Source organism: Chenopodium quinoa, unplaced genomic scaffold, assembly GCF_001683475.1.
Source record: "Chenopodium quinoa cultivar QQ74 unplaced genomic scaffold, ASM168347v1, whole genome shotgun sequence".
Lineage (NCBI taxonomy): Eukaryota > Viridiplantae > Streptophyta > Magnoliopsida > Caryophyllales > Amaranthaceae > Chenopodium > Chenopodium quinoa.
Genome location: NW_018745684.1, coordinates 9,045,686 through 9,188,588, shown reverse-complemented (window position 1 = coordinate 9,188,588; position 142,903 = coordinate 9,045,686). Strand labels below are relative to the sequence as shown.

Here is a 142,903-nt window from a genome sequence, read left to right as displayed (position 1 = left end):
AAAGCAAATGAAGAAGCTTGACTAAGGTTAGGCGGTGTTTGAGAGCTTTTGAGCAAAGAACACTCAGGCGGTGTCCGGATGAGTGTAGAAAGAGGAAGCTAGACGCAAAAGCAGCCGGTATCTGAGCCTTTTTCTCTCAGGAAGCTTGTGAAAATTTGCAAAGTATTGCAAATGAGTGTGAAGGGTTTCCATTTATAGAGGGAACCAAGGAGACGAACCGTCACTTCCCCTTCAAATTCAAATTCGAAATTCGAATTCAAAAAACAAAAAAACAAAAAAATTTGGAGGGAAGGAGACGAACCGTCACCTTCCCAGAATGTGATACGTCACAGGTGCCACGTGGCAAGCCACGTCATACCTGTGAGGGGCAAATGTTTAGGGTAAAATTACCCTATGCCACGTGGCCCAATAGCATGCTGACACGTGTCAGACTCAGGAAGGCCCAACGGGATCCAATCCTTCGCTGACACGTGGCACTTTAACGCTAAAAGGGGAATTGATCCCCTTGCACTATAAATAGAGGAAAATCCTCATTTATTACAGATCCAAAGAAAAAAACATTCACAAATACACAAAAATACAAACACAAAAACTAAGCAATATTAATTGCAGAATTCTCTCTGAATCTGAGAGAAAACCCTTTATATTCCACACTATACTCCTCATACGCGTTCTAACTTGATCGTCGGAGGTGGTATTCCACCCAACCGGAGTTTCCGTGGTTTTGCAGGTACAGACGGTCGACGCGCATTCTTGGAATTGTAACTCTCCCGAGGGATTCCAAAAATCCCGAAACACAATCCAATCTACTAGAAAAAAATGGATTCAAATTTCAACTCGTATGAACACAATAATTTATCATAATTCTACTTTAAAATAGACCTGAACTTATCAAACCCAATCTAAGTACATGAATGAACACCTCTACCGAATTATAGCCTTATAGGATTTTTTTATTTTAATTTTTAATTTTTTGACAAGTGACGAGAAGAAAACTAGATCCTAATAGACTCTATAAAACTACAATTTAAGTAGTGAATATCAACAATGAGTAGTGATTACAGGATTCACAACAATTAGAAACCAAAGATTTGAAATGTTTTAAATTGGATTTGAATTGAATTCGAAAAAGAAATTGACTTCCTAAGAAACGTTTATGTACCACATAGACGTTATCAAAACAGGCTATATTAAATTAGAATTTCTATTTATCATGTTTACTTATCATTAAATATATTTAATTTTGCGACTAAAAAAATTGAGCATGTGAAAAGTACACTTTTAATACGAATCTAATAACCTCTCATATGAACTTTTTAATATTATTAAAGGTTACTTCGTAGTGTGCAAATAATGTCAAATTTAAATCACATTTGAAAATAAAATTAGATAATTAAAATTAAGTGAATTAAATATAGCCTTAGTTGACACAATTTGACATACTAGTACACAAAATATTAAGCAAATTAGTTAACTTCTTATCTATATCTTGAATTTGCGACTTTTTGCACTATTTCAATCTTTTTTTCTTTGTATCAAATAAAGCTCGATTGAGCTTAATCAAACTAAACTCAACTGAACTGAAATAAATTAACAAAGGTCAAACTTTAATGACATTAATAATGGTAAAATTAAATTTTCTCTATTAAATTAGAGAAATATTGTTTTATAAAATCATGTTACATCATCCTAATATGTTTTAATATAGATTGATTATATGATGAGAGATGCTTAGGAAGAATTTTGTTGAATTCAACAAGAAATGTGAGACTCTAACTTTTGGCAGTTAAAAAAAAATACTCCCTCCATTTCAAATTTCTTCTTTGGTCCCCACCATATAATTCTCCTAAAACTTTGTATCCTCTCTAACGTTGCGATTATTATGAAATGAAGGGAATAAAATAATGTGTATGCCAGGTTTACATACATTGTTATAAAGGTAGTGTGTGTTAATCAATGGAACATGATGAGTAAGCTAAGAGAGAAACATGATGGTTAAATTGAATGAAATGTGTAATTGTGTAAATTACTTGTTTTAAAGATAAACAATACATGTCATATACATATTATTATAAGGTAAATCACGCTGCAAAATTATAAAATAAAATAAAAACCCATAATTACTTATTACATGCTTGTAAATACTATTCCAATCTTTTTTTTTTTTTTAATCTGATGTACTTTTAACTATTATGACATGTTCTTATGTTATTCTTTACAATAGAATGATTCTCGATAACATGAACCTGAATTTGCAAAAGGACGGAAGGGAACAATTACTTAATTAGGATAAGCAAAAGCAAGGAAATCCGGGTTAGACTCAAAAGTTTGCATTTCTTTCTCCTCTAACATCAACCATGATTCAATTCCATCACCATTAATAGAATGACAATAATCAGTGAGAGTGAAAAAGTTCATAAACCCAGGAGGTGGTTCTTTCCCATCCGTGGGACCAATCCACGCAGGCTTTCCGAACCCGAAGTCCGCCTCATTTAATCTAATCTTGCACCAGCTCGTAACCCAGAAATTGCCCTCTTCATTCTCTATCTCACCTCGCAACTCAGCTTTCCGCTCTCTCCGCTGCATTTTCCCCCTTGAAAAGCTGTACTGGTAATTTTCTGGCTAGTATTGGACAAAGCGGAATGGATTTCCTTAACAAGATCTTGAAGCCTAGAGTTTTACGACTTTTGTGAACCATTTGTGTGCGTGCCTGTGCGTTTGTGATAAGGTTACCTATGGATCCTCTTGGGAGTGGCGGGCTTAACCTTGACCGCATGTTCACAACAATTGAGAGCTCTGTTTGTTTAATTTGCACTCCTAAAGTAAGCCTTGCGGCCAAGGTTTACTCCCAAACAAAACCTACCACGACCTCAAATTTCGTAGGGTTTGGAATAAGCTTGCTTGTTGTCTTGGCCCTAAGCTTGCTTATTGCAATAGTGTCGAATATGAAACTTTTGATGACATTGGTTGAATTTGGTTGTTTAAGTGGGGGATCTGAAAAGAGATCAAGCGAAAAGATTTGTTCTGAATTAAGAACTGGAGGAAATGCATTGACAGTAGCATTGAAGTCGAGTTGGACTAGGTCCTTCAATCTATTACTAGCAAGGGCTGACCAATGCTGAAGGAAAATTCCTAGGGATATGGAGCATGTAGCATCCAATTACCACCCTTCCACAGAGGAATACATTGATCTGAAAGGCTAAAGGTATGTTATATTGTTGTACAAAAAAAGCTAATTAATACTACATTCGTTTTGTAGTAATCACAACACTAAGGTATGCACGAAATTTTAGGAGAATTATAATGTGAGGCCAAATAGAGATAAATTGGAAAAAAGTAGTGCAAGTGAGGTTGTAGGAGAGAGAATTAAGAGACTTATTCTGAAAGTGTTTTTTTTTTTCTTTTTCTTTTTTGACAGGAAGAAGAATATTATCATTAATAAATATTCATAACATATTTAGAGAAAATAACATAACTTTTACTATCAAAATCATAACTATTTTGCATATATGACATAGCTCACACTCCACTGCTTCAAACTTGACACGAGCAGTGATTATTATCAAAATCATAACTATTTTGCATATTCTGAAAGTGTAATTAGTGGGAGACAGAGATTATAAAATAATAATGAGTCCTTACCAAATAAGAAAGTATTGCAATTATTATAAAACGAACGTAAAAGAAAAGTGATTGATGATTTTGAACAAACTCTAAATGTGAGGCAGATTAAGTGATTTTAAGACATACTTAAAATATCCCTTAACTGAGAAAAAGCCTAACAGGAGACAACTCTCCACTATCATTAACAAAATTGGGAAAAAGCTCTCTGCTTGGAAGGCTAATATTCTATCTAGGGGATGGAGAATAGTGCTTCTACGATCCACTATATTTTCCATTCCTAGATATACAATGTCTTGTATCAAGCTCCTTAAGTTCATCTTAGGAAAACTTGATTCTATTTGCTCCAATTTTCTATGGGGAGGAAACTCTGAAAAAAAAAAAGAAAATTACTTGGATTCCATGGAAAAATGTTTGTCGTGAAAAGGATAAGGGAGGTTTGGGTTTTCTGAACCATGGTGACCTGAATCAGGTTGGCCTAGCTAGGCTGTGTTGGATGGTGAATACAAAATCTAATTGGGATGGGAAACTTCTATTTGAAAAGTATATCAAATATAAATAGAGCCCTACCCCTTTCAACAAAGGTTCTCAGCTCACATATGGAATGTTGTGGGAATAGGCTGGGATCTGTTTAAGCATAGCCTGCATTGGGGACCTGGGAATGGTGAAACAATTAGCTTCTGGTTTGACAAGTGGCTGCAAGGTGATATAGTGAGAAGCCTACTTGTGGGTCCCCTTCCAAACCATTCTCAATCCAGATGCTCGAACTCCCTCCCAATTCACTCTAGAATTGAATTGGAAGAGGCAATCCAATTTCAGATCTTTGATGATGATTTCACAAGGATTGACAGCATCTCATTGACAAACTGTAATGACTATAACTCACCAGTTGGACAAAAAAGGGGAAGTTTGACAGCAGTAGGGCCAAACAATGGCTTATTTGCAATAGCAGCCATCATCACAACCTGTCTTGGCACAATTCTTAGGATTGGAGCACTATTTGTAGTGCTCACACTTACCCAAAAATTAGAGTGTTCGTCTAGAAATGAGTCTAGGATAGACTTCCTATTTCTGATAACTTGTTCTTCAGAAAAGTTAGAACCTCATCAAATACTTACACTTTCTTTAGACACCTGATTGTGTCTCCCCAAAAACCAAACCCAATGATGAGTACCTTTCACATATTTGATTATCGAGTTAGGTGAAGATTTGAAGAGTCTTGTGGATTTCCTTTAAGCCGTAACCATTTCTAACCTTTCCTTAAATGTTTTAAGCCAAAATCATTAATTTTATGTCCTTCAAAATCATTCCTTCCGTGTCCAATTTATAAAAACGTCTAAATTAGTCTATTTTGGTCCATGATATCGGTCCAATTATTGTATTGTTGGATGGGTTTTGAAAAGAACTTTCCAACAATATATTATAATCCCAAATCCGACTTATAACGAAGATGTTATGGCCAAAATACTAAACTGAGCCTGAACCAAGCCTTACCTGCGACCCAATGATCATGTGGAGGGTCCATTTACCTTAATCCCATTCCTAAACCAATTAGGATTTATTACAAGCTTCTAGAATCCTCTAGAAGGTTGTTTTCAATCCTAAATCCTTTAGGATTTTTTATGAGCTTCGAGAATTCTCTAGAAGGTTCTAATTTATCCTGTTTTTCGAAAGATAAAGATATAAGAATTTTACATCGGATAAACAACTGTTTTTCAATGATCCTAATCCCGGTCAAAATAGAATACGTACGGATATTTGGTTAACCCAATCCGATTGGGAATCAAACTCCATATGGATTCTATCTTTTTAAAAACCATCGCTGAGCGACAACACCATCGCGCCGCGATAAAGCTGTGGCGCCGCTATGGAGCCTGTTTTAGTCCGAGTTGAATTCCGACTCTTTTCTGATCCTTCGACTCTCATTTTTTTTTCCTATAAATAGAGGTCGTATCACCCTGTTTTCAATCACCAACAATCATCATCAATACCCTCTCTAATTCTTTTTCTCTCTCTCTTGATTCTCTATGTTCTTAGCCTAGCCTAAACACGTCCCAAACACACATCCTTGATACTCTCTTCAATTAAACATCATACTTCCATCACGAGATTCGAATACTACTCCTAGCCATCCTTGACGTTTCCTTCGACCTCGACGTGAAAGGTTGATAATTTTGAGGGTTTGGTCCCAAATCTATATTTCAATTCATATATATTTGATTTATTTATTTGATTTAATATTTCTTGAAGTTTACTAACGTGTGTATTGTTTTGATAGAAAGAAATACGAGGCATCATAGTAAGTAATTCGATTACTTAATTATTCTTTTGATATAGAAATCATTCTTAGAATCTTATGTTAATTCCTAGTATCATGTTTATGGTGTTAACTAATATTTCTAATATCATGTTTCTAGTATCATGTTTAGGTTAAAGCTTTGATCTTGATTTATTAGTGACATGTTAGGATTTGTTATTAATTCTTTTAGTATCATGCCTAGGAACTTGCTAACTATGTTTTGATGGTATTATTATGATGATGATTGTTGTGTCAAATATATATTGCCTGATTATTCATGATTTATTGTTATTACTTGATCACGCCCCTTCTTGCGGGATTAAAGAGAATTTGTACTTGAAATCACGCCTAATAAGATAATTAATAATTTGAATTTAGGCTAATGTGATTTTAATTCAAGTGATCACCAATAATAGATTTGATTGTGCATTAATAATCAACCAACGTAGATTAAATATGCTTAGGATTAATTTGATGTATGTATGTTGATCAAAAAGCGCACATGAATATCATAAGAATTAAGTAGAGGCCAATTTAAGGCGGGTTCAATCTCTTTTAGGTTAGATTCATACCATCATCTCCGAATATCCAGTCATGGTTCCGGACCACTATGGAGTTAGCAATCTCCGTGATTGTGAATGGGATGTAACCTTCACACCCGTGAGCGGTTTATAAGTTCCTAAAACTTGTTGGCGACTCTTTTATCTCTAGATTCCTTCCTTTGGACGCCACCATGCTTAAAAACATGATCACAGTGGGGCTCAAAGTTGAGTTTGAAAAAATCCTTACACTTTATGTCCCTCCTCTATTGAAAACATAGACCACATCTTCTTCCATTGCACTAGAGCTTCTGAATTTTGGAATGAAATCTCTATTCCCCCAAACTGTTATAGAATAATGCAGGGTCCTCCAAGCTTGGATCTTGAGAAATCTCAAATATAGCCATCAAAGCCATAACAACCTTCCATGGAAAGTCATTTTCAGTTTTGCCTTATGGCAAATCTGGAAAAGGAGAAACCAATGTATCTTCTCCAAATCAAACTCACGTATAAAAACTTCTACATCCCAGTGCATATGGGCTGCTAGTGAATTGAATGGTACCTCTCAACAAACCATCCTACTAGATTAGAGCCCATCCAAATTGTTTGGGATCCTCCCCCCCGCCACTCCTGCTTAAAAATTAATGTTGATGCTTCCTTCATTAACCACTCCAAAGAAGCTGGCTGTGCAGGTGTTTATAGGAATGAAAATGGTTCTTGGAAGGAAGGTTTTCAATGGAAAGGATACTCTGTGCCCTCAAAAGATGCTGAGTTGCAAGCTATACTACTAGCATTGGGTTGGATTAGAGATCGAGGATGGGTGAAATGTAACATTGAGACAGAGTGCAAGTATCTTGTAAATTGCTAGTAGTTGAGAATTGTTCCTCATTTGATAAAAGAACAAAGAATTATTTCTCATTTGATAAATGAACAAAGAATTATTGCTCATTTGATAAATGAGCAAAGACTTATGGTTCATTTGAACTTCTACAGCAATAACAATACATCTACTGTGTTAGCATGTACAACATGATTTGATCATTAGCAAAATGAGCACAACTATTCGATACAACACTGATTCATGCTATCGGTTAATAATGATAAAAAAAAATTGTATAACTAGCAGCAAAATGAAAATGAAAATCAATACCACTGCCTCTAACCATCAAAAATATCAATCTCATTAAATTTGTTCATTTAGGTTTGCTCATATGTTTCAATTTGCTCATTTTTTCCTACATGATTTATGTCAAATGAAAGGATCTAAATAATCAGAAGCTCAATATAGAAAACTTAGAAAAATGAACAATTAAAAAGAGTAATTAAAATTAGCAATTAAAATGATTTGATCATTAGCAAAATGAGCAATTAAAATGATAAGCTGAAATTCAATTGATCAATTAAAATGTTATTAATATGCTACATTAAATATGCTCAATCATCAGAGATTATGGTCATTAATTACCTCCGTTTGCTCAATTGCATTACAATCAAAATCTGTTTAATAACCAACAATTAGATTATGTTCATTAATTGCCTTAGTTTGCTTTTTGTAGACACCTGATTGTGTCTCCCTAAAAACCAAACCCAGTGATGAGTAACTTTCACGTCTTTGATTATCGAGTTAGGTGAAGAGTTGAAGAGTCTCGTGAAGTTCCATTTAACCTTGACCATTTATAACCTTTCCTTAAATGTTTTAAGCCAAAATCATTTATTTCGTGTCCTTAAATCCAAAATAGTTCATTTCGTGTCTTTGAAAATCATTCATTTCGTATCCTCTTTATAAAAATATCTTTTGGTCCATAATCTGGGTCCAATAATTGTGTAGTTGGATGAGGGTTGAAAAGAGCTTTCCAACTATATATTATAAGCCCAAATCTGAGTTATAACGAAGAAGTTATGGCCAAAATACTAAACCGAGCCTTATCTACGACCCAATGACCATGTGGAGGGTCCATTAACGTTAAACATCATTCCTAAATCCCTTAGGATTATTATTAGCTTCTAGAATCCTCTAGAAGGTTCTAATTTATCTTGTTTTTCAAAAGATAAAAATTAAAGAATTTTACTTCGGATAAAACACTTGTTTTTCAATAGATTTAATTCTGATAAAATTAGAATACGTACGGAAACACGGTTAACCCAATTTTATTGGAATTCGAATTCCATACGGATTCTATCTTTTGAAAAATATCGCTGAGCGATAGAAATATCGCGTCGCGGCGGAAATTTACTCCGAGTCGGATTCTGACTCTTTTATGATATTTCGACCCTCGTTTTTCTTATAAATAGAGGTCGTTTTCCCCCGTTTTCAATCATCAACAAGCTTGATCACCAAAAATAATCATCTTAATCTCTCCCTAAGCTATAAGCTTTTCTCTCTCTCTCTCTTTCTCTCTCTCTCTCTCTCTTTCTTAGCCTTAGCCTAAACACATCACACACCATACGTCCTTTGCGAGACTTGAATACTCCATGCCCTTCTCGTAGTTGCCTTCGACCTCGACGTGAAAGGTTGATATTTCTGAGGGTTTGGTCCCTAATCTATATTTCAATTCTTCTTATTTGATTTATTTGTTTGATTTATTTATTTCTTGAAGTTACTAACGTGTGTATTGTTTTGATAGAAAGAGGTACGAGGCATCAAAGTGAGTAGATCTACTATCCTTATTCCTTTAATGTAGAAACTATGCTTAGAATATTATTTTAATTTCCTAGTATCATGTTAGGATGTTTTTGTGCTTTCTAGTATCATGTTAGGGTGTTGTTTTAATATTTCTAATATTATCATGCCTTCTAGTATCATGTTTAGGCTAAAGCTTTGATTTTTATTATTCAGTGACATGCTAGGGTTTGTTATTAATCCGTTTAGTATAATGCCTAGGATCTTGCTAATATTATTTTGGAGATATTGCTTTATTATGATGATTGTTGTGTCAATTATTACATTGCTTGATTATTTATTATTCATTGTTATTGCTTGATCACCCCCTTTCTTGCAGGTTTAAAGGGAATTTGTACTTGAAATCACGCTTAATAAGATAATTAATATTTGATTTAGGCGAATATGATTTTAATTCAAGTGATCGCCAATAATAGATTTATTTGTGCATTAATAATCAACAAACATAGATTAAACAGGTTTAAGGCTAACTTGTTGATTGTAAGTTGATCGGAAAGCGCACATGAATCTCATAAGAATTAAGTAGAGGCCGATTTAGGGCGGGTTCAATCTCATTTAGGTTGGATTCGTACCATCGACCCTGAATATCCAGTTATGGTTCTAGACCACTATGGTGTTAGCGATCTCCGTGATCGTGATGGGGTGTAACCTTCACACCCGTGAACGGTTTACAAGTTCCTAAAACTTGTTGGCGAATCTTTGATCTCTGGCTTCTTTCCCTTTGGACGCCACCATGCTTAAATGCATGATCACAGTGGGGCTCAAAGTTGATGTTTGAAATATTCCCTACACTAATCAGGATCAATTTTGATGAATAATCAGGATTAACTTAATCATGATCAATTGATGCTCATATGAATACAGTTTTGTGCATCAATTTGCTCAAATTATATTGATTAAGTTGCTCAAAATTAATAACAAATAAACATAGAAATCGATACCTTATTGTTGCTATTGAGAATGATCAATGATTGTCTGTATTGCTATTAAAGTCAATTCTGCCATTGATGCTAGAACACAATAGATGAATTTGATTTGATTATCGAATAAAGGAAGAAGAAAAAATATGGAGTATCATGTGTCAGGCACATGCAATTATAATGTGCGAATTTACGAAAATGCCCCTGGGTGTAAAGGTACATCCGGGTGTACAAAACAGGGACTCACACATAAAAGCTATAAAAATCAAGAAATAAAATAAAAGAAGAAGTTAGAGGGAGAGGAGAGAGAGTATCGAAGAGAGAGAATGAAGGGATGAAACAAACATTACATATAAAATAAAGAACATTAAATTTGTCCAAGCGTTCTTTTAACTATATGTAATGTAATTCCGGGTGTACCATGCACATGGTGCACCCCCTCCCCCCTCCGCTATACTATTTTCAAATAGTCCTATAAACTTCGTGTAAATGATAGCTTTTAAAACTTATTAAACCTAAAATACATAAGTGAAAATACACAAAGTCTTATATGTGGCTAGTCACATAGTGTGGCCATTTCACAATAAGGCAATTAATTAAGTAATAGAGGGTTACGATGACGAGCAAGTGGGGTTACCTTGATGTATGTGGGTTACTTAAATGAAAAAAAAGGGTTACTCTCTTACAAAAGTGGAATCATTCTTTGAATTTTTAAAACAAAATAATAGGGGTTACTCGAATGAACAAATGGAGTTAGGGGTGTCCATTCGGTTTTTGGTTTGGATTTAGCCTAAATCCAATCCGATCCGAAATAAATTTCGATTTTCAATTATCAAATCCAATCCGATCCGAATTTCTATTCGAATCCAATCCAATCCAATCCGAATTAAACTTCGATTATTTGAATCCAATCCGAAAATCCGAATTAAAATACGTAGCAAATTTTTTGGGCCTAGCACGTTATAAAATTAAAAATGCAATAATAAAAATTCATTCCTTAGTATAGTTGTACACAATTAATACAAGTATTGAAAACATAGCTTTTGATGATTAATATTAATATAATTATAAATGTAGTTTAACATGATTAATATCAACAATACTTATTTATAAAATTACTGTTTCATATTTCGGTTTTTTGGATCCAAACAAGGTCAATCCAATTCGATCCGAAAATCCGAATTTTCAAAAAATTTAATCCGATCCAATTCGATTTAAAGCTCGGATCCGATCCGAATTTATAATTCGGTTTGGATTGGATTGAATTTCGGTTTTAATCCGAATAGTGGGCACCCCTTAATGGGGTTACTTATTTCTAAATTAGTTGATATTACTCATATAATGAATTAGAATTACTTTTAATGGACAAAATAAGATTACTCTTATATATAAATAGGGTAACTCATATGTATATAAATAAGGATTATTCTTATTAATCAATGTGGCCACATCATATGGCTAACCATATAAACCTGTAATAAAGGATTTTTCTCCAAACTAAGATTTTTTAACAAAATATTTTGCAAAGTGGATACGTGGCAAAACTATTTACCAAACTAAGCTTTTGGGGTAAAACGTTGTCTCGGACAGCGTTTTATACCCTGGTTTTTTTTAAAAAAAAATCAAAGTATAAAACGCTGTCTCGGACAGCGTTTTTAGTTGTTGACTTTTTTTTATTTTTAATTTTGTAATTTCTTATTTTTAAAAATTAAAAGAAAAAAAAAATTCAATTACACATAAAACGTTAATTGAGACAGCGTTTTATGTACAATTTCTTTTTTGTACATAAAACGTTGTCTGAGACAGCGTTTTATGTACAATTTTTGTTGTACATAAAGCGCTGTCCCAGACAGCATTTTTCTGCTGGACTGCAAACCAGCAGCTTGCAGCCTCCAAATTCTGCCCCCAATACACCACCCCCAGCCTTCAATCAGCCACCACCACCAACCCCTACCGTCCCACCACCGTCTACCACCACCAACCACCACCTCGCGCCACTTTCGACCACCCTTATGCACTTCAAACATTCCAACCACCACTGGCAACACTACAACCACCCCCACCACCAATCCCAACCTTACCACCACCATCGACCTCCACCAACCACTACCTCCTAGGATTTCCATCCACCCTTAAGCACTTTAGAACACTCCAAACACCCCCAACAGCACTACAACCACCATGAACCACCACATTTAACACCACGGGCCATCACTTCTACCCTGTTTCTCATTATGGAGCCCAAATGTCTGTTGTTTGATATATATCGGCCTAGAAGGATCTATTTTGACTGACCGATTTGGACAAATAAGGAAATTAAAATTCAAACCACACAGATTCATTTAAAAAACATTTATTGTATTAATAATGTAAGTGTTATATACAGCATTCTAGAAAATCCGGCTACAACAAATAAATCAGCTAATACTATCCCGACTCATTTATTCGATGTAACTGTTCTCTATCCTGTCTGTCGGCCCTCCATCTGACATTACGCAGCCTGTAATGAGTAATGGTGGTGAATGGGTCTCGGGGCGGTGGGGGAGTCTGCTGGCTGGACGATGGGCCCTCCTGGGTAGGGGTGGGTGCAGAACTGTGGATGATGTAATCCTCTGCGTCTCTGGGTGACTTAGGATCACCTCCACCGCTACCCTGGCCGAGCTCGAACTATGAATGGACGGAGTTGCCATCATGACCGTCCGGCTGGTGGACGAGATAGCCGTGACCATATCTCTGTAAGGTAGCCACGCCCATATCTCGCACTCGCTCGACCTGGGGTCTGGTGGGTCCGTCTGCAAGGGCGATTGATAGTGCATCAACTATCGCCACCATATTCACCGCCTGCAGTAATCATCGATCAGTCAGTTGTATGATATAAAAATTAAAAAAATGATGAAAATATGTAGAATAAAAGAAACTCACATATCCGCTAACTCGTCATATGCTAGATGGAAATGTGTGGATGGTGGTGTGTAGCTGGGGTTGATGAAACACCATGTAATCAGCCTGTACCAGACCATGTACGGATCGTGAGGATCCATAACGCCCTGCATCGGATCACCTTCAACGACGAACTCCAACCGTCGCTGCCATAGGTCAATGTAAACCCTATGCTCCACTGACCAGTCTGTCTCCCCCTTTCCCCGACGATCAATGCCGTGCAGGCGGATACTAGTGTCACACTCCATAGGGACAGACTGGTGTAGTCCAAACTATCTCATGACTCGGTCGGGTAGGTGACTCTCCACAACCTCGAAACATATCAGGGGGGTCCTGGCACGCCACTCTGCCTGATGATCCAGCAGATGAGCAGGCATGGCATCAACCAAGTCAGCTACATACGGATCCCATGTCACCTCCAAAAACACATCAAAAGTAATACCGTAAATAGGTTAGTGCACTGACAATAATCATATTAAATAAATGTTTACAAATTCCTTTTAAGTTACCACCTGATCCTCGGTCAGTCGGTCAAGGGCGTATCGGTAGTACGGACGACCCCTCGCCGTATGCGCAAGTGTTAGTCTGGGGACCACCCACCTAATACCAAAAATTGTTTCAGTTTGTCAACTAGAAAAATAAAATCGTATGAAGTCTACAGTAATGACAACTGTAACAAACCTGCAATCGTATGCCTCGTCAGGTGTAGGGAGCGGTGGAGCATCGTACGGCTGGTACTGGTCGTCCCGGTCCTGCTGCCCCTGACGATGTACAGCAGGCCTACCTGGTCTGCCTATATGGATATGCTCCCAAACGCATAACTATAACACAGAAATAAAAATACTAGGTTAAGTATAAACTAGGTAAGTAATAGACAAAATAGATTGTTGATAATTAGGTGAGTTACCTGAAGCACAATCAAAGGACCTCCGATCTTGCCAGAACCGCGGTGGGATGCTCTACACAGCTGGCGATACAACGTCGCCAAACAGGCACTACCCCAGCTGTAGCCACGGATATGATCCCAGTCGTGGTCTAACAACTGTAGGTAAATAAATTGCAGATGGCTCCCGCTCTTGTTGCCGAACAACACGCCCGAGATGAGCAGGAACAAGTATGCCCGAGCGTGTCTCTGAACCGTGGCGTCATCAGCGTCCGCAGGCAGCACACGGAAAGTCTCGCGTATCCAGCCGATCCTCAACCCGGAACCCCTGATCTCGTCAGGACCTGGTTGAACCCCGAGAACCCAAGTTACCAAACCAACGGGGTCGACTAACGCATGTCCTGTCACCGCAGTCCCATGTATGGGAAGGCGCGTGAGTATCGCGACGTCCCGCAACGTAACAGTCGCCTCCCCAACCGGTAGATGGAAGGAGTGCGTCTCCTGTCTCCACCTCTCCGCGAGCGCAGTGATAAACGCTTGATCGATCTCCCTGAACGCCATCCGATGAATACCATTCAAGCCGGCCAACTCGACGTACGCAATAACGCGTTGATCGACAACCCAGTCTGCCATAACCCTTGTAGTGCAGTGCCTGCAAACCAGCATCCTCGTCGGTTCAAGATGATAAAAAACCATACGAACGTAATTAATATCAGATAGTATATCAATTTAAGATGCATAAGAACATGAACTGACGGATGAAATATTACCGACTGGTCCCATATGTCAACGCTCCGATGTGTTTCCTGTAGTGTTAGGATAGAAGGGTCAACAGGTCCGAGTGTCCTATCTTATCCGTCCATTTAATCTGTTCATTAACAACGTTATACACAATTATCAACACAATTACTAGATCATCAATTAAACATGAGTTGGACGAGTTAAATGCAACGACGAAAAATCTCAAATGACAACATTCAAAATAGAAATGATCTAAATGTTACAGACGCAACAAAATCAGATACAAAATAAATCTACTATTCAACTACATCAAATTACAAATACAAACTTAGGTCCCGGTCGGTCTGGACGAACACGTTGTGCGGTTGTGACTCTGCTGGTGACAGCGGCTGCATTTACTCGGGGGCCGGTGAGTCTCATCCATTTCATTGCATATGAGCTTTGACTTTGGCCGACCTATTCCTCGTACCATGCTGCCATCCGAAATGAGTTTAGGGTCGACGTACTGTGTTCAGGTCGTCTCACAGGGGATAGGCCAGAATTGTGGTGCATAGGTGTTCTTATAGGCCTCCGATTGTAGCACAAGGTCCACCCACGGCAGCTCTGATAGTGAATACGTCGCGCAGACTGCTAGAACATGAGAACATGAGAACATGGGAGATGGAATATCTTTGGTTTGTTGCATGTACACGTTCTGATGCGGAAGCATTCAAGGTTTCCTTTCTTGGTCCGTTTCTTTAATGTTTCTTAGATTAGATTTTGGCTTACAAGTTTTTACCTTTCACTTGAAAGGGTTTTTCTTGTTTTAAGCGTTAGGATTTCTATTTTGATTAGGAATTGTTTTGGTCTAGTGAGTTCCTATTTGAATTAGGACTTGTTTTTAGCAAAGTAAGTTCCTAAGTGGATTAGGATCGGACTTGACTTTGGTTTTTAGGCGTGTCTAGGAGTTTTAGGAGGATTGAATAACCTAATCTAAGTTGAATTAAACTTAGTTAGTTTAGTCATATCCGATTTAGGAACTTCGGGATCAAGTTTAGGTTTTCTTAGGTTTTCTAGGTCAAATGGGATTCTAATTCAATTAGGATTAGTCTTCTAATTTGATTAGGTTTAGGATTAGTTTTGAGTCTATAAATAAAGATTGTAAACTTCGAATTATACAAGTTTTGTTTTGTTGATTAAAGCTTTATTGCTTGTTAATTTGGAACGTTTCTTTCCAAGTTTTCTTTGTGTTTGACGAGTGAAGTTAAACATAAAAACCCTTAGATTAGGCGAGTGAAACCTGATTTAAGAGAGGTTAGATTAAATTAGTGAGTGAAGCTAATTCAAACTATCCTAAAAAAAAACCCCTAAATCACGAGATTAAGGTGAGTGAAGCCTTGAAATCAGATTTAGAACCCTTAGGCAAAAACAAACGAGTGAAGCTTGTTTAAACCTAAGACCAAACGAATCAAGAAACGCATCAAATGGTATCAGAGCTGTTGGTGTGATTATTGAGTCGTTATATCCTTGTTCTTGAGCAATCAAGAATCAATTCGTGCTAGTTTCTTGGTTCTTGTTCTTCTCGGCGCAGATCTGGACCAGTTGGAAGTTTTAGGTTACTACGAACTATCTACTTGGTATTTTTTGGTGATTCTTTTTGGGTTGGATTCCTATTGGACTAAAATTATATCCTGTAAAATTTCGTGGTCATTGGATAAGCGACGCAAAATCTACAGCAATAAACTTTCGAGGGAAGATTATTGATTGTGCGCAAATATGGTGAGTAAATCAATGGAAACTCACTTGCTTGAAAAGATGGCTGCTTTGATGGAACAAAACATTACTTTTATGAATCATATGAAAGGTCTTGAAGGGGAGCATTATGATACATCTCAAGTGCTACTCAGTGAAGGCGTTTGTGCTTCTCTTAGTGCAAAAGATCTCATTCCTTGTTATGATGTAACTTGAGGACAAGTTCGTATTCAAGAGGGGGAGTATGATGCGGAAGCATTCAAGGTTTCCTTTCTTGGTCCGTTTCTTTAATGTTTCTTAGATTAGATTTTGGCTTACAAGTTTTTACCTTTCACTTGAAAGGGTTTTTCTTGTTTTAAGCGTTAGGATTTCTATTTTGATTAGGAATTGTTTTGGTCTAGTGAGTTCCTATTTGAATTAGGACTTGTTTTTAGCAAAGTAAGTTCCTAAGTGGATTAGGATCGGACTTGACTTTGGTTTTTAGGCGTGTCTAGGAGTTTTAGGAGGATTGAATAACCTAATCTAAGTTGAATTAAACTTAGTTAGTTTAGTCATATCCGATTTAGGAACTTCGGGATCAAGTTTAGGTTTTCTTAGGTTTTCTAGGTCAAATGGGATTCTAATTCAATTAGGATTAGTCTTCTAATTTGATTAGGTTTAGGATTAGTTTTGAGTCTATAAATAAAGATTGTAAACTTCGAATTATACAAGTTTTGTTTTGTTGATTAAAGCTTTATTTCTTGTTAATTTGGAACGTTTCTTTCCAAGTTTTCTTTGTGTTTGACGAGTGAAGTTAAACATAAAAACCCTTAGATTAGGCGAGTGAAACCTGATTTAAGAGAGGTTAGATTAGATTAGTGAGTGAAGCTAATTCAAACTATCCTAAAAAAAAAAACCCCTAAATCACGAGATTAAGGTGAGTGAAACCTTGAAATCAGATTTAGAACCCTTAGGCGAAAACAAACGAGTGAAGCTTGTTTAAACTTAAGACCAAACGAATCAAGAAACGCATCACGTTCTCAACTGAAAGTTAACAGTATGTTTATGGACTCCTTTTCTACCGAGTCGCTCTCCCCTTTCTGTTGTAACTTGGTTAATATGCAATCGACAGTTATACGCATCCACGCTATGATATTTGGCTTTTGCAGTGTCTTCTCCAGAATGGCAGTGACCTTGGGGGGGGGGGGGTGTGCAAGTCCCTGCTTAGACTTAGCCTCAGAAGACTCCCTTCTTAAAGTGAAATACCTGTTAACTCTGTGGAAAGTTAACTTGACAAGGGACATGATCGGTAGAAACCGAGCTCCCTTCAACACATTGTTAAATGTTTCAGAGAAGTTTGTAGTACATATCCCATATCTGCGACCAACGTCTTGGAAGAGAGACCACATAGGAAACGAGACTTGAACAATATACTCCATGGCCTTGGCACATGCCTCACCGATGAAACACAGATCAGCTTGAAGTTTTCTTTCTTGCCTTTGGTACACAGCAGCCTTGAACATATCTCTCATGTCGTTGCTTTGCACGTGAGTCTTCAAGTTAGAAGCTATGTGGCGAACACAAAATCTGTGATAGGCTCGCGGCTCGGTGAATCCAACGTTAGGATCATTCATTGCTGCAATGATCCCAAGATGTCGATCAGATATAACACAGAGGCCATCTCGTTGCATGACATGAACCCGAATGCAGCCTAGAAACCAAGACCAGCTGGAAGTGTTTTCCCCTTCAACCAACACAAATGCTAGTGGAAATACTTGGAAGCTTGCATCCACACTTGTAGCAACCAACAATGTTCCTTTATACTTCCCGTATAAGTGCGTCCCATCGATACAAATAACAGGCATACAATGTTTAAAATCATCGATACAAGGACCGAAGGCCCAAAACACTGGTTCAAACACTTCCATGTTGCTGTAGTATACACCAATCTACCAGAGATTTGTGTTTCCATATGACAAGGGTTCCCGGGTTTGACTGTTGCAGTGCTTGCATGAATTGCGGAAGTCTGCCGTAAGAACTCTCCCAATCCCCAAATATTTCAGCTATAACTTTCTCCTTGGCATACTATGCTCTTCGATATGGAACTTCAAAATGAAATTGCTTGGAGATGAGTTCCTGTATGAATTCAACTTTCAAGGACGGATCTTTCTGCACAAAGGACTTCACATACTCTGATATTATGGACGAATCCAAGTTTGGGTGATCAGTAGATAGTACTTCAGTGACACAGTTCTCCCGGTGCGGGCCTTTGTACGTGACTAGGGTAAAGCCACGCGAGTGCTCACTTGATTTGGTATCCCGTAGCATCCAACCACATTTCTTCTTGTACCGCAAATGAAGGACACTCTCATTCGATGTCACTGCGGTGTAGAATTGATTCCTCTGTATAGAATACATCTACACCATTTCTTGAAGCATTTACTTACTTTCAAAATACATGCCCTTCTCAAATTCTCCCCCGGGAACAAACGATGTATGGCTACCCGATTCGGCCTAATACTGATCAACTTCAAAGTTCTCGTCTACCTGACTGAACCAAGGTACGGGAGTTTAACCAGGGGCTCGCCAACTTGCATGTGTGCAGGTTCAACATCCATGTTCTGAATTCCATCTTCCTCCTCTCTGCTCTTGGCCTCATCATTTATATACACATCATACACAGACAATTCGTTATTCACAATAGTTTCAAGATGATTTGGCACAAGTTGAGACGGTGATGCTTGAACATCATCTTGCATAGGCGAATAACTATGCAATTGCATCGGTGAAGGTGTGACGGTGTTTGATGTCGAAGGACCAGGTTGACCGGTCATTGCCACATATGCCCCCCATGTACAGGTGAAGCTATATGAGAACTAAACGGCATGTGAAATTGATCGTCGTGCAGCAATCGACTGAAAGATCCCATCCCATATTCAGTTGATGGAATGTCGTGTGAGGGTACTTGGAAGGGCTCTGTGTTGTAACCGGAAATATACGTAGATTGTTGTTCTAGCCGAGTACTTTGTTGGGTACATATAGGCACCATTTCTACATATATCTTAGTGGGAACACCCTTTATTGCAACAACGCTCCTCAAAGCTTTCAAATGCTTATTCGTAGAAACAGGTAACACTTGAACCCCATTGCCAGTCTCAAACCTCATTTTAATGTTTAGTTCAACATTCCTTGGGTTTGAACCAATACTACTATGAACCTCGTTCATCAAATCATTGAATGTCATGTTCGGTTCAAGTGTTAGTGCTAGTGGTTCCATATTTCCTCCATTATACTCGACACGGGGTCTATCAAACAAAATTTCACCTCCCCACCGGCATAACAAAACTACATTTTGTGCAGCCATATTCTACATAACCAAAACACATTTTAGGATAATTGAAATCTAGAGCGAGGTAAAAAAAAGTTGACAAGACCCATATTATTTGTTCATTTGTTGACAAGAGCCATATTATTTGTTCATTTGTTGACAAGAGCCCACAAACTAAGCATTAACTCCATTTATAAACTCTTAGTTTAGGTTGCAATGCAAAACGATTTCTAACAAACTAATATTATAAACATTACATTAATATGAATTGATAGATAAATTATCAATAATGAAATAAGAGTCTTCTCACCAATAATCTATAATTATCAACAATTATATTTCACATATTACCATCAATAATTTCAACAATTTCACATATATGTACCACATTACCATCAACAATTTCATGAACAATGTACCACATTACCATCAATAATTATCAACAATTTACCACATTTTCATTAATAATTAGCAACAATTTGATACAATTTACATTAATTAACCACAATTAAGAGCAATTATCAAAATTACACTAATTTGAATTTAGGGTTTACCACAAAATTGAGTGAGTGAGTGAGAGAAAGAGGGGCAGCAGCAACAGCGACTGGCGGCAGCAGCAACGGCGACCGGTGGCAGCAACGGTGGCGGCAGCGGCAGCGTCGAGCCCGGTGGTTAAGTGTGAAAGTGTATGCGTCTTCTACGTTAGTGAGAGAGAGTGCGAGTGAGAATTTGAGGGATGAGTGAAGTGAAAATGCAGCAGCCTCTTACATCTTGTCGAATTTTACGAGTAATTTTTTTTCCAAATTTTGAAATCTGATTGTAAATTGAAGGAATTGAAAGAACAGTTAGAAAGTAGTTCAGCTTAGCCATGACTTGATCATCGGAAACTATGGCTTTTCTTGCATTATTATGATAAACAGATAAATTCAAATTTAAATGCCAATTAAGTGACAATTTTTGTTCTCTAAAAAAATATTACAAATTTTGTAATTAAGTCGACAAAAATACCCATCAAATGTACAATCAATATTACCACTGTACAATTATTAAGATCATGGATCAAAAACGACGAAAAATGAATATACAATCAAGCGAACAATAATGAATAAGTTTATCTCGTTCATAAATGATCGTTCTTTATCAAATGGCAAAATTGTAAATAAATACATATTTTTTGTACTATTCATAGTAAAACCGCTATTTGAGATAGGGGTTTGCTCCTAAACCGTTATTACTCCAAAATCACTACTTTGCTGTTTCGTGATATTTCATAGTTGACACATTACGAATTTTCCCCTTAAATAATAAATTATGTTCAACAAGAAGATAAATATACAATTAAAGACATAAATATAAACACAGCATTTGGTATTATTAATATACAATTAAAGACATAAATATAAACACAGCATTTGGTATTAAACCCAAATATTTACACATGCACTTGCATTTGTTTAGGCAATTATATTGGGTCGTGCACATGACTCTACTAATTACGAGATGATTTGTTCGATGAGTTCGTCACTCTTGTTAAGCAAAAGCAGCTCATCAAGGATCAGAAACTCTCCAAAAATGTGAGTCTCTTCTTTTCTCGTTACAATCCTATTAAGATAGCTCACTCTATGTCCCAAGAGGTTAAGAAAATTCGGAGGAAGTTAGATGCTATTGCCAAAAATCACTCTCAATTTGGCATTAGTATTGATCTTCAGCCTATCAGGAGGAGGAGGGAGGAGACATGTTCTTACATCTGTGAGCGTAGTATCATTGGGAGAGAGGATGACTTGGAGGAACTTGTAGGTCATCTGTTGAATTGTTCTACCATTCAACAAGATGTTTCTTTCCTCACTATAGTGGGCATCGGAGGATTGGGTAAAACTGCTCTTGCCCAACTGGTGTATAATGATCCATGGGTCACAACTGCATTCCCATTAAGGTTGTGGACTTGTGTCTCTGATCATGATCAGGTGCAGTTGGATGTGGAAAGTATACTTCGTAAGATTTATGCTTCAACTGGTCAAACGCATGAGGAATCTACCATAGAAAGGTTACAAAGCAAACTTCGAGAAAAATTATCAGGCAGCAAATACTTGCTTGTTTTAGATGATGTATGGACTGAGAATCGCAATCACTGGCTTAAGCTTGTAGAGTTCTTATTGGGAGGCCAGAGAGGAAGTTGGGTTGTGGTAACAACACGGTCGCACAAGACAGCCCAAATTGTAGGGGGTGGTAAAAAATATGAGCTCCAAGGGTTGTCAAAGGAGAATTCATGGTCCTTGTTTAAGAAAATAGCATTTGAATCAGAACAATTAAGCCCTCACGAAGATTTGTTGAAGATTGGCCGAGAGATTGTTGAAGGATGTGCCAGTGTTCCTCTTGCCATAAGAGTGGCAGGGAGTCTTCTGTACGGTCAAGACAAGAGTAGATGGATATCATTTCAGGAGATTGGGTTATTCAACTTCAGAGAAAGCCAAAAGGACATCATGCCTATACTCATGTTTAGTTATCATCAACTTGAATTGCCCCTCAAAAGTTGTTTCACATACTGTGCATTGTTCCCAAAAGACACTGTCATAAAGAAGGAGTTGCTGATAAGCCTTTGGTTGGCACAGGGCTACGTTGTTCCGTTAGATGATGGTCAAAGGTTGGAAGATGCTGTTGAGGAGTATTTTACTATTCTGATGCGGAGATGTTTTTTTCAAGATGTGAAGCATGATGAATATGGTGACATTATTTCGTGTAAGATACACGATCTAATGCATGATATTGCTCAAAATGTAGCAGGGAAGGAAATTTGTTTTAAAAATTCTGTAACAGACATTATGGATAGAGAAGTCCGACATATTTCCCATGTACGAAGTACATCCTCGCAATACTCTTTTTCTAAGACCCACATTCGTTCCTTTCTGGATGTTGGTGCATGGTATGATCGTGTTGTAATTGACGAGTCTTCCTTGAAGGCATTAGTAGCAAATTGGAGGTCTTTGAGGGTGTTGGATTTGAGTAAGTCACGTATAGAATGTTTGCCGCACTCAATAGGTGAATTGTTGCATTTAAGATATTTAGATCTCTCAGACAATGATGAGCTGGATGTGCTTCCTCAATCAATTACCAAGTTATATAATTTACAGACATTGAAATTATGTATGTGCGAAAAATTGAAAGAGTTATCAAAAGATTTGATGAAGTTGGTTAATTTGAGGATATTAAAGATAAGTGATTGTGATAGCCTGACCAATATGCCAAAGGGCGTGAGTAAGTTGAGTTGCCTTCGTGTGCTGAGTGACTTTGTAGTGGATGGATTAAAGCAATTGTTTGATCAACTGGGGGAGCTAAAAAGACTTAACAGCCTGAAAGGTGATCTTTCTGTCACAATCAGATATTTTGAAAATGCCAGAGCAGTTGATGAAGATATAGATAGGGAAGGAGCATATTTGAGGGATAAGGAACATCTCAATTTTATTAGAATACTCTTTGAGGATAGGGAGAATGATGAAGAAGCATATTTGAGGGAGAATGATGAAGAAGCAAGGAGATTAATGGAAGAGCTGCAACCACATCCGAATCTCAGGGGATTACAGTTGCTAAGTTGTGTTGGAATGAGAATGCCGAGTTGGGCTAGGGAAAATAAGTTGGCGACCTCTCTCCCTAATCTTATTAGATTGATATTTGTCAAGTGCAGGATGGAGGACTTGACATGCCTTGGAAATCTTCGTCATTTGGAAATCCTTGAACTTAGGGACTGTACGAATTTGAAGTACATTTTTGAAAAGAGTGCATTAGCAGGTGGCAGTGATCCAAATGGATTATTTCCCCGCCTGAGAGAGCTGTTTATGGAGTCCCTTCCAGAGTTGCAAGGATGGACAAATATAGGGGAGGGGGTGGGAGATAATAATCAGCTTTGTCTTGATATTAACAGCAGCTTCAGCATGGCACCAATACCACTTCCTCAATTGACGTTTTTGGAGATATTTGATTGCCCAAATTTAAGATCGATTCTGCTATGTCCCAACTTAGTAGAACTAAAAATGAGAGGATTCAATAAAAGACTCCAAATAATTGCGGATATTACGAAATTGGGGCATGAAAAGGCGGATGCAAGTGGCAGTACTACTGGTTCTACTACTCCCTTGTCTTCAAATGTTATTTCCAAACTCAGGAAAGTTACCCTAACTGATGTTCTATGGCTTAATTCGTTTCCCAGAGAAGTATTTCAGTGTCTTGATAAGCTGCGTATGTTGTCTGATGAGGAGTTGGAGAGTTTGAAAGAAGCTGGGGATGTGTTCCGTAGCTGCTCGTCTTCCCTACGATCCTTGACAATCGAAGGTTGCCGCAAATTGAGGAGTGTTATTTCAGGAGGATTGGAACATCTCACTGCCTTGCAGGATTTAACAATCTCTGATTGCCCTAATGTAAATTTATTGGGAGAAGAAGAGGGAATGAACACTATTGGCATGCCATGGCCATCCTTTCCTCACTCCCTCCGTTACTTGTGCTTGCAACGTCTCCCACAGCTTGTGGATCTTCCGAATTGGATGCAATCTTTAGCAGCCCTCCAGACCCTCGAAATTGCAAATTGCCGGGGATTGGAATGTATGCCGGATTGGATGCCTAAACTGACTTCCCTCAGGATACTTCGACTCCTTTACTGTTCAGAACGCCTCAAGGAAAGATGCCAACAACCCACTGGGGAAGACTGGCCTCACATTCAACACATCCCCTCCAAAGAAACAAAGTTTCTGCAGAATTGCTGATGTAGGTGATATATTCAACCTAATGGAGATAATCCTTCGGATATGATATTATGATATATAAGGTGAACCAACTTCTTATGATTCATTTACCTATTGATGTAGCGAACTGGAATCTCTCACAATTTGGCAGGGGTTATGCTATTTTCTGATTACCTTTCCATATTCTATGACTTATAATATTGGTCAATTAAGTAATGCTTTTCTTTCCTGTGTTCAGACTTTAAATTGAAATACTACATATTATATATTTTCAGTCATTAGGTCTAATATGAATTAGATACGATTATTGAACAAACTACAAATTTTTTCATTTGAGCAGCTTCGGATGCATAATGCCCACTCTCATTAGCTACGGATAGAATAATGGAGTAGTTACAGTTTCTGAATACAAATATTAAGTATTAGGAATCAGAGGCAAAATATATATAAGCTCCATTGCATATACATGTGTTTTTCTTTTATAAATGTCTAGGAAGAATGTATCTACTTCTTTATATCATCATTTTGCAGCAAGATTAGTCCCTGATAATTGGGTGGAGCATACTTTTGTTTACTAGTTAATCAGATTGGTTTTTTTTTTTTTTTTTTTTTTTTTTTTTTTTAATCAGTTTGGAGGCTGGAAGGGAGTATAGGGTATGCATAACGTCAAAATCTTCGGTGAAAAAAAAAGTCCCAGCTGATAATTAGTGAACAACCTTACCTTTCAGAGTTTAGTTCTTTGTGTGATAATTTGAATCTTCACTTAGCCTCACCCTTTTATTTGCTTGCAGAGTACAGATCGACGAGGACTTGAATACAAGATCCATGTTATACTCATTTGCCAACATGCCAAGATGATCTCTTACTGTAAATGGCAGCACTACATCCAGCTTGAAAAGTTCATTCTCTGTCCTAGACCTCGCGACAACTTTTATGGCTATTACAGCAAACTCTTTTGGTCTGTCTTCAGTATGTGTGTTGGTGTATCCGCTTAAATATTCTTCCTTTTTACAGTACTATTCTCACTATATTGGTTTGCCAAGTGAAATAATCTATGACAGTACTATTCTCACTATATTGGTTTGCCAAGTGAAATAATCTATGGCTACTTTCATATTTATTACAGTACCACTATGCTCAAATTTATCACTCAATCAGCAACTTCTTTGTCTCTTGATTTTGCTAGGAGATTGATTTTACGGCTCAACCTGGAAAAGTTTGTGCTACTTATCTGTTAAATTTTCTAAGTTTCATAACCCTTATGTAGAAAATGCAAAAACGAAGCAATAATCACAGTAACAATTAAGTCAAACTATTATGTCTGGAAACATGTACGGTAAATGAACAGGATAATAATATACGAGGAATTTTATTACATAAATTGCTTGGATACGTTATTATGTGTGGTTTTAATAAACTAATAAAAGGCAATGGTCACTAGCTCATGTCCATGTCGGACACATTGTTTGGATAAGATAGTACATGTAGTCTTAGTAAACAAAGTAGCTTAGTAAAAGTCAATAGTCACCAGCTTACGTCCATGTTAGACACATGTGGATACAAAACATGAGAAAAATATATTTTATGAAGTACTGCCTCCGTCCCTAAATGGGAGGAACTGGGGCTCCCTTTTTTTTTTTTCTGTGTGTGTAAGAGACTAATAATAATTATTATTTCAGTGTGCCTTTACAGAAAAATTCATTTGTGATGACGCATCAATCAGATATTTCATATGTTATATGAAGTGAAGCTTTTACAATGGGAGGGAAAATGACAATTTGTTGCAGGTTGTTATTGTGATAAAATTAATCCAAAGAGAATGAGTTGGAGATGCGCACTGCAGGTAAAATAGATGTAATTTTATCAAACTTGGCTGCAGCAACTGAAGATCTACGTACTAAATAAATTTCTGATTTTAGCAGTGCCTCAAACTACAGATTCTCTTATAAGCTCAAATCCCTTGGGCTTATGTAAGTCCAGTGAACATGTATGTTTACTTGAATTTGGTTTCATTAGTACTTTATGTTGACTCTGGTTTTGTGGCTAATGCTACATTCTAATAGTCATCTCTGCAGTACAGAAGTCATAGCATCTGGCCCTTAGGCTTTAGCTTAACTTGTCTTTGCCGGATAAGTTCTATGTTGTTGATGTTGATTTTTTTTTTCCCCCTTTTGGGTGAATGAGTTAGGTGAGGGGAGGTCTACATACCTGACTGATTGGATGGTGGTATTGGTCGCAATTCATACCTGACTGATTGGATGTCTAGATATTTAGATACATAGTTCATCATCAATCAAATTTGACTGAGTTTTAGATTAAACCTTCCTTGGAATTTAACCAATGGAACTAAGAATATTACATGAAACATATGTATATGCATAAGCATTACATTTCCATTTGCTCTCTGGTGTATGTATGATTCTAATTATTTTATGGTTGTGCAGAAACAATGTTGGTAATAGTTATTTGGCATTGAATTTTGAGCAACATTGTGAAGCCATGATGATTTTGAGCTGCAAAGTGATGATAAAAAGTTTGTGACGACCTTGGGAAGAATCTCTTGCTTTCTTACATGTAAGCTGCCTTAATAATTTGTCGCTGCAAATATTTTTTTTTTTTCTTTGGAGGACGTTTGTCATTCCAACCAAAGATTATAATATATGCATTTCCAATTCTTGCAGCTCTCATAGAGGAGATATACTTAGGTGATCACAGATTTTAAATCTTAACCTTGGCCTTATGTCGTTTTGCAATCCAAGTTACTAGATTTACATATTTCTTCCTTTTCAATGTCTTGTAATGAATTGCTTTACAACCCTTAATAAAGGGGAGAAAAATAGAGGGGGATATTGACTTGAAAATATCTGCCCTCTTGTATTTCAGAGAAACTCCCTAGCTAATTGGTGTTGAATGCTGTTCAGTTTTGAATCAAACCAGGGGTGCCTGTAAACTTGACTGATAGTCTGCTTTGGCATTGGTCGAAGTATATATTGCCTTAAGTATTCTCTATTTTATAAATTTATTAACAATCAGTAGCCCTATAATTTAAGCCCGAAAGGATTTCTATTATTTCAATTTTCAAACATGCTAAATGAATGCATTTCTATTACTTCAATTTTCAAACATGCTAAATGAATGGCTCTTAAGAGTTTAATTAATCATCGAATTTGAAGGGGAACCTTGCAGATTATAGCATCACAATAAGCTATCTCTATCTGTTTTCTTTCTCTATTTGTAATTTATTAGTAACTTTTATTTGTTAGCCTATGCAAAAAAAAAAAAAAAAAAAAAAAAAAAAAAAAAAAAAAAAAAAAAAAAAAAAAAAAAACTCTCTTGCAATGATGCAGCAGATATATCATATGTTATATAAAGTGAGGCTTTTACAATGGGAGAGAAAAATGACACTTAATTTGCTGCAGGTTGTTATATACTGTGATAAATTATTCCAAAGAGAATGAGTTGGAGATGCACTCTGCAGGTAAATAGTTGTGATATATTTTTTAAAAATTGACTGTTGCAACCGAAGATCTCTGTACTAAATTAGTTACAGTTTTTTGCAGTGCCTCAACAACCTCAGACCAGAGATGTCCTTATAAGCTCAAAACCCTTGGGCTTATGTAAGTCCCAATGAACATGTACGTTCACTTGAATTTGGTTGTTTTTACGTTGATTCTGATTTTAAATTTTTTGCAATGATGCAAAAGAGATTTCTCATGTTACATGAAATGACACTTAAAGTTTAATCCAGATTGTTATTGTGATAAAATTGTTCCAAAGTGAAGTTGGAGATGGTAGAAAATTTGTGATTTTCTTACAAAATATAAAAATAAGTGGCTGCAGCAACTGAATATCTTTGTACTAGATAAATTTCCGATTTTTACAGTGCCTCAAACCAAAGATGCCTCTTGTAAGCTCAAAACCCTTGGGCTTATGTAAGTCCAATGAGTTTGGTTTTATGAACATGTACGTACGTTCACTTGAATTTGGTTTTCAATAGTTCTTTACGTTGATTCTTATTTTATGGCTTGTTCTGCTATATTCTAATATTCATCTCTGCATTACTGGGTTTAACCCTTGAAAATGCGGGTGTGTGGATGTCTCTACGTATATTGGAAGCCCTGAAGCCTTGGATTCTTACTGGTTTATCTTATGCTCTTACCATGTGATGACTAGTGCCGTTTGAAATGTCCCATTAACGAAAATATGCATGTTAAAGAAGCACTATCTGTTATTTCTCTGTCTAATACTTGCATAACTGCTTAACTCGTATACATGTGAAATGTTGCTAATTTTTGTACATGCGTTTGCACAGTGGACAGTCTAGCTAGCTCACACAGAAATCCATCACGACTCAGCATATGGAAATCAATTTTCCCAATCGACGTAGAAGATCATGTGGCAAACTTGAGATCATGGTGCTAATAACTTTTGAATCAACAACTGCAGTTCCAGCAGCACGTTTTGAAGTCAGAACCGTCCCGTGGGAGTATTGGAGCACTTTGTGACAAACCACTTTGCTAGGGCAACAAGGAGATAACAGCTACTGATGATCCAGCGCACTTGGCTCAATATGGCAACAACGTTGGAGGTAGTGGTTAGCGTTTTGATTAGGCTGATAAAATGGGCTACATCCTCCAAGTAGAAGAGAATAACCCCAACAACGCTGATATTTTGCTGTTTGATAGAACCTACCCAAACGTTACCTCTATCACTACCCGCTACTTAAACCACTGAGCTACTGGAAATAAGGAGTACAAAAGCAAACATCTCACGCACAAAATAGAGGAAAGGCAAAAAAGGAGAAAGGGAAGTTTTCCATAGAAGATGTCCGGTTTTTTCACCAAATTGAGACCCATATGGAAGCCGATCAACGCCAAATATTTACACAACGTTTCTGCCATCCCATGCTATACATCGAATGGTTAGATTATAGTTTTGTGCTCCGAATGTTGGTAATCTCTATTTGTATGGAAAATGGTTTGTTCCAAACATGTTTGATGTTGTAAAGCCTCCAGCATTGTTTGGAGAAGGACAACTTGTTGTATCCCTTCATTATTATTGATTAGTGGAAGGGCTTAGTGCCGGCTTATGGTACCCGTGGTTTTTTCTTGGATTGGGTTTCCACGTATATCTCGATGTGCTTTATTTTTATTGCATTTGAGTTATTTAGAATTGTTTGTTGTTGTCCATATTGTGTTTGCTCAAGATTTGCAGTATTTTCCCATTCTACAATACATTAGGGAAAATGAAATCGTTATGCTTCCACTTGTGAGGAAAATGAAATCGTTGTGCTTCCGCTTGTGATTATGTATTGTGTGCATCTTTCCCGTTTTTGTTTTTAGTTTTTTGTTTTCAAACAATGAGATTGGGCTATGAGCACTGTTTTTTGTTTTTAGTTTTCTATTTTTATAAAATAAAACAAATAACCACAATCAGAAAACCAGAAAAAGGTGTTTCACTTTTCCGTTAACAGTTTTCAAAATTATTAAACTTTTAATAAATTTTACTAATTTTTTATTAATATATTTATATATGACATACAAAGTATATCATAAAATAAAAGAAAAAAAAATAGATAATCACAACGATACCAAACAAACTCTTAGACATAAGTCCCTAAAGTGGAAGCTCCCAGCTCTGCATCATAAGCTGTATTTTCAAGACAAGGGGACTTTGAGATGCAATTAATGCCTCACCACCGTTGTCATTCCATAAGAAGCTATCCGATGTGCAAACAAATTACGGAGTACAACTTTTGTTACCAAATCACGTTAGTTATATTAGAAGCACAAACTCATTTATGTTGCAGTTTTGTACTTGATATTTACTAATGGGTGACTAAGCCCCATCTGTGCCGTTAGTGTAGTACCAAATACAGTTTAGTTTAAGTTCCAAATTTGGTCGTTTCAGAAAACAAAACATTCCAATTTGGGTCTTGAAATGCTGACTTCTACTCATCACTCACATTAAATAAAAATCAGAGAAATGCTTGTCTTCAGACTCTTTTGGTCTGTCTTCAGTATGTGTGTTGGTGTATCCGCTTAAATATTCTTCCTTTTTACAATACTATTCTCACTATATTGGTTTGCCAAGTGAAATAATCTATGGCTACTTTCATATTTATTACAGTATCACTATGCTCAAATTTATCACTCAATCAACAACTTCTTTGTCTCTTGATTTTGCTAGGAGATTAGTTTTACGGCTCAACCTGGAAAAGTTTGTGCTACTTATCTGTTTAATTTTCTAAGTTTCATAACCCTTATGTAGAAAATGCAAAAACGAAGCAATAATCACAGTAATAATTAAGTCAAAATATTATATCTGGAAACATGCACGGTAAATGAACAGGAGAATAATATACGAGGAATTTTATTACATAAGTTGCTTGGATACGTTATTATGTGTGGTTTTAATAAACTAATAAAAGGCAATGGTCACTGGCTCATGTCCATGTCGGACCTATTGTTTGGATATGATAGTAAATGTAGTCTTAGTAAACAAAGTAGCTTAGTAAAAGTCAATAGACACATGTGGATACAAAACATGAGAAAAATATATTTTATGAAGTACTACCTCCGTCCCTAAATGTTTTTCCCTTTTGGTGAAACATCAAGGGAATTAAGGTTTGGAAGGTAAAGTTATGTAAGTACATTGGGATAAAACCCCAATAATTTGTAAGGAAAGTAGAGAGATAAAGTAAGAATTAGTACGTTAGAAAAGATAAAAACCTCAATCATTATTGCAAAAATGAGGGTAAAAGAAGAAAAAGTACATTCAGAAAGATAAAGAAACCTCACACACTCTCATCACCCAACCGCTCACCCATCTTCTTTTTACCGCAAGGAATTGGTAGCGGCGGAGGCAGAGGAAGGCGGTCACAAAAAAGATAAAAACCTCAATCATTATTGCAAAAATGAGGGTAAAAGAAGAAAAAGTACATTCAGAAAGATAAAGAAACCTCACACACTCTCATCACCCAACCGCTCACCCATCTTCTTTTTACCGCAAGGAATTGGTAGCGGCGGAGGCAGAGGAAGGCGGTCACAAAAAAGATAAAAACCTCAATCATTATTGCAAAAATGAGGGTAAAAGAAGAAAAAGTACATTCAGAAAGATAAAGAAACCTCACACACTCTCATCACCCAACCGCTCACCCATCTTCTTTTTACCGCAAGGAATTGGTAGCGGCGGAGGCAGAGGAAGGCGGTCACGGTGGCAAGGAAATTTTTGTTTTTTAAAAATTAAAAAAAAAACCTCGAAGAGGGCGGGGCGCCTATCTAGGACGTTGTGGCCACGATGGCGGCGCCCAAGACAGACGTCAGCCCCACAGCGGCGGCGGCTGGGCGGGACGCCAGGGCCACGGTGGTGGCTCTTGCGAAGGCGCCGCCGCCGTGGCTCTGGCGTCCTGCCCAGCCGCCGCCGCCGTGGGGCTGGCGTCTGGCCTGGGCGCCGCCACCCTTTTTTTATTTTTGTTTATTTTATTTTATTTTTGTTTATGTTTATTTTATTTTTTTAGTTTTCTGTAATTTTTTTTTTCAGATTTTTTTTTTGTTTATGTTTATATTTTTTTTTTTCATTTTATTGTATATTTTTATATTTTTTTTTCAAATTTGTTGTATATTTAAATTCATACTTTAAAACTAATTGTTCATCACGATCCTGTATTCTTATACTGTTATACGATCGTAGTTATCTTTTGAAGCCGCCTGAAATTTACCGAATTTGGGTCGAAGTCGTGTTAAATTTCTTCCGCTGCTTGTTAATTTCTTCAATTTATGGTAATATCGTTCTTTCTCTAATCAATTTCCTTGCTTTTGTGCTTGAATATCATTCAGATACTTGGTTTCATTGATTTGTTGTGAAATTACATTGAATTTTTATTTGTTGTGTAGTAGTAGAAAGCCATTGTATTTAAATCTAGGGTTTAACTGTATGACATGTTGCGTGCATGGGGTTTATTGAGCGTTTTAGTTGATTTACGTTTCAATTATTTTGGGTTTTAGTCTAATTGATTAACAATCTCAAATGTTGCAGAATTTCATTTAATTTGGTTCTTGTTTTATTACTCAGATCATCCCTTTTCATTTTCTCGGCTGGGTTTTGCGCTATGAACTCAATACATCATACCATGTCGCCGTCTCGAGTCCTCGAGAGATTTATGACTTGCTACTACTAAACAAAAACCAGATCTAATTGCAACCTGTTTTGCCCAATCAATCGCTTGTTGAGCATCTTCGAAGGGACCATCATGTACGAAAATCCCACTATAATCATTTCCGTCTCCACCATAATCCTCCAACAATGCCATATTATTTTTAAATATATATAATTATATAAAGATTAAATTAATACATTTAACACAAAATTAACACATAAGTAATTTCTAAATATTTTATTTGTAAATTTCATTTCTATATTTAACGCATAATACATTTAATTTCTAAATTTACACATAATTAACACAAAATTAACACATAATTATGTATAAAAGTATTCATACACATTCATAATTAAAACATAATTTTTTTTTTGAAATTATTAACACATATTTAATTTACACATACAAAATTAAACATAATTTTATTAACACATATTTAATTTCAAATTTATCAAAAGTTAAAAAACCACAAAAAAAAAAATTTACAAAAAAACAGAAACTTTAAATAAAATTATATTAAAAAATAAAAATAAAAAAAATACCGTAAAAAATTTTTATATTCGGATCAGGACCAATCGAAAAAAGCCAGACTAAAGCGGTATCCCTTTGAATCCGGAAAAGTAGGAGTGGCATCTGGCCGGGACGCCGCCACCATGGTGGTGGCGTTTGGCCAGGTTGCCGCCACCATGGTGATGGCGTCTGGCCGGGACGTCGCCGCCACTGTGGTGGCGTCCCGCCCAGACGCCACCCTTACTTTTCGTAATTTTTTCCCCCAAATTACCTCGCTTTCAGGCAACGATGACGGCTCTCCGGTATCCCTTGGCGATCCACTCCGGCTACACATTTTCGTGAGAGAGAATTAGTTTTCGGTAAAAATTAGAAAAAGGGCAAAATAGTCAAAGTAAAAATAATTGTGGGCTTTATGTAGAGATTTATGGGCGATGTTTAACAAATCCCTAAGGGAGTTATTATTTATCGCCCACATTTTTCTACTTAAAGCCCACATTTTGTAAAACTTCTTGCCCTTTTTTTAATTTTTACGGAAAACGAAATTTCTTCACCAAAAATGTGGAGCAGCATTGGATCGCCGAGGGACACCGAAGAGCCGTCATCGTTGCCGGAAAACGAGGTACATAGCCATATAAAATTACGAATTGGTGGTCGGCGTCCTGCCAGGAAGCCGACCGCGTGGGTGGGGCGCCTGGCCGCGACGCCGCCACCACAAATTTTTTTTTTTGTTTTTTTAATTTTATTTAAAGTTTTGTTTTTGTTTTTGATTTTTGTGTTTTTTTTTTTGTTTTTTAATTTTGATTAATTTGATAAATTTGAAATTAAATGTGTGTTAATAATTTTTTTTGTTTTTTAATTTTGATAAATTTGAAATTAAATGTGTGTTTATATGTGTTAATAATTGTAAAAAATAAACAAATGTATGTTTTAATTTGTATGTGTAAAAATACTTTTATATATAATTACGTGTTAATTATGTGTAAATTTAGACATTAAATGTATTATGCGTTAAATATGGAAATGTTATTTAGAAATTTAAAATTTAGAAATTACTTTTGTGTTAATTTTGTGTCAAATGTATTAATTTAATCCTTATGTAATTATATTTATATGTCATTGTTGCAGGATTATGGTGGAGACGGAAATGATTATAGTGGGATTTTTGTACATGATGGTCTGTTCGAAGATGTTCAACAAGCGATTGATTGGAAAAAACAAGTTGCAATTAGATCAGGTTTTTGTTTAGTAGTAGCAAGTCATAAATCTCAACGGGATGGTAGAATGGATCGCATTTTGAGATGCGTCCGTTTATCGCAAAAGGGAGGAACGAGATTTTAGTCAAGCGATTTGGTTTGATACAAAGCGGAAAGGTTGTGGGTGTCAGTTCAGAGTAAAGGTTCGACAACAGCAAAGACGTGACGGTTGGGAAGTGAAGGGTTACGGTAAATGGGGGTATCACAACCATGAGATGATAGTATATGAAGTGGGTCATTGACAGTTAAGCGGCCTAAGTCCTGCTGCGAAACTAGTTGTAAAAGAAATGAGTGATGTTCAAGTGAAGCCTGCTAAAATATTAGCATCTGTGTTAGAGAAATTTCCTGAAGACCAGCCATACCGAAGACACATCTACAACGTCAGACAGAAATTGAGGTTTGAACGGTCAGAGGGAAGGAACCCTATACAGCAGCTTCCACACCAGGCACAAGCACATGGTTACCTCTGGTGGTTTAAATCTGATGAAGACACATCGGAGGTGACTCAGTTGTTCCTTGTGCATCCTGATTGTGCTGATATGATTTCATCTTGGCCATCTGTGATTTTGATCGATTCAACGTACAAGACAAACAAGTACAAGTTCCCACTGGTTGAGATGCTTGGGATGGCTCCAACGAACCAGAACTTTCTGATTGGTTATGCAGTCATGAAGGATGAGACGGCTGCGAGTTACTTTTGGGTGTTGGAGAAGTTTAGAAATTACATCGGCCCAAATGTTCAGCCATACCATCAGCCATCGTCAGTGATTGTGAGGGAGGTCTCTTTGCACCTATAGCGGAGCTGTTTCCGGAGTCGAGCCGTTGACTGTGCACATGGCACATTAACAACTGTGTGAAAGTCAAAGCCTACAACCTTTTCAACAAGAATTTAGATAACGCAGAGAGATTGGTAAATGGTAAGTGGCGGAAGATCTTGTAAGCTACCACAAAGGCAGAGTACGATCGAGCCTTGGATAACTTCAAGGATGCGTACCAATGGTGCCCGGCAATGGTAGACTATGTGATGCAGCAGTGGATACCTTAGAGGGAAAAGTTTGTCAAATATTGGAAAAACCAAGTTCTTCATTTTGGAAACACTACAACATGTAGAGTTGAGAGCGCTCATAGAGCTTTGAAGGACTGGATTGATTCTTCCACCTCTGTTCTGGAATTGTTTTTTAGTTTACTGCTGACTTGTTAATTGTGTTTATTGATGTGTGCAACAGGATGAATGGACATTGAACATTTTCTATATAAGGACAGGATCCCTAACATCATGATGCCATTCTTGGACGGGTGGAATGATGTGGTTGCAGATGGTAACTGCGGATTCCGGGTTGTGCTGATGTGTTTCAGATGGGTGAAGACAACTACGGTTTAGTGCATCAGTTGATGTACAGTGAAATCGCCTCAAACCGAGATGTTTATCGCCATGTGTACAACCAGGACTTGGATAGGTCTCTGCAGCGTATCCGGTGGGGAGGAGGACCTTGCGGTCAAAATCATTGGTTCGACGCGCCACTTGATCTCTTTGCCGTTGCAAACATCTACAAGTGTGCAGTCATGCATTTCGACCTTGGTTTGCATAGTCGAGCTTATTATCCATGTACCACGGTTCTCCCTTGGTGTTCGCGTGAGACTGTCACCAGACCGGTAAGAGAGGTTGCTATTGGATTTCTAGGGCCGTCATACAGACATTTCATCCGATTGGACCTGTCATCCGATTTTCTGGTCCCATCGATCATACCTCGGTGGTACACCATTCGTAGAACAAGCGTAGAGGGTTGGGATGCCCTGTATCATGCCCGGGTGCAGCAGTGGAACAACCTAGTTGCCATTTAGTTTTTCCCGTGTACACTTACCTTTTCTATGTGACCTTGTATTGTTATTGCTATTTTTTTCCATTTATTTATTTTTCGTATTCTAATTTATATCTTGCATGCACACTAATTAGATCTTGCGCGTTACAAACTAAAAAGATAATGTCAAATTTTTAAAACTTAAAATAATAATTTCAAATGTTACAAACTAAAAAAATAATGTCAACTTTTACAAACAACTATGATAATGTACAAAATGTTATATAAATACACTGCCCACAGATCAGTAATCCCTTTGTGACGCCCACTGCCACTGCTCAAGGGCCCGTTCCAAATCATCAATAGCCGCTCTGCCTGATGCACTTGTCATGTTGTTCCTCTCCTCAAAAATTCTGTGTGTCACCTGCATCATCTTTCCCATCCACTACACACAACAAAACACATGAAATTCAATGACGACGTATTATATATATAAAAAAAAAAAACACAACAACAAATGTTTTATAAGACGTATCGCATCCGCGGCAGTGGGCGGTGGCACATCATCATCATCGGCGTCGTCGCCATGGTGGAGGTCTCTGATCAACCTCGGGTGCGAGTACCGGTTGTACCACTCCATGTAGTGTTGGTCACACATGGCAGTCACCTTAGTTGGCGGCCACAGCAACTGCTCAAACCATATGCGGGCAACCATCGGAAACTGATCCCACGTGGAAATCATGGTTGCCGGCCATTGGACGACGTACTCCTTCAACGACGCAGATCGGACCGCCTTACTAGGCCATGTTGGTGGAGGAGGAACAACTTGGACAAATCCAAGCTGGCGAAGACAGCGCTACGGCATGTACGCCTCTACGATCTCACGATACTGAATCAGTCCCGTGTAGAGGGTCCTAGGTACCCTATTACTAGGGTTCTAGCCGAAAGGCATCCAGTTCACCTGCACATTTTTTAAAATTAGTAAGATTCATATAATAAACGCATCAAAATATAAAGGTACAGCGCAGCCCTATCCACCGCCAACAGCTCCGCTAGTAAATCTGCCTGATCCGCATCAGTGACAACAGATGCTCGGTTTCCCTCTACGGGAATCCCAAGGATGGCCTCGACGTCATGCAACATGATCGTCATCTCACCGAACGGAAGGTGGAAAGAGTTCGTATCCGACTGCCATCGCTCAACGAAAGCCGTGATCAGCGTTGAGTCAATCGTTTCGTGCATGGTGGCAGGAAGGTGACTCACTCTAGTGCCCCCCAATTGGCCGACCATCTCGCTCTCCTCCGGCTAAGCATCAGCCCAACTACGCAAAAACTTACAAGTCTTTTCCCGGGTTTGGCATTTCAAAATGCCCGTATCCAAAGCCCTCTCCTGGTCCTCCCAGATATGGGTAGCGATGTGTCCTAGAAAGCTAGGAATCACCCTCCCATCTACAGGTCCCCCAGCCACCTCACCCCTCACCACCCAAGAATCATTAACGGCCCTCGACCGTTTTTTGCTAACCGCAGACACAGTGGACGCAGATGATGTGCCAGATCTACTAACAAATCTATCACCTCTACCCTTACGCACATCTACCCTATGCGTCTCATACATATCATCAAGCCTCTGACTGAATGGACCGTAATCATCATGTGGTGCACTCTGATCGCCCACAGCCTCATCTGCATCCTCCTCCGCCTCCTCCTCATCATCATCATCATCACCATCATCATCTTCATCATCCTCAAAATAATGCACCCGTCCTCTGCGAGCCGAGGCCGAAATACCACGGGATCTAACGTGTCTGGGCCCTGAGCTCTCCATTGAATAGATCGTACTTCTCATAATGTCCATACTCTTCCCCGCACCAGGACGAAAATGCGATGCCTAACTCCATTTAAATAACGAAAAATAATAGCAATTGTTACTATTATTATTTATATTAATAATCTATTTTCAAAAGTATCAACAACAAAAAATAGAAATACTTAACCAAAAAAATATCAAATAAACAAAAAAAATACTAACAAATTGACATTAAAAAGAAAAGTACACAACATCGAAAAAAAAATTAAATAAATTGAAAATACACACAAAAACAAAAAAAAAAAACAAAACATACAATATGAACATAAAAGAAGTAAATAAAAATAGATAAATAAAACAATATACAAATAATGGAAAAAAAAATATAAACATAATAAAAAATTAACAACCTAAAAAATAAAAAAAAATAATAACCTAATAAATAAAAAAAACAAAAAACAAAACCAAATATAAAAAAAAAAATGGAAAAAAATAAAGAAAAAAAAAAAACCCGGAAAACCAAAAATTAAAAAATAAATGAGAAAAAAAAAACAAAAGGGAGGTGGCGCCTTACCCAGACGCCACTGCCACGGTGGCGGCGCCTGGGCAGGACGCCACTGCCACGGTGATGACGTCTTTCCTAGGCGCCGCCACTGTGGCAGTTGATTAGGGGATTTTTATCCACCAATCACCGTCTGACAAGTGGACCAACCAGGTTCCGCCACGTGTCCTTCACGTAGGCCAATAGGAGCCTGCCACGTGTCAATCACAGATTCGTCCTCTACGGACCAATTGAGACACGCCACGTGTCCACCCATGCCAAATGGGAAAACCGGCCACCAAGGCCCAATCCTGTTTAGAGGCCCAGTCAGCCCTAGGTTTACCCTAAACCTAGAGAGTGGCACGCTTCCCGAGGATATAAATACCTCTCTTAATCCTCATTAAGAGAGAGAGAACTCGAATAACACACGGGTTAAACATTAAACACTCTCACCTAGAGAGACTAAATCACTTTACTTTCCGCATTTATTACTCCCTAATCAGGTACTAACTTGACCGTTGGAGGCGGAGCTCCTACCACAAGGAGTCTTCGTTGTTTTGCAGGTACAGGCGTCCGGTTCCAGTCTTGGTGTTGTAACTCTCCCGCAGGACATCAGAAAACCCCGAAACATTTTGGCGCCGTCTGTGGGGAGAGTACTTCTGAGATGGCATCCACGTTTGTACCGGCTTTTGAAGAGAGGCGTCCCCTAGACGACCCTCAAGTCCAGTCGGACCATGACAATGAACTTGAAGTTGAAGCTCACACCGCTCCAGACGGGACCCTAAGGGCCCGACGTACCCGTCAGACCGAAAGGAGGGAACGGGAACATTTTCAAACTGTAAGCGAGCCAACAGGCGCACCGTCTGTTCGGCAGCAGGCGACTGATGGGTCTGCTCCCGTCACAAGGAACGAACTCATGACCTTCATGAGGGACTTCAAGGGAGAAATTCAAGAGTTGCTTAATAAGAAGCCTGTTCCGGCCAAGGAACAGCCGGCTAAGAAACCTTCCACCTCAGGCAAGAGGAAGCCGGTTCAAGGGCGAGAGGGAACTCCTCATCCTAAATCCAGGAAGTGGGAGCCGCCTGCCCTTGACCTCACAAAATACCGTTTTCCTACTCCAGGAAATAGGAAACCTGTTCGTCACATTCAGGCGGACGGGTCGAAGAAAACATACACAGACGCTCGTGTGCTGTTAGAACAGAAGAAGAGTGACCGACTGTCAGAGTCGGCCTCTACTTCAAATTTTCAAGAAAGTTTGCAAAATACCTCGATGAGGCATACTCAGTCGTATCATGAGAGTCAGTCAGGCGGCACCTCCCGTCAGTCAGGCTTTCATAGCGACCAGGCGGTACCAAACTTACCGTTTGTACCACAGCAACAGTATTTTATGCAGCCACCTCCGTTTGGTGGACACGCAGCTAAAAATGTTCAACCTTTGGACTGGCAGCTACGGTTGCTTAGACTTGGTGAACAGCCGTCGGCCTTCTCCAAGGAAATCACTGAAGCCGCTCAGCCGGCCAAAGTGAAAAATGTGTTAGTAGGCGCTTATGATGGCACTACTAACCCAGAAGATCATCTGATGGCATTCTCCAACCTAATGTACCTTCAAGGGTTGGATGATCCCACTTGGTGCAAGTGTTTTCCAGCGACTCTCAAAGGAATTGCACAGCAATGGTTCGGCAACCTGCCGACTGGTTGTGTAAACAACTTCAGGACGCTTGCTTACTTGTTCACCTCCAACTTCGCCATGAACATTCCTGCGAAGAAGACGACCCTTGATTTGGGAACAATTCAGCAGGGTGAGAAGGAGGGGCTTCGATCCTACATCAGGCGGTTTAACCTGATGAGAATACAGATTCAAGGGTTACCGGATGAGGTAGCTTATACTGACTTTTTCAGGGGTCTCAAAGACGGGTCGACCTTCAAATTTGATCTGGTTCGAAAGAGGGTGGCGACTCTTCAGGAGGCCTTGATTGAAGCAGAAGCCTATATACAGGCAACTGATCTTTGTAGTACAGTGAAACAGTCGGACGGAAAAAAGTTCGACAAAAAAGAAGGACGACAGATACAGTCGTCAAGCAAGGAAAAGAAGAGAAAAGAGGTCTGGGCGGCTGATTCCTCTAAACAGCCGGCCCAGAAGAAGAAAAAAGAATTCAAACCATACTCCCCAAAGTATGCGTTTAGCAAGGATAGCCAAACTATCCTAAAAGAAATCAAGGGACGGATCTCTATTGAGAAGCCGGTCCCCATGAAGGGTTCTGCAAGCAACCGGAACCAAAATAAATTCTGTGATTATCATGAAGATGTTGGTCATCACACCAACGAATGCATCAGTCTCATGCGGTATCTAGACCGCCTTGCTGAGCAAGGTGATCTTGACTCTTTTGTCAAGAAGTCCACGGGGAGCACTTCCTCGAAAAAACAGTCGGCCAAAAAGAATCAACAGGCCGACAGCTCTGATACAGATGATGCAGTCGTCTACACTATTGCAGGCGGCTTCGCAGGAGGAGGTCCCACTATTAGGGGCAACAAAGACAATATCAGGCGGCTAGATGTAAATTCTGTTCACCCAGAACGGCCCTCCAAAAATTCATTTCCTGAGATTGTCATTACTGAAGAAGATCTAGGAGGGGTCAGGGGGCCGCATGACGACCCTATAGTCATTGAATGTAAAGTGGCCAATCAGAGAGTTGGCCGAATCCTCATAGATACCGGAAGCTCCTCAGATCTTATCAGTAGCAAATGTCTGTCAAAATTGAAGTACAAAACTGATTGTATACATCCGGCCTCCCACCCTTTAGTAGGGTTTGGAGGAGGAGTCGTCCACCCTGTGGGACGAGTAGATCTACCCATCCGTCTGGGTGAAAAAGGGGAAGGACGACACATGGTAGTCCGGTTCCTGGTGGTAGAAGAACTCTCGGCCTACAACATGATTCTGGGACGACCAACCCTAAATAATTCCAAGGCTGTAATAATCCCATCTCTTATGTTGCTCAAGTTTGAGAGGGACAATGGAACAGTCGGCTCCCTAAGGGGAGATCAGAGGATGGCACGAGAGTGTTATCTCTCGGATGTCAAGCCCACTGTTATGGCCGCTGGGTCCAGTGGAGGAAAGATTGACAATGCCAAGGATAATCCGCCTGTTCAAGAAGCAGGCGGCAAGAAAAGAAAGGCATCCCAGATGGGGGCCGCAAGAAAAGATAAAAAATAGCAATCATTAGCAGAGGAGCGGTCGGATGAATTCCGCCCTCAGCCGGCTGGTGAGCATACGGACCAAATCTTAGATGTCTCGCGTCCTGACAGAACAGTCAAAGTTGGGACGACTGCTCTAGGGGTCCTAGGTGATGACTTTCACAATCTGTTGAAAGAATACAAGGACATCTTTGCATTCGAAGTCCATGAAATGCCAGGCGTCAGTCCTGATCTGGCGGTACATAAACTAGCCGTGGATCCGAAAAAGAAGCCGGTAAGGCAGAAGAAGCGGAACCATGGCGAAGAAAGAAGTCAGGCGGCAGCCGCCGAAGTTAAAAAATTACTTGACGCAGGATTCATTCGGCAGTGTTACTTCCCAGACTGGGTTGCAAATGTTGTGCTTGTTAAAAAGCCGAATGGTACCTGGCGAATGTGTGTAGACTACACAGACTTGAATAAGGCGTGCCCAAAAGACAGTTACCCTCTGCCTAAAATTGACAACCTGGTCGACTCAACAGCCGGCCATGCTTTGATGAGTTTTATGGACGCCTACTCTGGTTTCCATCAAATACCTTTATGGAAGAAGGATCAGGAGAAGACGGCCTTCGTCACTGATCAAGGGTTATACTGTTACACGGTCATGCCGTTTGGTCTTAAGTTTGCCCCGGCCACCTTCCAACGAATGATAAACACTGTGTTCTTTGATCAGATTGGGAGAAATGTCGAGGCATATATTGATGATATGATTGTCAAGTCTAAACTTCAGACAGATCATCTGTCGGACCTCCGAGAAACTTTCGCCACACTCAGGCGGCACCATGTCATGCTCAATCCCAAGAAATGTGTCTTTGGAGTTGAGTCTGGGAAATTTCTCGGATTTCTCATTAATCAGAGAGGAATAGAGGCGAACCCTGAGAAGGTGCAGGCGGTCATTGACATGCAGTCGCCCCGTACCGTCCGAGAGGTTCAGAAGTTAACAGGTTGTCTGGCGGCCTTGGGAAGATTTCTAAGTCGATCAGGCGACAAATGCCTATACTTTTTCCAGGCAATTAAGAAAAAGGCAAGGTTTGAATGGGGGCCGGATGCTGAGGCGGCCTTCCAAAAATTGAAAGTTCATTTGCATTCCTTGCCGAGGCTAGTCAGCCCTTTGCCCAAAGAAGTACTTTACATGTATCTGGCCGTCTCTGATCATGCGTTAAGCGATGTTCTCCTTGCTGAAAGAGACGGCTGTCAGCTCCCGGTCTACTTTGTCAGCCATGTGCTGAAAAATGCCGAGTTGAGGTATCCCTTAGTGGAGAAATTTGGCCTTGCACTCTTCATGGCTGTTAAAAAATTAAAGCCCTACTTTTTGGCGCATTCAGTCGTCGTGTATACAGATCAACCGATCAAGCGGCCACTGACCACCATGGAGTCGTCAGGCCGAATGATCAAATGGGCCATAGAAATACAGAGCCTCAAAGTTACCTTCGAGCCTAGAAAAGCAGTGAAGGGGCAAGCCTTTGCTGACTTCATTGTTGAGATGACTCGTCCCCCTGACTCTCAAGTTCCAGACCAAGTCTGGAAGGTATATGTGGACGGAAGCTCTACTTCAAATGGTTGTGGAGCAGGCGTCATATGTCAGTCGCCAGAGGGCGACAGGTACGAGTATGCTTTACGCTTCAGTTTTCAGGCTTCAAACAATGAGGCAGAATATGAAGCTTTACTAGCCGGAATCCGCATGTGCAAGGCGGCAGGGGCAAGAAAAATAGACGCCTGTTCCGATTCACAATTAATAGTGAGTCAGTACAATGGCGAATACGAAGCGACCCATCCGGCCATGATCAAGTATTTACAGGCGGTCCGTCAAGCAGTCGGCTCCCTTGAGGATTTCCATCTGGTCCAAGTGCCGAGATCAGAGAATAACCAAGCGGATGCACTTTCAAAATTAGCATCATCCGCCTCCTGTGATACTCCTCGAACCGTTTTTTGGGAAGTAGTGGAGAAGAGAAGCATTGAGGGAGACCCTATTGGAATCTTAGACAGAAGCTCAACCGGGATGGATCCAATCAGGGCATATCTGACAAACGGTGCCCTGCCGGATGATCGTCAACAGGCGGCAGTGCTGAAAAGACGAGCCACCAATTTTGAAATGATAAAGGGAGAACTTCACAAAAGGGGGTACCTACAACCCTTCTTAAAGTGCGTTACTCCAGAAAAGGGGCGAGAGATACTAGACGATCTCCACTCTGGTTACTGTGCTTCACATATAGGTGGAAGGACGCTTGCTCAACGGGCAAGGCGCCAGGGCTACTTCTGGCCTACCTTAGAAGCTGATGCTATGGAGATGGTGAAAAAGTGTGACAAGTGTCAAAGGTTTGGCAAACTAATTCACCATCCGGCTACTGACCTCACCACCATTCATAGCCCCCTACCGTTTGCTAAGTGGGGCATGGATATTCTGGGTCCATATACGCCTGCTACAGGCGGCAGAAGATACATACTTGTTGCCGTCGACTACTTCACTAAATGGGTAGAGGCGGAGGCTGTTAAGGGAATCAAGACAAAGGATGTAATTTCATTCATTTGGAGAAATGTCATCACTCGGTTCGGGGTTCCCATGTCTATGGTTTTTGATAATGGTCCCCAATTTGAGACGCCTGTTCTCAAAAGCTGGTTGGGTGACCAAGGAATTGCACACTGCTTTGCATCTGTCGGCCGTCCACAAGCAAACGGCCAGGTAGAAGCCTTTAATAAAATCATCTCAGACGGTCTGAAGAAAAAGATTGAACGAGCAGGCGGCCTATGGGCGGATGAACTACCACATGTTCTCTGGGCCATTAGGACGACTGAAAAAGGGGCGACTGGAGAAACTCCATTCCTCCTAACTTATGGTGCGGAAGCTGTTCTTCCAATAGAACACTACGAGCCGACTCTTCGAGTAATGCTATATGACGAAGAGGCAAACTGGGAAGCCATGCGCCTGGCATTAGACTCACTCCCTGAAAAGAGAGGCAATGCTGTCTTACGCCATGAGATTTACCGCCTGAGAATGACTCGATCATACAACAGAAAAGTGCACAGGCGTCCACTCAAGGTGGGGGACTTTGTACTTAGAAAAATGGAAGCTGTTGGTAGGGCTAACGAGTCTGGCAAGCTAACTCCCAACTGGGAAGGCCCCTACCGAATATATGAAGAGGTTAGAGACGGTACCTACCGTCTGGAAACACCAGACGGCCAGCCGTTACCTCGAACTTGGAACATAGATAATCTTAAGAAATATTTCTTTTGAAAAAATGTAAAGTCAAGGACTACTATTTAATTTTGTATTAAGAGGGGCATGCCAACTGACCAACAGTCGGCTACTCTCCATGTTTATTTTCATTTTTATTTTAAGAGGGGCATGCCAACTGACCAACAGTCGGCTACTCTCCATCGAGTATTTTACTCTTTATCTTCAAAGAGGCATGCCGCCTGTACCTTTACAGTCGGCTACTCTCCATCGAGTATTTTACTCTATCTTCAAAAGGCCATGCCGCCTGTACCTTTATGGTCGGCTACCCTCACATAATACAGTTCACCAAGAACTATCAAAAAGCATGATCAGACCAGGCGTCAAGCCAACTGATCAAAATAAAAAATTCAATTCGACCTGTCCCAACATTATAGCAGGCGTCCGACGGCATCCATCCGGATGAAATTCGTCGCAGAGAGCAGCTCCCTTTTGGGTGGAACATTGTTCTATAAACTAATCACACGGCACCTATACGACTGTCCCCAAGGGCAACCACGTAGCCGTTTTTGAGACAAGGATAACTTTATTCACTAACCAAACTAGTGGTAACAGTTGACATCTGAGTCGGATTACCACCTGTATTACTTGGGATAAATGCAGGGGGTACCTTTTGAGTTAATAGCCAACAAACATTGGCGAATCAAGGGGTCCAGCCGGCCTCTGCCGCCTGGTACCTCTACTACTCAATCTAGAATGAGGACGACTGAGTAACACCAACGTTAACTCATAGTCACTCTCCCAAACTTGGTATGGAACCTAAAAAGTTTGAATAGACCACCTGTTTTTTGGCAAACAAGGGCATTCAAACTACTATTCCTACTAAGTTTCCCTTCAAGTAAATAGCCAACAAACATTGGCGAATAAAGGGGAACAACCGGTACCCACCGCTTGATACCTCTACTACTCAATCACTCGGCGACTAGGACCGCCTGCCTAAAGGTAATCCAGTCATAGACTGCCTACAAGTCTAGCCTACAAAATACAAGTAAGAAAACCCTTTCTTGGTTAATTTTACAAATAAAAGGACCGCCTGCCTAAAGGCAATCCAGTCTTTTAAACGGGACCAATACCGATTGACTAAATGGCCGACTGATCGCCTAGCTTGGAAACAGACAACCAGTCGTCCAGGGGCATAGGCGGACCATCCGTACCTGTCTACAATCGGCCATGCAAAACAGTCGATATAGTGTACAATTCAATATCAAATATTCAACACTTAGACAAATTTCAAGCAAAAAATGATTTCATTAATGAAGATAAAAATATTCAGAACCCCGGCCCCCTGGCCGGGTAAATACAAGCAAACGGCACGCAGGCCGTGAAAGAATACATAAAAGCTTAAGAAGGGGGCAAGTCTTCAACATTAGCAGCGTCCGCCTGGTCAGCCTTCCTCTTGCTAGACTCGGCCTCAGCTGCATCCTTCTTCGACGCCTTGCCCCAAGTGGCACAAGCGCCACTACCGACTGCTCATCCGCTTCCAAGGCCTCCTCCAACGCCTCGTTCTCAGCAGCCGCCAGGATCTCTTCATTATATGTTTTAGAACACTGGCGGTACGTTTTTTCCCACGAGGCAAAGTCGGCACTGGGGAAGAGGCGGCTCCAGGTCATGCGCTGGATCTTGGAAGAGTCTTCCATCATCTCTCGGACGAGCTCTCTCTTCTCTTGCTCGGCCTTCTCTGAGAGCTCTTCAGTTAGACTCTTCTCCTGGGTCACCAGGCGTTCCTTTACGTTAGCCAAGGATTTCTCCATGGCTTCGTATGAGAGCATTTTTTGGCGGAGAGGTTTAAGCTCGGCCTTGAGATTGGAGACGGTCGCCTCCAGCTCGCTGTTCCTCTTCTGGGCCGCCTCTAACTCAGCCCGGATAGCGGCGGCAGCCTGCGTCTGATAGTAAAGAATATCAATTGTCAGAACTTCATTTTGGGCAATTTGAAACATTGCCTTATCACAGTCAGAGGCGGCCATAGCTTTTGCAGCCTTTACCTCTTTGTTCTTCCGATCAAGCGGCTTGCGAAGGCCGTTCACTCGGAGCAGGGCCTAAGAGAAAACAGGCGTCAGTTTCCAAACAAAAAGATAACAGGCGTCCTGAAATTCAAATACTCAAAAAATGCTAAGTATACCTCAGCAAGGACCCCTGCAATCCCATCAAGGTCAAGGGTGCCGACACCCCTGACCGCCTCCCTTTCAGATGGAGGAACTGCTTTGATCATGGACTTGGCTACCTCTACCAAGTCACGCTCCTGAGGGCCGGCTGCATCAAGCGTAAAAAGCAAGTTAGACCTAGTCAAGAAGGAAACAAGTGAAAGTTTTTACAAGTAATTGTCCATACTTCTAGGCGGCCCCGCCGGAGTTTTAGAAGAAGTGGCCGGCTGCTTCTCAGCCGCCACTGTTTTCCTGGAAGACCCAGGAGAGCTTGCAAAAGTCGTCCTCCGGGCCTTGGGGTCCGGCTGTTGCGAGGAAGAAGCTCTTGGAGTGCCCGACTAAAAAAAAAAAAAAGTTAGAATATGCATAAGACAAGAACTCCTAAAAGAGGAAGAGTTTCGAAGCTCACCAAGGGTGCCCCCTTGCTGGAGGAGTCGGTACAGGACTGTTGCATAAGAGAGGCCCGCAACATGGCCGCCGCAGTCTTTGATGCTGTTATTTTACTCATGGCGTCAGCTGCAAAAAAAAAAATAAACAGCGAAGTTAGTAAAAATCCCAAGTAAACAAGGCGTGAAAAAGCAGAGTATTTGTCAGGCCGGCTACCTCTAGAGCACCGAATGCTGAGGCCACAGGCGGCCAAAAAGTACTCGTCATAGAGCCACTTGAAGCTCGGGACGCAGTGTAGGGGTACTTGCTCTCGTACCCCTGAAGTAGAGTTCACCCTGGACTCTACTTTGAAGAGTCCTTTGTCTAGGATCTCTTTTTTAGCCTTTGGGGGAACAGGCGGCATGCTGCGGCCGCCTGCAAGAAGAGGCGGATCCCTATTCCACTTGTTGAAGCGTTTGTTCAGCTCCTTGTCTGAACTCTCGATAATCAGAAAGGTGTTCCACCAATCCTTCTATTTGTTCGCCTTACCTCTCGTCATGAGGTAGCCCCTATGGCTTGTTATTTGATACCAGCCGGTACCGCCCGACTTAGGGGTCCGGCTGAGATAGTTCATGTGGGCGAAAGCCTCAAAGCTTGGCTCCACCCCGTACATTTCGCACCCGGCCACATAGCCGAGTACGTTTACCCAAGAGTTGGGGGCTAACTGCCATAACCCCAAATCATACCCATCTAAAATCCGCTGAACAGCCGGATGTAATGGGAAGCGCAGTCCAGCTTTGATGGCCGCCGCATAGCAGCCAAAGCAGCCGTCATCATAGCTGGTACCAGCCGGCCAGACGACAGTATCTTCTGGATCCGGCACGAACAGTAAAAACCCAGGGCCCATCCTGTGGTTAGCTATAAAGCTCTCCACTTTGTCTTGCATGGCTGCGATCCGGCCCCGGGGTACCGTGCAGTAGTAGGGGGTGTTTTCCTCTCTGTAAGAGGCGGACGGCTCGGCCCAATTGCTCCCCTTCTCAACTGCATGAGAAATTCTCGCCTCTTGTAGGCGGCTGTTTCTCTCTTCTGAGCCTGGAGAAGCGTGGCCAGAAGAGCTGGATTCGGACTCGTCCTCTGACGAGTCCGAAGAGGACGACTCCTCCCCTCTCCCAGAGGGGCCCGCCTCCTCTCCCTTAGAAGGAGCAGGAAAAAAGTTAGATGTTTCAACGGTGAAATGGGAAGGGACCACCTTGGCCCCTCCCTCAGAACTGTCGGCTTGGCAGCCGCCTTGTTTCACTTTTACATCTGGCGCCTGGTCAGATGTTTCACTGATGGGCACCCTTTGGGAGGAGCCGTCCGAGTTTGAGATCCTAGCAGTCTTTTTTGTTCTGGCCATCGCGTTCTGCATAGACACAGATACAGTCGGACTTTGTATAAAGGGCAAAGATGGGTCCAGAAAAGGGCAGCCGGCACTCCTAGTCCTAGATTCAGCCGTCCCCGGTGACCGGCTGATCACTAACTTAGGTCGTGTCGTGTGCTTCCATGGTGCCATTTCAAAAAATAATAATAAGAAAAGAAATTAAGAATAAGAGAACCGACGGTTACCTGAACGAGTGACGGTTGATGAAATTCTGAAATCCTTTGCAAACGGCTTGTCAGAACAGGCGGAAGTCAACAAAAGTCCAAAGTGTCAGAGCAAGTTCAGGGGTCCGAATGTTCTCTAGCAAAGTTCTCAAATGTGAAAATGACCGAAGTCAGCACTTCCTTATATAGGCAAAGTGAGAAGGCGAAGGGTCGCTTTCAAATTCAAAATTTGGGCGGGAAAATCTCTCGGCCATCCGCAAGGTGACACCTGTAGCAGGCCGTCGCCTGTCACCATGCGACACCTGTCACAGGTGACACGTGACCAGTCACGTGCCACCTGTGAGGGGCAAATGATTAGGGGATTTTTATCCACCAATCACCGTCTGACAAGTGGACCAACTAGGTTCCGCCACGTGTCCTTCACGTAGGCCAATAGGAGCCTGCCACGTGTCAATCACAGATTCGTCCTCTACGGACCAATTGAGACACGCCACGTGTCCACCCATGCCAAATGGGAAAACCGGCCACCAAGGCCCAATCCTGTTTAGAGGCCCAGTCAGCCCTAGGTTTACCCTAAACCTAGAGAGTGGCACGCTTCCCGAGGATATAAATACCTCTCTTAATCCTCATTAAGAGAGAGAGAACTCGAATAACACACGGGTTAAACATTAAACACTCTCACCTAGAGAGACTAAATCACTTTACTTTCCGCATTTATTACTCCCTAATCAGGTACTAACTTGACCGTTGGAGGCGGAGCTCCTACCACAAGGAGTCTTCGTTGTTTTGCAGGTACAGGCGTCCGGTTCCAGTCTTGGTGTTGTAACTCTCCCGCAGGACATCAGAAAACCCCGAAACAGCAGTGGCGTCTGGGCAAGGCGCTGCCACCGTGCTCCGTCGCCAACCGAGTTTTATTTTATTTTATTTTATTTAAAAATTTAAAATTAAATGTAAATATACCTTTCCACCGCGAAACCCCCTTCCTCCGACCACCGGTGCCGCCACTTCCTTGCCTTGCCACCTCGACATTTTTTAAAAAAAAATTTAGAGAGAGAAAATGAGAGTAGAGAGTAGAGAGAAGATGAGAGTTTGATTTTTTACTAGAGTAGAGAGTAGAGAGAAGATAAGAGTGTGTTTTTTTACTTTGAGGGCAAAAGTGTCATTTCTCTTCTAATTTGTGGGCTTTATGTAGAGATTCGCGGGCGATGTTTAGCAGTTCACTTTTTTTTCTTTTTTTTATATGAAGGGCAAAAGTGTCAATTCAATGAAAATTTGTGGGCTTTATGTGGAGATTTGCGGGCGATGTTTAGCAATCCACAAGATAAAACCCAATCGTAATTTAAGTTGAAAAAAGTGAAATGGGAAGAACATTTAGAGGCACTAAAAATGGCAAATGGGAATACATTTGGGGACGGAGGGAGTAATATGTAAGTTAATTGGATATATTAGTAAACGTGGTCCTACTAAACTAATAAAAGCCAATGGTGAACCGCTCATATCCATGTTGGACACACCTGGTCGACTGGTTGCAAGAAAAATGAAACAAGAGATAAATATAAAATTATTACTTCGTATTATATAAGTTGCTGAATATGTTAGTACTCCCTCTATCTCTTAATTTTTGCTGTACATACTTTTCTTATTGGGGTGTTCCTTTTTACTTTGCTCCATACCATATATATATAAAGACCACCATTTTCCTCTCACCTATGGCCAAAAATAAGGAGACGGAGGGAGTAAATGCTGGTCTTAGGAAACTAATACGAAGGGAAAAATAATTAAATGATAACCAGATCATATGAGCCATATAGAAGTTTGAAGGTTACATATACTCATGATTTGAGCATCAAATGAACCAAGGGGGGGTACATCAATCTATCCACTAAAAACACACACAAGTAAAATAAAACAGAGTTAGTAATATTTGTGGCAAAGATGATGAAGCGAAACAATTATGATATGGTTTTTCTACTTATAATCCTTGCCATCGTTTTGTTGACAACCATTTATGTACCAGCAATTGCCCAAGGTGTCGCTGCAGACTCTAACAAGCTAAGGGTTTTCCCTAAGGTTTTCGTGCACTCGACTGTCCTTGTTATCCGATTTGTGTTTGCAAGTGATTTTATTCTATATTTGGATAGTATTTGGATTGACATTTGATATAAGTTAAACTAGTAGGCTACTGCTATATGTGGATGAGAGAGATTTTGGAAATCATAATAGCCGGAGGGGTCATAATTGTGAACATAAGAATCACTGTACGGGACATGAGATAAATTATAGGAATCCATGCAAAAATTTTGAGAATTTTGATCAGATGTATCGAAATCAGAAACATGATAATCCCAAGCATTATAACCATAACCCCCATAATAACCATAAGGATAATCCCCATTATAATGATTCCAATCCATGATTAATTAACAAATAAGCACAAGGAATTAAACGGAAAAAAAATAAAAATAGTTACAAAAAAAATAAAAAATAAAAAAAATATTTACAGACTCAACTAATAAACTCAAAGAAAACCAAATTAATCCGTTACCTTCCCCGGCAACGACGCCAAAATTTGGTAGGCGGTCGCACACCTAACAAAAATAACAAAAACCTAACTAAACCTCCTAATATGTAGTAGGGTAAGTCAGGGTCGATCCCACAGAGAAGGTTGGACTAAACAATGGTTTCTATGAATTACAATAGCCGAATCAAGATAAAATAATGAGTTGAATAATATATACTATGAACTAACAAAATAAATCTAATAATAATAAAGACTCTAGAATTAAGTATTACCACTAATAAAATGAATACAAGATAAATTCCTACCCCAATCAATTAATTATATGCTCATAAGGAAAAGTAATCCCTAAATAATACCAAGGACCTCTCTCGAGTATCAATGGCTTCCCTAACCCACAACCAAGCCTATTCTCATGGAATCATGCAAATTAGAGACATTAAGCGCATTACTCTAACTTCCTAATTATCCATTCAACTACTCTCGTTGTTTCGGGGTTTTCTGGTGTCCTGCGGGAGAGTTACAACACCGAGACTGGAACCGGACGCCTGTACCTGCAAAACAACGAAGACTCCTTGTGGTAGGAGCTCCGCCTCCAACGGTCAAGTTAGTACCTGATTAAGGAGAAATAAATGCGGAAATTAAAGTGATTTAGTCTCTCTAGGTGAGAGTGTTTAATGTGTAATCCGTGTGTTGTTTTCGAGTCCTCCTCCCCTTAATGAGGATTAAGAGGGGTATTTATAACCTCGGGAAGCGTGCCACTCTCTAGGTTTAGGGTAAACCTAGGGCTGACTGGGCCTCTAAACAGGATTGAGCCTTGTTGGCCGGTTTTCCCATTTGGCATGGGTGGACACGTGGCGTGTCTCAATTGGTCCGTAGAGGACGTATCTGTGATTGACACGTGGCAGGCTCCTATTGGCCTACGTGAAGGACACGTGGCGGAACCTGGTTGGTCCACTTGTCAGACGGTGATTGGTGGATAAAAATCCCCTAATCATTTGCCCCTCACAGGTGGCACGTGACTGGTCACGTGTCACCTGTGACAGGTGTCGCATGGTGACAGGCGACGGCCTGCTACAGGTGTCACCTTGCAAATGGCCGAGAGATTTTCCCGCCCAAATTTTGAATTTGGAAGCGACCCTTCGCCTTCTCACTTTGCCTATATAAGGAAGTGCTGACTTCGGTCATTTTCACATTTGAGAACTTTGCGAGAGAACATTCGGACCCCTGAACTTGCTCTGACACTTTGGACTTTTGTTGCCTACCGCCTGCTCTGACAAGCCGTTTGCAAAGGATTTCAGAATTTCATCAATCGTCACTCGTTCAGGTAACCGTCGGTTCTCTTATTCTTAATTTTTTTCTTATTATTATTTTTTTGAAATGGCACCATGGAAGCACACGACACGACCTAAGTTAGTGATCAGCCGGTCACCGGGGACGGCTGAATCTAGGACTAGGAGTGCCGCCTGCCCTTTTCTGGACCCATCTTTGCCCTTTATACAAAGTCCGACTGTATCTGTGTCTATGCAGAACGCGATGGCCAGAACAAAAAAGACTGCTAGGATCTCAAACTCGGACGGCTCCTCCCAAAGGGTGCCCATTAGTGAAACATCTGACCAGGCGCCAGATGTAGAAGTGAAACAAGGCGGCTGCCAAGCCGACAGTTCTGAGGGAGGGGTCAAGGTGGTCCCTTCCCATTTCACCGTTGATATGTCTAACTTTTCTCCGGCTCCTTCTAAGGGAGAGGAGGCGGGCCCCTCTGGGAGAGGGGAGGAGTCGTCCTCTTCGGACTCGTCAGAGGACGAGTCCGAGTCCAGCTCTTCTGGCCACTCTTCTCCAGGCTCAGAAGAAAGAAACAGTCGCCTACAAGAGGCGAGGCTTTCTCATGCAGTTGAGAAGGGGGGCAATTGGGTGGAGCCGTCCACCTCTTACAGAGAGGAAAACACCCCCTACTACTGCACGGTACCCCGGGGCCGGATCGCAGCCATGCAAGACAAAGTGGAGAGCTTTATAGCTAACCACAGAATGGGCCCCGGATTTTTACTGTTCGTGCCGGATCCAGAAGACACTGTCGTCTGGCCGGCTGGTACCAGCTATGATGACGGCTGCTTTGGCTGCTATGTGGCGGCCATCAAAGCCGGACTGCGCTTCCCATTACATCCGGCTGTTCAGCGGATTTTAGATGGGTATGATTTGGGGTTATGGCAGTTAGCCCCCAACTCTTGGGTAAACGTACTCGGCTATGTGGCCGGGTGCGAAATGTACGGGGTGGAGCCAAGCTTTGAGGCTTTCGCCCACATGAACTATCTCAGCCGGACCCCTAAGTCGGGCGGTACCGGCTGGTATCAATTAACAAGCCATAGGGGCTACCTCATGACGAGAGGTAAGGCGAACAAATGGAAGGATTGACGGAACACCTTCCTTATCATCGAGGGTTCAGACACGGAGCTGAACAAACACTTTAACAAGTGGAATAGGGATCCGCCTCTTCTTGCAGGCGGCCGCAGCATGCCGCCTGTTCCCCCAAAGGCTAAAAAAGAGATCCTAGACAAAGGACTCTTCAAAGTAGAGACTAGGGTGAACTCTACTTCAGGGGTACGAGAGCAAGTACCCCTAAACTGCGTCCCGAGCTTCAAGTGGCTCTATGACGAGTACTTTTTGGCCGCCTGTGGCCTCAGCAGTCGGTGCTCTAGAGGTAGCCGGCCTGACAAATACTCTGTTTTTTCACGCCTTGTTTACTTGGGATTTTTACTAACTTTGCTGTTTATTTTTTGCAGCTGACGCCATGAGTAAAATAACAGCATCCAAGACTGCGGCGGCCATGTTGCGGGCCTCTCTCATGCAACAGTCTTGTACCGACTCCCCTAACAAGGGGGCACCCTTGGTGGGCTTCGAAACTCTTCCTCTTTTAGGAGTTGTTGTCTTATGCATATACTAACTTTTTTTTTTTTTTTTTCAGTCGGGCACTCCAAGAGCTTCTTCCTCGCAACAGCCGGACCCCAAGGCCCGGAGGACGACTGTTGCAAGCTCTCCTGGGTCTTCCAGGAAAACAGTGGCGGCTGAGAAGCAGCCGGCCACTTCTTCTAAAACTCCGGCGGGGCCGCCTAGAAGTATGGACAATTACTTGTAAAAACTTTTATACTTGCTTCCTTCTTGACTAGGTCTAACTTGCTTTTTTACGCTTGATGCAGCCGGCCCTCAGGAGCCTGACTTGGTAGAGGTAGCCAAGTCCATGATCAAAGCAGTTCCTCCATCTGAAAGGGAGGCGGTCAGGGGTGTCGGCACCCTCGACCTTGATGGGATTGCAGGGGTCCTTGCTGAGGTATACTTAGCATTTTTTTAGTATTTGAATTCCAGGACGCCTGTTATCTTTTTGTTTGGAAACTGACGCATGTTTTCTCTTTACTTAGGCCCTACTCTGAGTGAACGGCCTTCGCAAGCCGCTTGATCGGAGAAACAAAGAGGTAAAGGCTGCAAAAGCTATGGCCGCCTCTGACTGTGATAAGGAAATGTTTCAAATTGCCCAAAATGAAGTTCTGACAATTGATATTCTTTATTATCAGGCGCAGGCTGCCGCCGCTATCCGGGCTCAGTTAGAGGCGGCCCAGAAGAGGAACAGCGAGCTGGAGGCGACCGTCTCCAATCTCAAGGCCGAGCTTAAACCTCTCCGCCAAAAGATGCTCTCATACGAAGCCATGGAGAAATCCTTGGCTAACGTAAAGGAACGCCTGGCGACCCAGGAGAAGAGTCTAACTAAAGAGCTCTCGGAGAAGGCTGAGCAAGAGAAGAGAGAGCTCGTCCGAGAGATGATGGAAGACTCTTCTCAGATCCAGCGCATGACCTGGAGCTGCCTCTTCCCCAGTGCCGACTTTGCCTCGTGGGAAAAAACGTACCGCCAGTGTTCTGAAACATATAATCAAGAGATCTTGGTGGCTGCTGAGGACGAGGCATTGGAGGAGGCCTTGGATGGGGATGAGCAGCCAATAGTGGCGCTTGTGCCACTTGGGGGCAAGGCATCGAAGAAGGATGCAGCTGAGGCCGAGTCTAACAAGAGGAATGCTGACCAGGCGGACGCTGCTAATGTTGAAGACTTGCCCCCTTCTTAAGCTTTTATGTCTTCTTTCACGGCCTGCGTGCCGTTTGCTTGTATTTACCCGGCCAGGGGGCCGGGGTTCTGAATATTTTAATCTTCTTTAATGCAATTTTATTTTGCTTGAAATTTGTCTAAGTGTTGAATATTTGATATTGAATTGTACACTATATCGACTGTTTTGCATGGCCGATTGTAGACAGGTACGGATGGTCCGCCTATGCCCCTGGACGACTGGTTGTCTGTTTCCAAGCTGGGCGATCAGTCGGCCATTTATTCAATCGGTATTGGTCCCGTTTAAAAGACTGGATTACCTTTAGGCAGGCGGTCCTGTTATTGTTAAAATTAACCAAGTAAGAAAGGGTTTTTTTACTTGTATTTTGTAGGCTAGACTTGTAGGCAGTCTATGACTGGATTACCTTTAGGCAGGCGGTCCTGTCATTTGTAAAATTAACCAAGTAAGAAAGGGTTTTCTTACTTGTGTTTTTTTTTGCTATAGGCAGTCTAGGACGACTGTTTCCTATCAGTGTGAATAGGTGTTGTATGAACTTTTTAATTTCATACTAAAATTTTTAAGGGGTGACTAAGTAAATATGGCTCTTACCTAGTCGCCGAGTGATTGAGTAGTAGAGGTATCAAGCGGTGGGTACCGGTTGTTCCCCTTTATTCGCCAATGTTTGTTGGCTATTAACTCGAAGGGAAACCTAGTAAGAATAGTAGTTTGAATGCCCTTGTTTGCCAAAAAACAGGTGGTCTATTCAAACTTTTTAGGTTCCATACCAAGTTTGGGAGAGTGACTATGAGTTAACGTTGGTGTTACTCAGTCGTCCTCATTCTAGATTGAGTAGTAGAGGTACCAGGCGGCAGAGGCCGGCTGGACCCCTTGATTCGCCAATGTTTGTTGGCTATTAACTCAAGAGGTACCCCCTGCATTTATCCCAAGTAATACAGGCGGTAATCCGACTCAGATGTCAACTGTTACCACTAGTTTGGTTAGTGATAAAAGTTATCCTTGTCTCAAAAACGGCTACGTGGTTGCCCTTGGGGACAGTCGTATAGGTGCCGTGTGATTAGTTTATAGAAAAATGTTCCACCCAAAAGGGAGCTGCTCTCTGCGACGAATTTCATCCGGATGGATGCCGTCGGACGCCTGCTATAATGTTGGGACAGGTCGAATTGAATTTTTATATTTTGATCAGTTGGCTTGACGCCTGGTCTGATCATGTTTTTTGATAGTTCTTGGTGAACTATATTATGTGAGGGTAGCCGGTCAAGCGGCGTGCCCCTCTTAAATTAAACATAGAGAGTGGCCGACTGTTTTTCAGTTGGCATGCCCCTCTTAAAATAAAAATGAATATAAACATGGAGAGTAGCCGACTGTTGGTCAGTTGGCATGCCCCTCTTAATACAAAATTGAATAGTAATTTGCAACTTTATTCAAGTAGTCCTTGACTTTACATTTTTTAAAAGATATATTTCTTAAGATTATCTATGTTCCAAGTTCGAGGTAACGGCTGGCCGTCTGGTGTTTCCAGACGGTAGGTACCGTCTCTAACCTCTTCATATATTCGGTAGGGGCCTTCCCAGTTGGGAGTTAGCTTGCCAGACTCGTTAGCCCTACCAACAGCTTCCATTTTTCTAAGTACAAAGTCCCCCACCTTGAGTGGACGCCTGTGCACTTTTCTGTTGTATGATCGTGTCATTCTCAGGCGGTAAATCTCATGGCGTAAGACAGCATTGCCTCTCTTTTCAGGGAGTGAGTCTAATGCCAGGCGCATGGCTTCCCAGTTTGCCTCTTCGTCATATAGCATTACTCGAAGAGTCGGCTCGTAGTGTTCTATTGGAAGAACAGCTTCCGCACCATAAGTTAGGAGGAATGGAGTTTCTCCAGTCGCCCCTTTTTCAGTCGTCCTAATGGCCCAGAGAACATGTGGTAGTTCATCCGCCCATAGGCCGCCTGCTCGTTCAATCTTTTTCTTCAGACCGTCTGAGATGATTTTATTAAAGGCTTCTACCTGGCCGTTTGCTTGTGGACGGCCGACAGATGCAAAGAAGTGTGCAATTCCTTGGTCACCCAACCAGCTTTTGAGAACAGGCATCTCAAATTGGGGACCATTATCAAAAACCATAGACATGGGAACCCCGAACCGAGTGATGACATTTCTCCAAATGAATGAAATTACATCCTTCGTCTTGATTCCCTTAACAGCCTCCGCCTCTACCCATTTAGTGAAGTAGTCGACGGCAACAAGTATGTATCTTCTTCCGCCTGTAGCAGGCGTATATGGACCCAGAATATCCATGCCCCACTTAGCAAACGGTAGGGGGCTATGAATGGTGGTGAGGTCAGTAGCCGGACGGTGAATTAGTTTGCCAAACCTTTGACACTTGTCACACTTTTTCACCATCTCCATAGCATCAGCTTCTAAGGTAGGCCAGAAGTAGCCCTGGCGCCTTGCCCGTTGAGCAAGCGTCCTTCCACCTATATGTGAAGCACAGTAACCAGAGTGGAGATCGTCTAGTATCTCTCGCCCCTTTTCTGGAGTAACGCACTTTAAGAAGGGTTGTAGGTACCCCCTTTTGTGAAGTTCTCCCTTTATCATTTCAAAATTGGTGGCTCGTCTTTTCAGCACTGCCGCCTGTTGACGATCATCCGGCAGGGTACCGTTTGTCAGATATGCCCTGATTGGATCCATCCAGGTTGAGCTTCTGTCTAAGATTCCAATAGGGTCTCCCTCAATGCTTCTCTTCTCCACTACTTCCCAAAAAAACGGTTCGAGGAGTATCACAGGAGGCGGATGATGCTAATTTTGAAAGTGCATCCGCTTGGTTATTCTCTGATCTCGGCACTTGGACCAGATGGAAATCCTCAAGGGAGCCGACTGCTTGACGGACCGCCTGTAAATACTTGATCATAGCCGTATGGGTCGCTTCGTATTCGCCATTGTACTGACTCACTATTAATTGTGAATCGGAACAGGCGTCTATTTTTCTTGCCCCTGCCGCCTTGCACATGCGGATTCCGGCTAGTAAAGCTTCATATTCTGCCTCATTGTTTGAAGCCTGAAAACTGAAGCGTAAAGCATACTCGTACCTGTCGCCCTCTGGCGACTGACATATGACGCTTGCTCCACAACCATTTGAAGTAGAGCTTCCATCCACATATACCTTCCAGACTTGGTCTGGAACTTGAGAGTCAGGGGGACGAGTCATCTCAACAATAAAGTCAGCAAAGGCTTGCCCCTTCACTGCTTTTCTAGGCTCGAAGGTAACTTCGAGGCTCTGTATTTCTATGGCCCATTTGATCATTCGGCCTGACGACTCCATGGTGGTCAGTGGCCGCTTGATCGGTTGATCTGTATACACGACGACTGCATGCGCCAAAAAGTAGGGCTTTAATTTTTTAACAGCCATGAAGAGTGCAAGGCCAAACTTCTCCACTAAGGGATACCTCAACTCGGCATTTTTCAGCACATGGCTGACAAAGTAGACCGGGAGCTGACAGCCGTCTCTTTCAGCAAGAAGAACAGCGCTTAACGCATGATCAGAGACGGCCAGATACATGTAAAGTACTTCTTTGGGCAAAGGGCTGACTAGCCTCGGCAAGGAATGCAAATGAACTTTCAATTTTTGGAAGGCCGCCTCAGCATCCGGCCCCCATTCAAACCTTGCCTTTTTCTTAATTGCCTGGAAAAAGTATAGGCATTTGTCGCCTGATCGACTTAGAAATCTTCCCAAGGCCGCCAGACAACCTGTTAACTTCTGAACCTCTCGGACGGTACGGGGCGACTGCATGTCAATGACCGCCTGCACCTTCTTAGGGTTCGCCTCTATTCCTCTCTGATTAATGAGAAATCCGAGAAATTTCCCAGACTCAACTCCAAAGACACATTTCTTGGGATTGAGCATGACATGGTGCCGCCTGAGTGTGGCGAAAGTTTCTCGGAGGTCCGACAGATGATCTGTCTGAAGTTTAGACTTGACAATCATATCATCAATATATGCCTCGACATTTCTCCCAATCTGATCAAAGAACACAGTGTTTATCATTCGTTGGAAGGTGGCCGGGGCATTCTTAAGACCAAACGGCATGACCGTGTAACAGTATAACCCTTGATCAGTGACGAAGGCCGTCTTCTCCTGATCCTTCTTCCATAAAGGTATTTGATGGAAACCAGAGTAGGCGTCCATAAAACTCATCAAAGCATGGCCGGCTGTTGAGTCGACCAGGTTGTCAATTTTAGGCAGAGGGTAACTGTCTTTTGGGCACGCCTTATTCAAGTCTGTGTAGTCTACACACATTCGCCAGGTACCATTCGGCTTTTTAACAAGCACAACATTTGCAACCCAGTCTGGGAAGTAACATTGCCGAATGAATCCTGCATCAAGTAATTTTTTAACTTCGACGGCTGCCGCCTGACTTCTTTCTTCGCCATGGTTCCGCTTCTTCTGCCTTACCGGCTTCTTTTTTGGATCCACAGCCAATTTATGTACCGCCAGCTCAGGACTAATTCCTGGCATTTCATGGACTTCGAATGCAAAGATGTCCTTGTATTCTTTCAACAGATTGTGAAAGTCATCACCTAGGACCCCTAGAGCAGTCGTCCCAACTTTGACTGTTCTGTCAGGACGCGAGACATCTAAGATTAGGTCCGTATGCTCACCAGCCGGCTGAGGGCGGAATTCATCCGACCGCTCCTCTGCCAATGATTGCTATTTTTTATCTTTTCTTGCGGCCCCCATCTGGGATGCCTTTCTTTTCTTGCCACCCGCTTCTTGAACAGGCGCATTATCCTTGACATTGTCAATCTTTCCTCCACTGGACCCAGCGGCCATAACAGTGGGCTTGACATCCGAGAGATAGCACTCTCGTGCCATCCTCTGATCTCCCCTTAGGGAGCCGACTGTTCCATTGTCCCTCTCAAACTTGAGCAACATAAGAGATGGGATTATTACAGCCTTGGAATTATTTAGGGTTGGTCGTCCCAGAATCATGTTGTAGGCCGAGAGTTCTTCTACCACCAAGAACCGGACTACCATGTGTCGTCCTTCCCCTTTTTCACCCAGGCGGATGGGTAGATCTACTCGTCCTACAGGGTGGACGACTCCTCCTCCAAACCCTACTAAAGGGTGGGAGGCCGGATGTATACAATCAGTTTTGTACTTCAATTTTGACAGACATTTGCTACTGATAAGATCTGAGGAGCTTCCGGTATCTATGAGGATTCGGCCAACTCTCTGATTGGCCACTTTACATTCAATGACGATAGGGTCGTCATGCGGCCCCCTGACCCCTCCTAGATCTTCTTCAGTAATGACAATCTCAGGAAATGAATTTTTGGAGGGCCGTTCTGGGTGAACAGAGTTTACATCTAGCCGCCTGATATTGTCTTTGTTGCCCCTAATAGTGGGACCTCCTCCTGCGAAGCCGCCTGCAATAGTGTAGACGACTGCATCATCTGTATCAGAGCTGTCGGCCTGTTGATTCTTTTTAGCCGACTGTTTTTTCGAGGAAGTGCTCCCCGTGGATTTCTTGACAAAAGAGTCAAGATCACCTTGCTCAGCCAGGCGGTCTAGATACCGCATGAGACTGATGCATTCGTTGGTGTGATGACCAACATCTTCATGATAATCACAGAATTTATCTTGGTTCCGGTTGCTTGCAGAACCCTTCATGGTGACCGGCTTCTCAATAGAGATCCGTCCCTTGATTTCTTTTAGGATAGTTTGGCTATCCTTGCTAAACGCATACTTTGGGGAGTATGGTTTGAATTCTTTTTTCTTCTTCTGGGCCGGCTGTTTAGAGGAATCAGCCGCCCAGACCTCTTTTCTCTTCTTTTCCTTGTTTGACGACTGTATCTGTCGTCCTTCTTTTTTGTCGAACTTTTTTCCGTCCGACTGTTTCACTGTACTACAAAGATCAGTTGCCTGTATATAGGCTTCTGCTTCAATCAAGGCCTCCTGAAGAGTCGCCACCCTCTTTCGAACCAGATCAAATTTGAAGGTCGACCCGTCTTTGAGACCCCTGAAAAAGTCAGTATAAGCTACCTCCTCCGGTAACCCTTGAATCTGTATTCTCATCAGGTTAAACCGCCTGATGTAGGATCGAAGCCCCTCCTTCTCACCCTGCTGAATTATTCCCAAATCAAGGGTCGTCTTCTTCGCAGGAATGTTCATGGCGAAGTTGGAGGTGAACAAGTAAGCAAGCGTCCTGAAGTTGTTTACACAACCAGTCGGCAGGTTGCCGAACCATTGCTGTGCAATTCCTTTGAGAGTCGCTGGAAAACACTTGCACCAAGTGGGATCATCCAACCCTTGAAGGTACATTAGGTTGGAGAATGCCATCAGATGATCTTCTGGGTTAGTAGTGCCATCATAGGCGCCTACTAACACATTTTTCACTTTGGCCGGCTGAGCGGCTTCAGTGATTTCCTTGGAGAAGGCCGACGGCTGTTCACCAAGTCTAAGCAACCGTAGCTGCCAGTCCAAAGGTTGGACATTTTTAGCTGCGTGTCCACCAAACGGAGGTGGCTGCATAAAATACTGTTGCTGTGGTACAAACGGTAAGTTTGGTACCGCCTGGTCGCTATGAAAGCCTGACTGACGGGAGGTGCCGCCTGACTGACTCTCATGATACGACTGGGTATGCCTCATCGAGGTATTTCGCAGACTTTCTTGAAAATTTGAAGTAGAGGCCGACTCTGACAGTCGGTCACTCTTCTTCTGTTCTAACAGCAGACGAGCGTCTGTGTATGTTTTCTTCGACCCGTCCGCCTGAATGTGACGAACAGGTTTCCTATTTCCTGGAGTAGGAAAACGGTATTTTGTGAGGTCAAGGGCAGGCGGCTCCCACTTCCTGGATTTAGGATGAGGAGTTCCCTCTCGCCCTTGAACCGGCTTCCTCTTGCCTGAGGTGGAAGGTTTCTTAGCCGACTGTTCCTTGGCCGGAACAGGCTTCTTATTAAGCAACTCTTGAATTTCTCCCTTGAAGTCCCTCATGAAGGTCATGAGTTCGTTCCTTGTGATGGGAGCAGACCCATCAGTCGCCTGCTGCCGAACAGACGGTGCGCCTGTTGGCTCGCTTACAGTTTGAAAATGTTCCCGTTCCCTCCTTTCGGTCTGACGGGTACGTCGGGCCCTTAGGGTCCCGTCTGGAGCTGTGTGAGCTTCAACTTCAAGTTCATTGTCAGTATCATGGTCCGACTGGACTTGAGGGTCGTCTAGGGGACGCCTCTCTTCAAAAGTCGGTACAAACGTGGATGCCATCTCAGAAGTACTCTCCCCACAGACGGCGCCAAAATGTTTCGGGGTTTTCTGGTGTCCTGCGGGAGAGTTACAACACCGAGACTGGAACCGGACGCCTGTACCTGCAAAACAACGAAGACTCCTTGTGGTAGGAGCTCCGCCTCCAACGGTCAAGTTAGTACCTGATTAAGGAGTAATAAATGCGGAAATTAAAGTGATTTAGTCTCTCTAGGTGAGAGTGTTTAATGTGTAATCCGTGTGTTGTTTTCGAGTCCTCCTCCCCTTAATGAGGATTAAGAGGGGTATTTATAACCTCGGGAAGCGTGCCACTCTCTAGGTTTAGGGTAAACCTAGGGCTGACTGGGCCTCTAAACAGGATTGGGCCTTATTGGCCGGTTTTCCCATTTGGCATGGGTGGACACGTGGCGTGTCTCAATTGGTCCGTAGAGGACGTATCTGTGATTGACACGTGGCAGGCTCCTATTGGCCTACGTGAAGGACACGTGGCGGAACCTGGTTGGTCCACTTGTCAGACGGTGATTGGTGGATAAAAATCCCCTAATCACTCGTGATGAATATCAAACCCTTAATTGATCTATTCAAATTCGTTAAAACCCAACTCTCGCTGCGATTAAAACAATGGAATAATAACAATACTAATTATCTCTAATCTAGTATTGGCATAAGCGCAATCAATTAAGCATGAACAATATAAATAATTAATTGAGAATTTAAAAGAATAAATCAAGTATTAACCATATTAGGGTTCAACCTAAATCTAGAACAACAATCTACTCTAACATATTAACAAAAAAAAAAACAAGAACAATAAATAATAAAGAAAACATGAATAAATAAAGAGATTAAAAGAAAATACCGAATCTTGAATTGAATTGAAGGTAGAAAGCTTGAATCTTGAATTACAAAAGTAAAGGAAATAAAAAATAGAGAACTAGTTCTTAATGATAGGAATTGAAAAATAAAATAAACTTAATGAATAATAGATAAAAAAAAAAGAAAAACAAGGCTAAAGAATATATATACAAGCCCAAAAAGATAAGAAAATCGGCCAAGCCTTGGCGCACAAGAATCCCAGGAGGCACGGACGTGCCTCTCCATAGGCACGGACGTGCCTCTCTAGAAATAAAAAAACGTTGCAGAGTCTGTCTTCCAGGCACAGACGTGCCTGACTGCTGGGCACGGACGTGCCTGCTCTGTTGCGCGTATCACTCATCTTAAATCAGTCATAACTTCATATCCGGAGCTCCGTTTGAGGCGTGTAATATATCGTTGGAAAGGTCTTCAAGTCTACTTTCCAATTCAATTTGAATCACTCCATTATCATTTGTATATCAAAAGTTATGAGCATAATAGTGAACAGGTGTCATATTTGTCAAGTATTTCATCAACGTTTTGCTTCATTTCTACTCAATTAGCTCCGTTAATCCTGAAATACATCAAAAACAACGAAACTACCCATAAAAGCATCGAATCATCGAAACTAAACCAAATTACACCAAAATGGACTGAAACACTCGACTAAGCTAATAAAACCAACCAAAAATAAGCTAATAAATATGCACAAAACACGACTTATCAAGGGACATTTACAATCTAAAATTTTAGTCTACCAGTGGGTTTCGGTCACTTGGCAACCTCAATCGCTTATAGGGAAGACGGATGATTGAGTTATCAGAAAATTGGACTGCTGCTGTAAATGAATTGAAGTTGCAAAATTAAACTTGAGCAGCAAAACCAGGCTTACAGAGCTAGCAATCAAATGGGGACCTGCAAGAGATACCAGCAAAAGTGATTCACTTAAGCACCAAACGATGTTAGATGGCCTCCAACCGCCTTTTAATCTGAAAATGCTCCACATAGAAGGATATAAAGGGCTTGATTTCCCAAGGTGGGAAAAATCCAACACTTTTGCCACAACACTCCCAAAATTTGTCAATGTCAACATTGATGGCATTGGATAATGCCAAACACTCCCTCCGTTCAGTTGGCTCCCACACCTCAGGCACCTCACTCTTCAATTTTTGGATAATCTACAATTTTTTGAAAACTCTGACAACCTATCATCAACACCAGAATCTCAATTCTTCCCAACCCTTGAAGAATCACACTGCACGGTTTTTATTTCTTGGAGTGATGGTGCAAGGACGAAACACTTAGGTCATCACTATCATTTGATTGTCTCAAGAAACTGAAGCTATGGAGTTGCCCAAAGTTGGAGTCCATGCCTCTGTTTCTAGATGTTGAGGTACTTGATCTGCAAATATCAACAAATTACTCGAAGTTCCCAACGTGATAATGCTTCCATCATCATCTATGTGAAATATGTGTAGCACATATTATTGAACAAATTTCATCAAGGATTAAACGTTTGATCACAATTAGGATCCATTCACTACACGAATCATCCAATAGCTCATAAACACGCATCCCCTACCACTCTCTTTATTCGGCATAAATTGCACCACTTCACCGTCCTTCAACGCCCACGGATCAGACCATACACAGGTATCCTTGTAGCAGTTTAGAAGACAAGAAGCTATAATTAATTGCTCATTTGACAAATGAGCAAATAATTAATTGCTCATTTTACAAATGAGTATTAAATAGTTTTCTCATTTGACAAAGGAGCATTGAATTTTTTTGCTCATTTGACAAATGAGCAAAAAATAATTGCTCATTTGACAAATGAGAAATTAACAAACGAGCAAATAATTAGTTGCTCATTTGTCAAATGAGCAAATACTTAGTTGCTAATTTAAAAAATGAGCAAAAACTTAGTTGCTCATTTTGTCAAATGAGCAAACTATTTAAAAGGCATGATTTAGCGCACTTTGATGAGCAAAACGTAATATTTATTAACATGTGATAGAATGTTTAAGGCCTCGTTCAAGTCAATTGTAAATATAATCAAAGTTTAGAATGCAACACTGATGAACCAATTATCAGTCAATAGAGCCAATTATCAATAGCAACCAAAGTAGAATTTTCTAGCAAAACAAAGCAAACAGTTCGGCTGGGACATTTATATGGGCAAATGACCAGAACCAAACAGTAGCCTTGTACGAAGAAAGATGTCCTTGTGGGAATAAAGCACCATCATGGTAGGAAGCCTAACAGCCTAAAAAAGCCTTCAACAGCTAGAACACTAAGTTTTTGAACTGGTAGGCAGGATTAGACACATGACAACAGTATTATATAATCACATCTAGATTTGGATGAACTTACTTCTGGTACTGCCTAGATGCAAAGTACTAGAAAGTAACCAACCTAAACTCTTCAAGCAATTCAGCTTCGAAATCCGTTGTGTTTTGAAGTGTGCAATCACTGCAATGAACCTGAAACTTCTTCTCGAGGTGCACATATATCTCTTCTTTTTCATCAGTAGTTATCACCAATAACACCATAAATTAAACGAGGCTGACATCTTAAATGTGATGCAGACTGTAATTAGAAATCAATTTGACTTATAACCTGAAACCTTATGATAAGAATTCTTCAGACCTTCATTTACAAATTTATCAAAAAGAGCTAAAAATAACAGACAATCCTTCAAGATAGTTTGAATTTTTGCATCACAGAGAAGTCCACAAAAAGGAGACAGTGACATGCTGAAAAACCAGCCAAAAAAAGCAGGGAGATATCAATGAAATCCATAAAGAAGACTTACATGCCCCTATTTTAGACAAACATCTAGGAAAATAGGATGGTAAAGGGCTAAAACAGAAGCGTTGTGTAGGAAGCTTTGTACACTGTTACATGAGATTCTAAACACTAGTTAACTTCTAATAGTTCAAGCACTTCCAACTAGTAGACTATAGATGGACCAGAAACAATGAGTGCACACAGTTTGTGCAATTGTCTGTACTATTGTAGTAATTCATAGGGAATATTCCAACATCTAGCTTGTTAACAGAACATGTTACAACATCTAGCTCAATTAAAACTTCGTATAACTAGTAATCAAAGAAGAATAGGTTATGAAAAATGATTAGGGGATTTTCCCCCGCCACGTGGACCACTCAAGCTCTGCCACGTGTCATCCACGTGGACCGACCAGAGTCCTCCATGTGTCACCTCGCGAGAGGTCCGAGGTGGACCAATCAGGTCACAACACGTGGCAGACAGGTAGCCAATTAGGAAAATGGTCTCCTACGGCCCAAATTCCTAAGCAAGCCCAGTCAGACCTAAGTTTCTGAAACCTAGTACTGGGCACGCACTCCAATACCCTATAAAAGGGAGATGTTTCCCCTCGGGAACGGACGATTAAGAAATCATTAAACACACGCGAACATTACTTGCTGAGTATTAACTCCAGCTTTAATTGCGCTACTTGAGAGCTAAGGCTCGGATATTGAGACTGTCTCAGCCACAAAAGTCTCCATTGTTTTGCAGGTATAGGCGTCCAGAGGTCAGTCTTGGTGTTATAACTCTCCCGTAGGACACATAAAAAACCCCGAAATATTTGGCACCGTCTGTGGGGAGAGTACTTCTAAGATGACTTCACAAGAACCTGTACTGCCTCTTAATGAGAAACGACATATGGATGAATCCCAGGTCATTTTAGACCAAGATACGGATGACGACTATGATGTCGCCACCTACACGGCCCCTAACGGGTCCCTAAGAACACGGCGCATCCGTTCCACTGAAAGGAGGGAACGGAACACCGACCAGGCGGTGCCTAGTGAAACAGTCGGCCAGCCGGCTGGTCAGCTCCAGGTGGCCAAAGGATCCACCCCTATCACTAGAAATGAGCTCATGACTCTCATTACAAGTTTAAAAGGGGAGATAAAGGATCTAATCGATAAACGGATGGTTGTCCCTACCAAGGTTCAGTCGGCCAAAAAGCCCTCTCATTCTGGGAGGAATAAGCCGGTCAAAGACCGAGAGGCCACTCCTTACCCTAAACCAAGGGAGGGATAGAAGCCCTTGATAAACTTGGCCAGACTTTGGTTCCTTGAGCCAGGGAAGAGGAAGGCCATCAGGCATGAATAGCCGGATGGTTCTAAGAAAACATATTCTGATGCTCGGATGTTAATCTAGCAAAAGAAGAATATACAATTGTCAGAGTCGGCCTCAACGTCGAACTTTAATGACAGCTTTCAAAATACCTCAATGAGGTATTCTCAATCAAACCGTGAGGACCAGACAGACGGCATGTTCGCCCACTCTAATCCTCAGATGTTCCAGGCGGCCCCATATGCGCCTCAACAGCCATACATGCCGTATGGACAACCATATATGCAGCCTACCCTCTTCGGGGGGTAGGCAACACATAATGTCCAGCCCTTAGACTGGCAGCTCCGATTGCTAAGACTTGGAGAACAACCCACTGCATTCTCCAAGAAAATAACTGAGGCCGCACAGCTGGCCAAGGTGAAAAATATGTTGGTAGGTACCTTATGATGGTACCACAAACCCAGAAGACCACCTGATGGCACACACCAACCTTATGTATCTTCAAGGGTTGGACGATGCCACATGGTGTAGATGCTTCCCGGCCACATTGAAGTGCGTCACCCAGCAATGGTTCGGCAACCTTCCAGCCGGATGCATCAATAACTTCAAGACGCTTGCATACTTGTTTGCGTCAAACTTCTTAATGAATATCCCTGCAAAGAAAACAAGTCTTGACTTGGGAGCTATACAGCAGGGTGAGAAGGAAGGGCTACGCTCATATATCACGCGGTTCAATCTGATGAAAATTCAGATTCAAGGAATGTCAGATGAGGTGGCCTATGCAGATTTTTTCAAAGGTCTGAAGGACGGGTCGGCCTTCAAGTTCGACCTCGTCAGAAAGAGGGTTGCTACCCTCCAAGAGGCACTGATGGAGGCGGACGCCTATATACAGGCGACCGAACTTTGCAACATCAGTAAATAGTCGGACTCAAAGAGGTCTGACAAAAAAGAGAGTCGACCATTACAGTCGGCTAAGAAAGAAAAGAAAAGAAAAGAAGTCTTGATGGCTGATACTTCTGAACAGCCGTCCTAGAAGAAAAAGAGAGAAGCGAAAATGTACTCCCCAAAGTACAAATTCAATAAAGACTATTACTCCATCCTCATGGAGATTAAGGACCGGGTCTCTATTGAGAAGCCGGCTGCTATGAAAGGTTCCGCCAAAAATCGGAACAAAAATAAATATTGCCACTACCATGAGGATATTGGCTATGACACCAACGAATGCTTTAATCTCAAGCGGCTATTGGACCGTCTGGCTGATAAAGGAATTCTCAAGTCTGAGGTCCAAGGTTACCCTGTAGACTAACCCTGGACAGTTGTCCAAAAAGAAGCCTCACTCTGCTAATAGTTCGGACACTGATAAAACTCCGATCTATACCATAGCAGACGACTTCGCTGGAGGCGGCCCAACAATCCGAGGTAACAAGGACTACATCAGACGGCTCGACGTCAACTCGGTCGACGAGGGGCAGGCATCCAAAGTTTCCTTCCCTGAAGTTGTAGTTACTGAGGATGACAGGGGCAAAGTTAGAAGGTCGCATGATGACCCTGTTGTCACCGAATGCAAAGTGGCCAACCAAAGAGTTGGCCGAATCCTCATTGATACTGGGAGCTCGTCTGATCTCATCAGTCACAAGTGTCTGGCCAAGCTCAGGTACAAGCCCGAGAACATGCACCAGTTCTCTCATCCCTTAGTGGGATTTAGAGGTGGTGTGGTACATCCGGTAGGTCGAATAGACCTACCCATTCTTCTGGATGAAAAAGGGGAGGTACGCCACATGGTGGTCCGGTTCTTAGTTGTTGAAGAACTGACGGCCTATAACGTGATTTTGGGGCGTCCCACCTTGAATGAATCCAAAACTATTATCATTCCTTCTCTTATGCTTCTCAAGTTTAAGAAGGATGATGGAACAGTCGGCTCCCTTAGGGGAGACCAAAAGATGGTCAGGGAGTGTTATCTCTCTGATGTCAAACCCACTGTGGTCGTATTCGGCGCTAGTGGAGAAACTTCTGACCTTGACCAAGTCAAGGAAGTCGCGCCTGCTTCCACAACAGCTAGCAAAAAGAGAAAGGCCAACCAGATGGTGGCTGAGAGAAAAGATAAGCAATAGCAATCATTGACCGCTGAAAGGCCGGATGAACTCTGTCCCTAGTCGGCTGGTGAGCACATTAACATCGTTTTGGATGACTCTCATCCTAACAAACTGTCACGGTGGGGACGACTACTTTTGCTAAACTTGGTGCCGATTACATAACTTGTTACAAGAATTCAAAGACATATTTGCCTTTGAGGTGGACGAGATGCAAGGCATCAGCCCGGATCTAGCTGTCCACAAGCTTGCTGTGGATCCTAAAAAGAAGCCGATAAGGCAAAAGAAAAGGAACCATGGAGAAGAACGAAGCCAGGCTGCAGCCGCCGAGGTGAAAAAATTGTTAGATGCTGGGTTCATTCGGCAATGTTATTTCCCTGATTAGGTTGCCAATGTGGTGCTTGTAAAGAAGCCGAATGGAACCTAGCGCATGTGTGTTGACTACACAAACTTCAACATGGCATGTCCGAAGGATAGCTATCCTCTCCCAAAGATCGACAGTCTGGCCGGCCATGCCTTGATGAGCTTTATGGACGCCTATTCAGGCTTTCACCAGATACCTCTCCGGAGGAAAGATCAAGAGAAGACGGCATTCGTCATTGATCAAGGGTTATTCTGCTATACTGTGATGCCGTTTGGTTTGAAGAATGCGCCTGCTACCTTCCAAAGAATGATTAATATAGTCTTTGTTAATCAAGTTGGAAGGAATGTGGAGGCGTACATTGATGTTATGATAGCCAAATCCAAACTTCAAGCGGACCATCTTACAGACCTCCGAGAAACATTCGCCACACTCAGGCGGCACCACGTCATGCTCAATCCCAAGAAATGTGTTTTTGGTGTTGAGTTTGGGAAGTTCCTCAGATTTCTGATTGATCAAAAGGGGATAGAGGCCAACCCGGAAAAAATACAGGCGGTCATAGACATGCAGTCGCCCCGTACTGTAAAAGAATTTCAAAAATTAACAGGCTGTCTGGCGGCATTGGGGAGATTCCTCAGCCGGTCAGGCGACAAGTACCTCTATTTCTTCCAAGCAATTAAGAAGAAGACTATGTTTGAATGGGGGGTGGATGTAGAGGCAGCCTTTCAAAAGTTGAAGGAACACTTGCACTCTCTACCAAGGCTGGTCAGTCCTTTGCCAAAATAAGTATTGTACATGTACCCAGCCGTCTCTGACCATGCGCTTAGTGTTGTTCTCCTTGCTGAAAGAGGCGGCACCCAGTTCCCGGTCTACTTCATCAGTCATGTTCTACGGAATGTAGAGCTGAGGTACCCCATGGTTGAAAATTTTGGACTTGCCCTCTTCATGGAAGTCAAAAAGTTAAAGCCTTACTTCTTGGCACCCCCGGTCATGGTCTACACTGACCAGCTAATCAAGCGGCCAATGACAACCATGGAATCATCTGAACGAATGATCAAATGAGCAATTGAAATTCAAAGCCTTGAAATTACTTTTGAGCCAAGGAAAGGCAGTAAAGGGACAAGCGTTGCTTACTTCATTGTTGAAATGACCAGGTTGGCTGATCCTGAAAACCTTGAACAGGTTTGGAAGGTATATGTGGATGTGAGCTCCACCCTGAACGGTTGTGGTGCAGGCGTCATATGTCAGTCTCCTGAAGGAGACAAGTATGAGTATGCATTACGTTTCAAGTTCCAAGCCTCAAATAATGAGGCAGAATATGAAGCCCTATTAGCCGGCATCCGCATGTGTAAGGCGGGTGGGGCAAGAAAAGTGGATGCCTGTTCTAATTCACAATTGATTGTTGGCCAATACCATGGTGACTATGAAGCCACACATCCGGCTATGATCAAGTATTTACAGGCGGTCAGAGAAGAGGTTGGGACACTTGAAGAATTCCACCTAAGTCAAGTGCCCAGGTTTGAGAATAACCAGGCGGATGCTTTCTCCAAACTGGCGTCATCTGCCTCCTGTGACACACCAAGGTTTGTCTTTTGGGAAGTTATGGAAAATAGAAGCATCGAGGAGGAACCTATTGGAGTCCTAGATCGAAGCTCAACCTGGATGGATGGCATCCGGGCATACTTAACAGACGACACCTTGCCGGATACTTACCCTGAGATGATTGTAATGAAAAAACGTGCGTCCAACTTTGAAATTCACAAAGGGGAACTCTTCAAGAAAGGCTATCTTCAACCTCTTTTGAAGTGTGTCACCCTAGAAAAGGGCGGAGAGGTCCTCGAAGACTTGCATTCAGGGTTCTGTGCCTCCCATATAGGCGGCAGGTCCCTTGCAAAGAGAGTTAGGCGGCAAGGTTATTTCTGGCCTACCCTAGAAGCAGACGCCATGGAGATGCTGAAAAAATGTGACAAGTGCCAAAGGTTTGGCAAGCTCATTCATCGTCCGGCCACTGACTTGACAGCTATCCATAGCCCAGTACCATTCGCCAAATGGGGCATGGACATTCTGGGTCCCTATACGCTTGCTACAGGCGGACGGAGATATATTTTGGTAGTAGTCAACTATTTCACCAAGTGGGTAGAGGCGGGGGCGGTCAAAGGCATTAAGACAAAGGATGTTATCTCCTTCATTTGGAGAAATTTCATCACCCGGTATGGGGTACCCATGTCTATGGTCTTTGACAATGGTCCTCAATTTGAGACGTCTGCTCTCAAGAACTGGTTGGGAGACCAAGGGATCTCTCACTGTTTTGCATCAGTCGCCCGCCCCTAAGCAAACGGCCAGGTTGAAGCCTTTCAATAAGTTAATCTCTGATGGCATCAAAAAGAAAATTGAAAGAGCTGGTGACATATGGGCTAACGAGCTATCGCATGTTCTGTGGGCCATCAGGACGACTGAAAAAGGGGCGACTGGTGAAACTCTATTTCTCATGGTTTATGGGGCAGAGGTTGTTCTACCTATTGAGCACTATGAGCCGACTCTTCGAGTTATGCTTTATGACGAAGAGGCTAACTGGGAGGCCATTCGGCTAGCATTGGACTCACTTCCAGAACGCAGGGGCAATGCGGCCTTGCGTCATGAGATTAACCGTCTGAGAATGACGAGAGCTTACAATAAAAGAGTGCACAAGCGCGCCCTAAAAGTAGGGGACTTTGTGTTACGAAAAATGGAAGCAGTCGGTAGGGCCAACGAACAGGGAAAGCTGATCCCTAATTGGGATGGCCCCTACCGAATCTATGAAGAAGTTAGAGGTGGCACCTACCGATTGGAAACACTAGACGACAGACAGCTAGCCAAAATTTGGAACGTAGACAACTTGAAAAAGTACTACTTCAGAGATTCGTAAATTATTTGTACATGAAAACATATTAATAAAATTTGCAATTTATTTTTCAGTTTTTGTGCAAGTCTCCTCAGTGGGGCAAGCCGCCTATACAATGTACAGTCGGTCTTATTTCTTTTAATCACCTACTCTCACATGAGTATATATGCAAAGTCTAGACAACTTAGCAACTATGTTCTTTTCTGAACAACCTTATGAGGCCACAGGCCGGATGATCACCTTAAGGCCAAAGGCCGGATGATCCTTATAAGATTAAACTAATACGTCTGTCCCAAATATGAGCAGGCGTCCGGCGACATCCATCCGGGTGAATTCGTCGCAGAGAGCATATCCCATTTGGGTGGCACATTGCTCTATAAATCTCAAACAAACGGCCCTACCGAATGTCTCCAAGACAGCCTCGCAGTCGTTTAACACGAGACGAAGATAAACGTACCGCTTACACAAACACGCGGTAGACAGTTAAAATCTAAGTCAGAAACCGCCTGTTATTGCTTGGGACAATACAATCGGCATAAATTGAGTAAATAGCTAAGCTTCACTTGGCAAATAAAGAGTTATCATGCGGCCAAAGTCGCATGTTTCTTCTATTCACTCAAATCAAAGTGACAGAGATTGATTAACCCCAAGGGTTAACTCATAGTCACTCCAGCAAACTTGGGATGGAACCTAAAAGGTACGAATGAAGCCGCCTGACCTTTTAATAAACAGACGACATTCGGCCACTATTCCTATTTAGGTAGCAAAAACAAAGCTACCGCCTGAAAACGAACAGGCGGTTGCTACTTTGATTAAAAACATCCAGTTTGGCGCCTGTTCTGTACAAGTACCAAACAGACGGACTATTTACAATCAATAATATAAACTAAGTACAAAACATAGTGTCAAAGCGTGGTTCGTATAAAGAACTATATTGAGGCCGAGAGCCGGATAATGCTGAGTGTATAGCCGTTTGTCCAATGGTCGTCTGTCCGCCTGGTTTGGGGCAATCACCATTGTGATTGATGACCTAGAAATCAGTCATACTCTTTAAAGTATCAAAGATTTCCAAGTCAATCCATCAACCTTAGAAAACCAAGTGCACAGCCGGCCAGGGGCAAGAACAGTCGGTATATAAAGAATTTATGAAAACTAGAAGCAAGCTACATACACTTAGCAAAATTCATGAAAAGAAAAAAAATTTGGAGAAACCGGCAAAAACGGCCAGATGTTTAAAATAAACAGTCGGCCAGGAGACTGACAGAAATGTTAAAAATAGAAATTGTCAAAAAAACCCCGACCCCTTGGTCAGGTAATGATACAAACAAGCGGCACACGGGCCGAAGAAAGTTTCCATATAAGAAAACGGGAGTTCAAGCAGTTTGAGGAGGACGTTCAGTGTCAGCAGCCGCTTCCTTTGGCTCCTCAACCGGCGGCTGTTCTTTTTCGGCATCCACCTCCTCCTGCGGCTGTTCTTCTTCGGCATCCGCCTCCTCCTTCTCCTCCTTGTCATCCTCTTCTTGGTCCGACTCCCCGAAAGTGGAGTCAAACGCCTCGCCCTCCGCATCTTCCTCACCATCCGCCTGGTCCATGATCTTCTTGTTATATTGATCAGTACAGATAGCGAATTGGGTCTCCCATTTTTCATAGCCAGACTCTAGGAAGAGGGCCGGCCAGGTCATCTTCATGATGGCACTGCAGTCGTCCATCATGTCCTGAACAATGGCCATTTTCTCCTCGCCAGCTTTCTCATTAAGCTTTTGGGTGAGCTGAGCCTCTTGATTCTGCAGGCGGCCCTTGAGTTTATTCACCCGGTTATGGAGTCCCTTGGCCTCCTTGTCCGCCTCCTTGAGAGGCGCCAGCTCAGCTTTGAGGTCCTTTAAGAACTTCTCTAGCTCCAAGATCTTCTTCCTGACCGCCTCTAAGTCCTTCTTGACCTACAAAGTGGCGGACGCCTGGTAAAACAGTATGTCAGTTGTCTGAATCTCGTTTTGAGCTATTTGGAACATAGCTTTATCAGAATCAGAGGCAACCATGGCCTTCGCAGCTTTTACCTCTTTGTTCTTCTCGTTGATGGGTTTGCGGAGACCAGACACTCGCAGCATAGACTGCACTCGGCTAAAAAACAGACGTCAGTTACAGGCGGCTAGGAATTTAAATATGCAATATGTTAAGAAATTCCACCAAGTATACCTCAGCAAGAAGAGCCAAGATGGTTTCTAAGTCAAGGGTGCCGACTCCCTTGACAGCTTCCCTCTCCTCCAGGGGGATGACCCTTAGCATGGACTTGGCGAGTTGAACCAGGTTCGGCTCTTGAGGGGAATCTGCAAAGTAGACCCTGATTAATACGCGGCATAAAAACAGAAAGCAGGCCGACTGATTTCAGAGGAGTCGTCTGCTTGATGAAACTTGGGAGATTTGAACAAATTATACCTCTCGCCGCCTCTTTCTCTCTCAGAGGCCAGCTGCTCCCCGGGGCAGCTGCAGTTCTTCCCCCGCTTTGAGGAGTCCTTCCTTGTCGTTCGGCCACATGTCTCCTGGCGTTGCCAGGAGTCGACACATCCCCAGTCGTCTGTTTCTTGACCTTGGGATCCGGCTGGTTAGAGGAGGAAGGTCTGGCTATGTCGCTCTGCAACACAAGTCATTGAGTCAAAAACAGGCGACAGATATAAAAAGAAATTGTGCTAAGTTAAAGTAGCTCACCCTAGGCGCCTGTTTGGCAGGCGACTCCTCAGTGGACCGCTTGCCCAGAATGGTCGCGCTGTACTGAGTGACTGCTTTCTTGGAGGCCGAGATTTTTTCCATAGCTTTATCTGCAAAAGAGGAATTAAATGGTTACACTGAATTATTCAAGTCTTTCAAGACACTCTAACAGGCGGTCCACTACCTCTCGGCATCTCCCCGCTAAGGCCGCATGCGGCCAGATATGTCCCATCGTATAACCAGTTATACTTTGGGATGTAATTTTGAGGGAGGAACTCCATCACCCCATTCTCGGGGTTCGCCTGTATATCAACTTTGAAGAGCCCTCTGTCTAGGATCTCTTGCTTTTTGAGGAACAGGCGGCAGATCAGATCCGCCTGTTAGGTAAGATGGATCCCTGTTCCACCTATTGAACTTCTTCTTCTGGACCTTGTCAGAATGGGAGACTATGTAGAAGGTGTTCCTCTAATCCTTCCACTTGTTCTCTTTCCCCATGGTCATCATGTAGCCCTTGTGGCTAGTCAGCTGGAACCAGTCAGTCTCGCTTGTTTTTGGGGTCCGACTGGGATAGTTCATGTGAGCGAATGCTTCAAAGTTGGGCTCTACCTCATGCATCTCACAGCCGGCAACATAGCCTAAAATATTGAACCAAGAGTTTGGGGCCAGTTGCCAGACTCCCAGCTAGTACCCATCTAAAATCCTCTCTACAGTCGGATGCAAAGGAAATCTCAAGCAAGCCTTAATGGTCGCTTCATAGCAGCCAAAACACTCGTCTCGGTAGCTGGCCGCCTCTGGCCAGACTACGGTATCCTCGGCATCCGACACTGTAAGAATGTAACCATGACCCATTACGTGGTAAGCCCTAAAACTACCAATCTTTTCAAACATGGCCTTCCGCCTGCCTTTGGAAACGTGGCAATAGTAAGGGGCAAACATGTCTCTTTGGGTTGCAGCCGGCTCTGCCCAGCCCTCTCCCTTTTCTACTGAATGACTTTCTCTCGCCGCATGAAGCCGAGAGTGCTTCTCCTCAGAGTTGTCAGAGTACCGACTGGAGGTGCTGGGCTCAGAGTCATTGCTCGAGCTCTCGAGCAAAGCATCCGCCTGCTCGGATAGATCAATAATAGGAGGGTCATTCTGTACCTCCTCCCCTGATTCTGCCAAAATAGAATCACTCGGGGTGCTTGGGACGCCTGGCAGCACGTCCGAGATCTCGCTGATAGGCGCATAATATGAGGAGCCGTCTGAATTTGTTATCCTGGTCGTTCTCTTTATTCTAGCCATGGTGTCCTGCACAGACACATAGACAGTCGGACTTAGGGCATTTTGCAAAGGCTAGTCCAACATGGGGCAGTCGGCACTCCTAGTTCTAGATTTAGCCGTCCCCGGTGACCGGTTGATCACTACCCTAGGTCGTGCCGTGTGCTTTTGGGCTACAATTTTCGAAAAAAGAAAAACAAAGAGAAAATGCAAAGTAAAGCAGGCGGTTACCTTTAACAAAAGAAGACTGAAGTTCTTGAGAAACGGGCGGCTGTTTGAGCAGGCGATCCAAAAGCAAGCGGTAGATGTCCAAAATGTCAGAGCTAAAGTCCAAAGTTTTTGTCTGAAAAGATTCTGGAATGTCCAAATGATTTGGACGTCGCCTATTTATAGGGGGGGAATTTCAAAGGTACAAAAAAAAAAACACGGTAAAAAACTGTTAGCCAATCAGAGCGTGACATCTGTCACAGGCGCCACATAGCAAGCCACGTCACCCCTGTGAGGGGTAAATGATTAGGGGATTTTCTCGCGCCACGTGGACCACTCTAGCTCTGCCACGTGTCATCCACGTGGACCAACTAGAGTCCGCCACGTGTCACCTCGCGAGAGGTCCGAGGTGGACCAATCATGCCACAACACGTGGCAGACAGGTAGCCAATCAGGAAAATGGCCTCCTACGGCCCAAATTCCTAGGCAAGCCCAGTCATACCTAGGTTTCTGAAACCTAGTACTGGGCACGTACTCCAATACCCTATAAAAGGGAGATGTTTCCCCTCGGGAACGGACGATTAAGAAATCATTAAACACACGCGTTCATTACTTGATGAGTATTAACTCCAGCTTTAATTGCGCTACTTGAGAGCTAAGGCTCGGATATTGAGACTGTCTCAGGCAGTCGGATGATCACTCCCCTTCCGAGAGGAGCCTGATCCCCTTTACTTTCCGCACTTTTTACATCCGAACTCGTTCTAACTTGATCGTCGGAGGCGGAACTCCCACCCACAGGAGTCTCCATTGTTTAGCAGGTACAGGTGTCCAGAGGTCAGTCTTGATGTTGTAACTCTCCCGCAGGACACATAAAAAACCCCGAAACAAAAAAGATAAGAAAGAATTCAGTTTTTGCTAACTAAATTTACCAGGAGCCACTGACCTTTATCCAGAAAAGCCAATTCAATCCTCCCAATTACATTTAAAATAACAGCAGAGCGAACTTCACAGAGGTTTTTCCAGCATTGCTCAGACTCTTCAGTCAGTAAGGTTTTTGTGCTTGTGGGGTTATGCATTTCATGATACCCATGTGCCTACATAATGAAAGCAAATTTTATAATCATCATCTATAATTTGAAAAAAGCATATACATGAAACTAAATAAGAGAGATTATTTCAATAAACTTTAGTACAGCTCATACAACCCTTACTAGTTACTAGTCAGGACAATTTTCTCTACATTATTTCAGCTGGATAAGGTTCATTATATCATGGATATGGCACTTAACATGAGTATACAATTGTACACTTTCACTATGATTCTTAATGCATATGGTGTCTCCAAAAATATGCAAACGTTGGTGGCTGAACCATACACGACATTAATAATGGAATCCATGCCTTATACATTTCTATAGGTTAATAATATATTTGCTCATTTGACAAAATGCAATAAACACATAAAGTATCTTTCAATAAACACATACAATATCTTTAAAAAAAAAAACACATACAGTAAACTGCAATAAAACAGCCCAAATGAGCAAATAAAAAAAAATTATAAATCAAATATGCAAAGCTAAATAAGAAAATAAACACAATTGATGAACACTGATTTAATCGTCAAAAATAATGGAAAGCGAATCCGAAGGCCGGGTTTAGTAATGTGTAGACACTGATTTCCTAATACCATCAACACAAGAACAACTAATGGGGATTCTAAGGAACAATTTTACACAACACAAGGTCTGCTTAAAAGCAACCATTATCACCCAATTTGTTACTAAGCTGAATGAATTGCAATTTTCGAACAGATAAATAATGGAACAAAGAAACTAAAAAAATTGAATAGAAATAGCAAAAATTGAATAAGCTTAGAGAAAATTTAAAACATAAAAACAAAGTAAAATGCCCAAAATCAATAAATTGATACTTACATCATTCGTTCATAAGTAACAATAGCTTCGGTTGAATCCATTTGATGAAGAATTTGCGATTTCTAGGGTTTCAACAAAATCACAAAAACCATATTCAATACCAAAATTTGAACAATTGAAGCCAAATATCAAAGGAAAAATTAATTGAAACAGCAAATACCTAACTATAGTTGTAGATTCAAGTCGAAATTCAAAGATATCTCAGCATTACGATCAAAGCAGTGTTCGTTCAGAAATTTTTGGGGAAAGAAGAGAGAGAAAGGCAAGACCTAGATCAATATCTAGAGAGAGAGAAAAAGTTGGACAATTTTTTTTTAATTTTTCTTATATACAATCTATAATTTACAGTAATGCCATTATTTTGACCGGGGTAGATGTGGAGCGTTGGATCTTGTTTGATCCAATGGTTATAAACTATTCTCACATATAAAGTGTTCTCACATAAGGAATGTGTTCTCACATGATCCCATATATATATGTGTGTGTATGTGTGTGTGTGTGTGTGTGTAATAATGAGGATGAATTCATATCTTAGGTAATTTGGTCTATTTAATGACCTGCAACATCTAATGTGAATTTGATTTTTTGGTGATACATGTTTAATACATTCATTCCAATGAGGAGTGCTAGCTAATTTTTTTTTTCTTTCTTTTGAATAGCAAAAATATTTCATTAATTAAAAGTCATACGACATCTACAATAGAGATTCGACATTAACAAATACATAAGATATTGAATCAAATAAAACTTTCCTTCATAAAAACTACGATTGTCGAGTAGATCTTGCACTGTGAAACATCTCCCGCTTATATTGCTGGAAAATGCAGCCTTGTTGGAGTGACAATCTAACGATTCTTTGTAGCTGTGAGGATGTTTTCCTTTTGATTCATTTGTCTATATTCGAAAACTTGATAACTTTTTCACCAACGAAATAATTTCACGACAATCCATTAAATCTAATATCATGGATTCAAAACTAAGAAATTTCTCCCCCGAAAAGAGGAGATAAACCTTGTCTTTCGAAGGAAGTCAAAAAACCCTTTTCTTTCGAAGGAGATCGAAAACTCTTTCTTTCAAGGGAGGGCTAAATTTAATACAACACGGAATTCAATAGTTAATTATTACTTGATGCTTGGTGGTGTTACTTTTTTATATAGTGTATGACAATATGAGTAATTGAGTACTGCACATCGCATCATGCGCTTGTTTTTTTGGTAGTCAAATCGGGGAATTTTATACTCCCTTGGTTTCTAAATAATTGACACGATAAAATTTGATATGATATGTTTTTTTCTTAAAGCCAGTTAGCACATATTATTAAAGCATAGAAAAAGTGTCAACAAGTTCATACGAAAAAACCTCGCTAGGAGCGTGGTTTTCCCAACATTGTTCACAACCGAACGGCACTAACCTAGCTAAGTGGTGGGCTACAAAATTCCCATAACATGGAACAAAAAATAGAAGAAAAAACAGAGCTAGAGAAGATGATATCTTCAGCAATGCTATCAACAGTGGAAAGAGTGAGGGAGTTCTTCAGAATCAGATTCAAGGATCACATCATTGTAACCATGATCTTTCGCCTTCTTCAAGCTAAATAGAGCAACCTTCCCTTCTGCAACAAGAGGATCCCAGCGTGCTTTAACTCTTCTCACAACAGCAAAGAGCACCTTACCAGAGCTATCACGAGCAACTGCCTTCAAGCCAATCCACCCCTCATCCTCGGTTGAGGCGTCTACATTAATTTTTTATATCCCCGGGTGGGGGAGGAGACCACACCACTCTGTTAGAAGCCCGAGGGAGTCCACCTTCCCATAGATTTTTATATATAATAATTGGAAAATTATAAGAAGCTAAAGTGAAAAGAATAGATAATAATAAATAAATATTTGTTACACCGATTTACTCGATTGATTTCCAAAAAATATGTTTCACGTGTCACTTTTTTTAAGTCCTACAAACTTGACATGTCAGCAATATGTATTTAAAAAATACTTATAGCAAGACTTGAACTTGAGACCAATAAGGCTTAAGTTACATGTCTTACCATCTTAGCCATTTATTTATTATGTTTATTTATCCAACAAAATTATAGTTAACTTAGATAAGGTAATTAGTGTTTTATTATATTATTTGTTTCCATTATGTAATGATTGGGTTTGACAACTAAAAAATGCTTATAGCAAGACTTGAACTTGATACCAACCAGTCTTACTATCTTAGCCAGTTATTTATTGTTCTTTTCTGTCCAACAAAATAATAGTTGACTTACATAAATAATTAGTGTTTTTATTATACTATTTGTTTCCATTATGTAATGATCATAAGACGATTTAACAACTTAAATTTTGAAGTTTGAAAAACTCTATATTATATATTTTTCAAATTGATGAAAAATAATAATTTTAATTTCCTATTAAATAGTCAATAGTTTTTGAATGTTTGACATATATCATAAGATATCATATATTGAATATAGTTCTCAATACAAATCTTTTTTCAACTCATGAAATTTGAAGATGATTATCAAGATACTAAGAAAACAGTCGAACTTGATTAGCAAACTAAACAAGCTAAGTACAAACTAGCAACCCCGAGGCATCGTCCGGGCCACACACTAGTTTTAATATTAAAAAAGAAAATATGTATAATAATACCCATAATTAGTATTATTATTTATATATAATAAAAAATTGATATTATGAAACTTTATATTAATACCTACTTCACTAACACACGTAAGCTCAATTAAATCAATGCTAGCATTTTAGTAGATGGCACTCATGGCAGAGCAATGGAGACATGAATTACTAGTAATTGGGAGAGGCGAAAGCAAGGAACTGTGGATTAGACTCTAAGACTTGCACCTCTTTCTCTTCTAAGAAAAACCATGCTTCAATTCCTTCACCATTACTAGGGTGAATGTAATTAGTGAGGTAGATAAAATGAGCAACTGTAGGAGGAATTATTCTCCCATCAGTAGGAACAATCCATTCGGGCTTCCCGAACCCAAAGTCTGGCTCATTCAGTCCAAGGTTGCACCAGCTGCTAAGCCGGAACATGCCACCATCCTTATGATCTGATATACCTTGCAACTAATGTAACTAAAGAAGTTTAAATAATGAAGGTGTTACAATTCACTTTATGCTTGTTTCTGTTTCATATATAACACATTTTAATTTTTTTTAATAGTTACACTAACTATATCCCAAGCATTGAATGGGCCAAACAACACATAAAAAGCATGACAATTTAACAAAGAAATAAAAGTGAGCAACTTGTGGGTTTTATGATTAATTATGAGAAGCAAAGGCAAGAAAATATGGGTTGGACTCTAAATTTTGCATCTCTTTTTCCTCCAAAACCAACCATGCTTCAATTCCATCTCCACTATTAGAATGACAATAATCAGTTAGGACGAAAAAATTCCTAAATTGAGGGGGTTGTATTCCATCTGTAGGAACAATCCATACGGGCTTTCCGAACCCGAAATCTACCTCATTCAAACCCATTTTGCACCAGCTGCTAACTCTTAAGATGCCGTCCTCAAGTTGAATAGAATGTTGTAACTCAGCTTCCGCAGTTTTCCTTTGAAAATTTATACTTGTTATTTTTTGGTAGGTATTGGACAAAGCTGAATGGATTTCTTTAACAAGTTCTTGAAGCTCAGAGTTGCTACTTTTATTAGCCTCTAGTACATGTTTACGTACTTGTGTTTGTGCGATTGTGATGGGGTTACCCATGGATTCTTTAGGGAGTGGCGGGTTCATCCTCGGCCGCATGTTCACAACAATTGATAACGCTGTATGTTCAACCTGCATTCCCAAATTAAGCCTCGTGGCCAAGGTTTGCTCCCATACAAACCCTGCCACGGCCTCGAATCCCGTAGGTTTAGGAATTAGGTCGCTTGTTGCCTTGGCCTTAAGTTTGCTTATGGCAATAGGATCGAATAAGAAACTTTTAATCACATTATTTGATACAGGTGGAGGTTCCAAAGATGAAATAGGCGAAGATTTGGATTCGGGCTTAGGAAGGGGAGGAAATGCATTGATAGTGGCTGCAAAGTTGGGTTGGACAAGGTCATTTAAACGCTTACTAGCGAGGTTCGACCAATACTTAAGGAAGGTTCCTAGGGAAGCTATGTCAAGGATTTTATGGAGCATGTAGCATCCAATGATAACCCCTCCACATAGGAAAACATTGATCTGAAAAGCTAAAGGGACAAGTTCTGAGATTGACTGTAACTCCGGGGGAGGGAGAAACTTGGTAAGCAACTTCAACTTATGAGGTGACGTCAATGCAACTGAGAGATTACAATTGACATTAGTTTCAATAAATGGTATGCCTTCATGGTTGCAAGAAATGGTCGACTCATCTAAGAGTCGACCTGCAAGAGGGAAGAATTGGTCGAGTGTTTGGCTAAGGGATGTTTTTAGGCCACTTATATTTACTCCGCCTTGTGGTGTTGGGGACTCGGCAGTGAAGAAAAGGAGTATCGGGACTTGTATGGTAGGGAAAGTTTGATCGATGAGGGAAAGGGTGAACGTTGTTGGGTGAGAGGAGGGTGGAAATGATGGTTTTACCATTTCCTTTGATAATATTTTTACTTCTACTTCAAACTCTTGTTCCATTGAATTTTGGATTGTTTCCTTAAAGTTTTATCTACAAAAAAGAAAGAGATGATATGATTGTATTAGTTTACTTGCTTAGCTTTTTTCAATTCTTCTAAGAGGAATAAATAGGCAACTCCCACCATATATAGTTTCTTTTTCCAGTAAAATGCCCATTTGCTAATGACCTGCAACAGTAGATGTGAATTTGATTTTTCTTGCTGAAGTTAATTAGGATAATATTGGTGGTACATGTTTTATTGACTTTTTTCATCATTCCAATTTGGCGTGCTGGCTAAATATAAATACTCCGTAGAACACAACATTCAATCGTTGATTATTATTAGTTGGTAAGTTGATATTGCTTTTTCTTGATTATCATTACTTGGTAAGTTGGTATTACTTTTTCTTCTTAAAAAAAAGTTGGTACTCCCTCCGTTTCATAATGTTAGTCTCATATAATTTTTTTGGCGTTTCAAAAAGATATACTCATATTAAATATGTTCTATTTTTAAATTAATTTTTTTGAAATTAATTGGTTGTGGATTGATGACATAACTCTAAGTAAGGAAATTTGTACCTTGAATTATGCAATTATGATTTATGTTTTCCCAAAAAAAAATCAATAAACTTAAATAAGGTAAACTAATTATGAATTATTTTGTACTTTAATTTTAGATTCCAAATATTCTTCTTTTCTTATTTTATGTGATTGATTCCATATGGACTAACCTTATGAAACGGAGGGAGTATTACTTTTCAGCTCCGTTTCTGATATTTTGGTGACCCAGGGCAAAGATATAAATTGTGGCACTAATTAACAAAATAAATAATAATATTATTAAAAAATTGGATATGTAATTTTATTTTAATTTTTTCCCAATACATATTTAATAAGATTAAGTGATTAATATTCTTTTAAAAACATCAAATTTCATGTATAAGCCCCTAACTGCAAAATCACCACCGTACCCCACAAAACCCTCCCCTTACAGCCACTGCACCAATAAGCATCGAAAATTTGGTTTTTTTTTCACAGGAAATTAAACAAATATCATAAAATTAAACAAATTTTATAAAGTTACATAATTACATATATGAATTATGAATTAAAAAGGAACTTACAATTTACAATCTATCATCACCTTCGGCAATGGTTCAAGCCAACCAATCAAGGTAACTTTATTCCCCAATTTTAAAATTTGTGAATGAAATTATTCGAATCAATTATACCGATTAATGTGTGTAAAAAAAAAATTATACCGATTAATCAAAAATTAATGGAAAGAAGAGAATTTGATGAGTGATGGAGGACATGCAAGGTGGAATATATGCAATTAGATTAATGCAGTTGAAAATTATACAGTGAAATGATCTTTTTTGAAAATTTTCAACTTCAATTGAATCATTTGACCTGAAATTGAAAAAAGATACATTTTTGAAAAATTAAACTACCAAAAGAAGGGGATTATAATATAATTTTTAAGGGGTGAATTAGATTATTCACTTTGGAAAGTAAAATTTTTGGGCGGAAAATTAGGGAGGATGAACCAAAAATGGGTTTTGATAGTCTTTTGGTACTCTATGACGTTACACTTGCTTTTTTTCTTTAGGGCATTTTTTTGGGGCCTTCTATTAAGTGAATTTGGGCTTCTCAAGTTAGGGCCTAGGGCGGCCGCCCCAACTGTCTTGCCCTTGCTACGGGCCTATTACTCTTCTTGGGTGACAATTCGAGTAACAATACGGATTTGGGTTGGGTTTATCGGTTTCAGGTAATAACGTGTTGGGTTAAATCAAGTTCAATTGAATTGCGGGTAGGTTTAGAAAATTATCGGGTCAGTTCAGTTTGGTTATACTGCAGCTCTAATCGGTAAGGTATTATTCGGTTAAGGTTGAAATCGGTACGGGTCATAATCAATTTGGCTTGAACTGGGTTGGTTTGGATGGGTTTAACCGGTTTTAAGCGGGTTTTGATTCAATACAAATTAGTTAAATCAAGTCGGTTCATTAATATCGGTTCAAATAATAATCTATTTGGGTTGAGCTGAGTCAATTTGTAAACTGGCTTAACTAGTTTGAAGCGGGTTTAGGTTCATATCATGATGGCTTAAATCGGGTCGGGTTGGGTCATTATCGAATTTGGTTAATCAGAAAACGGGTGGGAATTGAACACATTGGGTCATAATCGAGTTAAATCCTAAATAACTAGGATTTATCGAGTGGGTTGAAATGGGTTGTGTCAAAATCGAAATGGGTTCCAAACAAGTTGGGTAAATTGAGTAGCGGGTAAGAACAAGTCGGGTCAAAATTGAGAGTCAGGACTTAACCAAATTGAGTTAATTAGGTTGTAGATAGGAATAGATAAGGTTAAAATCAACAAGTTGCTTGTTGTAAACGATTCGGACACAATGGGTTATAGGTTGGAAGTGGTTCAAACACAATAGGTTACTGATTGGAACGATTCGAATTTATCGGGTTATTGCCTAATGTATACACTTTCGGTTTAAAGTGGGTTGGGTTACTATTAGGTTGTTCTCGCTTTTCGTTTGTAACGATTTCGGCTTTATAACGATTACACGTCATAAATAGGTTCAAAAATTCGAGTCCTTTCAGTTTCGGGTTTTAAAAAATTCGATGATGGTGTGTGGTGGTCTGGCGGAGATGGAGAGTGTTGTGCGGTTTTGTCATGGCGTGTTCTTTTTTTTTTTTAATGTATTCAATTGAGTAGTGTGTTGTGGAGAGTATTAAGGAAAACCGCAACTTTGAATAGCGGTTTTATACTCTCTCCGTGTTTTAATAAGTGTTACACTTCCTTTTTTAGCAAAAAGCTACATTTTAATATTATATTTCTCTCCTCTCATGATCCCCGTCTAAACTCACTACTACTTTTTTTTTATTATTATTTCTTTCCTCTCACATACATTACTTTTCAATGAATTATTAACTCCCCTATGGTCTTTTACAATTTTTTAATACTCCAACTACATACCTCACTTACCTCTTATTTTATTTAAGTCAATTAAATTACCTAAAACTATGTGTCGGTCAAAATATAACACTTATTAAAACACAGAGAGAGTACTAAGGCCCTATCTGGTAATTAGCTGTTAGCTGGTTGACATAGCTAATTATATTAACTAGTTTGACTAGCTATTCATATTAGATGATTTGACTAGCTGGTTGTAAATAGTTGATTATGTAAAATCGTTTAGTAAATAAGTGTTTATTGTTAGTTGTTTCAGTGAAATCAATACTAAAAAAGCTAATTGTTCAATAAGCTAATTTCAAAAAACTCTTACAATCAGCTTTTTCTTAAAGAGCTTTTTGACCCCAAAAGACTCTTTTAATAAGTTATTTACCAAACACCAAAATTAGCTTTTTAAAATGGTCAAACCTCTAATAGTTTTCAATAAGCTAAAAGCTTTTCAAAAAGTTCTTTACCAAATAAGGCCTAAAACCGCTACTTCAACCACTATCTGATGTAGCGGTTTTGTCTTTAAAAAATTAGTCACCCAAACATATTTTCCAGCATATATAGACAACAATTTTGTAAATAAGTTTATTCCATGCAAAAATGTAAATAAGTTTCAAATGCGCCATACTTTTCTAAATCATCCACAACCACATAACGACACGTAAACACTGCATTACTACTTCCTCGGCCCTCCCTACAAAGGACTAGTTCACATATAATTAATCTTCTTATTCCGTATTAGGTTTGGACACACTGCTTTTAAATAATTATGTTAGGTGGGGTGAGAGTGCGAAGGAAGAGTTAGTGGATAGGGATTGGATAAAAATTTCATATTCATTTTTAAAAATGAATAATACTGAAAAATTATTTGGGGACATCAGGAGTACAAAATAATGTTGTTGATCGATTAACATCGAAATTTATTTTCAACACTTAACTAACACACATAAGCTCGATTATTAAACCAATGCTAGCAACCTAGTAGATGGCAGAGCAATGAAGACATGGATTACTAGTAGTTAGGAGAAGCGAAAGCAAGGAAATGTGGATTAGACTCTAAGACTTGCATCTCTTTCTCTTCCAAGAAAAACCATGCTTCAATTCCTTCACCATTAATAGGGTGATTGTAATTAGTGAGGTATATAAAATGAGCAACTGTAGGAGGAATTATTCTCCCATCAGTAGGAACTATCCATACGGGCTTCCCGAACCCAAAGTCTGGTTCATTCAGTCCAAGGTTGCACCAGCTGCTAAGCCGGAATATGCCACCATCCTTATGATCTGATATTCCTTGCAACTCAGCTTTTCGCGCTGACCAGATAACCTCTGGTGGATTATCCCCTTGAAAAGTAGTAGTGATTTTCTGGTTGGTTCTAGACAAGGCTAAATGGATTTCCTTGACAAGCTCTTGAAGTTTATGTCTGCTGCTTTTATCGACCTGTGCTCGTGCGTTTGTAATTAGGTTACCCATTGATTCCCATGGAAGCGGTGGCTTCATCCGAGGCCGCATGTTTACAGTCATTGAGAACGTTGTATGCTCAACCAGTGCACCTGAATCACGTGCTGCTGCCAATGCTTGCTCCCAAACAAACCCTGCCACAGCCTCAAATTTGGTAGGTCTAGGAACTACCTCACTTGTAGCCTTGCCTCTAAGCTTGCTTAAAGCTGCTGAGTTGAACAAGAAACTCTTGATCACTGTAGTTGTTGGACTCGATTGACTGGGTGGAGTTTCAGGTAGGAGTTGTTCTCCCCTACTAGGTAGTGGAGGAAACGCCTCGATCCTGGCTTCAAAATCAGGTTGGACTAGGTCCTTAAACCGCTTACCAGCTAGGGCAGACCAATAATTAAGAAAGATTCCTATAGAGGCTCCATCAAAGAGTTTGTGGAGCATGTAACACCCAATAACCACCCCACCACAGAGGAAAACATTGACTTGAATGGTCAATGGGATCAATTCTCGAGTAGGGAGGAATTTGTTAACCAGCTTTAGCTTATGAGGTGAGGTCATGAAGACAGAGAGATGGCAATTGACTTTGGTTTCAATAAAGGGTATGCCATGGTCATTGCAAGAAATGGTCGAGTCATCTACAAATCGGCCTGCAAGAGGATAGAATTGGTCAAGAGTTTGGCTAAGTGACATTTTTAGGTCACTTACAACATCTCCGACTTGTGGTGCTGGAGAGTAGAAAAGCAGGACGGATACGTGCATAGCAGGGAAGACTTGATCGAGGAGAGAGAGAACTAAAGCTTTGGGATGCGAGGATGGTGGAAGTGATGGTTTTATAGTTTCCACTGATACTATTTTCACTTCTAAATCCTGCTCCATAGATGTTCCTGTAACTGTGATACTTTAAAGAAAGATTGGTTTTTCCTGCATTTCTAATTTCTGCAGCTAAGCTTTTTATACTACTCTAGCAGCAAGACTGCAACTATCAAAAAGTCAATCTACTAAATTTAATTTTAGCAGGTTAACTACTAATTTTGACCATTGTTAAGACACATCATAAACTAAGAATTGGACGGTTGGTTGTCCTTCTCAATCATACGAGGACTGATAGAGGATGAAATAAAATTATATGATGCATTTTTAAAACACTCCAAAAATAAAATCATACTGCATCTTTTTTAAAACACTACTTGTACACTCTCCGTTTACTTTGTAGTCATACTGCTTTTGGTGTTTGTACGGAAAAGAGGAAGGGGCAAGGGCAAGGGTGAGGGCGGGGGTGGCCGCAATAGGACACAAGCAACAATACAACGGAAAAGCAAGAAGAGCATCATCTGATCTCATAAAAAGTACTTATGTCGTTTCTTTATAGCTACAACACTTCCCTAAAATGGAAATGTCACAATAGTTACAATACACTATAAAAGGAAGATTTTATGGTGAAAAATTGTATAAGTACCTTTATATAAAGCTCATGGCCCACTCGATTATACTCCTAACAACCTTTTAACCCCATTTTAAGTGTATTATATCATGTGAGGTCCACTTTTTTTAAATAGCGTGATAAAGTGTGTTGCAACAATAAAAAAACGGAGGAAGTATTAATCAGGAACAAGGGGGACCGGGGTGAGAAGTGAAGAAACCTGTCAATTACCTTCAAAAATTTGGATTTATGAAATCGTCATGTTCTGTATGAGAGCCTTCCATGTCACACTTGATTATAAAATGGTAGACGAACGAATTTCATCTGTCTGTATTACAATGCACAAACTTTTGGATCACAGATTCACAGGTTAAGGAGAATTATATGTAGTCTGTACAGCAATGAGTATTTTCAAAGGGTTTTCTTTCAATATAATTGGCATAGATCTCATGCAAACACCTGATAGCAGCAAGCATCAGAATATCCAGCATCTGCAACCCCTTGAGTCTTGGGGTCCCTCAAACCAGCGATCCCACGATGGATTTACAGGTCCAATGGTTCTATTAGACATGAATAAGACGTAAATCAAAGGGAGAAAACATTTATACAGAGATAAGCTTTTCTTTGATATTAATGCAGGATTTTAAAAACAATCAAGAGATAGATATAGTGACCAATGTGAGGAGGCATACTCTGGGAGAAGAGGATCTGGTTTTGCTTCTACATTACCCATCAATCTGAAAGACAGAAAACAATTATGGGCAATGTCAAAAAAAAAAAAAAATTATCAAAGATAGGCCAATATCTAAATCTAGCAAGGTAAAATTTGAGCTTCCCATTATATTTTGAATGATTAGACCTATCAAAAGGGTCTGTTGATTCTGAATTCAGATCAAACAATGCTCGTTCAAGATCCAAAGTGTTTGATCTTGGGTTGATCCAACATATTGAGAAATTTGAGTTTTTTTTTTTTTTTCAATTTTGGATCATATATATAACGATATATACACAATATGTGTAGGAGATAGCAAGTGTTGATATATATTATTAATTGTTGTCAAATTCAACCCACAAATAACTATATCCAATTATAAAAAAATATATCAAGAACCAACTACTTGAATAATTAAAGGTATTGTTTGCAATAAAGTTCTCATTAATCATTAAATTACACCCTCCTTCTCTAAATGTTGTTCCTAACTTTTTTTTATGAGAAAATCACCCTCAAAATTTTGGGTTGGTAAGGAGATATCAGGTCTGTAGGGTTCTTGTCACAAAATTTTGTTCAAAGCACATTATTCTCAGGTCAAGTTGAATTTTGACAGGTCTATGAAGGATGCATAATTACCTTCTAAAAAGAAAATTTTATAATGTTGAAGTACTAGGCATCTCGCCTTTTGTTTTTGGTTACTTACTCTTTGCATGCAGATGTCGCATTCTCAGTCTTTTCTAGCTGCTCCAGTTCTTCCTGCTTACAAAGATCGCGAACTGAAATTGAGATTAATCATGGCATAAACCGTCATTCCATCACTCGTAATTCCACTATGTACCAAAACATAAAATGCAACACCAGAATCAAAAAAATATATATCAGGACGGAATCCTCTACCCAAACCCCAATAGAAAAAATGTATTATAGTCTACTTATTCAACACAATCAGATGTTAAGGCATGAAAGCAGAGAACTCCCAGCTTATAAGCAGTTTGCTGAGAAAATATGCAAATCTGAGCCAGAGAAAAGCTACAGCAAAGACGTCGCCTTTCTATATTAATTTATCCAGGCATGGGATGCAGAAATTGGGTAACTGTGTTGTATTTAACTACTTATTTACCAAGGGCATGATATTCATTTGTTTCCAACTATTCTGCATCCAAACACTTCAAAAACAAAGCTGATTATCTGAATATTGTCCACAGAGGCACAAAAGGCACCAGAAAAATAGAGAATAGTAGGGGGAATATAATATAAGAATTGGAATTGGTCAAGGATATGTAACTTGTAAAGCCAAGATAAGTTTTACAAATTCTCCATTCCAATTCTTTCCTAAAATAAACTTGCGACAGAGGTGTTGACCTTCAACTATTATGAGATGGTTGCAGAACACTCAGCCCATTATCCAGAAAAATCTAACATGTATTCGTCAGCATCCTTGCTGCCGAGAGTAACAACACCCAACCAATTCAATAAATTAGCCTACATGTTACTACCTTCGTCTCAAAATAGACTCCCTTTCCAATAAATTTGCTCCTTAGACATAATAACTATTCTTAAAAGTCATGCCAAAGCCAACGAACTTCTTCGAATAACTATTTTAAAAACCCATGAGAAAGCCAACAAAGAAATTCTTCTAATAACTATTCTTAAAACCCATGCCAAAGCCAGCAAAGAAGTTCTTCTAATAATCATTCTTAAGATCATACCTAAATGAAAAAAATCTTTTAGGAACAGAGGGGCTACCATTATGAAGCAGTATATATTTCTCTGATGAAGCTGGTTTATCTACAGGGACTGAATCATCTCCATTAACCACTCAAAAACTTGCAAATCTTTGCATATAAAACAAACGATGGTCAAAGTAGGATTTATGAATAGTGTCAAAATTCAAAGTGTAACCAATATATTGAAACGGAGAAAGTATGAAAAATCTAGTGTCCCTGACTTTGTGTGTCCTGTTGATGACCAATTCTTATATATGACACTGCTATAAACAACACAAACATGTAACACCCCATCCCATTACCTATTAAAGTTACTGTTGGGACTTGGGCCACACTAACTCACTACAAACCCCATATTTCTCTGTTGCAGGGCATCCCATTACCTATTAAAAAAAAAAATCCAACTGATGGAGTTATGGACCCAGATGAACACTACCCTTCCATTCCCTTCTAACACCCCCCCATTCCTTCTTTTCTGCTTGCACACTACGACTGGCTAACGGCACCTACTGGTGCAGCCTGCCTTGGCAGTAGACCCTGGTGACAATTGATGGTGTCCATAGGCCATTAGACCCCTCTGCCCTCTCATTCCCCTTTCCTGGTCCTCCCTTGACTTGTTCGTTGTCCAAAAATCTCCCAGATAATTCAGCAAGGGAATTCAAGGAGCAACCCAATTAAGAAAACATCTGAGAGGCACATATACCATAGAGAAAAAACAAAACATCATTCTCTTAGGAAGACTACCAAATAAATGCCAGCTTAATTTGGCCAATTCTTACAATCCACACAATCCTGGGAAATTTCATGCTATTTACTTGCCATAATGATTTCATCCTTTGTGCATCCCAAAAAAACAAATTGAACCTGTACATGTTCCATGCACCATGCATGTTCACAAACCAGCCCAAACCACAAACAATCTGTTCGTCATATAAGAAGATAGTCCTTTACACGAAAACACATGGCTATGAGATTTCTCACTATTAAGGAACAAAATACAAACATTGACCAGAGTGTTCATTACTTCGTTAGCAAGACCGGTGTTTAAGTAGTCTTACAAGAAAAATACCAGACTTTTCACCCTCAAGAAAAACCAACAGACTTGCAAGTGCACACAGATTATTCTCCTGAGGCTTACAATTAATAAGAGAATTCTACAAAGAACCCAACCTACTCTAGCCATGAAATTAGAAATCAGGAACCAGGTATTTACATCGAAGCAATGACAAAGACAAGGAAAAGACACAGAAGACAGTTACAGCAAGTCAGCAACACCAACACAGACTTTGCACTTGATAGAGATTTATATATTCCTCAGTCCTTAGACCTTACCATACAACAGAAAATTTAATGAAGATATATAAGATACATGTTTCCATGGAATGAAAAAGAGGCATTTGTACCAGGAAGGGTATCCCTAACTTTTTTTAAAGCCGATACTTTATGATATAAAGCCAAAGCGGATCATGTTCAAAAATAAATCACCATAAACTACCCATCAACCAAGAATTTTTTATCAAATACCAATGCAAATACCCACCCCGTCTCTTTAAGCTTACAAAATCAATTTCATACCACAAGATGATTCATCTTACCCTCCGCTTCCCTAGACCAGAGATACTTCCATGGCCTTCATGACTCTTCACAAAATGAAGAGGAATCCTATAACAACAGGTAATAGAGTTGGACCTTAGATAAAAAAAAAAACTTTATAACCATATTGATATTATACTTCATGATCTGAAGCCAGAGAGAGTCAGGTTCAAGAAGTAATCATCACAGCTTCACATCTACCAAGAAAACATTCACTAGATTCTAAAGGCCCAGCCCACCCAGCCAACCCCTCCTCTTTAGATCTACAAACCTTATTCTATCTCACAAGGTCGTCACTCTTATCCTCCCCCAACCCAGACAAAAGATATCCTATAATGACCTTTACAGACTTCGATCAGAACTAAGGGGAAGGTTAAAAAGAGAAAGGTGACATGGATAGGCATTCAATAGGAAAAAAGAATAAATAAATGGTTGTAATAATAATATAAAATTAAAAGACCCTTGGCTACCAACCAAACTTGGTCCAATCATTTTCACCACATGATCCTATAAAGAGGCCCACTTGAAATTCTTTTCCAAAGGAATACCAAAAAATGTAAGAGGAGAACAATATATCCCAATAACATTTTCACCACATGATCCTATAAAGAGAACCCCTTAAAAGCCTCAATAGTTCAAGAAAATATTCCAATAACATGTCAAAGTTTAAACCTTAGCTGAGGGGGGCAAAATGAACCACATTCCCGACGACAAAAAATAACAAAGTATATAAACCAAGGTCTTTACATGTACTTTACTTCTCCTTATGGGTTTGACTCACTTATTCCCCAACATGTCAATAGTTTAGCTTCACTAGTTCTAGTCCCTTCATAGATTTTATTTCCAAATTAGTTCTTGCACAATGCTCCTTCCATCCCATAGTATAGTGTCTATTTCATTTTGCATGGTCTTTAAGACTTACCATTGACCACCAAATTATGTATCAATGAAAATTATAAAAAGTTGATATTATAAAAGTTCACATTGAGATGAATCTAACAATAAATCACATGATTATATTTTTTAAATATATATTATTGAGAATCTTTGGTCAAAATTTTCAAAATTTGACCATGAAAATAGAAATGAGCTTTTATTATGAGATGGAAGGAGATACATAATGAAATTCCCCAACTATCCCAAATATTTTTAATAGTTTACAGGCATAATAACATACACGCATTAATAAAATATCACTTCAAGCCAATCCAAACATCATGCAAAATTCCTTAGAAAGTTGGAACTTGCATTATCAACTCATAAACAAGAAGAAAATCCACCGCGCAAACCCCCCCTCCCCAATAAGAATTGTATAATCACAAAACTAGAGAACAAGAAAAGCAGAACCATATTTACAAGCTTACCTCCACAAATCTAGTTTCCTGTTCAAGCCGCTTTAATTCAGCTATTATTCGATGCTTCCCTCTTGCATCAACTGACTGAGCCTGCTGACTCATATCTGCATTCAAACACCAAAACCACCAAATCAAAATGTACTGAAATTACACATGCTGAGTCAATGTAAAACTAGTAAGGGATATACTTCCTCCTCTTCATAGTTTTGCGCCATGGGGGGAGGCACAAGTTTTTAGGAAGTGGGTAGAAGGTGAAGGGAAGCTAATAATACCATGTGAAACACCTAAAAAACCCAAGTGGGTAAAAGAAATTGTAAGGCCTTGAAAAAGTATTAGTAAGGGTATATTAGGTACTTGTAATGTGAAAAGAGAGATTGAGTTTCTTTTAAAATAAAATGGTGCAATATTTGTAAAACTTTCCTGAAAGATAATTAGTGCAATATTTGGTGGAATGCAGGAACTATATATATTAGGGGGGGAGAGAGAGAGAGAGAGAAAGAGAGAGGCTTTATCAAATGAGTATTCTCAATTTTTATGAATATTGGAGGCAAATTTCAGTATGAGCAGTGCTATGGCAAGAAAAACTAGTTTTTCTTCACTCTTACAAAGCTTTGCTGTCTGTCCTTTTCTTCATTATACGTTCAGAGCAAGAACTATGCCCAAACAGGAAACTATATGCAATCTTCAATCTCTGCTACATCAGTTTTTCACCAGTTATAACAGACACAAACAGTCAGCTCACAGCTCACTAAACGTTTATTCAGATTATATACCAGTGTATAGAGTCACTTTCTGCTCCTCAAAAATTGTGCTAAGTTTGCGAAGGAAACTCAGTGTTATGCAGGGCTTTAGGTACTAACTTGCCTAACTTTGAAACTCGAAATATGCAATCTAGGAGCCTCCTAAGGTATGTTTTTCAACTCAAAGACTCAATCATCAGCTCAGTCAGCAGCCCTAGAATTAGCAAAGGATATATCATGTCAACAGATGTAGAACTTGGGTAGGAAGACTGCTTCTTAGGCCGACCATTACATAAGAATGGAGCAATAGTGAAGCCAAGCCATATGAAGGTAAGCAATAGAAAGCGGGCGCCATTGTGAAGGTTTCAATTTAGCCACTAGTGAGATATCTATTACCAAGTGACATGAAAGCTGATTAAACAGTTGTCAATAGAGAATTAAAAGAAAGTGCATTAATCGCCATAATTACTCCTTCCATTCCATGAAGTTCTTCTCAATTACAATTCATGTTGTAAAAGCTAAAATATGAGACCTTGTTGAATTCGCTTCATCGTGACTTTTACATGTTAAATGTAAATGTGAAGAACTTCGTGGAACAAAGGAGCATTATCAAAAGGAAAAGGTCAAGTTAAGCAATAAAGAAAAGTTAATGATGAAAACAATAAGTCATTTTCTTAGGAAAGCTAAATACGAAAATTGCAAGGAGAGAATTTTGAAAATGAAAGTGTATTGAAACAAATCCTTGGCCATCTATAAATATGGCACTTCATTTTCGATTTAAATAAAAATAAAATGTGCTTATTAACAAAAGTAAGATTGTCACATACACTAAAAATGGTTGTCCCTAATAGATTGTATCATACTTTATTTGGTAAACTTTCCCACTTGTAATCCTTTGCTCTCTCTCTCTCTCTCTCTCTCTCTCTCTCTCTCTCTCTCTCTCTCTTTCCTTATTTATAATTGTGCCCACCCATATGCACAAATTTGTATTGCTCCCGAAAAAAAGTAAAGTTAAGGGTTTGAGGCAATCTTTTAGGCACGGAGAGAGTCAAAATACAGTGTTCATTCTAATTTAAAGCTCTATAAATCTAATAGCCCTACTACATAGTCTAATTTCAAACCCTTGTACATCAGTAAATCATAAGACTTTAACTCAAACTCAGAATTAACAATATTAAACAATTTAGAAAACTACGAAATCAACTGCTTTCACACCGGGGGAACAACATCCAAAGCAAGGATCCCAAGGGTTATGTTCTTTATTTCTTGTTTAGCAGAAACTAATCGAGCTCTGTTTGATCTCCCAGAAGCGGAAGCTGAATTAGTTGCAGGCTATAATGTAGAGATTGCAGAATTCTATAATATGATTTCTATATGCTGTTCTCACTCCTACAGCCAATAAAATATTATCACTTATTATTTTCCAAGTCAACAGCCTCCATTTTCAGTAAACCGTATTATATTCAACCCCAAATAGATAAAACCAGTAACTACCACTAACAGCTAATCACCAATATATGCATTTCTTTCCAAACGTCAGTCAAGTGTGAATAACCAGTATAAAGTGCACACGCAAAATCCAAATTCACATACGACAAAAACACTTATAGATTTCCAAACTATTTCTTTATGAACCAATCATATATACTCAGTAGATTACATAAGTTAAGCAAATTAGCTTTGCGTCAATGACAGCTGATCTCTTCAATCCAGCCATCAGATCCAATATGGTTGCCAAATATATAGTACATCTATACGCACAACCCTGCTTACTAGCAAATCCATCTACCATGTGACCAAGCAGACCACTCAAAGTGTCCATTAAAAAGAGGACAGTCCATATCGTTCCAAATCAATTATCAATCAATTTCAGTTTTTAAATAAAAATTTCTTATTACGACAACAATAATCCATTGCCTTTCTAGAGCAAGTTCAAAAAACCCATCCAATGCACAATACAGTCATTCATGCCATCAATCCAAATATTATGAATATCCACAATCATACTTAGATAAACAATAATAACCTAAGGACTACAAATCCAACCAAGAAATCGTATATACACCTAAATAAAATCCCATTAAAAACTGCTGAAGTCCTTCTGAAGGGCACCTATCCATGCCCAACAATTTAAGTGGTCCATTAGGGATGCTAAACCTTCACGCTAAACTTGGATAGGAGTAGACTCAACTCGAGTAATAGTTTTTAGCAGATCTAAGCTCAACTAGCCTCAAAAACCACGCTCATATCAGACTCCAATAACCTCAAAAATTCTAGACTCGGCTCGTGGGCAGCGTGATTCTCCAATAATGCAACACATTAGCAACCAAATTTGTACCAATTATCGATTTAGGCTTGAAAAATCACATATATCGCTTACAAACACCAACGTAAATTGCGAAATAGCAAATTCTAGCAACAAAATCCTGCAACTCGTAATCCTCCTAGAAAGGTATGTTTCAAACATGAGTGAAAGTTCCCAAAAATCAACAAGAGTCGATCACATCCTTCCATAAACAGTACGAGCATCACCCCCAACCCTGTGAATTAGGTGAAAATAGGAAACTCCGAATTCGGAACAATGTTTTTGATGAAAAAAAAGCAAATGAACAATCCCAGTGAATTAAATTGGGTCCATAAATCTAAAAAAAATGAAAATTCTCTCTCAATTCGAAAATCCAGAATTAGAATCGATGCACTCGTTATAATCAATCATTAATTCAGTAATTAAAGCTAAAAATTCAATGATCCGAGTTTGAAGAACCCTAAATTGACTATACTAACAATCAGATAATGACAATGTGAAATTAAACCCAAATTTAGAAATTGATATTCGATGAATAAGAATTGAAAAAGTTTCTTACCTCATAAGCTGGTTCAATGGAAGAGAGAAAGCTGAGAAGCGGCTTCAATGGAGAATTCTGAGTCCGCTTCAATGGAGGAGAGAGAAAGGTATAACGTAAAGGTGAAAAACTTTAAATGGAAAGAAGTTACATACTCTGTCAACGGTCAGGTTTAACAAAACATAGGAGGAAGATTAATGACACGCTTATAAATATTCCTCCCTCCCTTTTTTTTTATTTGCATCACTTGGTAATGTGGGAAGTTTTAAGATATTAATATAGCATTATGAAAAAGAGAGAATGTGAGAGAGAGTAAATATTATAGTAAAAGTTAGGTGAGACCATAAAAGAGAAAGAATGTGAGGGAGAGTAAATATTTTTATTATATAAGTGAGGATCACGAAGGAGAGAGAAATGATAAAAAATAATTTAAGTGGGGTTTAAAGTAAGAGAGAGAAATGCTAAAATATAGTATAAAATTACCAAATGTGAAAGTGATGCATTTAAAAAAAACACCCATAAAAGGAAAGTGATACATTTAAAAAAAACGGAGGGAATATAATGTTAACGGTCAGATCTTAGATCAACGATCAGCATTCTTTTTCATTTATTACTCCATATATCGTTTTTATTTGCGACAAATGAAATTTTTATGTCTTACTCCCTCCGTTTTTTTAAGTGTTCCATACCCGACACATAATTGTAGGTAAAAAAAATAAAATAGTACTTGCATATAAGTGAGTATGATTAGAAATAAAATATTTTAAAAAGTAAGAGAGAGAAATATGAATGTGGACAACTAGGAATAATGTGAGAGAGAGAAAATATTATAAAATAATAGCGGGATTAAAAGGAAGAGAGAGAAATACAGAGTAATATATAATATGAGTGGGGTTTTTCACTTTTGGTAATGGGACACTTAAAAAAATGGTCGTTTATGGGAAGTGGGGCACTTAAAAAAAACGGAGTGAATACATAAAATAACCCTTTATCGCAAAGAAAAAGAAACAGAGGTAGTAAGTTTATTCTCATGGCTTCTTTTAAAAAAAAAGTTTATTCTCATGGCTAACCTTTGGAGGAACGATTTCCCACAATATTATTACAACAAAAATAAATTCCCATTACACATTGGTTTTAAAACAAATTCCCTAAATACTGTCCACATATGATCGGTGTTGGCCTTTAATTTTTTTCTTTTTGTTCAGCTTAAAACTGTTAATGGTAATAGCGGTTGTAGTTTAAAAATCGCTATTACCATTAGCAATTTTAGAAAAGAGATCGCCTCTAACTAATAACAAGTCTCTTTGCGTCCTTGGTTAATTCACATGTCTTAGTCTAAAGCAAGAAAAGAGAGTGCGGGTAATTACACTGACAAGCTCAAAGAGACTGCAGTTCAATAAAAACAGGTCTCTTTGACTTTATTTAAAAAAATTGCAAAACCACTAATATTGTTAGCAGTTTTAAGCTGAACCGATCCTACATGGACGGTACTTTGGGAATTTATTTTTAAAATGAACCATAATGGGAATTTATTTTTATTTCAACAATATTGAGAGAAATCGTTCATCTTTGGAGTTTGAAATCAGATTGAAAACTACGGAGTATAATGTAGTATACAACTCACATAAATTAGCCTTTATTGCAAATAAAACGAAATAGAGGTAATAAGTTTATTCTCATGGCTAATCTTTAGAGTTTGGAATCAAGATTGAAATTACGGAGTAATGTAGTATTCTAGTACATAAGTCTATATAGGAAATTTGGAATCCAAAATTAAATTAATTAATGTACCCGTAGTATACAGTATACTCCTTGTAGACTTGTAGAATACACACGGTAATCTAATTTATTAGTCGATTTAAGCAATTTGAAATCAAGAATGAAATCAGTGTAGTATCTTTAACCATTAATATTTTTTCATCTATATATGACTCGATCATACAAATTGGTTCTTGTGAAGCGATTTTCTAAGTGTTAGTGCGCGCCCAATCAAGAGGCATTGCTTAGTGTCATCGGGCGGAGTCGTGGAGCCCTTGACCAACCTACTTAGGTTGATTATTATGCTTCTTTTTGGCTACTCTAGAAATAGGGTTTGGTTTATTTGATGTAATCACACTTTTATATATTATTTCGTAGTTCCATACACTAGTTTACTTTTTAGCACTTTTACTTAGCAGATTTCTCTCAAGCATTCGATTAGCACTTTGGATTTAAGTTTACATCAATAAAAATTTTAGAGGCAGTATTTATTATTTTGTGTTCATCGTTCTTCTTCATTATTTTTCAAGTTTAGTCATTATTATTAGTTATCATGATTTCCTTAGTTTTTATTGTTCTGTTTGTTTTAATTATGTGTGAATAATTACATACCAGGGTTATGGGGATTTGTAACTGTTTGGATGGTATTAAAATCTTGTTAAATTGAATTTGAATTGGTTTATGCTATCATCCTATTATTTGCTATTATTGATTGATTAATTGACCAAAGGCCACGTTTGATCAATTATGCTTGTGAACACCTAGTTAAGCGTCAAGCTAAGAGGTAGAAACATCATGTTAAAATTGCAATAATAGGTGATCAAATCTAATAAATTGCAAGATTCTGCTAGAGGGAGAACTCATTGACCTAGATAGTATACGACCAAATTCATGTTTATATGATACTTAAGTTTAGTTCCTTATATTTGTTCACCGTGAACCTATGTCCCATGATTTTGTAGTTTGTTCAACTCTTAAACCAATGCTTACCCATTCTCTGATTTGCGAATTCGACCCAACTTCCTTATTTGTATTTAGCTAGTGGACTTTAGCTAGGTTATCTTTGATTAGGTGATACAATTGTAACCTATCATTATCTGTCAATAACTTAATTAAGTCATTATAAAGACTCCTCGTCATCTTTTTTTTGTTTTCCCCATTAAAGTGAACGAAGAAAAGCTCTCGACAACTCCATCCATATGGACTAGCAGTGGTGGATCTATCTAGGGGGTACATAGAGGTTATTTAAAAATCTGATTTCTTAAAATTATCCATATAATCATCATACTTTTTCCTACGTTTAATCAATTATCTTTACAATCAAAGAGACTTGTTGTCACACAGAATTGGTCTTTTAGATAATTTTTTTCACACAAATATTCAATTACTCATTTTATAAACCTCGTTGCCGGTGGACGGGTATTTACGTCGTACATGTAATGATCAGACTAATACAATAGTGAATTGAATTAATAACTTAAATTTTAGTTGGCCAAAAAAAAATAATTTTTCACATATTACTTTTTATTTTTTATGAAACTTAATTTCGTACCCCTAAATAATTTCTGAACCTGTCATTGTAGACTAAATTCTCATTAACGGAATCACGTAAATCCTTTTCTCTTTTATTTCTTTTGTATTTATATTACTAACTCATCTTACGTTCATCCATATGCATTAGCGCATCTATAAACTAGTGTGATGATTATCATCTTCGGTCGGATAGAAAAAGTTATTTTCGGAATGAAAAAAAAAAAAATCGACACTCAAGACCATGCAAAAGAGCCACCACACGTCCTTATCCGCCACGTTCTCTACATGCACCTTGCAATTAATTAGCTTATACCACGTTATATGAATTTCTCCTCTACATATATACATACACCAAACTCATAGTTTGATCTACTACAACTTAAATTCAATAATTTTTTGAGTAAAACAAAATTTAAGAGGGAAAAAATGCCAGGGATAACAATAGGAGATGCGGTGCCAAATCTTGAAGTGGAGACTACCACTGGCAAATTCAAGCTTCATGACTATTTTGCTGATAGCTGGACCATTCTCTTCTCTCATCCAGGTTTTATTTCTTTGTTTTTTTGCTGAGTTGAATTTGTTACTACTAGTAGTTGTGGACTTGATCAAAAGTAGGATGCATGGGGCCGGGCAAGACGAGCACCCTAGCCCGGCCATCTAGCTCTATGCCAGGTATACTCGAGAGTATAATAGATCATGATGGTATCACTATCAGATAATTTAGTTGAATTAAAGAAGTGCGTGCATAGATTAGTGATCACATAATAAATTAAATTAATTAAGAAACTTTATTATGACTTGAAAGAGAGGATCATGGTTAGTGATTACAGAAGATAAAACCTTGGGTTACGTAGCCAACCCTATCTTTGGGATATGATTAAGGCCTTGATTGTTGTTGTTGCTCTTGTGTTTTTCAATTTGAGTCATTGTTATTTCTAAATAAACTAATTATGTATGTATTTATACTTGTGTATTTAAACTAGGTGACTTTACACCGGTTTGTACCACGGAACTAGGAATGATGGCAGCTTATGCTGATAAGTTCTCAAAGAGAGGGGCCAAGCTTTTGGGCTTATCTTGTGATGATATTGCCTCTCACAAAGAGTGGATCAAGGACGTTGAAGCCTATTCTGTATGATTTTTTTTATTCTCGTATCGTCTACACGTGTTTTTCGTCTAAATTTAGTTGTCACGTTCAGTTTAAACTACACTATTAACTTATTTTTAAATTTAATTAAATTTAGAGGGAGGGAATACGTTTTTCCATTGATTATTTATCAATAAAAATGTTTTGTGATTAATTAGGGAGGACATAAGGTGACGTACCCAATAATAGCAGATCCAAAGAGGGAGATAATAAAGCAGCTGAATATGGTGGATCCTGATGAGAAAAGCTCCAATGGACAGCAACTTCCTTCTCGTGCTTTACACATTGTTGGTCCTGATAAGTTGGTAATTTTTTTTATTTTTACTTCTTAGATACGGAGTAATATGGATGACTGGAAATGTGCCTTTGAATTTACATTATTATAAGCTATACAACATGTAACAGTTATTGAGAATGACAGACGAATCCAGGATTTTAAACTAGGGGTGTCAAGAGACCACAGACATCATAAAAGTACTCATGAATGACGCTAAACTGTACTCGTACCATTTTTTAAGTAGCTAGGCATCTTAAGGCATGGTAACAATATATGCTCTGTACAAGTATTTTATTTCTGTATAGTTCAGCTTAGGGGAATAGAAAAAAGCTAATTAAGCATTGCGTCAATGAACTAAAAAAAAAAAGGAGATTGGTGTTACAAATCTTACGATAAGTAACGATAAGCAAGTATAAACTTGAAAGTAAGTATATGTCAACTAGCTTAGTTGCTTGAAAACCTAATAACTAGTACCTACTATGTGAAATGTTTTTTAGTCGTACTATGTTTAGTCCCCTTTATCCTATACTTCATATGTAACAATTGAATTTATTTGTATTCAAAATGAGTGTAGGTGAAGCTAAGTTTCCTATACCCAGCAACAACAGGGAGGAACATGGACGAGGTGGTGAGGGTGTTGGACTCGTTGCAGAAGGCAACGGAGCACAAGGTTGCCACCCCTGTTAACTGGAAACCCGGCGAGAAGGTCGTGATCTCTGCAAGTGTCAACAATGATCAAGCCAAGGAGATGTTTCCTCAAGGGTTTGAGACCACTGATCTTCCTTCCAAGAAGGGCTACCTTCGCTTCACTAAAGTCTAGCCGTACAACTTTGGCAAGAATATATAAGCCACAAAATATAAGCCACAACATCCTAGCATATATGCATGGAAGTATGATGAATTTCGGTCTATATGAATAATGTGTTCGTTGTAAGTTACTTTTGACGAGCATGGTATGGTGCTATATATATGAAGTTTTTTATGTTTTTATAGACGGTAAAAAAATGTATGTTAATGTCAACCAAATTACGAAGGATCGATCGTTGTAAGTTGTTGTATGGTATGTACTTAAGAGGCCAAAGTTGTCCTCCTTACCTTTTGTGCTATATATAATTAATTGTATACGACTATACAAATACTACTTTGTTAATTTGCTATGCTTTTTTCTTTGGAATTATATCTGATTAGCACGTATAACAAAATTATCAATTTTGATAGTATAAACTTAAATTATTGGCTGTAAAATTTCAAAATCATAGTTAAAGTTGATTAATTTTGCACTACGAGTAAAAAACAAGCTTAAGCACGCATTTTCAAATCATTAGAACATTTAAGGTTTGGGTGTGAATGGAACACATTAATTGCCAAAAAAAAAAAAGTCAAAAAGGGGGGAGAAATTGCGGAGTTGCGTCCCTACCTTTACGAAGATAGCGTTGTCTTTTTATCTTCTGTTTATTGCAGGGTTTAGATTGAAAATAGGCCACCTTCTTGGCTTCTAGTGTGGCAAGATAATTTCCAGCTTGTATTTGGTTATATCACTTATATGTTCAGATGCAAATTCAGTTTGAGTATGGTTCAATGGTTGATTGGGTATGCATTTGCTTGCAAGATATGGGTCATTCCTAAAAGTGATAGTTTGGTTGCACTTAAAAAGTTATTTCGTAATTTTTTTTTTATAAGTCCAATTTCTATGTGTTTTCTTGATAATGATATTGTTTTGTTGAGCATTAGAAGTTGCAATTCTTATGGCAAATTGACTCATCTATAGAGGCAACTTCTCTATTTCATTTTATAGGAAATAAATCTTCCTTATAAATTCCACTTATATGCTTATGTCAACCAAATAACCTCTCTAACTAGATTTTACTTCTTAGAAAATTAGACTTCATATGTTGTCAATAATCCATCAACTCCTAAAACATTATGAGAATATCATCGCCACTGAATGTAAATGATGTGATAAGTGTTGTTTGTTTGAATGTAAATTGTTATTTTTTTAGAAATATAAATAAAGTTGTAAAGAGTATTTTAAAACTAATAAAAGATTGAAGTGTATATATTATACTTCCTCCGTTTCACTAATATTGTAACAATTATTATTTTTGAAAGTTTCATAAATATTGCAACATTATCATATATGTACATGCTTTCTCTCTATCTCTCTCCTCATCACATGGGTCTCTTATTTTTATCTATCTCTATCCCTCTCCTAATCTTAAATTTCATGCCTTATCCTTTTGTTGCAATATTAGGGGAATGGAAGAAGTATTCTAAATTGGAAGAGAAAAAAAAAATATTACTTGTACTTTTTACAATATCAATTGATTCCCCCCATGGCCATGGCCCATTCACCAAAGTGGGTTTAGGACGAAAAGAATACTCCATCAAAGAAACTTTCACAAAGCTCAACGCAACACATATTCATATTATTGCCCGCTGTACTCCAATACCACGACAACCTATACACAAATTCAACACTAATCTATGTATTTTTCACCTTTTCACCTCTCTTTTACTGCTCTAGCTTAATCATACTAATCCCCTTGTATAGGGTATATATTCGTATGTAATTTGTTACATTTTAGTCGTTCACACTTGTTAATGTAATAATCTATTAATATGCTTAAATTATAATGTACGTGTAAAATTGAAAAAAATTAATTGTATTTGAAAAATCTAAAACGAGACAGGTAACAAAATCTTACATAACGTATAAATTGTGAAAAATAGTTTAATTAAATGTTTATAAGCAGTGCCAAATTCCAAATGCAATCATTATTATATCAAAACCAGGTTTGTACATGGTAAGAGCAACTAAGTATACCAGCAATAAATATTATATTTCTACATTTGAAATAGTGAAATATCCTTCAAAATTCAAAATCTGGTACTAAAAACAAACCTTTTTGAGTGGTGATACAATTTTTCACACTTTTTAACATTACACTCCCAAACAAGCAATGCATCATCCTCTCCACCCTACATCTTCCCTTTTCCTCCTCCTCTTCCTCCACCTCCTGACCCCATCATCCTCGGAATGCCGGTCGCAATGCGGCACGATCCCGATACACTACCCCTTGAGCATCGACGACGGGTGCGGTGCGCCACAGTTCCGCAACATGTTCACATGCAACACCTCGTCCACTTCCCTCTTCTTCGTCACACCAAATGGCAACTACAAAGTTGAGTCCGTAGACTACAAGTCACAAACTCTTACGGTTTACGACCCGGATATGTCTACATGTACCGTACTACAACCTCATCATGACGTCCGTCTTACTGATATTCAGTATGCTATTATCCCTCCTTCACCCGATACCGTGTTTGCTTTACTGAACTGCTCCATTGATTCTCCAATTCTTCATCGGTTTAGCTCTCTTTGTTTCGAGTTTGCTGGTCATAAGTGTCAGGAGTTGTACTCTTCTTGTAATTCGTTTCGTATTTTTACTACTGCTGGGTTGGTTAACCCTGGTGCAAGTAATAATACCGGTCCTGCAGGGTACTTTTATGGTGGTGCTGGGAATAATAATAATAATACTGGCTTTGGTGGCAGTGGCGGCGGCTACGGTGGTGGTGGTGGTAATATGGGACCAGGAGCGGGAGTGGGTGTGGGAACTGGGGTTGGGGCGGGGCCGGGGGTGGGGAAAACTGAGATGGAGGGAGAACCAGGGGCACCGGTTGGGGAAGGTGGGATGGGGGCGGGACCGGAAGTAGGGACGGGAGCAACAATAATTGGAGGAGGCGGGATGGGAGCCGGACCGGGGGCACCCATTGGGGGAGCTGGGATGGGGGCGGGACCGGGGACACCAATAGGGGGAGGTGGGATGGGGACGGGGACAGGGGCGGGAGCACCAATTGGGGGAGGAGGGATGGGGGTAGGGACAGGGACGGGGGCACCAGCGGGGGGAAATGGGGTGCCCCCGCCCCCATGTTGTTTTACAGGGTATAGTACCCTAAAGGTGATGAGTATGGATATACTAGACTGTACGCATTTTACAAGTTTTTATGACGTGGATAAATTAAAGGGAGCGTCGCCTATGGATTGGTCATATGGGTTGAAATTTAGTTACAGTGTGCCGGATATGGGGTGTGAAAGGTGTACAAAATCTGGAGGGAACTGTGGGTTTGATGTTGAAACTGAAGCCTTGCTCTGCCTTTGCCCTGATTCTAACAACTCTACTAGACAATGTGGTATGTTTATATTATTGCTTATTCTTCTGTCCTAATTTATCTCATTACTACTAGTATATTGTTTTCTTGGCCTTTCCACAATCAATCTTTTAATTTTTGACTAATCGCAATTGAAATTGTGAATTTAAATACAATGGTTGCTACTTGCTACTGTTGCTAGTGAACTTTGTCCTACACAGATAGCGTGCCGGATTTTGATGATTAGTGACCTCACTTTAAGAGAGAAAGGGGTTGCCAATAAATTGTCTTGTTCAGAACTTCAGATCTGGATGTTTGTGCTTTTACCAATTCCTCATTCACTTGTCCTAACCCTAAATTGAATTAAACTTATTAAAATTACGAAATATAGACTCAATCTATGTAACACCTCTATTTTGCATTCAGATATACCTAAAGATAAGTGTATTTTAAGGACAAATATTTTGCTAATCTAGAAATTTCAAATAAGCAAATAAGCAAAAAGTTACTTTTGAATATGTCTAACTTTAATTTAGCTATACTCGAGTATATCTAAGATTTTTTTTATAATCCATGAGCCTTTATCTAATATTTGTAAATTCTGCCTTCTAAAAAAACAAAATGTACATGTTCCCTCTTACATTTTGATGTCAAACTTTTGAGAATCTACTACTTTATTGCAGTGGTGATTTATAGTATATGTGAAACCAACCTATTAGCTATATTCATTAATCAAAACATATTTTTCTTAACCAAAACCTTGGTTTATTTTGGAAATTAGAAAACCTCAAAAATGGACAATTTCTTGGCGAAATGATTATCTAAGTATATTATTGTGCTAAATAAGAGATATGTTAAGGTTAGATTTCTGTATAAACATAACTCACTGATATAAAACAGTAAATATTAGGCAATACTTGATCCAGTACGAGTAAAGTATTAAGAATTTTACTATCTTACGTCCTTGAGGTTGTAAGATCAATTCCACTAGGCCTTTGCCTACCAACAAGGGTCAAGAAAGATAAGTTAATTTCAGGAAAATTCATACTCTAATTCAATTCGCAACTAAAATAGTTAAAGGAAAATCCGATGAAGGGAATATTAATGAAACAATGAAATATAGAAAGGGTCTAGATACATTGTGATTATTTGTTAATTAATTGATTTAAATTCGGATGGCGGGAATATTAAAAAGTAATGACATATTGAAAGGGTTGCCAGCGGGTTGTGGTAAACATAATGAAGAGGCCAACATCTAATGCACTTACTAATGCAATTTCACTAATATAATCAAAATAAAAGTGCTAGGTAACATGCACATTTATTCTTAATATGAGTAATAATTTTGCTTTCTTGTTGGCTGGCCGGTGCAGGTAACGATACGGGTGCTGCTGGTAGTAGTTGGGCGCCATCAATCATACTTCAGGCGATAATTATGTGCTTGGGAGTCCTACTCCTCTGCTGATGCCCTGTATCAAATACGGAGTATGCAACAACTCATTATGCACCTATGCTGTTCACGGTAACAGTTTGGATCACTAGGTGGGATTCGGATTGGGTCGAGTTGGGTTCAAGCTGTGCCCGTGCAAAGCAAATTCTTGATCGCGTCACTTTTGGGCAAGGTTAGGTATAAGTTGGGTTGATTCAGTTTTGACAACTCTTTGTAAATGCTGGGCATAAGAAAGTTCCTATGTAACGTAAGCAATTTTGTTCTTAGTAAAATATAACTACTGTGTACTTCTCTAAACATAAATTTGTTAGTATTTCGGGGTGTTTCAAGACAGTCATTGCTTCTTTTATAGTTAGGAAAGAAACTAAGCTAGATTTGTCACCAATGTAAACCAGACTAATTCATAATTTCGGATGATAGTAGTATGTAACTTTTACATTTTTCTTGAATTGAGTACTAATTCATGCTTTAGTAATTGTTACATTTTTCTTGAAACGAGTTCTAATACATGTTTACTTAAAACGAAATGAAGGGAAGAATCTAAGAACGTTTAGGGTAATGTTAAATACTGTATTTGATATTACTACTAGTCACTAAATACTCCACAATTCATTGCGACTTGATGACCTTGATGGCCAAAAGTCACAAATTTTGAGTACATTTTTTTCGATTTGTATTGAATCTGTTTTATTTGCAGATCAGTGTATAATAACACCTTTCTCATGATCTAAATTATAATGGATGAAATATAAAATTAGTATATTATGTACAATTTTATCATGCATCTAATTTAACACTACTTGATGTCCATAGTTTACATGTCATAATTGTCGCCTTAGTAGATGAATGGTAAGGTCTCAGACATGATATCCACGGGCCATCTCTCTGCCTCTTGGTCGAATGGCTGTGCTTGTGATGCTGCAGTTTGCTGGACTTCTGAATCAGGTGATAATGCTGGCTCAGCCAGTGGCACGTTTCGTCTATTGATTCCGTCAATCAGCACCAGCATTCTTCTGTACTGTCTTACTGTTGTTCCTTCTTCATCACTAGGCTTATCTGAAAAAAAATTCTCAGACAATTTAGCACATCATATAAACGTTAAAACATACCAACAAGACATATTAGCAAAATGGAGTTTTTGGTTTAGTTTTGGGCTCAAAACGTGCATATATTAATAGCAACAACCAAACAATAGAGTTATGCGCATCCATTGTTAGCAATATAGAGTTTTGGGCTCAAAACACGCATATTTTTCACAGCGGCAACCTATGTATAGAGTTTTGGGCTCAAAACATGCATTGTTAGCAATATAAAGAGTATGCATAGCTCTATAAATTAGACTATGCATACTCTTTATATGTGTGTACTATAACTTAATTCAACTGAACCACATACATACTAACAAATTTTAAAGGCCAGGGTTACTCCTTACCTTCTATTGATGGCGCGGTAGCCTGATTCTGAGCTTGAGCTTGAGCCTGAGCCTGAGCCGGAGCTTGAGCTTGAGCCTGAGCCTGAGCCTGAGCTTGAGCTTGAGCCTGAGCCTGAGCCTGGGCCTCGTCAGCAGCAACAAAGGACCATTGAACTAGAGTAGGGGTGACAATGGTGATGAAAGCCCAAACCAAGAATATGAGTACATATGCACCCTTCTTCATTTTGTTAGAAACAAGAGGAAAATTGTATGATTTTAGTTGAGAAACCTACGCAAAGGTTTGTAAGTAATAAGGGAAGTATAATTAGTTGGTAAAAAGAGAGAAGAAAAGAAGGTATCCTTAATGAATTAGCTGGCCATGTCTAAGGAGTATGTTGGTTAGAAAAATCAAGACTCCCTTGCATGATAAGGCAATAATTTTCATTTGTCATCACTAAAGTATTTTCATTTAACAATTAATGTAGCAATCAATTATGTGGTCGTAGCAGCATAGCTCATACTCCGTAGGACTTTAATTATATACTGCTAGAAAGGAATCAAGTAAAGGTTTCATGATAGAGCTCTCACCTTCCAACCGTAAGTTCAGGTTCAATTTCACCGGCACAAATTTATAGTCGATGAATTATTTCCTTATGGAAAATCTCATAAATATGTGTCGGTCTATTTGAGTTAAGTTTCCCTGAATCCTGTTGGCAATTGTGAGTTGAGAGTTTGAGATTTCCTACCTTTCAAAATAAAGGTTAGTATAAAGAACCCTCCATCCCCAAAATACCCTTTTACTCTTTTTTTAAGTTATCAATATTATTCTTTACATTCTTATTTATTTTGACTATATTATTAGTCTTCTGTGTAAGTAAGGTTTCGCTCTCTAATCTACTTTTTGTGTCACATTCACTTCAATTAAAAAACAATCTCTTAACTCTCATCACATCCACTAAAACAACAATTAACAATCAAATACTCCGATTCGTATTAACTTATTTTCTAAAACTATGCGACATGATAAGTATCAAAAATAGTAATTATACTATACTCTACGAGACGAAAAGAGATAGACTCTAATCACTTTACATAGAAGCATAGGACCATACATAGGACCATATGATACCCAACGTCCCAACGATTACATAAATGTGATATTTTAAAGGTTGGAGTTGGTGTGACATTTTTAGTGGGGATTGTCCGACCTTTTTTCTTGTATTACATACACATCATTATCGTTACAGCCAAGATTCATCAATATAATGTTCCATCATTCATGATTACGTGATTATTATTGGTAATTTGGTATTACGCTATTACTCTATAAGATTAGGATAAAGTGAAAACTTAACGACAATATTGTTTATAATTAACACAAATATTAATTGGATTCAATATACAAGCATATGTTTTTACTTCACATCATCTATTTATTTTTTAATTTGCATTATGCTCCTATATTAATAAAATAAGAAAAGTTCTTGTGCCAACCTTATTTTAGCTACTTTGGTTAAGATTCTTGCGATGCCTTAATTAATAAAGCTGTTGACTTTTGTTTTTAACATGATTGTTGTATGGTGTTAGAATTTATAAATAAACGATTGTACAGGAGAAATTTTAATTTACACGGTCTAAGATTACTCAATCTCTTTATTTTTTTTTTATGTTTGTTCTAATTACAACATACTATTTGAAAAGAGATATTAATCATACGTATATATCAATTTATATATAGAAAAACATTTATATGAAATCATGTTAGATTCCTCGATGTGTAGTTTCAAATGACTAATCTTTTAACAATTGAAAATATTGTTCCCAACCAATATTATGCATAGAAAATTATGAACACTCAAATGGGTTATATATTATGGAATATAGAGTGTCTATAACAAATTCAGAATCCCCCTAAACTAGGTTTTTTTCTTTTCCTTCATCGAAAGCCTCCCTCTGTAATAAATCCACGATATCACAAAAAATCATCGAGAATGAGCAAACTACCTACTCCAAATATCGAATTTTCACTACACTACTCCAGAAGGTGAGAAATCACACTCCGAGACGACCAAATATAAGGGTACAAGTGAGGAAGAAGGAATAGACCTGCAATACAAAATCTGCCAAGCCTTTATAAATATGATAATACAATATAACATGAGTCAATAATTCATACAAGTATTCAGCTTCACTCTCATCTAAGTCTGTGGAGGTCCTCTCTTCTCTATATACGAATTCAATATATGCATATGAAATTCGACATATAAATCATCAGAAAAGATACCAAAATCAGCTGCAAATCTCTAACAACATAGATAATCTCAGCTGTTTCTAGCTCTATTTCTTGCAACACATCAGTCAGGCAGATAGTACATAACAGGTAGAACTGTATGCTGCCGTACAGTACTAGATTATAGCTGAAGCGCTCCAGACTGAGCACAAAGATTGTATCACCCATTTACTGACTCGTCTAATTGCCCATGTTCCAAAGAATCATCCTATTACAGAAATTTATTAGAAATCAGAAGATGTAAAAAATGGATTTCATTAGAAAATCTGTGAGGCAGCACCAAGAACTCACTTTAATACACCCATCTACTGACTCGTCAAATTGTCCATGTTCCAAAGAATCATTCTATTAGAGAAAATAGTTATAAATCAGAAGATGTAAAAAATGGATTATCATTAGAAAATCTGTGAGGCAGCGCTAAGAACTCACTTTAATACAAACATATACGTAATGAACATCTGGGCTGGCCCCAATGAAATCTTCCAAGTTTTTCCCCTTCTGATTTAGGGGAATAGGTTTTGTAAGCTCCCATATCTGTTTTTCCTCTTTCACTCCAGGAATTGTTTTTTCTGCATATGCATGTTGGACAAGTGATGTAAAATAGCGAAAACAATAAACTTCCCAGGTAATGGAAGCGAACAGTAAATACCACTTTCTTACAACAGAATGTTCAAGGCAAAAGTATATTCATTATTCAACTACAAAACACGCTCCAAATCTTTTATCTCTATGACTATGGACCAGCAGAAAACAAGCAGAAGCAGGGCAAATCCTTTCTCTGCTGAAACTCGGTTCTTAAGATTACAGATATTCTTAAACAGCTAAAACAGCAAAGTCATTATGAACAAACAATACGTAAATGCACTGGATTGTTCAGTGAATCTTCACATCACCAAACGCCTACGGAATTTTAACTTTTACAGATATCCCTCATGATAAGTCCTCTATTGAATTAATCTTATTAATTGTGCTTATTTCAAGAGGCAATGATAAAAAATCCTTATGCATTGATGCAGACCATTGGAAAAGATAAGAGGGGTGAAGAAGCCATTTTTTGGTCTTCACTCATAACAATGTCTTATGTCTGTCGCGACTCATAATAGTATTTTGGTACATGTATTAGCATTAGTATGGTGTGTTATGCCCCAGCACACGGTCTATAGTAGCTTTGATCACAAGTATTTTCTTATAGATACACTATTTTATTGTATCAAAACACACTGCAAGGCAATGTGCAGTTACAAATGTTTTCGCGAGTCATAGCCATCTTCTAGCTTAGCTAGTAACTGGCTGCATGAGCACCAAAGCCACCAAAAGTCCTTCAAGTAATTTCTTGACATTTTGGCTAGCTTCATATTTAGACACAAATTTCGGTACTTTGGATTGTTTTAGAAATTTTGGGAACATGTCCTAGTGGAAGATAATTATTACATTTCCTTAGAGAACACAAATTTTCCGTATTGCCTAAGGAATAAGAATATTCTATTTTAAGGCTGATTAAAGATCCTTTAACATGAAGGATTGCATTTTCAAAATTTCAGATTAGCAGCTAGTTCTAGAAGCTAGATCCCCCCGCCCCTCCCTCCCCACCCCCCCCCACCCAACCACCCACCCCTCGGCTTAGTGTTGTGATTTCAATGTCTTCAGTTAGTTGATATTTTCAACTTGACTTGAACTGGTGAGTGTAAAACCTTTAAAACCTTTACAATATGAGTTGAAGCTAAAGTCATTATTCCTTAGCTAGCGATTATTCTGTAAAGCATAGCCTTTCCAAATTCCAATTAACACGTGTGTCTCATATTGATAAAAGAAGATAGTTGATCAATTTATAAGGCTAAGGACTACTATTGTCATATGGTTTTGGAATGGAATCTTCTTTGGACTTATGAAGTGGATTCTCTCTATGGTGACAGGTGTGGCCTAGGCCCGTATTTAAGATGGTATCGGAGTCCGGCTCACCTTTGAATTTCTATGCACTTCTTGGTAATATTGTCTTCTGATGCCTAGATACCGGAAGACCGGTTTTCCGGAAAAAGTAAAAACGATAAGACTTATGATACCGAATCCAGGCAGAATGAGAATATAGACCTCCGGATGACCGAAAAATTGTTAGATCTTGTAACATACTCCTATGCCATAAGACTAACTTTTCTTATCAATAATATATGCAACTTCATATAATGCACTATTATTCTTCAATACATAACAAAATACCAATACTAGTCAGTTTTAAAAACCGATGCTTAACTTACTCCTAAGTCCTAAGCAAGACCATCAAGTTAATATCTTCTAGTATTATTCATTCAAGTACACAATTTACCAAGGTTTTGGCAGGTGAACACAATGGTAACTTCATGTGTCTATAAATATCAAGCATAGATGTAACATACCACATTTAATACAGCAAGGCTACAAAAATAAATAGAAGATGCTTAAAAAAAGTTAGACCAAAGTCTCATTTGAAGCAAATCTTACTAATAGATTCCAAAGATAGATGAGCACATAACATAATTACACAAAAAAAAATCCAATAAGTACGCAAATTAATATATAATGACCAATAACTGCAAATTTGCAACATAAGAAAGATAAAATTTAGAACATTCTGATAAAGATTCTGCCAACCTATCACATGGAGCTTTATCTTCCACTTGCATGAATTCTTCAGATAACATAAGCGGTATGAGGGTGCTCCATATGTAACCTACAACAGTCAAGAGATTGGTTAGGAGCCTAATAATAAGTATTGAGATAGTAATGCTGTATCAGTGAGAATGTTGACAAATGACAACAAGACAAGTTTCAACTATAGGTACATCTATAGGATACCGAAAGCAAGGGCTAGTTTGAAAGCCTATATGTGTATTTCCAACAAAAAAAATTCCAACATTTTAATAAAGAAAACTTTTAATGCAAAAGATATAAATCTAACTACAAACAAGAAACGAAAATTTAATACTCAAATAGCATTCAAATTTTTGGTTGAAGGGAAAGGAGAAAGTAAAGAAAGACAAGATTACCAGTATATAAACCCCTTTATCCTTGAGAACCCTACAGTTTATCAAATAACTGCTTCAATATATGATCAATGTATCCAAAACAAAAACAAACAGAGAGCAACAACAATAGTTCTTTACAGCTTTGATATTACACGTACCGCCCAACTTCCTCAAGCATTTTAGCGGAGTTTGGTTTTGAGTTGTTTCCACACTGTTGAAAGAAAAGCTGTAAGAAACTGGCCCATGATGAAAAAATACTTCTCAAACTACACTTACCAGAATAGTATCAAGTGTTCCTGGAAAGTATCAATAAGCCACATCAGAAGAAAGAAGAGACAAGAATTTCAGAGTAATTTTTTTAATTTTTTTTGACAACTGTGATACTTTTAAGAAAGTAAAACAAATACCTTTGTCAATTACTGCATCAAAAGAGCCTGTTTCGAGGGTGTCCATTTTTAGAACATCCATAGTAATGTCTGCCATTGTTAAGTGATAACTAAGTAAAATTCCTGAATTTATCTCACATATATCTTACCACACTTTCCTAAACTATCAATGATTATTAATTTTACGAACTAAACAGAAATAAATAGATCATATCAAGGATACACTTAAGTTGTGGGTGGTCAGAGTATTTTTTCTGCATCTCTTCAATCACGACAGAAGATATATCAATGTTGACAATATCCTCATATCCATCAGCTGCCATTTTTTCACTAAATGCTGCAACCACATAGAGATAAATTTAAGTATATATATATATATATATCATAACAGGCAAGTTCAGAGGCAATTTCATGAAAGAAGTATTCAAAATACAGAAACACGGGACAAAATGTGATCCACATAAACTATTGAGAGAGTACATACTTTAAGCTTTCCAATTCCAAATATTTTCAAAATATATATCTCTAAAATGGAAAAGACTTTATTGACAAAGGAAAAGTGGAGGAGAAGTCAAGTACAGTTGAATGTCTCCAATAATGGAGATTTACCAACAAACACCCTCGTATAATTGGTTTTTGGATAATCAAGGAGATGAAACTTTCCTCAGTCACTCAAAGAGAGAAGGATGATGGCTGAAGATCAACTCGGCAAGTTCACCAGAATAATTTTGATCGCGTGATACAACACAACCAGTGAATCTGTGATAAAAGCCTCTAAAGAGGCTAAAGAGTGGGAGGAAAGGACCTTGAGTTAGAGGAGTCTTTCATAAGTTTCATGGAAGGTTTTCTCTCCCCAAAAAGTGTTGTTTGGAAAGCAATTTTTTAAAAAATCATCTTGCCTAGCCTAAAAAGAGGAGGAAAATCTAAGAAGAATAAGGGGGAGCTGATCATTGACCTAAGTAATTATATCAATTATGTCTTGGGTACTCGGTGAGAATTATTGGGTACTCTCGGCAGCAAACTCAAATTTAAGAGGTGTCATTTCCAGACCATTGTCATTTTCTAGTCATTTTATCATCATATCCACATGTTTGCCTCTCATTTCTATTAAATATAGAGCGTTAATTACCATCTATAACAGCTACCATGATGAACAGCCATGTAAGTGTTAACTTCAAAGAAACTCTAAGGATTAAGTCATTTGAAGAAAGCGTAGCTAACAATAGCTCTATCATGCTAGGATTATGGTACAATTGCTAACAAACACCATCGCGTTCAGCTTTAGCAACATCACGTTACTTCAGTTCACAATACCAGCAATACTATATACATCTTTTTCCTATATCCTCGTTAACATTGATTTCCCCTCTCCCCAAGAACGCCTTTTTTCTTTGGGGATAGGGAAGTCAATATTCAAGTGGAAGAATTTAGGGAAATTGAGGCTTCAGCATCCTCGGTAATCTAATAGCTACAAGTAACTGATGAGTTGATTATGCAAGTATGTTAAATCATCATAACATCAGTATTTTCTCAGGGATTAAGAGGTGAAAGAAAAAATACAAAGTAGAACATAAAAAAATCCTCAATAGTCCTGCACATTTGACCCTGATTTTATCTCCTCCAATCATGTCAAAATCCATACAAATTTCAGGACTACTCGTAATTTCATATATCTGTAGTAGTTCCTCTATGAAACACTGTGTACATTCCATCATTCAATACCACTCGCTTTACGTTGTCATTTCTTTAATCCAAAAATGCATGTGGAAAAGATTTGATGATTTGTTTGGAGAAAGCAGCACAAGTTGAACTAACTTTCTTCAAAGTAGGGGCCATTAGGCCTCTTGTTGGAACTCTTGACGAGGCCCAAACGAGGACTCTTTACCTTTCTAGAATGCAAGATTTGCATGTCAAGGGGGATGACTAACTTATAAGATAGTTGGGCTACTTTACCTATTACTAATAGGATTTAAAATGAAACCTCGCTAAGCTTATATCTGTTTAGTTTCTATTATGACACTGGTTTGACAATACTAAGGATTATTATGTTCTGTATTACATCTATCCAATATACTTCTTCCATCCGAATATACTTAACACATTACTAGATCAAACTACACTATCAACGTGATTATACAATAAGGAGCGAGGAATAGTTATAGACTTAAGCTCTCACAAACTTAGCATTGAGTTTTACAAGAGCAATCAGTTCATTACCATTCGGTTATAAAATGAAAGTATTCAGTCTAAATATGGAAAACCCAAAAAATCATTTACTCATTCCGTTCTTAAAAGTTCTTCCCATATTAACTATGCACGTTTGCCAATGTATTATTTAAGGCCATAATATCATTATTGAATACTAACCCCTCTATCCCCATTTGTTTGCCTCATTTACCATAAGAGAGAGTCCCTTAAAAATTGCCTCATACCATATATGTCCATAGGACCACACCTCTACTCTCACAAATTTAATTTAGGTCCCACCATTTTTTCTCTCTCATCAATTCTACCCAACTAAAATTTAAAAAAGCACAATATGAGTATGGGGCAAACAAGTTGCTCTACTGGACTAAAAGCCTAGTAAGCTCAACTCTCTCTCTCTGCCCTAACCCATTGCATTCCTAACACCTACAAGCTCGCCAGCGGCCAATTCCCCTCTTATGGTTGCCGACGAGCTTCCCTTAAAGCTGTCTCAATATTTGTGTATCTTCAAAGATCCGTGGGTTTTTTTTCCGTCGGTGTTGGCGTTTCGATTAATTTGTAAGTCCTTTTCAAAAGATTTGTTCTTGCTCTGAATCTGCATCTTCCTAGCTTCTTGGGATGTTACTTGTTTGCTAATTTGGTTTTAGCTTAGTAGTTTTTTTTTTTTTTTGGGTATAGCTGTCTAGGTATTTTTAAGGGATGGTGAAAAATTCAAGTTTAGGACCTATCTTGCTACATCACTTAGACCATTTGGGGGAGGATGACTTTGATGTTAGAGGAAATGCTTGAGAAAACCAGTAGTCGAGAGGAGGCTATCAAATGCTTGTGTGGATGAAGCATATGCCTTGTTCAAATTGAAAGAATTTAGTATTGCTTTTGTGATGTACAATAAGGGTATCAAATGCTTGTGTGTTATAATGTGTGCCATTAGTGATGATTCTCGTATGTGTGAGGTTAGCCTTAAGTTGAAAGAACTAGCGTTTAGCCTTCATTTGAATATTACGGTTAGTGCAATTAAGCTCAACAAATTTAGTGATGCCATTACTTCATGTTCTTTGATTTTGGAGTCTAATAAGAGAAATGTAAAGGCGTTGTTTAGAAGAGGAGTAGCATAGGAGAAGTTGGGAGCATTGGAGAAGGCATATGATGATTTTAAATCAGCAAAAGAGATTGAACTTAATAATAAGGAAATTGGGAAGGAAATGACCATTCTAAGGTAAGTTGTGTTTAGGAAACAGGATGATAATGAGGAAAAGATTGAGGAGAATATGCATCTTCAATATGGTGAAGATCAAATAAGCTCAGTTAATGAAAGAGGAATAGATTCTGGCACTAAACTTGAAGGGTCCAAGGTGGAGAAGAATGAGGTGGAGACTTTTATTGCTAAGCTGGAAGCTACCAATGAAGTGCTTAATGGCAGTCAGGACTCTTAAAAGAAGGATAGTGAAGTCCCCATGAAGGTGGATACTTTGAAAGGTTTGAATTGTTCGAGTTTTTGCCTCTCGTGAGGTTAAGGTGGCTTTTGTCAACCGAAAAAAAGCCATCTCCTAATTTGAGAATCGCCAGATTTACATAAATTGAGGTAGGGGAAAGAGTTGTGGCTCTATCAACCACATTCTATGTCTTTGTTGAAGGTGCGTAACTTCACCCCGAAATATCACATCATGATGGAGACCCCCCACGACCATAGTTCGAGGGAAGCAATGGTCTCTCACTCGATTCCATCTTCGAGTGTTATTAAGGATGATTACACCAATCAAAAACAGTCATCATTCGTGAATGAAATTGAAAGTGCCTTTGTTGATGTTGGAACAAATCATATCACCCGCCGCAAGAATCTAGCTATATCAAGGATGAGTAACAAGTGCAGGGTCCCAAAGAGAAGAACACCAGTCTGCCCATTCCTAGGAAAGACACCGTTCAACCTCTACTAGAGTTCAAGAGTAAGTCGTCGAGGAAAGGCTCTTTAGAAGCCATAGACAATATTTTCAGTCTTCAAAAGAGGAGAATCAGAGAAAGGATTCGGAAACGAAGCAAGAGTTTGCACCCTAACCATGCCTAGCCTATCATAAAATCCAATTTTCATGCAGGTATGAAGAGGAAAGGTGCTATATCAATGAATCTCTCCGGCCATCCAAACAAGAAGCTTAATTTCAGTTTATGTGTTTGTACTTTTAATTTTAATTATTGTAGTATTTGTATTTCGTGTAAGGCTACTCAAAATCTAGCAAGTATCGCTAGAGGGAGTAGTAAACTAATCATTGCGACGAATTAAGTATGACCCAACATGACTTTGTTATGTTTAATATAAAGAATCATTTAAAAATTCTCTTATCTTATGCATAGTGCCAAGATTTTCAATTGGAAAAACCAAATCGAAACGGTTAGAGTATCCAAAAATCTACATAATTAAGTGATCATCCAAAAAAAAAACAACAAAAATTGAAATGGGATACACCCAATTCAAACACTTTCAAAACAAAATTCAATAAACCCACCATCATCACAATTCTTATATCATACCAAACAACATTAACCCAACAAAATTCATCAAAATTACACAAAATAGATCAAATAACAACAACAATAACAATTATACAATTACTGAAATAAAAAATGAATGAATGAGATAAAACAACATACAAGAGTTACCGCAACCGACGACAAGAACACGGCGATGAGGAGGAGAAAGGTAAAGATGAAAAAGAGGAACTAAAGAAGAGTAATTTTGGTACCAATCAAAAGGGGTTTTATCTTGTTTGTATCTTTTATCCCAATATGATGGATCACCATATTTCTGTGTTTCTCCCACACCCATTGACATCTCTCTTTCTTCTCTTCTCTCTCTAAAATTCAGATGGATTTCTCTCTCTCTAAAATTCAAAGGAGGAAGAAGAAGCAAAGTTAGTTGAGTTGAGGTTGGCGACAAGACAGCCGACAAATGTTCAACTTAACATGTTTCACTGTTTTGTCCTTTCATCTATTCAGGGCTCTTGGCCACTTATCGTTTTTCAAGGGTTACTTGGTCATTTACTTGCATTACACTTCGTACGAGTATGTTTTTTGATTGAATTGTTTCGCTTTGAGTCTTTGGTGATATATTATATAGTCTTTCAATATGTAAAGTAGAAACATTCCCCCACATGGAAAGAATTAGATATGTTGGTTGTCTTTATTGACTTGTGTGTGCTATTTGTAGTTGATTTGCTTTTGGGCTTACTTGTTAGTTGATGAATAAGTAGTGTAAAAGTTAGATTTCTTTACAACAAGTGTGTTTTTCTTAACATTTGGATCATTGGATGGTCACGTTTACGTACCTCTATTTCGTAAAATTATTGTATGTTGGAGCTTGCACTTTAAAATTGAGGAGAATGAAGCTTTCTTTATATGGGGGTTACTCATTAAGACCTTTTGGAAAATATTGTGTATGTATACGAAATACTTTGTATTGAATAAGCAAAATCAAATGCAAATATTTGGGAAAGTGTTGTTACTGTAATAAACATGTATGAAGTGTATTTGGCCTACTGGTTGGAGACCCTCCTTCCAACCCAATGGGATCCCTAATTTCCCCCCTACTTGCAAGTAGAGGTGACAATTTAGATGATCGGGTCGGGTTAAATTTTAGTGAATCGCTAAACATCGCCCGCAAATTACCATATAAAGCCCACAAATATGACTTGGTGTGACCATTATGCCCATTTTCTAAAATTGAAATAATCTCGGTTTAAAAAATGTGGAGTCGTACTGGCTCGCCGGGGGAGACCGGAGGGCAGGCCGGAGATGTGGGGGACGCCGGAGGTACGTCGTCGTCGACGGAAGACGAGGTAAGTCACCGTTAAAATTCACGGTTTACCGTCGGAGTGGCTCTGGCGCCTAGGATGGACGCCCAAACCGTAGCCTGGACGTCCAAGCCAGACGCCAGAACCACCAGAGTGGCGTCCAGCCCAGACGCCCAGACCACCAGAGTGGCGTCCAGCCCAGACGCCCAGACCACCAGACTGGCGTCCTGGCCAGACGCCACTCTACTGGTTGAGGCGGCCCTGCCAGGCGCCAGTCCAGTGGTTGTGGCAGCCCTGGCAGACGCCACCCTTATAAATTAATTTTTTTTTTTCTTTTTTGATTTTGTTGTTGTTTTTTATTTATTTTTTTTTTAAAAAAAAATCGAAAATGATTTTTTAAAAAAATTCGAAATGGGTTTTTTTAAAATTAATTTTGAAAATTCGAAATAGGTTTTTTTAAAATTAAGTTTGAAAATTCGAAATGGTATATTTTTAAATTTAGTTTGAAAATTCGAATTGGGTTTTTATAAAAATTAAGTTTGATTATACATAATTATGCTTTTTTTGTGTTAATTCTGCGTAAATATAGAAATTAAATGTATTATCCGTTAAATGTATTTATTGTAATATATAATGGATGCAGGATTATGGTAGAGACGGAAATGATTACAGTGGGATATTTGGACATGATGGTCCATTCGAAGAAGCTCAACAGGCGATTGATTGGCAAAACAGGTTGCAATTGCAGCTGGATTTTGCTTGGTAGTAGTAACTCATAAATCTCAACGGGATGGTAGAATGGATCGCATTTTGAGATGTGACCGTTATCGCAAAAGAGAAGACAGAGATTTTCGTACAGCCACTCGGTTTGATACAAAGCGGAAAGGTTGTGGGTGTGAGTTCAGAGTAAAGGTTCGACAACTACGGAGTCGTGACGGTTGGGAAGTGATTGGTTACTCTAAATGGGGGTATCACAACCATGAGATGATAGTATATGAAGAGGGTCATCGACAGCTGAGCGGCTTAAGTCCTGCTGCGAAAGTAGTTGTGAAAGAAATGAGTGATGCTCAAGTCAAGCCTGCTAAAATATTAGCATCTGTGTTAGAGAAATTTCCAGAAGACCATCCAAACCGAAGACACATCTACAACGTCAGACAGCAACTCAGGTTTGAACGGTCAGAGGGAAGGAACCCTATACAGCAGCTGCTACACCAGGCATAATCACGTGGTTACCTGTTCTGGTTTGATTCTGATGAAGATACAGCGGAGGTGACTCATCTTTTCCTTGTGCATCATGATTGTGTTGATATGATCAAGTCTTGGCCATTTGTGATTTTGATCGACTCAACGTACAAGACAAACAAGTACAAGTTCCCACTGGTTGAGATCATGGGGATGACTCCAACGAACCAGAACTTTCTGATTGGTCATGCAATCATCAAGGATGAGACGGCTCCAAGTTATTATTGGGTGTTGGAGAAGCTGAGAAACTACATCGGGCCTAATGTTCATCCAGCAACCATCGTCAGCGACTGTGAGGGAGGTCTCTTTGCCCCCATAGCAGAGCTGTTTCCAGAATCGAACCACTTATTGTGCACATGGCACATCAACAACTGCGTGAAAGTGAAAGCCTACAACCTTTTCAACAAGAATTTGGAAATGGCAGAGAGATTGGTGAATGGTAAGTGGCGGAAGATCCTACAGGCTACCACAGAGGAAGCGTATGAGCGAGCATTGGCTAACTTCAGGGATTCGTACCAGTGGTGTCCGGCACTGGTGGACTATGTAATGCAGCAATGGGTCCCTCACAGGGAAAAGTTTGTCAAATATTGGACAAACCAGGTACTTCATTTCGGGAACACTACAACATATAGAGTTGAGAGCGCTCATAGAGCTACCAAGGACTGGATTGATTCATCGACCGCTGCTTTGGATACACTGTTCGATAGACTTAACAAGTCAATTGAAACTCAGAAGAACGGCATCAGGAACTCTCTAGAGGACTCCAGACGACGACATGGTACGATGTATAGCCATTTTATATTTAAGATTCTCCATGGTCGTGTGTTGCACTACTGCTTGGGGTTGATTCTCACTAAGCTGAACAGGATGAGGGACTTGGCTGACGAAGTGTATGCTCGGTGTGGGTGTGCTATTTCAGTAACTCATGGATTACCTTGCGCATGCACCATTCACCGCGTTATTACAGAAGAAAGGGCGTCGTTACATGTTGATCAGGTCCATTCATTCTGGAGGACGCTTGTTATTGGTGAGCATGCAGACACTCAAACGGCCGACCGTGATCATCATGCCGTACTTGGAAGGGTGGAATGATGTAGTCGGAGATGGTAACTGCGGATTCCGGGTCGTGGCTGATGTTTTTCAAATGGGCGAAGACAACTACGGTTTGGTGCGTCAGTTGATGTACAACGAAATTGCCTCTAACCGAAATGTTTATCGTCATGTGTACCAGGATGACTTGGATGGCGCTCTGCGGCGTATCCGGTGGGGAGGTGGACCTTGCGGCCAAAATCATTATTTTGACGCGCCCCTAGATCTGTTTGCCGTTGCAAACATTTACAAATGCGCAGTCATGCATTTCGGCCTGGGAGTGCATAGTCAAGCTTATTATCCTTGTACCACGGTTCTCCCTTGGCGGTCGCGTGAGACTGTCACCACACCGGTCAGAGAGCTAGCTATTGCGTTTTTTGGGTCGTCATACAGACATTTCATCCGACTAGACATGTCATCCGATTTTCCAGTGTCACCGATTATACCTCGGTGGTACAACATTCGCACAGCGAGCGTAGAGGGTTGGGATGCGCTATATCATGACCGGATCCACGAATGGAACACCCTAGCTGCATTTTAGTTTTTCATGTTTACATTCTTCCTATGTAATCTTATTTGTACGTTGCTCTTTTAATGAGAACATTAATCTTTTATATTGTATTGCTTACTGCATTCTATATGTTGCATGGGTAAGTTGCGCGGATCCACGAACGGTTATATCAAAATTTGAAAACAGCAATGATAATATGTTTAAGTTGGAAGCTAAAAGAACAATCTAAAATGTTACAAACTTACAACATAATGCCCAATTTAATAAATTAAAACGATAATATTTAAAGTGCTCTATAAATAAAATGACAAAACCATCAGTAATCCCTCCTCGACGACGACTCCCACTGCGCAAGGGTCTGTTCCAGACTATCAACAACAGCTCTCCCTGTTGCACTCATGCTGTCCTTCTCAAGAGAGAGTTTCTGTACGTCCTGCATTATCTTTCCCATCCACTGCATACAACAAAAAACAAAAGATGAAATACAATAACAACATATAAAACTTAATTAAAAGACAACGATAAATATAATATGAGACATACCGCTTCCATGGCAGTAGGCGGTGGCACATAATCATCATCGCTGTGGTCGAGATCTGCGATCAACCTCGGGTGCGAATACCGGTTGAACCATTCCATGTAGTAATGGTCACACATGGGAGGAACCCCAGAGGGCGGCCGCTGCAACTCCGCAGTCCATAAGCGGGCCACCATCGGAAACTGGTCCCACGTCCCGGTCATGATATCCGGCCATTGCACGACGTAGTCCCTCGACGATGCAGGTCGGACCGCCTTCATCGGGCATGCCGGGGGAGGAGGGACAACTTGGACAAATCCAAGCTGGCGAAGACAACGCTGGGGCATGTACGCCTCGACGATCTCACGATACTGAATGAGTCCCGTGTACAGGGTCCTGGGTACCCTAACACTAGGGTTCGGGCCGAAAGGCATCCAGTTCACCTGCACATAGTTTTAAAATTTAATAACATGAATATAATATGTGCAAATAATAAAATGTAGAAACAATTTATAAACGTTACCTCTAAGGGGGACAGCCTGTCCAGCAATAACCGTATCGATCAGAGGCGGTCAACGGACTTCTTCTCCGAGCGCGGACTCCACGCACAAGCACGCGGCATCCCCTCATCAATAGGAACCGGGTCACGATGTGATCGCAATGCAGGAAAGTACTCGTATATCCACTGCCATCGTCCACATCCTCATCCTCATCTGCGCCCTCCTCCTGCTCCTCCTCCTGGTCACCCTCCTCAGCATCATCATCGTCATCGTCATCCTCATCCCGACGGTGGATCCGTTCTCTACGAGCTGAGGCCGAAATACCACGGGATCTGACATGTCTATGCCCCGACCTCTCCACTGAATAGCTTCTACTAAGAAGCTCTACATTCTTCCCCGCACCATGACGACCCAGTGAATTCTACACAAAATTTTAAAATATATAAACATACAAAAATTTATACGAAAAATAGCTACCACTACCCAAATCAAATAAACTAAAAACATACTAACAAATTAACATAATAAAGAAATTAACAAAACACTTAAATAAAAATAATAGAATAAAAAATACACTTAGAAAGGAAATAAAACCAACACAGAAGAATATATATAAACATAAATAATTCATTCCCAATTAAAATAAATTAACTAACCAAAAACAATATCAATAATAAAATTTAAAATAAATTAACTAACCAAAAACAATATCAAAGTCACAAAAAAAATTTAAAAACAAATCAAAATAGAGAATAAAAATAAAAATGTACAAAAAAAACAAACAAATAATTGTAAACAAAATATAAACATAGATAAATACAACAAAATTGAAAAAATTTATAAAAATAAACAACAAAATATAAAAACAATTCAAAAAGATATTACACAAAAAAAAAAAAAAAACAATATTTTAAAACAAATATATAAAAAAAAAGAAAAAAAAGGGGGGGGCCTTGGCTGGACGCCCAGCCAGCGGTGGTGGCGCCAGCTGCAGACGCCGCCACCAGTGGGCTGGCGCCTGGGCTGGACGCCACAGCCACGGCTGCGGCGCCTTGAATAAACGCCACAACCGTGGCTATGGCGTCCAGCCCAGGCGCCAGCCTACTGGTGGCGGCGTCTGCAGCTGGCGCCACCACCGCTGGCTGGGCGTCCAGCCAGGGCGCCCCACCTCCGTCACGGCGTTTTTTCCTTTTTTTTTTTTACAAATTGTACCTTGCCTCCTTGGGACCTCCTTCCCTCCGCCGCCGCCGCCAATTCCTTGCCTTGCCGCCTCGACATTGCCGTTGTTTGAAATTTTTTTTTAGAGAGGTTGAAAGAAGATGAGCGATGAGAGTGTGAGTGATGAGAGTGTGAGTGTTTTTTTTTTTTAGGTCAAGGGCAATATTGTCAAACCAAGTGTATTTTGTGGGCTTTATATAGTAATTTGTGGGCGATGTTTAACAAATCCCAAATTTTAAAGGTTGAGTCATATTAAATTATTATGTCCATGCGAGTTCAAATCTAAATCGGATATTTTTCGGGTCGGTTTTGGATCGGGTTGGGTCGAGTCGAGTGTGCTTTTGACATCTAGAATGAGAAATAAGAAAATGAGAAAACCACTAATCATATCATCTTGGTTTAAAATTCAAATTCGCTCATCTTTTTATTCTTAACTTTTTCATATTTTGGCAATGATATGTGTTAGGATATTATTAGCTTTCTCATTTCTTATTCTAAACAAATCCATATATATATATATATATATATATAAGTTTATTTTAAAAGATTTAAATAGAGTATAAATTCATTAAGTTAGAAAAAGAAGAATCAAAGATAAGTTGTTGTCCCGATAAATTTTTTTTTGGGTGAGAAGAGGGGCAAGGCCCCAAATAGATACAAAACAAACAAAATGAAAGAAACAAAACAGATAAAGATGAATAGATGATGTCAATGACTATTTTTAGTGCGAATTACTCGGTATTACTGTATTAGTTATAGATACCAAGCCTCAACTTATAAATTTGACCATATCACTGCAAAAAATGTACCAAATGCATTTAATGACCAAAGTCCGTCAACTCCCTATCTAACCAACCCTAACACTGTGTTTGGATAGAATTTTTGGAAGGAAAGGGAGGGGAAGGAAGATGGAGGAGGGGGAGGGGGGGTGAAGGTAACAAAATCCCTCATTTGGATAACAGAGAAAATAAAAGAAGAGAGAGTGAGGGAATTTGCTTGTTCTTGTGAATTTTTCCCATTCTATTTTTCAAAATCAATAATTCACATATCAAAATTTCAAAATATAAAATTCTGGAAATATAAATTCTTACAAATAAATTTTCCGAAATAAAAAATTCTAGAAATCATTTACCCGATTTTCCAACGAATTTTTTCAGAAAACTGATTTTTGAAAATTGAAACCAAAATTTCTGAAAATTGATTTTCGAAAATCAAAACAAAATTGATTTTTGTATATTAAAAATCCTTTTATTTTCCAAAAAATCGATTTTTGAAGAACCATAACTCAATTTTCTGAAACTTGATTCATGAAAATAAAAACCAAATTTCATGAAAAATCAATTTTTGTAAATCAAAACCAGAAATTTTGTATCTCAACATTTGAAATTGTTATGCTTTGAAATCAATTTCAGAAAACAAAATTTGGAAAGATTGGTTCAGAAGAAGAAAAGTTTGTATATGGCGGCAATTGATGCAATGAACATGGCGGCGAAGATGGCGTGGCCTGTGGACTGTGGACTATGGTGGAGGCTACAAACAGTAGTGCTGGAGAGATTGGTTCAGATTCCTTCCAAATCTTCTCTGATTTGGAAAGATTTGTTTCTTAATTGTGGAAGGAAATAATTTCCTTCCATTTCTCTTCCTCCCAATTCCTTCACCTCCCATTTTTGCTATCCAAATGGAGGAAAACTCATCCCTTCCTTTCCCTCCCTTTCTAGTCCCTCCATTTCTCTCCATCCAAACAAGCCGTAAATCTTCTTTTTATTTTCCAATAACCTCAATTAATTAAGAATTTTTTTTATATGGTATCTAAATATTTTTAGTTAATCTAACATTTAAAGTAAGTGTTTGGAATAAAAAGAAAAGGATGGATATAGGGATAGGAATAATGAGATGTCGATAACACAAGTGTAATGTTAGTTTAGGGGGTGAGATTAGAGGAGGGATAAGGATTGGGAAATGAAAATACTTATATGCCCTTAATGAAAAGTAAGGAAAGGAGAATAAAAAAGAATTAATAAAGGTATATTGATAACTTTGCTACATATCTCATTTAAAAATAGGAGAATAAGTAATCAAAAGGAGGATATACATATTATTTTATCTCACTCGTCAATTCTCTATGTTCAATTCATACTTTTATCTCTATCCATACCCCCTCATATCAAACACCAATACAATGAATTATATTTCGAAACAGGGTAAAGAGAACAGGTCTATGGTTTGTCAACATAAATGAGATGCAGATGGATCGTGATACATGGATCGTAGACGGATGAGAATGATGACCCAACTAACCAAATCTTATTTTATACAGACAGCTTAGCTCATCTACCTTGCTTACTCGCAAATATATTGAGTAAACTTTGAATATAATAAAGCACTGCACCTAACAACTTCCGCCCGCTCAATCTTCACCCACAACTCCCATCTACCTCTCTTTCTCTCTCCATCTTCCTGTATTTGTGATTTGAAGATGGCAAGAAAGAAGATCAGAGAGTATGATTCCAAGAGACTTCTTAAGCAACATCTCAAACGAATTGCTGGCATAGATTTACCCATTTGCTCTGCTCAAGTATATTTCTTTCTCATTTTCAATCCAATCTTTTTATTTTTGTGTTAAATTTTGATTAAAGATTAAATCTTTGATACCCTTTTGATGATTTGTTTATGTGGGTAGATTAATGTGCCTGTCATAAAAAAAAAAAGAGTAATGTGTTCTTGTGATTGTTTTGTTTTATGGGGTGGTTTTGTTTTGACTCATTTGATTTGATCTGTTGTTTTTTGCTTGAATTTTGTGGAAGATTGTTAGTTTCAATTTGGATTAGGGTTTGATCAGAATTATGAATCTATGCATGATTTGATTTGGTTAGAGTTTATTGACAATTTTCAATGTGGTGCTTGTTTGGTGGAGGAAAGCTCAGGAATTTTTGACATTTTAATATTCTTCAATTTGTGTAACTTGTGGATTTGATTGTATTAGATGTGTTATAATTCTGTAATTGTCACTCTTTTTAGTTTATCGCCTCGGATCTTTGTGAGAAGCATTGAATTGATGTTGACTTATGAGCTTGAAATTGGCAACTGATGGGTTCGAATTTTCAATTATTTGTGAACTTGTACTCTAATCTTACTGGTATAAGGTTTTTTATGAAGAATTGTAGAGATGAAATGATCTCTACTTCTCTAGGAAAACAGTCAAACACTTAAGGTTTACTTTGATGCATCAGTGTTAATTGGTTTGTGATTATCCAGGTAACAGGATCCACAGACTTCACTCAACTAGTGAATGACGAGACATGGCTTTCATCTTCAAGATTGGTTGTGAAACCAGATATGCTTTTTGGTAAGCGTGGTAAGAGTGGTCTCGTGGCTTTGAATTTGGATTTGGCTCAAGTTGCTGAGTTTGTGAAAGAACGAATTGGGAAAGAGGTAGCTGCTACTTTTGTACACGCTCATTATTGCTTCAAATGTAAGGTATTTTCCTGTAACACGGTCAGCGATTACTTTCAGGTTGAGGTTGGGGGTTGCAAGGCACCTGTTACCACATTTATCGTTGAACCATTTATCCCTCACGAGCAGGAGTTTTATCTCTCCATAGTATCTGAAAGGCTCGGTTGCACTGTAAGCTTCTCTGAGTGTGGTGGTATTGAAATTGAAGAGAACTGGGACAAGGTACACCACAACTTAAGCTAAACTTGGGTTCCTTAATCAATCACAGTATCCTCTAGTAAGCATCTCATGTAAAAATATGGTGCTTGAAATGTGCAGGTTAAGACCATCTTTTTGCCAACAGAGAAACCCTTGACTAGTGAGACTTGTGCTCCACTGATTGCTACACTTCCTTTGGAGGTAGGTCCCATCCCTTCACATCAAGATTTTGGCCACTTTTCATGCTGGAAAGACTTTATTTTATGTATTGAAATTGATTTTTTATTTTATGCAATCTGTGCAATCATGTTTTTGATACAATTTTGTCAATACTCAATATTTCTAGTGAGCTACATAACAAAGACTGAGTTGTGCCTTTTAAGTCTTTTTAAGCTTTTATATTTTGCTACACTGTTTTTCATGTGATGATTTACAAATTTACCTTATTTTGGCGCTTATTTTCTTTTTTTCTTACAGACACGAGGAAAAATTAGCGATTTCATCAAGGGTGTCTTTGAAGTTTTCCAAGGTATGATATGCATTCATGTTTGTCTTTGCTGAGGACTTCTACACAAATAATTAAATGTTATTTCATTATTTTTGAATTTTTATATATTTTGTGCTCTATCATTTGCTACAATTTTTACTATTGTTGGATATTGATATTATGGGACTTTTTTAATTATCATTTTTATCCTTATTTTTATTCAATTATTTGACTTACAGATCTGGACTTTAGTTTCCTGGAGATGAATCCCTTTACATTGGTTAATGGGGAACCTTTACCATTGGACATGAGGGGAGAACTTGATGATACTGCTGCTTTCAAGAATTTTAAAAAGTAGGCTAAGTTTTCATAATGTACAATTAAGAAATCCTGGATTTTATCTTAAGAAACAATTTATCATTTGCTTACTTTCTTCCAACTTGTAGGTGGGGCGACATAGAGTTCCCATTACCTTTTGGCCGAGTCTTAAGCTCTACTGAAGATTATATCCATTCTTTGGATGAGAAGGTATGTGCCATAATTTTTTTATCTACATTTTACTGCTAGAATACTGTCTTTTGGAATGTCTGTGATAATACTTTCTTTGCCCAGTACTTCCTTATTTCATTCATTTACCGCTAAAATTAGGTTAATTAACGAAAGGTTAGGAAGTACATACCACAAGCCATATGGTGGTTTGTTGCCAATGTTACCATCAGAATTGGTCTTATATTTGGGGACTCTAAAGGATTACATGTCCCCTTTTTCCGACATGATTTCTTTTTGCTGCCTTATTTTAGAACTGAAGTATCAATGTTAAGTATACAATGCTTCCTTTACCTTGCAGACAAGTGCATCATTGAAATTCACCATTTTGAACCCAAAAGGACGCATTTGGACTATGGTTGCTGGAGGTGGTGCAAGTGTTATATATGCTGACACCGTGAGTTCATAACTGAAATTATCTCTGCATCTATTGTTGTCATTGTTTTGTACGTACTTTTGTATATGTCTAGTTGTTTCAACTAATCTAGAGCTTGGAGATTATGTTTATGCCTTTAATCTTTACCAGGTTGGAGACTTAGGTTATGCATCAGAACTTGGTAATTATGCCGAGTACAGTGGTGCTCCAAATGAAGAGGAGGTCCTAAACTATGCTCGAGTAGTAATTGATGTAAGAGTCTCATTTATTTGAACCTTATAATTTGCTTTCATGCTAGTCAAATACTTCCTGTATCATTTTCTCTTAGTTGGTGTTCTGTCAAATAAATAAGAACAATCTCTATGCTGCAGTGTGCCACAGCAAACCCCGATGGTCGTAAAAGGGCTCTATTGATAGGAGGGGGTATTGCTAACTTTACTGATGTTGCTGCCACATTTAACGGAATCATTAGAGCCTTGAGAGAAAAGGTAATCCCAAATCTCATATCCCGAAATCGGAGCACTATATGCCTTTGTTCAATAATTCTTACCCTCTGTCCCTTCTTTTCCGGGAACTATCTGACAGGAATCCAAACTTAAGGCAGCAAGAATGAATCTTTTTGTTAGAAGAGGAGGTCCAAACTATCAAACAGGTCTTAAAAAAATGCGTGCACTTGGTGAGGAGCTTGGGGTCCCTATCGAGGTAAGCTATTCATATCTAAAGCTTACAGTGTTTTTCAGTCTTGAGATGTGAAATTAAACTCCTCTATATTGCAAAGGCAATGAATATGAGTTTCATTTTTGTTTTGGAAGACTTAGGAATTTGTAGACCAGTAATGCTAAATAAAAAGCGTGATTCGACATTCTAAACTTTTTCTCTTCCTTAACGATCTATTCGTGTAGGTATATGGCCCTGAGGCGACCATGACCGGCATTTGCAAGCAAGCAATTGATTGCATTATGGCTCAGGAATAAACAAGTGTGCTATGCTTAAATGAACCATATTATACATCTTTTTTCAAAGGGCTAAACCCGATACAAACTGAGAACGAATTTGTTCGAGAACATGAGTTGTTTGTCAATAGACTTCATTACTTATATGTACTACTTCGGTTGTAATTAAGTGATGCTTCTATATTGGGAACTAGTTTTATGATTTTGTTGATTGGAGGAAAAGGTCTAGTCTATGAGCAAGCTTGCTTTTGTTATTTCAATCCAACGCTTTCTTTGATAAAATTTCTCCATTTTTATTAGTTGTACTCCGTTTTTCTTAAATTTAGGCTTTGGCTCATCTGATTTTGTCTGAAATTTTGTTATCTGTACTTATCTAAAATTATGTTGTACTATTTTGTATGAACTTATATTATTTGAACTAATCTAAACTTTATTGTTTGTATGAAATTATTTAGGTAGTATTATTTTGTCTGACAACTTATATTATGAGCTGTGCCCAGTTAATCTCCTTGATAAACATAAAAATAATGTTTATCAAGGGGTAAATATGTAATCTCATGTATATTCGAAGGATATTTATGTAATTCATTGTCTACTTGAGTTAACCATGGAACTTGAGTTAAATGATGCAATTGACGTTTTTTGGACGCCGTTACTCTAACCTTTCTCCTGCCTACTGCTTCTTCCTCAAGAGTATTCACCATTTATTGCAATCCATCCTCCATTACTGTGGTAGAGCTTTAGACCTTCCCCACAAAACCCACCTCCAAAAAAAATTCAAGTATCCAACAATTTCCCAAAAATCAAATTCTGGAAATCCTTCAAAACCTATGAAATCTCAGGCTTAGTTCTTCAATAACAACAACAGAGGAACTTTGGAGTTCAATATTGACGCAATTTAACAATGGACGAATTCCAGAGTTCAACAATACGGTTTTCCGATGGAGGAATTCCGGTGGCTTCGCCGCCGATTTTATAGAAAACCCTAAGAAAAATTGTGGAAATAAGGGGAATGGTTAACCCCAATAGGGTAGGGTGTTTTAAAAGGAGGAAGTTCAACAATGGAGGATGATAAAGCTTCATTAATGGAGGAAGAGAATGACAATAAACGGAGTTGCTTCATGCTAACAAACTGACCAAACTTTGGTAAGGTAAAGAAGTAACTCAGGTTAAATGCCAGGTGGACACTAAATTAAAAAACAGATTATTTTATTCTTACATTACATTACCAAGGCAAGTTATTTACATAACTGTCATTTGATAAACAACAATGTATTAAACTTGGATTTTCTCTTATATTATTGCCTAAACTTATTTGAAATGATCTAAAGTTGTGTGTAAAAACTTGGTGTCTTTTCTTACCTGTATTTTTTGAACCTATTTGAACTATTTTATTAAATGAGATAAATATATATATCTTCTAAAAAAAAATAAAAAAAATATAACTCTTAGTACCATATTTTTTATCATTCTCACCAACGTCTTCTACTTGTGATTTTTTTTATCCGTTTCAAAAGTGAATCTAATCTTCTATTACTCCCTCTGTATAATATAAATGCATCACTTGCATTTTGTACAATAATCATATATAAACTTTACTTTTTTCTTTTACTAATATATAATTACGGAGTAATAATTATGTAATATGTTGTTGGATTAATTACAATATTAACTTTTAGAATTAACTTTTTATTAATATTTAATTAAAAATATTGATGATTAAAGTTGTGTGAAAAATGTGCTAATTAAAGTGGTGCATTTAAGAGCAATACTACTTTCATCTCCCCCAAAGTTGATGGAGGGTTGCTGAAGTGACCATTAGAAAAATGTTGAAGTCGCAACATAAATAGGAAAATTTATGTGTGGTAAATTTTTTTAATCATTCTCCAGTGCTTTCTAGGAGCTAAAGGCTTTCAAGTTTATTTCATTTTTTTCTCAAAAAAAAAAGTATAAATTTCATTATGATAGTCCATGAATGTTATTTCTCTCCTTTTTAAAATTGAAATGGGAATAGAAATAGGAATTTTTAAAAAATTAGTTGATGCTATTGGGTCAAAGATGAAGATAAAACACTCATAATTTTCTTAAGGCGTATAAGATCCTACGGCTCTGATACCAACTTTATTGGAAAAAAAAAACCTAAATTTAACCAAACATAAAAATTAAAAAAAATTAAAAGAACTTTTTCTTCTTTAATTAATAACAATGATAGCAATGTATGAAGTTAGGAAACATGTTCCCTCACTTTGAAACATTTAACTTAACACTAAAATTGTTGTCAATATGTACATGGAATAAATCATGGGTTCTTAATAATACATAATCCCTCTGTTCTTGAAAGTTCGACTCGCTTTCCATTTACGCGATCTCTTATGAACATCTTTGACCATTAGAAACTTTGGCTATGTATAAGTAAATTTTTTTAAAGTTTATATTTGAAAAATTTATCATAGGGGGAATCTATTAAGATCAAACTTGTTAATTTATTTTGATTGTATATTGTTTCGGGGTTTTTTGATGTCCTGCGGGAGAGTTACAAATCCAAGACTGACCTCTGGATGCCTGTACCTGCAAAATAACGGAGACTCCTGTTGATGGGAGCTCCGCCTCCGACGATCAAGTTAGAACGTGTTTGAGGAGTTTAAGTGCGGAAAGTAAAGTCTCTCTTGGGGTCCAAGAGAGGATCTGCAATGTGAATTGCTCAGTTTTGGGGTGTCAGGTGTCTGACTAGTTCTCTGCTTTGAGAGTAAGAGTAGGTGTGAGAGTCAATCAGGGTTGATATGAAGCTCTCTGTATGTGTTTGAATATTTCTGAATAGGTGTTTCCCCCTAAGGAAACACCTTATTTATAGTCTGGAAGACTGTGCCCAATACTAGGTTCCAGGAAAACCTAGGACTGATTGACAGGCTTTTCTGTCTGCCATATGTCGTGGCCTATAGGTCCACTTTGGACCTCTTATGAGGTGACACGTGGCGGACCCTGATTGGTCCACGTGGAGGACACGTGGCAACGCATGATTGGTCCACGTGGCGGGGAAAAATCCCCTAATCATTTGCCCCTCACAGGGGTGACGTGGCGTGCCATGTGGCGCTTGTGACAGATGTCACTTTCTGATTGACTAACGGTTTTTTACCTTTTTTTTTTTTTTTTTTTTTTTTTTTTTTTTTTTTTACCCTGACCCTTGGAATTCACCCCCCTATAAATAGGGGATGTCCAAATCACTCCTAATGATTACCGAATTGTTCAGACAATCAAGAAGAGGACGCCTGCTCTGCCCTAAGAAGATATTCTACCGATTTCCTTGGACGACTATCAATAGACCGACTCCCTTTTTACTGCCGACTGTTTTTACTGGCCGCTTGTTTTTCAACCTTCCAGAACTGCACAATTTTCAGAGTTTTCTTAAAGGTAATCGACTGTTCCCTTTACTCTTCTTTTCTTCTATTATTTTTCGAAAATGGTATCCCAAAAGCACCCGGCACGACCTAGGTTAGTGATCAGCCGGTCACCGGGGACCACACTAGGAGTGCCGCTTGCCCCTTGCTGGACCACACTTTGCGAACTAAGAGTCCGACTGTCTCTGTGTCTGTGCAGGACACTATGGCCAGAACCAAGAGAACGGCGAGAGTATCAAACTCAGACGGCTCTTCATATTACGTCCCTCTAAGTGAGGTTTCGGACGTACCGCCCGGTGCACCTAGCACCCCAAGCGACTCAATTTTAGAAGAGTTTAAGGGGGTTGAGAATGCGCCCCTCACCATTGACCTATCAGAACAGGCGGCGGGTGCGCTTGTTTGCTTTAGTGACTCGGAGACGAGCACTTCCAGTCGGCTTTCGGCCGACTCCGAATAGAGGCACTCTCGGATTCGCGAAGCGAGAGAGAGTGTTGCTATGGAGAGGGGAGACGGCTGGGCTGAGCCGGCTGCTTCGCGAAGGGAGTCGCATACTCTTTACTACTGCCATGTTCCAAGGGGCAGAGCCAAGACAATGGCTGAGAAGCTTGAGAATTTTGTATATGAACATTTCATGGGCCAAGGCTATATCCTTCATGTGCCGGATGCTGAGGATACAGTCGTCTGGCCAGAGGGGGCCAGTTACGGGGACGACTGCTTTGGCTGCTACGAGGCGGCTATCAGGGCTGGTTTGAGATTTCCTCTACATCCGGCTGTAGAGAAAATTTTGGACGGTTACCAACTTGGCCTATGGTAGTTGGCCCCAAATTTGTGGTTTAATATTCTCGGCTATATAGCCGCATGTGAAATATATGGGGTGGACGCTAGTTTTGAAGCGTTTGCCCACATGAATTACCCCAGCCGGACCAAAAGCAAGCGATACCGGCTGGTATCAAATTTCTAGCCATAAAGGCTTCATGATGACTATGGGGAAGGAGAATAAATGGAAAGACTGGCGCAACACCTTCCTCATAGTCTCCAGTCCCAATAAAATCCAAAATAAAAAATACAACAGTTGGAACAGAGATCCACCCCTCCTAGCAGACGCCTCTGACCTACCGCCTGTTCCTAAAAAGGCGAAGGAGGAGATCCTAGACAGTGGTCTGTTCCAGGTAGTAATACAGGCACACCCTGAAACGGGTTTAAGGGAGTTCATTCCCAAATACTATATCCCCAAGTACAAATGGCTATATGATGGGGTGTATTTGGCCGCCTGTGGCCTGAGCGAACAGATGCCGAGAGGTAGCAGACCGTCTGTTTTTAGTGTCTTACTAAACTTAGAACTTTTCTTGCCTACTAACCGATTTGTTCTTCTCTTGAAGATATAGCTATGCAAAAGATCTCGGCATCAAAGAAGGCAGCCGCCCAACTCCGAGCAGCCATCCTTGGCAAGAGGACGGCTGAAGAGTCACCTGCGCAACAGGCACCTAAGGTGAGCCTTTGTGAATTTAACTTAGCTTTGTAAGTACTTGCCGCCTATTTCAAGCTAATTGTTTTGAATGTTGCATTTTTGTAGGGCTACGTTTCCAAACCATCCTCCTCGTCCCAACCTGATCCTACAATTAGGAAACAGGCGGCAGGCGACGTGTCGACTCCTGGTAATACCAGGCGACCCGGGTCTGAGAAGCATGGAAGGACTCCCCCAAGTGGGGCTAAAATCCCTGTTACCCCTAGTAGCAGCCGGATCCAAAAAGAGAAGGAGGCGGCCAAGGGTATACTTGAAGTTTTAATCATACTGCTGTCGCCTGTTTGACACCAGGCGGTCTTTTGTTTTTAGTGATGCAAACTAACCAGTGTCATTTTGCAGGCACCCATGAAGAGCCTGACCTGGTCCAGATGGCCAAGGCCATGCTGAGAGCAATCCCTGCTGAGGAGAGGGAGGCGGTTAAGGGAGTCGGCACCCTTAACCTCGAAGCCATCCTCGCCCTCCTCGCCGAGGTATACTTGGCAAATTTTTGTTTTTGCAATTTTTTCTTTGCTTATGAACTTGGTCGCCTGTTGGGACTGACGACTGTTTCTTGTTTGGCCGACTGCAGTCCATGCTGAGAGTGTATGGTCTCCGCAAGCCAATCAATGATAAAAACAAAGAGGTAAAAGCTGCGAAGGCCATGGGCGCCTTTGATTCAGATAAGGTTATGTTTCAAATAGCTCAGAATGAAGTCTTGACAACTGACATTCTGTATTCTCAGGCGTCAGCCAATGTGCAGGTCAAGAAGGACCTAGAGGCGGCCAGACAGAAGATCCTGAGTCTTAAGAAGGCCGTCTTCGACCTTAATGAGGAGATGACGAAGCTCAAGGATGCGAAGGAGGAGGCTGATCTCCTGCGCAAGAGGGTCGAGAAGCTCAAGGGCCGCCTGGCTAGCAAGGAGGAGGAGCTCTCCCAGCAGTTCAACGACAAGGCCGAGGGAGAGAAGGCGGCTCTTATTCAGGATATGATGGAGGACAATGTTGCCATCATGAAGATGACCTGGGCTGCCATCTTCCCTGATACCGGCTATGATAAGTGGGATCGCCAATTTGCCGTTTGCGCTGATGAATTCAACAAGAAGATCATGGAGGGAGCAGGCGGCGATGAGGACGCCGAGGGTGAGGAGTCCGACTCCACTGATGGGGATTCAGACCAGGAGGAGGCGGCTGCTAAGGAGGAGCCGGTGCAGGAGGGGGTGATTGCTGAGAAGGAGCCGTCCCGGTCTAGGTCCGAAGGCCAGGACTAGGCGGCTGTTGATGTACAACCTCCTGCTTAGATTTTAAGGTTTTTTGTTAACTTTTCTTCGGCCTGCGTGCCGCATGTTTCATTACTCGACCAAGGGGTTGGGGTGTATCAACATTCAACATTTTTAATATTCTAGTCAGTCATATGGCCGACTAATTTTATCACATATCCGACTATTTCGGTCGGTTTTCTTCGAATTTTGTCGCATGCTTCAATTTTTGTTTTTCACGAATTTTTTGCCGTGTTTGTTGCCTTTCTTCATGAATGTTTAGCGTACCGACTATTTGTACTGGCTGTTCTTTCCCCAGAGCGACTAGCGCCTGGTTTTCAAAGGTGTTTGATTGACTTGGAATTCTTGATACCCAATTCTGAGTCAATCTATCACCATGGTGATTTCCCCAAGCTAGGAGTCTAGTCGGCTAAACACCAGGCGCTTGGTTTCACCCAAGACCAGTCGTCCATTTGGTTACGAACAGGCGGATATTTGTCTTTGTTGTTCGCACAAGTTTCAATGGCCCACTTGTATTAAAATAGGACGACTGCCGAGCAAAACTCGATACTGATCCTTGTAAATGGAGTCAGGGGCCGCTTGTAGATTTACATGCGGTTACCGAGCTAATTAACTCTTTATGAAATAGTGGCCGAATGCCGCCTGGTTGTCAAAAAACAGTCGGCTCTTCTTACCTTGTAGGTTTCTTGTAGAGTTGGAAAATTTGAGTTGAGTGAGTAGAAGAAGCAGGCGGTGTAGGCCGCATGTTTTTCTTTATTCGCCAAGTGTTGCTTGGCTATTTACTCAACTTGAGTCGACTATATTGTCCCAAGCAATATCGGGTCGGTTTCTGACTTGGGACTTTGAACTGTCTACCGCGTGTTTTCAATTCGGCGGGACATTCGTCTTCGTCTCAGAGAAAACGACTACGAGATGTCTAGGAGGACACTCGGTGGGGCCGTTTGTTTTTAGTTTATAGAGCAATGTGCCACCCAAATGGGAGATTCTCTCTGCGACGAATTTCATCCGGATGGATGTCGCCGGACGCCTGCTTTATTTTGGGACAGACGTATTTGTTAAATTTTAGGGGATCATCCGGCTATGGGCCTTAGATTGATCATCCGGCCTATGGCCTCAAAGTGTTGCTAGGTTATCTAGACTTGGCGTTTTTACTCTTTCGAGTTTGACTGATAAGATTGCGTGCTAACAGGCGTCTCATCCCGTAAAGGAGAGTTGGAAGGCCGGTTGTTAGCAGGCGCTTGCCCCATATAAGGGTCTTGAAAAGTCCGACTGATAACAGGCGGTTGTCCCTTAGAAGGGACTTCAAAGGCCGACTGTTTGTAGGCGGTTTGTTCTACCAAGGACACTTGGAAAAACTTAATAACATAACTTGCAAACTTTATTGATGTAAGTATAATTACAAAATTTACAAATCTTAGAAGTAGTACTTTTTCAAGTTGTCTACGTTCCAGGTTTTGGCTAGCTGCCTGTCGTCTGGTGTTTCCAGACGATAGGTGCCGCCTCTAATTTCTTCACAGATTCGGTAGGGGCCATCCCAGTTAGGGGTCAGCTTCCCCTGCTCATTGGCCCTACCGGCTGCTTCCATTTTTCTAAGTACAAAGTCCCCTAATTTTAGGGGCCGCTTGTGCACCCGCCTGTTATAGGCTCTCGTCATTCTTAGACGGTAGGTCTCGTGACGCAAGGCTGCATTGCCCCTGCGCTCTGGAAGTTCATCCAATGCTAGGCGCTTGGCTTCCCAGTTGGCCTCTTCGTCATAAAGCATGACTCGAAGAGTTGGCTCATAATGCTCTATTGGTAGCACAACCTCTGCCCCATAGACCATGAGAAGCGGGGTTTCACCAGTCGCCCCTTTTTCAGTCGTCCTGATGGCCCACAGAACATACGGTAGCTCGTCAGCCCATAGGCCGCCTGCTTTTTCAATTTTCTTTTTTATGCCATCAGAGATCAACTTGTTGAAGGCCTCTACCTAGCCGTTTGCTTGAGGACGGCCGACTGATGAAAAGCAATGAGAGATTCCTTGGTCTCCCAACCAATTTGTGAGAGTAGGCGTCTCAAATTGAGGTCCATTGTCAAAAACCATTGACATAGGAACCCCATACCGAGTGATGACATTTCTCCAAATGAAGGAGATGACATCTTTGGTCTTGATGCCTTTGACTGCCTCGGCCTCTACCCATTTGGTGAAGTAGTCGACTGCTACCAGTATATATCTCCGTCCGCCTTTAGCAGGCGTATAGGGACCCAGTATGTCCATGCCCCATTTGGCGAATGGTACTGGACTATGGATAGCCGTCAGATCAGTAGCCGGACGATGGATGAGCTTGCCAAACCTTTGGCACTTGTCACATTTTTTAACCATCTCCATGGCGTCTGCTTCTAGGGTAGGCCAGAAGTAGCCTTGCCGCCTGGCTTTCCTTGCAAGCGTCCTGCCGCCTATATGAGAGGCGCAGAACCTAGAATGCAAGTCTTCTAGGACCTCTCGGCCCTTTTCTGGGGTAACACATTTCAAGAGAGGTTGTAGATAGCCCTTTTTGAAGAGTTCCCCTTGGTGAATCTCAAAGTTGGATGCACGCTTTTTCATTGCAATCATTTCTGGGTAGGTATCCGACAGGGTGCCGTCTTTTAAGTATACCCGGATGGGATCCATCCAGGTGGAGCTGCGATCAAGGACTCCAATAGGATCCTCCTTGATGCTTCTCTTTTCCATTATTTCCCAGAAGACAGATCTTGGTGTATCGCAGGAGGCGGATGATGCCAATTTGGAGAGGGCATCCGCTTGGTTATTCTCAGACCTGGGCACTTGACTTAGATTAAATTCTTCAAGTGTCCCGGCCTCTTCTTTTACCGCCTGCAGATACTTGATCATAGCCGTGTGGGTGGCTTCATAGTTACCATGATACTGGCTTACGATCAGTTATGATCAGAACATGCGTTCACTTTCTTTGCCCCGGTCGCCTTGCACATGCGAATGCCGGCTAGTAGAGCTTCATACTCGGCCTCATTGTTTGAGGCTTGGAATTTGAAGCGTAATGCATACTCATACTTGTCCCCTACAGGGGACTGGCATATGACGCCTGCACCGCAGTCGGTTATTGTGGAACTCCCGTCCACATAGATCTTCCAGACTTGGTCTGAATTGCCAGGATCAAGCGGCCTGGTCATTTCAACAATGAAGTCGGCAAGTGCCTGACCCTTCACTGCTTTCCTTGGCTCAAATGTGATTTCCAAGCTTTGGATTTCAATCGCCCATTTTCTCATCAGGCCGGACGACTCCATGGTTGTTAAGGGCCGTTTGATAGGCTGATCAGTGTATACCACGACCGAGTGTGCCAAGAAGTAAGGTTTTAGCTTCTTGACTTCCATGTAGAGAGCCAGGCCAAAATTTTCAACCATGGGGTACCGTAACTCAGAATTCTTCAATACATGGCTGATGAAGTAAACAGGGATTTGACAGCCGTCCCTTTCAGCAAGGAGAACGACACTGACCGCATGATCAGAGACGGCCAGATACATGTACAATACTTCCTCGGCTAGAGGGCTGACAAGCCT

The 142,903-nt window shown here is 39.7% G+C and overlaps 12 protein-coding genes and 2 long non-coding RNA genes across 17 annotated transcripts; 6 read left to right on the top strand and 8 right to left on the bottom strand.

Moving 5' to 3' along the window:
- Positions 1-2,280: 2,280 nt before the first annotated feature.
- Positions 2,281-4,577, bottom strand: LOC110718047 (BAHD acyltransferase At5g47980-like). The gene is made up of 3 exons (XM_021896849.1): positions 4,508-4,577; positions 3,114-3,232; positions 2,281-2,622 (listed from the first exon to the last, which is right to left on the bottom strand). Exons 1-3 carry the CDS (start codon positions 4,575-4,577, stop codon positions 2,281-2,283), a joined length of 531 nt encoding a protein of 176 aa, XP_021752541.1.
- Positions 4,578-17,373: 12,796 nt separating this feature from the next.
- On the bottom strand, positions 17,374-18,261 carry LOC110718046. The gene has a single exon (XM_021896848.1). It carries the CDS (start codon positions 18,259-18,261, stop codon positions 17,374-17,376), a length of 888 nt encoding a protein of 295 aa, XP_021752540.1.
- Positions 18,262-21,169: 2,908 nt separating this feature from the next.
- Positions 21,170-24,468, top strand: LOC110717850 (putative disease resistance protein RGA3). The gene has a single exon (XM_021896634.1). The coding sequence runs from the start codon at positions 21,284-21,286 to the stop codon at positions 24,410-24,412; it is 3,129 nt and encodes a 1,042-aa protein (XP_021752326.1). The 5' UTR covers positions 21,170-21,283; the 3' UTR covers positions 24,413-24,468.
- Positions 24,469-24,747: 279 nt separating this feature from the next.
- LOC110717851 lies at positions 24,748-27,656 on the top strand. The gene is made up of 3 exons (XR_002510810.1): positions 24,748-26,234; positions 26,314-26,965; positions 27,073-27,656. It is a non-coding gene; the product is annotated as an uncharacterized LOC110717851 (long non-coding RNA).
- A 64-nt stretch (positions 27,657-27,720) lies between these two features.
- LOC110717852 lies at positions 27,721-29,500 on the top strand. Of its 2 annotated transcripts, none has more exons than XR_002510812.1 (3): positions 27,721-27,869; positions 27,952-28,026; positions 28,704-29,500. It is a non-coding gene; the product is annotated as an uncharacterized LOC110717852 (long non-coding RNA). The 2 variants fall into 2 exon arrangements; XR_002510811.1 differs by having other exon boundaries at positions 27,942-28,026.
- A 45,050-nt stretch (positions 29,501-74,550) lies between these two features.
- On the bottom strand, positions 74,551-75,282 carry LOC110718045 (troponin T, skeletal muscle-like). Its single transcript, XM_021896847.1, has 2 exons — positions 75,232-75,282; positions 74,551-75,114 (listed from the first exon to the last, which is right to left on the bottom strand). Exons 1-2 carry the CDS (start codon positions 75,280-75,282, stop codon positions 74,551-74,553), a joined length of 615 nt encoding a protein of 204 aa, XP_021752539.1.
- A 6,709-nt stretch (positions 75,283-81,991) lies between these two features.
- On the bottom strand, positions 81,992-89,486 carry LOC110717371 (vinorine synthase-like). 2 transcript variants are annotated; one of them, XM_021896044.1, is made up of 2 exons: positions 88,107-89,486; positions 81,992-82,320 (listed from the first exon to the last, which is right to left on the bottom strand). In XM_021896044.1, the coding sequence occupies exons 1-2, from the start codon at positions 89,186-89,188 to the stop codon at positions 82,089-82,091; spliced, it is 1,314 nt and encodes a 437-aa protein (XP_021751736.1). In that variant the 5' UTR covers positions 89,189-89,486; the 3' UTR covers positions 81,992-82,088. The 2 variants fall into 2 exon arrangements, with proteins under 2 accessions (XP_021751736.1, XP_021751735.1); XM_021896043.1 differs by lacking the exon at positions 81,992-82,320 and having other exon boundaries at positions 87,391-89,436.
- LOC110717370 (vinorine synthase-like) lies at positions 82,420-84,064 on the bottom strand. The gene has a single exon (XM_021896042.1). It carries the CDS (start codon positions 83,907-83,909, stop codon positions 82,572-82,574), a length of 1,338 nt encoding a protein of 445 aa, XP_021751734.1. The 5' UTR covers positions 83,910-84,064; the 3' UTR covers positions 82,420-82,571.
- Positions 89,487-89,949: 463 nt separating the features above from the next.
- Positions 89,950-98,891, bottom strand: LOC110717372 (guanine nucleotide-binding protein subunit gamma 2-like). Its single transcript, XM_021896046.1, has 5 exons — positions 98,724-98,891; positions 95,129-95,223; positions 91,148-91,200; positions 90,425-90,469; positions 89,950-90,292 (listed from the first exon to the last, which is right to left on the bottom strand). The coding sequence occupies exons 2-5, from the start codon at positions 95,219-95,221 to the stop codon at positions 90,208-90,210; spliced, it is 276 nt and encodes a 91-aa protein (XP_021751738.1). The 5' UTR covers positions 95,222-95,223; positions 98,724-98,891; the 3' UTR covers positions 89,950-90,207.
- A 3,528-nt stretch (positions 98,892-102,419) lies between these two features.
- Positions 102,420-104,553, top strand: LOC110718091 (1-Cys peroxiredoxin-like). Its single transcript, XM_021896891.1, has 4 exons — positions 102,420-102,537; positions 102,977-103,125; positions 103,299-103,445; positions 103,992-104,553. The coding sequence occupies exons 1-4, from the start codon at positions 102,420-102,422 to the stop codon at positions 104,235-104,237; spliced, it is 660 nt and encodes a 219-aa protein (XP_021752583.1). The 3' UTR covers positions 104,238-104,553.
- Positions 104,554-106,176: 1,623 nt separating this feature from the next.
- Positions 106,177-109,459, top strand: LOC110718044. Its single transcript, XM_021896846.1, has 2 exons — positions 106,177-107,608; positions 108,940-109,459. Exons 1-2 carry the CDS (start codon positions 106,378-106,380, stop codon positions 109,029-109,031), a joined length of 1,323 nt encoding a protein of 440 aa, XP_021752538.1. The 5' UTR covers positions 106,177-106,377; the 3' UTR covers positions 109,032-109,459.
- Positions 109,460-109,686: 227 nt separating this feature from the next.
- On the bottom strand, positions 109,687-111,124 carry LOC110717868 (mediator of RNA polymerase II transcription subunit 15-like). The gene is made up of 2 exons (XM_021896651.1): positions 110,449-111,124; positions 109,687-110,072 (listed from the first exon to the last, which is right to left on the bottom strand). Exons 1-2 carry the CDS (start codon positions 110,669-110,671, stop codon positions 109,852-109,854), a joined length of 444 nt encoding a protein of 147 aa, XP_021752343.1. The 5' UTR covers positions 110,672-111,124; the 3' UTR covers positions 109,687-109,851.
- Positions 111,125-112,528: 1,404 nt separating this feature from the next.
- Positions 112,529-121,254, bottom strand: LOC110717529 (methyltransferase-like protein 13). 2 transcript variants are annotated; one of them, XM_021896252.1, is made up of 10 exons: positions 120,951-121,251; positions 116,326-116,439; positions 116,124-116,192; positions 115,993-116,012; positions 115,875-115,927; positions 115,738-115,768; positions 115,343-115,421; positions 113,147-113,286; positions 113,009-113,062; positions 112,529-112,925 (listed from the first exon to the last, which is right to left on the bottom strand). In XM_021896252.1, exons 1-10 carry the CDS (start codon positions 121,129-121,131, stop codon positions 112,878-112,880), a joined length of 789 nt encoding a protein of 262 aa, XP_021751944.1. In that variant the 5' UTR covers positions 121,132-121,251; the 3' UTR covers positions 112,529-112,877. The 2 variants fall into 2 exon arrangements, with proteins under 2 accessions (XP_021751944.1, XP_021751945.1); XM_021896253.1 differs by lacking the exon at positions 113,009-113,062 and having other exon boundaries at positions 120,951-121,254.
- Positions 121,255-129,284: 8,030 nt separating this feature from the next.
- On the top strand, positions 129,285-133,516 carry LOC110717432 (ATP-citrate synthase alpha chain protein 2-like). The gene is made up of 12 exons (XM_021896129.1): positions 129,285-129,741; positions 130,422-130,598; positions 130,680-130,841; positions 130,938-131,018; positions 131,295-131,346; positions 131,544-131,658; positions 131,751-131,832; positions 132,152-132,247; positions 132,377-132,478; positions 132,598-132,714; positions 132,812-132,928; positions 133,129-133,516. Exons 1-12 carry the CDS (start codon positions 129,643-129,645, stop codon positions 133,198-133,200), a joined length of 1,272 nt encoding a protein of 423 aa, XP_021751821.1. The 5' UTR covers positions 129,285-129,642; the 3' UTR covers positions 133,201-133,516.
- The last annotated feature ends 9,387 nt before the right edge of the window (positions 133,517-142,903 follow it).

Bases quoted from the DNA above. Each gene is read 5' to 3' on its own strand.
- LOC110717868 (XM_021896651.1), bottom strand. From the start codon at position 110,671: ATGAAGAAGGGTGCATATGTACTCATATTCTTGGTTTGGGCTTTCATC. The intron at 110,073-110,448 runs GTAAGGAGTAAC...ATTTTTTTTCAG, and splicing joins TACCGCGCCATCAATAGAAG to ATAAGCCTAGTGATGAAGAA.
- LOC110718047 (XM_021896849.1), bottom strand. From the start codon at position 4,577: ATGGCTGCTATTGCAAATAAGCCATTGTTTGGCCCTACTGCTGTCAAA. The intron at 3,233-4,507 runs GTGAGTTATAGT...AGTATTAATTAG, and splicing joins TCCCCTTTTTTGTCCAACTG to CTTTTTTTGTACAACAATAT. The intron at 2,623-3,113 runs GTCAGCCCTTGC...GTCCAATACTAG, and splicing joins GGAATTTTCCTTCAGCATTG to CCAGAAAATTACCAGTACAG.
- LOC110717372 (XM_021896046.1), bottom strand. From the start codon at position 95,221: ATGAGTCAGCAGGCTCAGTCAGTTGATGCAAGAGGGAAGCATCGAATA. The intron at 91,201-95,128 runs GTAAGCTTGTAA...CTTTGTAAGCAG, and splicing joins AGGAAACTAGATTTGTGGAG to GAAGAACTGGAGCAGCTAGA. The intron at 90,470-91,147 runs GTAAGTAACCAA...TCTGTCTTTCAG, and splicing joins GCGACATCTGCATGCAAAGA to ATTGATGGGTAATGTAGAAG.
- LOC110718044 (XM_021896846.1), top strand. From the start codon at position 106,378: ATGCATCATCCTCTCCACCCTACATCTTCCCTTTTCCTCCTCCTCTTC. The intron at 107,609-108,939 runs GTATGTTTATAT...TGGCCGGTGCAG, and splicing joins CAACTCTACTAGACAATGTG to GTAACGATACGGGTGCTGCT.
- LOC110717529 (XM_021896252.1), bottom strand. From the start codon at position 121,131: ATGTCAATGGGTGTGGGAGAAACACAGAAATATGGTGATCCATCATAT. The intron at 115,769-115,874 runs GTACGTGTAATA...GATAAACTGTAG, and splicing joins ATGCTTGAGGAAGTTGGGCG to GGTTCTCAAGGATAAAGGGG. The intron at 112,926-113,008 runs GTGAGTTCTTGG...TTTCTGTAATAG, and splicing joins CAGTAGATGGGTGTATTAAA to GATGATTCTTTGGAACATGG.
- LOC110718091 (XM_021896891.1), top strand. From the start codon at position 102,420: ATGCCAGGGATAACAATAGGAGATGCGGTGCCAAATCTTGAAGTGGAG. The intron at 103,126-103,298 runs GTATGATTTTTT...GTGATTAATTAG, and splicing joins AGGACGTTGAAGCCTATTCT to GGAGGACATAAGGTGACGTA. The intron at 103,446-103,991 runs GTAATTTTTTTT...AAATGAGTGTAG, and splicing joins TTGTTGGTCCTGATAAGTTG to GTGAAGCTAAGTTTCCTATA.
- LOC110717432 (XM_021896129.1), top strand. From the start codon at position 129,643: ATGGCAAGAAAGAAGATCAGAGAGTATGATTCCAAGAGACTTCTTAAG. The intron at 129,742-130,421 runs GTATATTTCTTT...GTGATTATCCAG, and splicing joins TACCCATTTGCTCTGCTCAA to GTAACAGGATCCACAGACTT. The intron at 131,659-131,750 runs GTAGGCTAAGTT...TCCAACTTGTAG, and splicing joins GCTTTCAAGAATTTTAAAAA to GTGGGGCGACATAGAGTTCC.
- LOC110718046 (XM_021896848.1), bottom strand. From the start codon at position 18,261: ATGGAAGTGTTTGAACCAGTGTTTTGGGCCTTCGGTCCTTGTATCGAT.
- LOC110717370 (XM_021896042.1), bottom strand. From the start codon at position 83,909: ATGGAACAAGAGTTTGAAGTAGAAGTAAAAATATTATCAAAGGAAATG.
- LOC110717850 (XM_021896634.1), top strand. From the start codon at position 21,284: ATGTCCCAAGAGGTTAAGAAAATTCGGAGGAAGTTAGATGCTATTGCC.
- LOC110718045 (XM_021896847.1), bottom strand. From the start codon at position 75,282: ATGCTGCGAGTGTCTGGTCTCCGCAAACCCATCAACGAGAAGAACAAA. The intron at 75,115-75,231 runs GTAAAAGCTGCG...GCCACTTTGTAG, and splicing joins TCAACGAGAAGAACAAAGAG to GTCAAGAAGGACTTAGAGGC.
- LOC110717371 (XM_021896044.1), bottom strand. From the start codon at position 89,188: ATGGAGCAGGATTTAGAAGTGAAAATAGTATCAGTGGAAACTATAAAA. The intron at 82,321-88,106 runs GTGCAACCTTGG...GCTTAGCAGCTG, and splicing joins ATATTCCGGCTTAGCAGCTG to GTGCAACCTTGGACTGAATG.